At 39.0% G+C, this 141,715-nt stretch overlaps 2 protein-coding genes, 1 long non-coding RNA gene, 1 other non-coding gene and 1 pseudogene across 8 annotated transcripts; 1 reads left to right on the forward strand and 4 right to left on the reverse strand.

Moving 5' to 3' along the window:
* Positions 1-2,136: 2,136 nt before the first annotated feature.
* SLC30A9 (solute carrier family 30 member 9) lies at positions 2,137-77,827 on the reverse strand. 3 transcript variants are annotated; one of them, XM_070397426.1, is made up of 18 exons: positions 77,582-77,827; positions 64,562-64,729; positions 57,094-57,138; positions 54,530-54,629; positions 52,229-52,321; positions 51,762-51,844; positions 47,117-47,175; positions 43,869-43,936; positions 41,237-41,339; positions 36,244-36,299; positions 33,242-33,377; positions 29,657-29,696; positions 27,890-27,961; positions 27,372-27,479; positions 24,275-24,440; positions 17,551-17,680; positions 13,834-13,947; positions 2,137-3,302 (listed from the first exon to the last, which is right to left on the reverse strand). In XM_070397426.1, exons 1-18 carry the CDS (start codon positions 77,691-77,693, stop codon positions 3,258-3,260), a joined length of 1,698 nt encoding a protein of 565 aa, XP_070253527.1. In that variant the 5' UTR covers positions 77,694-77,827; the 3' UTR covers positions 2,137-3,257. The 3 variants fall into 3 exon arrangements, with proteins under 3 accessions (XP_070253527.1, XP_070253517.1, XP_070253536.1); XM_070397416.1 differs by having other exon boundaries at positions 57,094-57,141; XM_070397435.1 differs by lacking the exon at positions 13,834-13,947 and having other exon boundaries at positions 57,094-57,141.
* Positions 77,828-93,076: 15,249 nt separating this feature from the next.
* Positions 93,077-110,858, reverse strand: TMEM33 (transmembrane protein 33). 3 transcript variants are annotated; one of them, XM_070397479.1, is made up of 9 exons: positions 110,750-110,858; positions 110,495-110,574; positions 106,524-106,618; positions 105,352-105,539; positions 104,596-104,663; positions 103,311-103,444; positions 101,060-101,143; positions 98,784-98,904; positions 93,077-97,931 (listed from the first exon to the last, which is right to left on the reverse strand). In XM_070397479.1, exons 2-9 carry the CDS (start codon positions 110,537-110,539, stop codon positions 97,926-97,928), a joined length of 741 nt encoding a protein of 246 aa, XP_070253580.1. In that variant the 5' UTR covers positions 110,540-110,574; positions 110,750-110,858; the 3' UTR covers positions 93,077-97,925. The 3 variants fall into 3 exon arrangements, with proteins under 3 accessions (XP_070253580.1, XP_070253571.1, XP_070253561.1); XM_070397470.1 differs by having other exon boundaries at positions 98,743-98,904; XM_070397460.1 differs by having other exon boundaries at positions 93,077-98,904.
* LOC139001422 (small nucleolar RNA SNORA33) lies at positions 108,898-109,026 on the reverse strand. Its single transcript, XR_011470010.1, has one exon. It is a non-coding gene; the product is annotated as a small nucleolar RNA SNORA33 (small nucleolar RNA).
* Positions 110,859-111,098: 240 nt separating the features above from the next.
* Positions 111,099-128,449, forward strand: LOC138996339 (uncharacterized). The gene is made up of 3 exons (XR_011468748.1): positions 111,099-111,405; positions 115,329-115,378; positions 127,952-128,449. It is a non-coding gene; the product is annotated as an uncharacterized lncRNA (long non-coding RNA).
* A 1,257-nt stretch (positions 128,450-129,706) lies between these two features.
* Positions 129,707-130,791, reverse strand: LOC139007309 (arginase-2, mitochondrial pseudogene; annotated as a pseudogene).
* Positions 130,792-141,715: the final 10,924 nt, after the last annotated feature.

Consider the following 141,715-nt stretch of genomic DNA (forward strand, 5'->3'; position numbering starts at 1 on the left):
TTCCTTTAAAATATTGAGATTTGTATGTTTAAATATTCAAATGCTACGGAAGAGGACAAGACTTAAAAGAAGAAGTATTAATTTGGAAACACACACACACACACACACACACACACGAAACCTGAATGAGATATCTTACTTTGAGACCCAAATTCCTTGGTTTTCAAATTCAAATTTGACTCTAGTTTAAAAGGAAAAAGGTCCAGAGAGGTCTTACATTTCCTAATCCTATAGAAATATTCAAATTGCTTGATATGTACTATGCTTCTTCATATCCAATTTTGCTCAAACAAATTGTAAAATACCAGTGCACAACAGCACTGAAAATAAGACAGAAACATAAGCCTTCAATTATTATTTAAGAATAGGTATGACCTCAATCAAATCAGATTAGAAAACCAAGTATTGGGAATTGGCCTCTTTTAGGGAGTCCTAAGAAATTTGGAATAACTTCTACACATCAATTTTTGTAGAAATTTGTGCACTCGGGAGGGGGGGGGGTCCCCTCAGCCTATGCCCTCTTGCAGTCTGGGACCCCTCGGAGGGAGCCCAAGCTGGCAGTCAGACATCCCTCTGGCAGTCCGGCAGCCCTTGGGGGATGTCCACTTACCAGCAGGGAGCAGACCAAAGCTGCAGTCGGACATCCTTAGTGCTGCTGAGGAGGCGGGAGAGGCTCCTGCCACCACTGCTATGCGGCAGCCATCAGCCTGGTTTGTGGCTAAGCAGAGCTCCCTCTGTGGGAGCACACTGACCACCAGAGGACAGCTCCTGCATTGAGCGTCTGCCCCCTGGTGGTCAGTGTGTGTCATAGTGACCAGCCGTTCTGCTGTTAAGGTTAATTTGCATATTACCCTTTTATTATATAGGATAGAGGCCTGGTGCACGGGCGGGGGCCGGCTGGTTTGCCCTGAAGGGTGTCCCGGATCAGGGTGGGGGTCCCGCTTGGGTGCCTGGCCAGCCTGGGTGAGGGGCTGATGGCTGTTTGCAGGCTGGCCACACCCCCTTCAGGATGGGGGGTCCCCACTGGGGTGCCTGGCCAGTCTGGGTGAGGGGCTGAGGGCCATTTTCAGGCTGGCCAAGCCCCCCGGCGATGGATGCTCCCAGCCTCTCCTTTTTTTCTTTTTATTCTGGGATTTATTTACCTTCTATAATTGAAACTTTGTAGCCTTGAATGGAGCTCAGAGCCGGCTAGGGTGGGCAGGAAGCTTGGCTTCCTCCATCACTGGGACAAGCAAGCCTCCTGCTTGCTCCAGTTCCGTGGCTGTCGGCCACCATCTTGGTTGGGTTAATTTGCATATAGTCGCTCTGATTGGCTTGGTGGGCGTGGCTTAAGGCATAGCAAAGTTACAGTCAATTTACATGTTTGTCTTTTATTAGTGTAGATAGGTATGACCTCAATCAAATCAGATTAGAAAACCAAGTATCAGGAATTGGCCTCTTTTAGGGAGTCCTAAAAAATTTGGAATAACTTCTACACATCAATTTTGAGATATTTTTTAATGAGTTAAGTTATTCTTGTCTAACTATGTGAAATTTTTCAGAGTAATTTTACAAGGAGAGGAATGGATAGAATTTGGTACTTTCCCATATTGGCAGTGACATGGAAAACCAAATGGCAGGTGGAAAAGAGGAGAGAGGAAGAACACAAAGTATAGAGTGAATTACAATGGGGAAAAAAACAGTTTCAGAAAAAAATGAGTGAAGAATTTGAAACCATAAGAGCAGAGAATCAAACTGTATATGTACAATAATTTTATATCTTAAAAAATAAAACTGGAATGTAATTTCATTTAAAATGTACAGCATGCAAAATGCTCTGTAATGGTAAAAATAAATGTACCACAATGTACACTTCCACAATTTTCTAGTAGATGACATTTATGGATCAAAAATTATCATTATAAACCCTTTAATCAAATGTTATTTTTTTGTTTCAGCATTACAATTTGCTTTAATTCATTAACTTCAATCTAAGTAAGTTTTAGACACTGACCTCATATAGGTAATTAGGTCCTTATTGCAAGCACTCATTTACGCACAAAGAGATCACGCAGCCATCACTCGTGTGGACAATGCTCAGTGCTGCCTGAACCATATAAAGTGCATACGAATTATTCTGATGAAAGGAGACAGAGCTGTAGTTTTGCACTAGATTTTTAATTACTTAACTGTATTTCTTTTCACCTTGGTACCGTATGATCATTAGAAAGCTACTCACCGAATGTTATAGCCATATTTATGCTAACTGCCCATTTGTAACTGTGAGGAACTCAGGTTACAGACATGATACAGACTATGGTGTTATAAAAAATCAAGGACACAAGTTCTGCATAAGAGATTTACTTCTCTCCCTTTCTCTTTAAAGCAAGAAGGATCCCACAGTTAAGATTTACATAAGTAGTGCCTTTTTAAATAAATTAAAAGTAAAATGTTACCTTATCTATAAAATTATAAATATTTCTAGCCCATTTTATAGAATGTCAAAATACTTATAAATGCATTATGTCCTAGTAAATACACATGATGGCACTGAGGCCAGTTAAAAAACAAAAGCAAAAAAAGTCATTACACGGCCCATGGAAACATAAGGGTTATTTTATATCTTTTGCCATCAGAAAAATTAAACCAAATAAGAAAAAAGCAAAGGAGAAATAAGAAATTTTACAAAATGGCAACTACTATGACCTCAAAGGCTGTATTAAAATGCCTTCCTTCAATTCAGTAACCAAGGCCATTCTGGAATGAACATTTATGGATAACCAGGTTAGGAGAGTGCTCCTCTTCGTGCTCAGGGCAAAATCATAAGGTATGTAAAAATAATTTCCACATTCTGTAAAGGCAGACGGAAACGGAGTGACTTTAAAAACCACAAACCAAGATTTAGCCAGCATGTTCAGTATTGGCAGGTTTCGATGGAGTGAAGTCTTCAGTGGAAATAAAATTAATAATCCTATGGATGATTGAAGGTACAATATACTCTGACAGGCCAAAAAGAGAAATTGTGATCAATTTAAGTTAACTAAAATGTTTCCTACTAAAACATAAAAACATGATTTCCAAACCGGTTCAAATTGTAATGTGTCTCTTAGAAATAAGTAGTTTTAGTTCCGTAGTTTGTTGAATTGCCCTTTACATAAAATATTTCCTTCATCTTAAAAAAAAGTGGCTTCTGAATGGCGTTGACTCCTTCAGTGTGGGAGAGAAGGCTCAACAAACTTGTTCCCAAGGTCCCTTTGAAGTGATTCATTCCATCAGATCTATAATATCTCCAAATCAACATGTCGAACTTCAGGATTTCGTTTCTGGAAGGAAAAATCACCACCATGTTATTCAGAGCAACACAGAATCTTCTCTTTCTTGTATTCCTTTTAATCACTAAAGCCACTGAAAACATTTGGTCAAACTATTTCATTGTAGCATACTAGCAAGAGAAATTATTTGATAAGGAAAAAAATAAAACCAATAGATGAATAAATCAAACATACTATAAACGATACAGTAAGTAGTCTCACCAATATGAGTTTGTTCACATGTGCTAAGCATTACAAAGCACTGAAAATATGCTCATTTGTGGTAAAAAGAAAATCACTGCAAAACAATAATCAGAAAAAAATACATTGATATTCATTTACTTTAGTAACAATCCATATAGTGTTGGGCCAGGCATTTTGCCAGGAAATGGAGCTATGATTATTATCTTTTAAAATATATTTTTAGTGATTTCAGAGAGGAAGGGAGGATAGATAGAAATATCAATGCTGATATCACTGATCCGCTGCCTCCTGCACACCCCTCACTGGGGATTGAGACCGCAACCTGGGCATGTGCCCTTGACGAATCGAACCCGGGACCCTTCAGTCCACAGGTCGACTCTCTATCCCCTGAGCCAAACTGGCTAGGGCTGGAACTATGATTATTAAATAAGACTTAATACTCAGATGCCGAGGAGCTCAGGTTAGACAGGGAGATAAGTATAGCAATAACCATCCATGAGCTTAAGCACTATAGTTAATAATAATAGTTAACATTTAATTAACACTTACTCTTGTGTCAAGTACTGTGCTAGTAAAGGGTTTTATGTACATGTAATCTTAAATCTATCATGATAACCCAACTGTTTTACATATGGGAAAATTTAAGTTTGAAGAAATAACCTAACCTGTCCAAAGTCACATGGCTAATTAGTGATGCAGTCAGTGTGGATTCCAGGCCTGATTCCAGACCTCAAGCTCCTAACTGTTACAATATACTAAGTAATAACTCTGGGAACAAAAATGTGAGCTATATCACATATGCTCATGAGATCCGGAAAGGCTTCACTGAGGATATAATATGAGGTTTGAACATGGTACTTTCCAGAGAAAGGATGAAGAGGGTCTAGAGCAGCCGTGGGCAAACTACGGCCCGCGGGCCAGATCCGGCCCGTTTATGTGGGCGGCAAAAAAACCAAAAGCTTCAATTCTCATAGAAACGTAGGTTTATTTCGATAGAGATATGATGAATACAAAGGACTGAAATAAATGAGTAATCATTAAAATAATAGAACATTTTAATAAAAATATCTTTTCTTGAACACTAACTTACGAGACACTGAATAACTGCACAAGTTAAGCATTAACGCAAATAAACCTATTTTTCTTGTTCTCCAAAAGCAAAATATTTCTGGTTGTTCACACCAAACAAGTCAGTCCAAGGCTAATGACATGGCAATCAGCTGCTAAAATATTCGCTGCTAGTATTAGTGGAGAGAAATGGTGTGCCTGCACGTAAGATGCGTAAGGGAAATCAATGCAACACAATTATAGTAATCAGTCATTAGCGAACGTTGTAGTTCGTTACTGATAATTATGTATAACAGGATATTGTTTTAAAAATTAAGTTAAAATTTTTTTATTAAAACGTTTCTTATATACCATTATATTGGCTAGGCCACAGAAATATTTGTTGGTCCTCAGAGCCGGCTAGGGTGGGTGGGAAGCTTGGCTTCCTCCATCACTGGGACAACCATGCTTGGTGTAAAACAATGAACAGGAAACAAATACTACTTGTCCTTGATGAACTTATGTCTAATAAGGAGAAGCAGGCAATAACAATAGTTTGCCACTACAGAGCAAAAGAAAGGTGTTGGCTTATTTTTTCCCCATGGGTACATAATGGAAGTACACCTAACTCGATTTGGGAGGGAATTAAAAGTGCAAAAAAAGCCCTGGCTAGGTAATTCAGTAGGTTAGAATGTCATTCCAATACACCAAGGATGCGGGTTTAATCCCATTCAGGGCACAAAGAAGAATCAACCAATGAATGCATAATTAAGTGGAAAAACAAACTGATGTTTCTCTCTTCCTTTCTCTCTCTAAAATCAATCAATAAATAAAAAAGTTTAAAGTACAATAAAGGGTAATATAATGATACTATGAGAATTCTCGGAGGGGAAAAGAGAATATATAAAATAACTAAATCTATACCTATTAAAGACAAAATAATGTTTAAATTAGCAGTATAAGACTTTAAGTAAAAATATAACAGTAAATATAAAAAATGTGAGAAGTATTAAAAATGGTTATCTCTGAAAAATAGAATTAAGGAATGAGGAGGGTGAGGCTGGTGACACTTATTTCTGTTATAAGCTTTTCGGTTCTGTTTGATTTTATAAACTTTGTACACTACTTGGTTAAAATTGTAAAAATATATCAGCAAAGGAAAAAGAGATCCTCTAAGTCAGTGGTCGCCAACTGGTGGTCCACAGACCACTGGTGGTCCGTGAGGTCCAAAAGGTTGGTGACCGCTGGTTTAAGGAAACCTATGGAGCAGCAGTTGCCAACTGGTGGTCTGCGGACCACTGGTGGTTTGTGAGGTCCGAAAGGTTGGCAACCACTGCTCTAAGTGATCTGATAATCAGTCAGGATCAATAATTCTTAACTTAAAAGGTATGCTAGGAACATTTACATATTACTCATGTTAAAGGAATCTATGTATATAAAAGCCTAAGCGACCGAAAGACTGGTCGACCAGTCGCTATGACACGCACTGACCACCAGGGGCAGTGCACGTCATAGCTACCGGTCAGACAGTCAAACGATCAGCCAGTCACTTAGGCCTTTATATATATATACTAGAGGCACAGTACATAAAATTCATGCACTTGGGGGGAGGGGTCCCTCAGCCCGGCCTGCACCCTCTCGCAGTCCAGGAACCCTTGAGGGATGTCTGACTGATGGCTTAGGCCTGCTCCCATGGAGGCGGGAGAGTTCCCGCCACTACCGCTGCACTCGCCAGCCCTGAGCCCAGCTTCTGGTTGAGCAGCACACCCCCTGTGGGAGCGCACTGTCCACCAGGGGGCAGCTCCTGCGCTGAGCGTCTTCCCCTTGGTGGTCAGTGCACATCATAGCGACTGGTCGTTCCACCGTTTGACTTGCATATTAGCCTTTTATTATATAGGATAGATGTACCAATAAAAATCTGGTCTCGAGAAACCAAAAAGTTAATTTACTCTGCTGTTTTAAAAATCATTTTCAGAGAAAAAACTAATCAAATTCCTAAAATATAATGTGACCAACACAAAGCAGATACACAAGGGTTTGCCAAATGAATGAATAAATAAAAGAGTAGGATTAATATCCTTAAATTTTAACTTAATATTAATATTAAAATTAATATTTAGTACCTAACAAGCTGCCATGTACATAATAGAAACTGAATAAATATTTGTTAAATAGAATTGAAAATCAATAATTGGTGTTCAACTTTTAATTTTCCTTCACTTATTGATCTATTGTGTCCCAAGCACTGTTCAATGCAAATTGGAACATTTTACACACCACAGATTTTATTCCAACACTCATATTATGTAGAGATAAAGACCCAATTATGTAATCTATTTTGAAATGCTGCAGTCTCAAGTTAAGAAAATGCTATAAGAGAATGCAATTAGAGAAGCAAAAGACAAAAGTACAGAGTATTTAACTGGAACATTACTTATTAGGAATTTGCAAATGCTATGGCATCTTCCCATTTCCAACAGAATTATTTCCTTCCAAACACAAAAAACTTCATGGAGGTATAGAGAAGGGTCGACCAACAGATTGGAATATAGAGGTAGGACAACAACAAAAATCTTTTAAGTTAACAGTTCAAAGAACTTCAAAATAAGAAGAAGATGTATCTCACATTTATAATATGGGAATTTGTAAATTAGCTTCTATTATTTTTTACATCTTTACATAGAACTATGCAAATTATACAGTTTAAGTTAAAAGTACCACCTATTCTAGTAGTTGGATCAATGGCATTACTCAACAGAGATCACTATTCTGCTGCAGAATTTTCTCACTGAGTGTGACCTTCCAAAGTACTTCAATAATTAGGAAAATTTAAACTTAGAAGGCAAGCATTCTTAGATACTAAAAAGGAGGGAATATGCCAATGTACAATGGTTCTGTTTTCAAAGAAAATCAGTTTATTTTCGTAAGAAGAAAGGAGAATTATATTCATGCATTTTCTGTTTGTGTCTTAACTATAAAGAACTTCCTTTGACTTAAGATTACTTATGCTTCCACCTGGAAATGTGGGTTAAACTTGGCTTCCTAGTTTGAAAGGCTTATATAATTGAAAAACACTTATGAGATAGTTCAAACTATTAATGATTAAATAGTCTTATTAAAACATAAAGTTATATAGAGAACAACATAGACTGATGAACAGGGACAGATCCAAAGACAGAGAAACAGCGATCAGACTATCAATCCCCAGAGGGAAAGTAGGGGAGGGAGTGGGTAAGGGGAGAGATCAACCAAAGGACATGTATGCATGCATATAAGCCAAATGGACATGGATAACAGGGGGATGAGAACATGAGTGGGGGGTGAGGGGGTGGGGGTTAATGGGAAATGAGGACACATTTGTAATACCTTAACCAATAAAGAAATTAAAAAACAAAGTTAGCAAAAAATAGTAAGCTTATTTGATTATAATAAGAGTAGAGTTGAGAATGATCAATTTTGTATTTATTCTTAAATCTGGCTTCTGACTTCTTGTTTCTATTAAAGAGTAAAGCTAAAATATTGAATTTCAAAGTCCTTTATTTTCTCTGGAATAGACAGAATGCAAAAACAAAGTTTATTCATGCTTATGTCATCCTGCATAAAAATAATCATCTCACATTTTATTTAAACAGTGGTTCTCAAAATGTGCTCCAAAGGATCACTGGGGTTTTGAGACCTTTTGAGGAGAACTCCAAGGTAAAACTATTTTCATAATAACACTAAGATGTAATTTGCCTTTTTTACTGTGCTGACCTTTCCTCTGATGGCATAAAAGCAATGGTGGATAAAACTGCTGGCACCTTTGTACAATTCAAGGCAAATGGTACCAAACTACAATGGCAGTCATTTTGTTCTTTTACTGACACTCACAATTAAAAAAGAAAAAAAAAAAGGTAATTTCACTTTAAACTGTCCTGCACGAAGTAGTGAAAAGTACTGGTTTAGCCCTAGCCGGTTTGGCTCCGTGAATAGAGTATCAGCTTGTGGACTGAAGGGTCCCAGGTTCGATTCTGGTCAAGGGCACGCGCCCAGGTTGTAGGCTCAATCCCCAGTAGGTGGTGTGCAGGAGGCAGCCGATCAATGATTCTCTCTCATCATTGATGTTTCTCTCTCTCGCTCTCTCCCTCTCCCTTCCTCTCTTAAAATCAATAAACATTTTTTTTAAAAGTACTGGTTTATTAAACCTGAACTCCTGAATACACTTTAAAAAATATTCTATGACCAAACAGGAAGTATGTCATCAGACTGCAGTTTGATGTCACAAAGAAAAGCACTTCTGTGATTGATTCAGTTATGAGCTGAGTCAGATGCTTTTTAAAAAATCTAAACACCATTTTTCCTTAAAAGAATAACTAAAAAACTACAGTTATTCAGATTTGGGTATTTGGCAGGCATCTGCTAAAAAATAAACAAAATGAGTATTCAAAGAAAACAGCTAAAAGTATTTGTTGCTAATAATGCAAGCTTTCAAGTGAAAATCAGAATGTTGGAAAACTCATAACCGTCACTGTGAACCTGACAGCTTCTACTTTAAAATGTAACATTTGAAAGATGTGCATAGATTCAGTCAATCACTTGTTTGCCAAATGACCAATGCATAATACTAGAGAATCATGCATGGGTAAAAGATCCATTCAGAGTACCAAGACAGGCCAACAGATTTTAATAGAAAAGTACCTAGTAGAGAATTAATCATATCCAAAGAGAGGTCTGGTTCGTCCTTGGCTACTGGGAGGTGATCTCCAATCCCTTAGAATGTCCTGACTGCTAATTATGTCTTTACCTCCAGCCACAGTGTCTGCTCTACCTCCAGAAGGAGCTGAAGATGTAAGGTCAGCTGCTTAGACAGTCAACTATGAAGCCTAAAAAAATCTCTCGATACGAAGGCTTAGTTAAGCTTCCCTGATTGGCAATATTCTTTGCAAACTGTCAAACAGTTGCTAGGAAAGAAATATTGTCCATGACTCTATGGGGAGAGGACAACTGAAGCTCTGTGTTGGAACTCAGACCTATGCACCTCTCTTCCCTTGGCTAGTTTTAATCTGCATCTCTTCACTGTAATAAACCATAACTGTGAGTTTAATAGCATTTAGTGAGTTCTGAAATTCCTAGTGGATTATCTAACCTGATGGTGCTTTTAAGGAACCCCTCAAACTTTGCAACAGTGCTAGAAACGAGGGTGGTCCCATGGACTGTGTCCCGTAAAATCATAAAGATATAAGAAGTTCATTGATATGGTTTCAGATTCCACATTGCAACTAGCTTTAAGAGGCTACCAGTTGTGCCCGGCTGGTGTTGCTCAGTGGCTGAGCATCAACTCATGAACCAGGAGGTCAGGGTTTGATTCCCAGTCAGGGCACATGCCTGGGTTGCGGGTTCGATCCCCAGTAGTGGTGTGCAGGAGGCAGCTGATCAATGATTCTCTCTCATCATCGATGTTTCTATTTCTCTCTCCCTCTTCTTTCCTCTCTGAAATCAAGAAACTATATACTAGAGGCCCAGTGCATGAAATTTGTGCATGGGTAGGGTCTGTAGGCCTGGCCAGCGATCAGAGCTGATCTGTGGGGCGACCAGTGGGGCAATTGGGGGGCTCCATGCTGGCACCTGCCTTGGCTGGCCTGGCACAGCCCACTCGCCAGCCCGGTCCCCCACCCCCTGCCACTGGTCACCTCCCTCTGCAGGGTGACCAGTGGGATAATCGGGTGGCCCCCGGGGACACCCACTGGGCTGGGCTGGGGGCAGCTCCTGCATTGAGCATCTGCCCCTAGTGGTCAGTGCGCATCATAGCAACCCGTCGTTCCGCCGTTCAGTCAATTTGCATATTAGGCTTCTATTACATAGGATTTTTTTTTTTTAAAGAGGTTATCAGTTGTCAGTCTTTGGTATCAAAAGGGAATAACACAATCATTTGAAAAGGTATAAGAATACGCTTAAGAGCTGCTTCCTTTCTTCATATTCTTTAACTAAAACAATATATGGCAACAGACTGAATGTAGAAACAGATATAAGAATCTAGCTGTCTTTGATTTTTACAAAAGTATGAAACAACTAGAGGCCCGATGCACAAAAATCTGTGCACTCGGGGGTAGGGGGTCCCTCAGCCCGGCCTGTGCCCTCTCGCAGTCTGGGACCCCAAGGGGGTGACCACTTGCTGGCTTAGGGCTGCTCCCCGGGGGATTGGGCCTAAGATGACAATCAGACATCCTCTGGCAGCCTGGCAGCCCTCAGGGGAAGTCCACTTGCCAGTGGGGAGCAGACCTAAGCTGCAGTCGGACATCCTTAGCACTTCTGAGGAGGCAGGAGAGGCTCCCACCACTACCGCTGTACTGGCAGCCATCAGCCTGGTTTGTGGCTGAGCAGAGCTCCCCCATGTGAGAGTGCACTGACCACCAGAGGGCAGCTCCTGCATTGAGCGTCTGCCCCCTGGTGGTCAGTGTGTGTCATAGTGACCAGTCATTCCCAGTCTTTCCGCTGTTAGGGTCAGTTTGCGTATTACCCTTTTACTATATACGATAGAGGCCTGGTGCACGGGTGGGGGCCGGCTGGTTTGCCTTGAAGGGTGTCCCGGATCAGGGTAGGGGTACCGCTTGGGTGCCTGGCCAGCCTGGGTGAAGGGCTGATGGCTGTTTGCAGCTGGTCACACCCCCTTCAGGGTGGGGGTCCCCACTGGGGTGCCTGGCCAGCCTGGATGAGGGGCTGAGGGCTGTTTTCAGGCTGGCCACACACCCTTCAGGGTGGGGGGTCCCCACTGGGGTGCCTGGCCAGTCTGGGTGAGGGGCTGAGGGCCGTTTTCAGGCTGGTGGATGACTGAAGCTCCCAGCCTCTCCTTTTTTTCTTTTTTTTATTCTGGGATTTATTTACCTTCTATAATTGAAACATTGTTGCTGTCACTGGCACTCCCAGCTCTGAGGCCGTGGCCGGCTGAAAGCAGGTATCTGGGGTTTGTTTAGCTTCTATAATTGAAACATTGTTGCTTCCGGAGCTCAGAGCCGGGCCGTGGATGTGCCCACAACCAAGGTACATGCCCTTGACCGGAATCAAACCTGGGACCCTTGAGTCCGCAGGCCGACACTCTATCCACTGAGCCAAACCGGTTACGGCTCCATTCAATTTTTAACAAAACTAAAGAATGGTCAACATCAACTGAAAAAAAATGCATGGCCTTCAACAAGCTATGTTAAAGATCATTCACAAGTTTTATTTACTGCAAACAAATAGAACTCAAATGTCAATAAATGACAATCTGAGAACACGGAGAGTTTTTAAAAAGTCTAATCAAGTAATATTTCAGTAAAATAACCAATAGCTTGTTAGGATCTCCAAAGAACAAAACAAAAAGAAAACATAACATCAGATGGACTAAAAAAGCAAAATGCATGTGTATGTTTAAGGTCACACGCCATTTTTTTCCCTAACTTAACAAATAAAAACATCTGACTATTTTAAATACTAAGCAAGCAGTATAGAATAGTGATAGAAGTAAAGAAGTTAGAATTGAGCTACATAGGTTCAAATCCCAATTAACCTACTTTCTTCAACAAATTATCTAATTTTTCCAACCCAATCATTTTCTCACCCAAAGCAACCAATACATCATGGGCTATTGAGAGAATATACTTAAGATGCAATTAGCATAGTGTCTGACATACAGTAAGTACTCAAAAAATAAATTATATTACTAGTAGCCCGGTGCACAAAAATTTGTGCACTGGGGGGGTGGGGGGGGCAGTCCCCTCAGTTATTAAACATTTATCGGCACAATACTGACCACATTGGTGGTGGTGGTGGTCTTGTCAGAATGTGTTATATTATGCAGATGAAAATCTATTTAAACAGATTTGATGTAGATATTTTCAAAGATGGAAGAATTGTCCCTGTCAACTATTTTAGTTGATTCATATCTTCAGTAATTGTCATCATTGCAAAGTTTTCAGTCCCCATATGGATTGCTGGATATAATAGGTCATGCACTGTCCCTGTCCTTTGTAGCCTTTGTTACCTTAAGGACTCTAGTTTTCCATTTATATGTTTAAGTACCAACCTTACCGGCTTAAAAATGTAAGCTTTTAACACTGCTCTCTCTGTTCTGTATCCTTCCGATGAAAAGTGGAGTTGGGTTGCAGCACAAGAGAGAAATTCAGAAGGGGAATATTGAAGTAATGACTGGAGTAGGAGAAGAGGGAACCTATTTCCCTGGCCACAGGCGCTGGCACCCTGGACCACAGGGCTGGCAGCTTCTCCGGGTGGCTGCAGCCTGGGACCTCGGGCGGGTGGCTTGTGTGTCTCGTGGGCTGCAGCCAGCCGCAGGTGCTGGCGCCTGGACCAAAGGTGGGTGGCTTCTTCTTCTGGCGGCTTCTTCTTCTTCTGTGCTTCCAGGGAGGGCAGTCAGTTATGTGTATATGTGTGTGCATGCAAACATAGGCGTGTACATGTGTGTATGTGGAAATCTGCTGGGCAAGTCAAAACCATAGAAGAGTTGCCCCCTATCTCTTGAATCTTCCAGAGATATCCCCCACTTCTTTATTCTATCACTACTGGAGAGTCAGTATTAGCAGCCAGCCAGCCAGTGACTCTGTCAGTGTCTATTTCTGACTTCTTTCCCTGTCTGTCTTCCAACCCCTAATCATATTTCCACCTGGATGCATCATTTTTACTCCCAATATGCTGTATAGAGAAGGAGTCAGGATGCTGTCTTCCCATGAATAGTACTCAGTAACAAACCAATTGCATTTTAGTTGGGCAATGCCCCTACCCACCCTTCAAATCCCTTCCACCATGCATTTCTGTTTCCCTTTTTGTTTGTTGGATTGTTCTGGTGCTCCTTCTCCTCATCCCACCACCCTTGGATCGTAATGTAAAATTCTTTTACCATGTCAAGAAATGATTAAAAATACAGGTACTTTGAAAAAAAAAAAATACAGGTACTTCTCCAAACACCTGCCCCGCCCGGCTTCTCTGATCACCGGCCGGGGGGCAGGCAAAGGCGGACCCGGTTCTCCGATCATGGGCCGGGGGGCAGGGCTCTTGCCTGCAGCCTGGGTTTCTGATCACCGTCAGTGGCAGGCGGCTTCCTCTGTCCTTCCCCTTTCGCCTCCCAGCATTGCGCCTACGTATACAAATTAACTGCCATCTTTGTTGGTGGTTAACCACCATCTTTGTTGGCAGTTAATTTGCATATCGCCCTGATTAGCCCATGGGAAGCATAGCAAAGGTATGGTCAATTACCATGTTTGTCTAATATTATATATTATATTATATTATATTATATTATATTATAATGAATATATCTTACTTTTAGTTCCTTCTCAAGTCTATCTACTTCAGCTCCTAAAGTATCAATAATGTTTTCTCCATGTTTAAGCATAAAGGTCTCTAGGTCTTCAGGAGTTTTTACTTCTTGAATTTCCTATAAAGAAAACGATAGCAGAAAAACAAAAACCAAAATTTTTATAAAATCATAGTAATATGTTGATGATTTCTTTTAAAAAGTTATACCACCATTAAGTTTAATGAAAAATAAAAACTTTTTCAAGCCAGCCCTGCTCAGTTGGTTGGAGTGACGTCACATATACTAAAAGGTTGTGGTTTCGATCCCGGGTCAGGGAGCTTACGAGAAGGCAACCATTGATGTTTCTCTCTCATGTCAATGTTTCTGTCTCTGTCTCTGTCTCTCTGTCTTTCTCCCCTCTTGCCTCTCTCTCTAAAAATCAATAATCATGTCCTCAGGTGAGGATTAAAAAAATAAAAGACAACTTTAAAGCCACAGGCAATAAACAATCTATTTCTGAGAAACTTATGTTCAAGAAAAATTGAGTAAAATGCCACATTAAGGTAGCATAGAAATTAGTGGTAAAAAAAACAAAACAAAACAAAAACAAAAACACTATTCAATAAATAGTGCCAGGGCAATTATTTTTCTATAAAGAAAATATTAAATCTCTACCTCAGACCGTTAAACAAAACAAAAACAATTCTAAGTAGATTAAAAACCTAAGAGTAAAAATCAAACCGTAAAACTTTTAGAGCAGCGGTTCTCAACCTGTGGGTCGCGACCCCTTTGGGGGTCAAATGACCCTTTCACAGGGGTCACCTAAGACCATCAGAAAACACATGTATAATTACATATTGTTTTTGTGATTAATCACTATGCTTTAATTATGTTCAATTTGTAACAATGAAAATACATCCTACATATCAGATATTTACATTACGATTCATAACAGTAGCAAAATTAGTTATGAAGCAGCAACGAAAATAATTTTATGGTTGGGGGTCACCACAACATGAGGAACTGTATTAAAGGGTCGCGGCATTAGGAAGGTTGAGAACCACTGTTTTAGAGAATAAAAAAAGTATGTTTATGATAATGGGATAAGAAGGATTACTTGGGCAAGATTATAAAACAGGCAGAGAAGAAGATTATAAGTTTGACATTGAAATTAAAAACCACATTAAGTCTTTTGTACAAGGAAGTGGTAAATCACAAACTAGAAAAAGATATTTGCATATACTCAACTGAGAAAGAATTAGAATCAAGCATATTAAAAATAAAATGTTTACAAATCTGTCAGAATAAGAGAAATTAACTAAAAAAAGAAACAAGTAGAGGGAATCCCAATGATCAATGAATTTCAATGTTTATTAACTTCACAACTACCAGGGAAATAGAAATTAAAAACAAGATACCATTTCACACCTACCATAATGACAAAAATTTCAAAACACTGACAATACAATCTAGTAAGAATGTGAAGCAACAAATTTGAAAAACTAATGGTGGAAATTAAATTGACCCACTTTGGAGAAAAGTTTGCCAATATCTAGAGAAGTTGAAGATATGTTCACCCAAAGGCCACCTACTTTAAATTTAGCTATATATTACCCTAAAGAAATTCTTATACATGTGAACAAGGAAACATGTATGAGAATATCACTAAAGCACTGTTTCTAATAGCTTGACATGAGAAACAATATAAATGTCCACTAGAGACTGGGTAAATAAATTTCAGATATTCATATAATGGAATATTACACAGCAGGCCAATGCTCTATCCCCTAAGCCAAACCAGTTAGAGCATCTTTTAAACTACTCTTAATAAAAGAAACAATGGATTCTGGAGGCATAGAGAACTAAATTCATGTGACTCCTTATATGGCTCTCCAATTTTAGGCAAGTTACTTAATCTTGCTATGTCTTTATTTGCCTATATATAAAAATGAAAATATAATTTCTTTTGTTTAAACTTTATTTTTTGTTAATCCTCACCTCAGGATATTTTTTCTGTTAATTTTTAGAGAGTGGAAGAATGGCGGGGGGGGGGGGGGGGGGGGGGAGAGACATCAATGTGAGAGAGACACTTTGATCGGTTGCCTCCTGCACACACCTGACCACTGGGGCCAGGGGATTAAACCTGCAACCCAGGTACATGCCCTTGATGGGAAATTGAACCACTGAGCAACACCAGCCAGGGCAAAAATATTATTTCTTTACCTCACAGGGTTGTTAAAAGTACATTAGGTAATGTACATAAAACTAGAGGCCCGGTGCATGAAAATTCGTGCATGAGGGGGGTCCCTCAGCCCAGCCTGCCCCCCTCACAGTCCGGGAGCCCTCAGGGGATGTCCCACTGACGGCTTCTCTGCGGGAGGCGACCGGGCCAATCGGGAAGGCACTGCCCCCATCACCCCGCTGCTGCTGCCACTGCCGGCCGCCACAGCTGCCAAGGTGTTTTCATCAACATGGACTCCAGTCCCTTCACCACAAAAAAAATGACAACTTCTTTAGGCATTTTCAAGATATCTTTTTCATAAGATATCACATTTCTTTCTTTCTTTTTTTATCCTCACCTGAGGATATTTTTCCATTGATTTTTAGAGAGCGTGGAAGAGAGAGGGAAAGACAGAGAGAAACATCAGTGTGAGAGGGACAGAGAGAAACATCTATGTGAGAGGGACACCTCGATTGGTTGCCTCCTGCATGAGCCCTGACCTGGGCCCCAGCCAAGGAGGAGCCTGCAACCTAGGTACATGCCCTTGACCAGAATCAAACCTGGACCCTGCAGTCCACAGGCCGAGGCTCTATCCACTGAGCCAAACCAGCTAGGGCAGGATATGACATTTCTTAGCTCCTCCAGCAGCGGACCTTCTTTTTTTCTTCCAGGAGTGAGGTGGAAAAACCGTACATCACCTTCTTAGATTCTTATTACCCAAGTTACCAAGAACACTGTGAGTGGTGTACCGGGAGCTTAGCCAATGAGCAGTCAGAAAAGGTGTTTCCTCTGCAGCTCATGCGCAGAGGCGGGACTGCTGGCATGCCGTGGATGGCTGGCCCTCTCCTCTCTGGGCCTGCCCTCAGCCGTGGGACCGCCCCCGCCCTCTCCTCTCCAGGCCTGCCCTTGGCCGTGGCGGCTGCGGGCAGGCCCAGCCTCTTCTCTCCGGGCAGCGGCCTGTGCCATCAGTGGCTTGCCTCACTGTGCAGCAGTCCCTTCCCACCCACCTGCGTGCGCAGCCTCCTCCTGAGCGGTCGTGACTGTTATGGCGTCCCAGCTAATTTGCATATTACCTCTTTATACATGTAGATGCCTGGCAAGCACTTTATACGTTTGCACTTCTCTCTCCTCTAGTCCACTTTATAGTAAATAAAAGGATCTCTGTCAAATTTTGAAACCCTAAGAAGTTGAAAGCTAAAGTGACTTTATGAGCTATAAAAATAAGTTTTATTTTAGCCCTGGCCAATGTAGCTCAGTTTATCAGGCGTCGTCTGTGCACTGAAATGCTGCTGGTTTGATTCGCGTTCAGGGCACATGCCCAGGTTGCAGGCTCAATCCCCATAGGAGGTGTGCAGGAGGCAGCCCATCAGTGTTTCGCTCTCACACCAATGTTTCTCTCTCTGTCCCTCTCTTGTTTTCTCTCTCAAAAAACCTTTTTTAAAAGATTTATTTCATTTACTTAAAAAAGTAACTTTTTAAACCACTGGCTTTATAAGAAAACAATAAATACATACACTTACCTGTAGCATCTGGTCAAAATCTTGTTTTTCCAAATATGATCTTGTAACAACTCGTCCATCAAAATCTACTTCTGCCTTAAATCTTACTTTACCTAGTCCCAAATCTGTGGCTTTAACATCATGAATTGCCCTGCAATCAATAACAACGGTTACAAATGGTTACATGTATATACATTTTAATGGCACATAGTCTAGAATTATTTTTTCCACCAGTGATGAAAATGGACTAAGATGGCTTTCAGAGTGTTTACCATTAAGTGCCATCTATCATTTTCCAAACAAACGTCCATTTAGCTATTTTTACATAATGCCAAAGGGGTAAACTTAATAAACATTATTTAATGATAATCTGTATATAAATTATAAAGTTGATAGATTTTTAATAACCAACTCTAAATTACTTTTCTATAATCTGGTCATTCTATCTCATAGTACCTTTTTTCTTTTTTAAATAGCTTTTTAAAATATATATATTTTTTTATTGATTTCAGAGACAAAGGGAGAGGGAGAGAGAGATAGAAACAAAGGGAGAGGGAGAGAGAGAATCATTGATTGGCTGCCTCCAGCATGGCCCCTACTGGGGATCGAGCCCGAAACCCGGGCATGTGCCTTGACAGGAATCGAACCTGGGACCGTCAATCCTCAGGCCAACGATCTGAGCCAAACCAGCTAGGGCTAAATAACTTCAAGTTTTCAAACAATGCTCTAAAGTACTCTATTAGAATAGCTTAGTAATAACTACCTAATGAAACAGGTGTAACAAACTGAGTCAACACATATGTAAAATGCCTAAAGTTACCAATTCCATGGCAAACATTTATTGAATGGCTTTTACAAAGTAGGTACGATGGTATCTTTATTTTACAGATGATAAAACAGCCCCACAGAGGCACATGTGACTTGTTCAAGGTAATTCAACTAGTCAAGAGCAGAGCCAGGACTCACCCATATCTTCAGATAGCCAAACCCAGTAGTCTTTCCAGTATACCATTTTGCCTCCTAGAAAGAGAAGCTCAAACATAACTGTGTTTCATCCTTTCTGCCCTTACCCTCTGGGATCAATCTTCCCCCCCCAAAAAACTATTGAGAAATTATTTTCTTTCTATGATAATCACTATCACATCTATATAGGATATATAAGAGAATAAGAAAACACTGTGAATCCTAGGGACAGAGAGAGCTATTGGGAAAACAAGTCTAAATGAGACTACAAGTACTCTTAAAACATTTGACTCTAATTTGAGTAATCTTGAGCAAGTTACTAAATACTGAGTCTGAAATTCTTATCTATATAAAGAAACATATTTATTAACTATCTAGGATAAAAATAAGAATAATTAATATTACCCTGGCTGGTGTGGCTCAGTTTGTTGGGTGTCATCCCATGCAGCGAAAGGTTGCCTATTCAATTCCCGGTCAAGGGCACATGCCTGGGTTTTAGGCTCAATCCCTGGTAGGGGGTGTGCAGGAGACAGCCAATCGATGTTTCTTTCACTCTCATATTGATATTTCTCTTTCCCACTCCCTTCCTCTCTCTCTAAAAACCAATAAATTATTCTTTTAAAAAAGGAATTAATATTGATAAAGTTATATGTTTCCAAGTTGAAATAAAACTTATCCAGATTGTCAAGAGACTTTACAATTTATTCTTTTTAAAAAAGCATATCTACCTCAGTCCTTACAAAATATTAATAAATTTGATTATTTGGCTAATACATGAGTAGCAGCTAATGAAAATATTCTAACACACACTTTCCTTGTGTTCTTATATAAAACTAAGCTGTCATAGGTAGTATCTGTCATGGCTCCATATTATCCCTGCCTCCTGTTTTTAAAGCCCTTGTACAAGCCTCTCTTCTTGAATGTGAGCTAGACCTAGTGATTTGCTCCTATCCAACAGAGCATGGCAAAGTGATGAGATGTCATTTCATCACTTTTATCTTGTTTACCCTCAGTCTCTATTGCCTTCTCAGCTTGTATACTTTGATTAAGCAAGCTGCCATGTTGGAGAAGACCACATGGCAAAACAATTAATCTTATCAATAACTGAGTAAGCTTAGAAGCAGATCCATCCCCAGAAGATGACTATTGACCCAGCTAACACCTTAATGACAGTCTGTGAGAAATCCTGAAGTAGAGGACCTAGGTAAACCATGGTCAGATTCCTGACCCACAGAAACTGTGAGGTAATAAATGTTGTTTTAAGTCACTGAATTTTGTCACATAGCAATAGATAACTAATACATTATCTAAAAACTGTATAGACTTTCTGGATTACCAACATTTATTTTTTCCAACAATTTAATATACAGATCTTCACTCTTGCAGAAAAGTTCAAATTTGCCAGTCAGTCTTTCCACTTATAGCTCTTTTTTTACACTTTAATTATAAATATATGCGAAATTATAAACATATATGTACCTAACAGCAAGGTACTAAAATACATAAAGCAATAACTGACAGAAATAAAAGGAGAAATAGGCAATTCAACAATAATAGCCGGAGTCTTCTAATATCCTACTTGCAGTAATGGAAAGAATACTAGGTGTACCAGTTAATAATGTAGATTTTTTTTCAATAGATGGAGTTACACATATGTTGATATATATGCGATTTGATATGTATGCTATTTTGTTGTATTGACAGCAAGCTTTAAAACTTCATATGTCAAATTTGCTGAAGGTGTTAACATCATAGATATTTTTACACTTAAAAATGTCAAATTTCATGCCAAAAAAAGAGCATTTGCGGGAAGTTTTAATTCATTACTTTATTTTGAAGAAATAGTTATCGTATACTTCAGGAAGCTTATGGTGAACATGCTCCATTTCAAGATACTTGTGAACGCTGGTTTAAATACTTTAAAAGTGATGATTTCTATGTGAAAGACAAAGAACATTCAGGTCAACCGAAAAAGTTTGAAGACCAACAATTACAAGCATTATTGGATGAAGATGTGTGTCAAACTCAAAAACGACTTGCAGAAAGAGTAAATGTTACTCAGCAAACAATTTCCGATCATTTACAAGCAGTGGGAAAGATTTTAAAGGAAGGGAAATGGGTGCCACATCAACTGAACGAAAGACAAATGGAAAGCCGAAAAGTCATCAGTAAAATGTTGCTTCAACAGCATGAAAGAAAGTCTTTTTTACATTGAATTGTGACTGGCGATGAAAAGTGGGTTTATTTTGAGAGTCCCAAATGCACAAAATCCTGGGTTGATCCAGGTCAACCATCAACATCGACTACAAATCGCTTCGGAAAGAAGACAATACTCTGTGTTTGGTGGGATCAGGTGTATTATGAGCTTTTAAAACCAGGTGAAACTGTTAATACTGATCGCTACCGACAACAAATAATCAATTTGAACCACGCTTTGATCGTGAAACGTGCCAGAAGACACGGCAAAGTAATTTTGCTTCATGGTGACGCACCATCACACACTTCTAAACCAGTTAAAGACACATTAAAAGATCCTGCCTGGAAAGTATTAACCCACCCACCGTATTCGCTAGACCTTGCTCCTTCAGATTACCACTTGTTCTGATCGATGGCACACGCACTTTCTGAGCAGCACTTCAAAACATACGAAGAAGTGGAAAATTGGGTATCTGAATGGTTTGCCTCAAAACAAGAAAAGTTCTATTGGGACGGTATCCACAAATTACCTGGAAGATGGGGGGAATGTGTAGCTAGAGATGGACATTACTTTGAATAAAGCACTTTTGATGTTTCTCTTGAAATTATCGTGTTTTCTTTGATTACAAAATCCGCCATTATTAACCGGTACACCTAGTAACTAGACAATAAGATTAACTGGAAAATAGAAGACTTAAACACTATAAATGAATTAAATCTAACAGACATCTATACAACATTATCCAAGATAGAGCATATGCTACGTCATAAAAAAAACCAGTAAATTTAAAGAACATGTTCTCAGACCAAAATGAAATAAAGTAAGAAATCAATAATACACAGACATTTGGGAAACTCACAAATACATGGAAATTAAGACACTTAAAAATCACCAATGCTAAAGAAGAAATCAAAAGTGAGATTAGAAAATTATTTGAAATGAATGAAAATGAAGCCACAAAATACCAAAATGTATAGGATGCAGCAAAAGTAGAGCGTGGAGGGAAATTTATAACTGTAAAAGCTTATGTTAAGAAGAAAGATAGCAAATCAAAACTTAACCTATCATGATAAGAAATTTGGAAAAAGAGCAAACTAAACCTAAAGCAAGCAGAAAAAAGAAAATAATATAGATTAGAGCAAAAATTCATGAAATAGAAAATAGAAAAATAACAGAAAATGAATTCAACCAAAAGATGGTTTTCTAAAAAGATCAACAAATTGACAAACCTTTAGTTAGACCAACCAAGAAAAATGAGAGAATACTCAAATTACTAGAATCAGCATTGAAAGGAGAGACATTGCTACTAAACCTAAAGAAATAAAAGAACTACAAATAAATACTATGAACTGTTTTTAGATAACTCAGAAGTAGTGGACAAATTCTTAGACACAAAGTACCAGAACTGACTCAAGAAGAAAAAGACAATCTGAAGAGATGTATAAAAAGTAGAGATAGGATTAGTAATAAAAAAAAACTAGTCACACAGAAAAGCCCATGCCCAGATGGCATCACTGCTGAATTCTACCGAACATTTAAAGAAGAAATACTATCAATTCTCCACAAACTCTTCCAAAGAATATAAGAAAAGGAAACATTCCCTAGCTTATTCTATAAGGTATTACCTTGATACCAAAATCAAAGATATCACAAGGAAAAGACATTACTATGGATTTTCTTACATTAAGTTACTAAGCCTAATACTTATTTTAAGAATGCTCAACTTCTTTTTTTAAATATATTTTTATTGATTTCAGAGAGGAAGGGAGAGGGAGAGAGAGATTGAAACATCAATGATGAGAGTGACTTTGGGTGGTGGGCACATGGCCTACATACAGATTTTGTAAATGAGTAATCCACACACGCAACCTATGTTCATAGAAACTAATGTCAACCCAATAAAATTTAAAATAATGAAGAAAAAAACACACATCAATGATGAGAGAGAATCATTGATTGCTTGCCTCCTGCACGCCCCCTACTGGGGATCGAGCCCACAACCCAAGCATGTGCCCTTGACCGGAATTGAACCTGGGACCCTATAGTCCACAGAATGCTCAACTTCTGCTCTAGCTGGTTTGGCTCAGTGGATAGTGTTGGCACGAGGACTGAAGGGTCCCAGGTTCAATCCAGGTCAAGGGCATGTTCCTTGGTTCAGGCTTGATCTCCAGCCCTAGTCAGGGTGCTTGCAGGAGGTAATCAAGGGAGTGTCACTCTCACATTGATGTTTCTTTCTCTCTTTCTCTCCCCCTCCCTTCCAACTCTCTAAAAATCAATTAAAAAATAGCTTCAGGTGAGGATTAACAACAACAAAAAGAATGCCCAATTTCTAATCTTGATCCATCTAGGTAACTATTTTTCAAGATTAAACATACAGGGCTTAATCACTCATTTGTTTTACCAATTCAGACATATAGGCCATTCTTAAAAGATTTAACTCAAAGAGTTTAATTATAACCCAGAAGAAAAATACACTCTTATTTTAAAGTTTAAAATTGGGATTTTAAAGGATTGTTCCTTCCACTTCACTCTGAAACCACACTGCTGCTGAATTTCACTGAAAAATACTATTAGAACTCTGTATCTCACTCTAGCTAGTTTGGCTCAGGGGATAGAGTGTTGTCCTGAAGACTGAAGGGTCCCAAGACTGATTCCGGTCAAGGGCACATGCCCAGGTTGTGGACTCAATCCCCAGTAGGGGGCATGCAGGAGGCAGCTGATCAATTATTCTCTCTCATCATTGATGTTTCTATCTCTCTCTCCCTCTCCCTTCCTCTCTGAAATCAATTAAAAATATATATTTTTTAAAAAATAGAACTCTGATTCTCTCCGGTCTTCTGTTCTTTATTCTTATACTAGTGGCCCGATGCACAAAAATTCGTGCAAGAGTAGGCCTTCCTTCCCCTGGCTGCTGGCACCAGCTTTCCTCTGGCACCCAGGACCCAGGCTTCCCTCCTCCGGCCGCCAGCAGGCATCCAGGACCACGGGCCAGCTTCCCCTGGGCCGGCCACAAGCACCTGGGACCCCAGGCGGCTTTGCCCAGGCCCTGGCTTTGTTAGGAAGGACATCCAGAATGATGTCCGGAAGACGTCCGGTCTGTCTGGTCTAATTAGCATATTATCCTTTTATTAGTATAGATAATTTAAAAGATAAAGATTATAGGGAAAAACTTAAAATAAACTAAAACAATAAGTTTATTTTCAAAGGGAATATAAATTATTTTAAATTTGGTAATCACTTCCCCATGATTAAAATTCTTCTTAAATTTAGTATATTCAATATATAAGGCAAATATAAATATGAAAGATGAACCTAAGTGGTTCCACATTAAGGAGGCAACTACTTTGCAAACTTCTGTTCCTTATTCTAAAAATTAAAGGTACACAAAATTTAAAAGGAAACTTAAGGAGTTTCCTAAATGCTTTCACTTGCTAATTGTTGTAAGGTTGCAACTCTAAAAAGTAACAGATTAAAAAGTTCTGAAGGTTAGGAATCCAAAACCTCTTCTGGAAGTATTTACAAACCAAACATACCTATTTCTTAATGATTCTATAAACCTTAGCAGCAGCATAGGAGTAAACTGACCTTACTGATGGGTCATTCTCCAGGAGTTCAGTAAGCCGCTGTACTTGTTCCGGCTGGATGGATCGCCCTAGCAGTGCTTCTGTGTTAGTGTAAATGAGGAATGCTGAGACAACACCTAATAAGGTGCCCACACCCAAAGAACCTAGGCTGTCATATAGTGGATTGCCTAAATAAAGCACATAAGAAGTCAGTAAATTAACATTTTCTATTATTTCAATGAACTTTAGTGAGCAAAGAACATAATCAATAAATCAAGGGACTTCAAATTCATTCTGATTCCTTTAATGACTTTCTCCTGATAGATTTATTTACCTTACTACAAAATGGGAATGATACAACTTGCTTCATATTACATGGGAGTATAATGGGGTTTAATTATTTAAGATCTGTTTTTTGCATCTGGCCATTATATGGGTGAGGCTTCAGAGCATTTTCAGATTAGAGAATTTATATACATACTAGAGGCCTGATGCATGAAATTCATGCAAGGGCCTTGGCCCCGGCCCCTGCCCTCCGCCACCGTGATGGGGGGGGGCCCCACCTGCTGCGGCTTTGTCTGGAAGGAAGGACGTCTGGAAGGATGTCTGGTCTAATTAGCATATTATGCTTTTATTATTATAGATTAATAACATAATAAAGAGTCCATTTCTGTTAGCAGTATTAGTAGCACTTTTCCTATCCCAGGTTGACAAAATAATTGTAAGATCAAAAACTGAAATAACAATTTTTGTGTCTTATTCCTACCAAGGTTCTATGAGAAAATTATAAAAGCCATACAAAAACTTATATGGGTCACTCCTTTATCATTCAACCAAGGGTGATACATAGCTAATACTATTCTGGTTATTAAAAAGAAAGTTTATTCATTGCTGCTCTGGGTACGTTTGAGCAGTGGTTCTCAAAGTATAGTCCTTTGACCATCAACATCAGCATCACTTGAGAACTTAGTAGAAATAAAAATTCTCAGGCCTTACCCTAGATCTTCCAAATCAAAAACTCTGGAGGTGGAGTCTAGGATTCTGTGTCTTCCCAACCTCCAGGCAATTCTGATTCTAAAATTTGTTAGGGCTTAATTAATTCTCTTCCAAAACCAATGAGATGATTTATCATCTATAAATGTGTAGATTAACCTATATATTCTATATATACAAAAGCCTAAGAGACCATTACGACTGGTTGACTGAACGACCAGTTGCTATGACATGCATTGACCACCAGAGGGCAGATGCTCAATGCAGGAGCTTCCCCCTGGTGGTCAGTGCACTCCCACAGCCAACCTTCTGTGGCCGGCCAACCTCCCATGGTCCCTCCCTGTGGCCGGGCGGCCCAGATCAGGGCTGGGTGAGACAGCCCCAATTGGCCCCAATCACTGGCTGGACCGAGGGACCCCCCACCCGTGCACGAATTCATGCACCGGGCCTCTAATATTTATATAACAGACATCAATTAAATATTACAACACATGGCTTTTATAATTAGAGAAATCTTTTTATTCTAAAGATAAAATGTCAATATTAAATTTAAGTCCCTTAATGCTTGATAAAACATATTTTACTAAAAAACTGAATTTACATACTAGCTTTACTAATATTTAGTCAAAAATATAACACTGAAAAATAAACTGACTTATCTGTACTAAAGTCTTAAAAATGATCCACTTGTGAATACAGGCAGTATAATGTACTAGGAGGCATATAATTATAGAGTTTGGAATAAAATATATTGCATTGCACTTTAGAAATCCAAATGTCATCATTTTTATTTAAAAATATATGTATATAAATAATCCTACAGAAGTCACAGAAATATTAGCTAAAAAATATTTTATTTATTTATTGGCATGTTATTTAAATTTAAATGCATTAATTTAACTAAAATTTAATTCATGTGAATACTCTTAAAACAAAAATTTTATGTTTGGTTTGACTGGTTAACATTATAATATAAAAGAAAATAATCTATTAAAAGTTGACTTACTTGTCAAATCACACTTTTCTTAAGCCTGAAATTTTGCTAAGTAATGATTTATGTCTAAAATGATAAAGTTAACCAGAAAAACAATAAAACTTATAGAAATATTCTGGATCACAGTGAACATTAAAGAATGGTGGTTCAGACTTAAAATGTATATTCAAAATGAGAAAGACCTGTTCATATTTTAGAGTATTTTAAAAACACTGCAGAACTATGAGAGCTTATCACCTCAAATTATTTAAATATGCAAAAACAAATGGGTAAGAATGGAAGGAGTTCCATTCCAAGGCTCGGAAATTTGAGTCTTTGCATACTAAATGATTCTGATTTACATTCTGTCTTCTGATTCATCTGTATTGTACCGGCCTTTAAAACACTTAACTAGCTACCGAAATGAGGGTAGAACCAACTTGAGAGTCAAGGAAATAGGAAAGCAATAGTACTTATCATTGGGACTAACAGTGCAAAAGACAAATTAACAACAGCCACAATATATATTTACTTAGCGCTCTAGAGTTTATTGAAGTTCTCTCTTGCATTTATATTAATAAACTTGTGAGGTCACTAGGACAAATATCAGTACTTTTATACGCAAAGAATAATTGTGTAACTTATGGTAAAGAATAATTGCGTAATTCATTAAGTCACAATTAGAAAGGTTTAGAGCAGGGGTCCTCAAACTTTTTAAACAGGGGGCCAGTTCACTGTCCCTCAGACCATTGGAGGGCCGGACTATAGTTTAAAAAAAAACTATGAACAAATTCCTATGCACACTGCACATATCTTATTTTGAAGTAAAAAAAACAAAACGGGAACAAATACAATATTTGTATTTTCATGTGGCCCGCGGGCCGTAGTTTGAGGACCCCTGGTTTAGAGTATTACAGAAATGCTCTATTAACAGCCTTCTTTATTTCTAAGAGAAATTCTTAACTCAGAGAAATTTTACACTTTTACTGACCAAATGTTTTATACAAATAAGTTAATAAATTAGGGTAGTATAAAATTAGCATCTAACAATCTATCGGTTTAAAATTATTCAATGATGTAAAAGAAAATTTCCACGTAGGATTATTTAAGTAGTACAAATAAATCACCTGTAATATAAGGAATATTTATTTACCTGTTATAGAAGTAAGGCCCATACAAGTGGCTGCTATTGTCACTCCCAAGACTGCTGCAGTATCCTCCAACAATATAACATTTGTACTAGGATCACGACTTTCCATTACTTAATCATTGGGGAGAGATAAAAAAGAAACTTTCTGAAATCTCGATACTCTCAGATAACATTTTAATAAGTATTCATTAAAAATGTGTGAGATCCTGATTTTAAAAACACTGCTCAGAGCAAACAATTTCTTGGCTTACATGTTCAAATTGCTTTTTTTTTTTTTAAGTTATATAAGCATATACATAAATACTGTAATTTACTTAAGTTAAATGCAAATATAAAGTATTTATGTTCAATTTACATTACATTTCTCTTTTTAAATGAACTGATACATATATAAGAGCCACACATAGGGAAGACACTGAGATATATTTTGTACATATCTATAAGGAACAAAGCAATAGTACTAGGCAATTTTAAGCAAATAATGGAGGTAAAATAATACACCTGGTTTCTAAAGCACATACCATACTTGTAAAATGACATTCCTTTGGCCGCAGCACTCCTACGAAGTTCATTTACAGCAACAAGAAGTGTTGCTGAAAGAAAAGCATTCATATCAGCAAGGAAGAAACTTCATGCCTCTCAACTTTAAAGATGGTATCTCAAAAGATAAATAAATATATATAACACTTTAATGCCATGATTGGAATTAAGAAAAAGTTCTGTATTAACTAGTCATTATCAAGGACCCAATTAATCATCACAACATAATGAATCCCATATTTCAAAACCATAGTAATTTAAATATCATTACCACAATAACAGCCGTAATTTATTGGACAGTTACTATTTGGCAGGCACCACACTAAGTAAGCATAGTCATTCTTGATCCTCCCAACCTTTTGAGGCAGGTAGTATTATCACCATTTTATAGACAAAGATGAACGAAATAATATGCATAGAAAGTGACAGTGTTTCAGAAGTGAACATACTATGAGTAAAGCAGTGAATTAGGCAGTTTCATACATGATAGTCGCACTTCTCTGTCATAATACTGCTATAGCTGAAACTTTCAGAAATTTTGACCTATTTGTATTAAAAAAATGGCAGCCTTCTTTGATTACATACTAAAACCTCCTTTTTTTGGAACTCCGTATATAGTTATATTTTTATATTTCATTTCAAATGTTTTGAGTTTTATATGACTAGAGGTCCTGTGCACAGATTCGTGCACTGGTGGGGGGCGTGGCCTGCGGGGATGGGCCTGCTGTGGGAGCGCCACTCATCCCAGTCAGCAAAGTGGCTGTGGACCCGCCCTCTGAGCAGCTGCTGAATGAAATTAGTCTGAGCTGGTATTTCAGGGTAATGTCCTGGGTAAAGGTGTGTTCTGTGTCCTGGAGGAACCTGGCAGAGAGCTTTGCACTCCAAAGCCACTCGGTGAATGTCCTTGATGTATGATGCCAGGTCAGAGTCACCATTGGGATGTTCAGGGTAGCTGTGCTCCAGGATCCTCAGCCATCAGGACAGCCTCCCGGAGGGTCCACAGTCATGTCCCCTCTTGCACTCCGCCTATGCCAGTTCCCCGTGCTCTTTCTAGAACACACCTTAGAGGGCCTGCAACAGCTGGTGGGGTCAGGCCAGAGTCTGGATTCTCTCAGGTATTTGATAGGTGTGGAGATTCGGACTCACCCTGGGCCTGCTAGAGGCTGCATCCTGGTCAGTCGAGCGCACTAACCACCAGGGGGCAGCTCCTGCGTTGAGTGTCTGCGCCCCCTGGTGGTCACTTCGCATCATAACAACTGGTCGACAGTCGTTCTGGTCATTCCACCGTTTGTTTGCTGGGCTTTTGTCTATATAGACTAGAGCCCCGGTGCACGAAATTCATACACTCAGGGTCCAGGAACCCTTGGGGGACGTCTGACTGATAGCTTAGGCCCACTCCCCTAACCCAGCAGTTGGACAGCTGGCAGTGTCTGCTCCTGGTGGTCACTGCTTAGGCCCACTCCCCTAAGCCAGCAGTGTCTGCCCCTGGTGGTCACTGCGCATCACAGTGACCCGTTGTTCCACCTTTCGGTCGATTTGCATATTAGCCTTTTATTATATAGGAGGATACCCTAGAAGAAATAGCTTTTCTGTTGCCCCCACCCTTTACAGAAACAGCTACAGCACATCATATAGAGTTTACTCCTTAAAAGTAGACAAAGCTTAGATTCCTATTCCCAGTTTTTTTAATGAACTACTAAATATATTTTACCAAATTAAGAATAAAGAAATACTATGACAGTACATACCTCCTTCAGATAACAAGGATCCTGCTAAAATACAATATGCCTGAAAAATAAATATTAAAATAAAGCATAAATGAATATTTCACTAAAAATCACAATTGTTCATACATAAAGTTTGTAATATTTCAAACGAAAACATGAATTTGAATTCAAGCCAGATAAGGATCTTGATGGGAAATAGTTCAAATGAGGAAAATGAGATAGGTGGTATCTTCATATGAGAAAACAGATAAAAGCTTAAAAATGTTATGGTCATTTCATTTTGTAATAATTAGAAGAGTGATATATATATATTACTAGAGACCTGATGCATGAAATTCGTGCATGGGTAGGGTCCCTAGGCCTGACTGGCGATCAGGGCTGATCTGCGGGGCGATCGGCAGGGTAATCGGGGGGGCCCCCCGCTTGCACCCGCCTTGGCCAGCCTGGCGCTGCCCGCTCACCGGCTCCACCCCCCACCACTGCCGCTGGTAGCCTCCCTCTGTGGTGCCAGGTTACCTCCCTCTGTGGGTCACCTCCCTCTGCGATTGGGGGGGCAGCACCAGCCCGCACCCTCTGCGGGAGGCAACTGGCAGGGTGATCAGGGGGCAGCGCCGGCCCGCTCGCTAGCCACCCCCGCCCCCCATCACCTCCCCCTGCGGGGCAACCGGTGGGGTGATTGGGGGGCCCCTGCTGACACCTGCCTTGGCTGGCCTGGGGCCTGCAGGCTAGGGGCAGCTCCTGCATTGAGTGTCTGCCCCTGGTGGTCAATGCACATCATAGCAACCGGTCATTCCACTGGTCATTCCGCTGTTTGATTTGCATATTAGGCTTTTATTATATAGGACTAGAGACCCATTGCATGAATTCGTGCACAGGTGGGGTCCCTTGGCCTGGCCGACACTATTGGGGGGCTGGCTGGTGGGAGGGGAGGGACCCCGGGAAGTTGGCCGGCTGGCCCCCCGATCGGGGCTATCTGGGGGCTGGCCTGGTGGGGGGGGGTTGGGGAGGGGGGGAGGGGCTGCAGGAGGTTGGCCAGCCAGCTGGGGGAGGTGGGGGGGAAGAATCACGGGGGGGGGGGGGGGGCGCAGGATGTTGGCTGTTGGGGCACACTGACCACCAGCAGGTAGCTCCTGTGTTGAGCGTCTGGCCCCTGGTGGTCAGTGCACATCATAGTGACTGATCGATCGGTCATTCTGGTTGTTCGGTTGTAATGTTCCCTTAGGCTTTTATATATATAGAAATGTATACATGGGTGGGCAAAAGAAGGTTACATTTGTGAGTACACTACACAGAGTTTATTCCTGTATTATCTATTAATTATTATATAATTTTCCATACATGCCCACCCCTATATATAATATAGTCCTAGGTTATAAGTACCCCACATTCCAGAATGAGGCGCTATACCATTACAGAATGTATACCATGACCTAAGCTCAATTAATGATATAAAAGGTTAAAGTATTATTTAATTAGAATAAAATTTTTGAAGTTCAAAATTAACACAAAATATTTGAAATCTGGGGTTGTGAATACCAGAGGCAGTAAGGTCCACTCCCATGCTCAAATAACTTCTGGATTTGTTTGGATGCCAATATAAAGAGAATCCTTTCTGAATTCTGATTCCAAAAGATAACTATAAACAGTAATTTTTTTTGGTAACACTACTTTCCTTATAGTCCCAGGACATTCTTGGAATTAAATAAAGATCTCAGTAACTGTAATCCAAGGTATTTGGAAAGAATTCAACTAGCAACACAAACTTTTAAAATTTTTAAATGAAATTCAAATCAATCATCTATAGAATTTTTAACATTACCTTGTTTGGGCCCCTAAGCTTCCCTAAAATAGAGGTTGAAAATTTTGAACCCTGTTCAACACTTTCATAATTCTGTTAAGGAAACTGAGATTTCCAAAGGCTATGTGATTTGCTTGAGAACACAAAAATGATACCACAGTAAGAATTAGAACACACACACCAAAAAAAAAAAAAATATATCAGAACACAGACTTCTCAGTTTCAATTCTAGGCTCTTTCCACTCAATCATGCTGCCAATCTGAAACATAGTAACTAAACTTCCTTGTAATTGTTTTAAATCCTTCTATCTCTTTCCAGAAAGGATTTAATAAAGGGAGACACCATATGTCCACCAAGATTCCAAAATAATACCTAATAAATATAAGCTGGTTATGGTGTGCTGGATCTATTTTTTCTAAGTCACAGTCTAATGCAGTGGTTCTCAACCTTCCTAATGCCTCGACCCTTTAATACAGTTCCTCATGTTGTGGTGACCCCCAATTTCATTGTTACAAATTGAACATAATTAAAGCATAGTGATTAATCACAAAAACAATATGTAATTATTTATGTGTTTTCCGATGGTCTTAGGCGACCCCTGTGAAAGGGTCATTCGACCCCCAAAGGGGTCACGACCCACAGGTTGAGAACCGCTGGTCTAATGGAAGGAACCCCATTTAGTTACTAAAAGAAGAGCTTCTAGAAGCTTTAAAACTTATACACACAATTGAAAATTTAATAATCAATCCCTAACTCCATAGCAATTCACTTCTTTGCTCTATAAAATAATATTGTACAAATTAGATGAATGCTAAGACAATAAGATAACTATAACATGGTCAAACCTCTGCAGAATGGAGGAAATACCCTTCTTCATTTTAATTATCTGAAATGTATTATAGTAAGAGACTAATCAGTAAGAACTATAGAAAAAGCCTAGTTTAATAGGGCGGTTACTATGTAGGTATATAGGTGTAACAAGATATTAAAATGAGATGCACTCCAGTTGAGAACAAAGTAGGTTACAAGCACCCCACATTCCAAAATGAGGCGCCATACCATTTATTCAAGCCTTGCATAGGTGGCCCATGCCTGATTTTACAACTCTTAGCTCCAAACCCACTAGCCCACATAAACACAACTGTGCTCATCAAGGGCACTGCCAAAGCAGGATAATTTCCTTGAAGTGCCCATGACAGAAGAAAACAAAAACCAAAAAACAGCTTTAAATCTCTACAAAGGAAACTGATGCAAAATGACATTGATGCCAAAAGGTAGTACTTTCTTGTCCCCTATCCCTATTTTCAATGCTGCCAGAAGGCAACCTGGGGGTGGGAGAACATATACAGTGACTATGCTCCCCTCCCCCCATTCCTCCAGTATACCGGTAGCTTACCAGGATGAGGGAAATGAGAAGCTTTAACTTTATAACAATTTCAACATATGACTATTACATGGGACTGGATATTTTAAGTACTGATAGCTAATTGTTCTTGGGACTAAAAGTGAACAGAAGTCTTTCTTCTTATTTTTCAACAGAAACTAGAAAAATTAATGGGACTGCTCAATATTATAACTGTACCTACAAAGATGATCTTATTCAACATCACTGAACCATGTATTTAGAAGTCATGCTCAACCATATTCTAAAAAATACAACTACAGATACATAACACTATATAACACAGTCAAGAAGGTATATTAGTCCCGTTCTTTAACATCAAGATCACAAAGGTATTCCACGATAATTAAATATTATTTCATTTAGCTTCAAAACTGAGGGGGGTGGGGAGGGGGGAATAATTACCCAGAGCAGGGATTCCATTGGTTGAGGATGAAGCAATCCCATAATTCCATGGTACCAAGATAATCCTGCACCCATCATGAAAATACCAACACCACTAATTAGTGAAGCAATATAGCGCATATTTGAAAATCCATACCTGGAAAATAAAAATGGTAATATAGTTTACAAGAAATGCAAATGGTTTAATTTTAAAATATATGTCTATAATGAAAATAAAAAACTTCTTACAATATTAAGGTGTTATGGTTTTATATTTAGGTGCCAAACTCAAATCTAATCAGAAAATCAACATGTAAAGTGGAAAAAACTTAAAACATATATTTAAAAATACATAAATATAATGAATACAATTTAGTATAAATATCTGCTAATTCCTTTTCCATATAGTCTGTTTTGATTTAGAACTTTACTATCATGTACCACAACAAATGCTGGTAAAATTAATCTTTTTAAAAAATGCAATCAGATGTTTAATGAGCAGGATATTATTTAAATTTCCTTGTAATGCAGCTTCCGATTGGGTTATTTTTGTCTTCTTGTACAGCCAATGGATGATTTATATTACCCATATTTGATGCTGGGAACTTGCTTCTGGTTCTATATAGTTTAACACAGAGCAATTGACTACTATTATTAGTACTAAGAGCTTTAGTTTTCTGGGTGTTTTTAATGACAATTTTTAAAATCTAAATTATTTTTTCAAGCATATTTGGTCTTTATGTGCATTCTTTTGTATTTCTATATACCAATAAAATATTAAGTTAAAAAATATGACATACTATAAAAGGAAAATAACCACTCAATAATAAAAATATTTTCTAGGAAATTTACTCCCAAACCCAAATGCTATGGCACCCTTTTGGCAGATGAAAATTTAAACAAGAATTCTTATTAAAAACCGATTTTTAAATTCCTTTTGTAAGTATATAATCTTGACATACAGAATTCTTAGTTTATAGATGGGATAATGTTCTACAAGCTTGATTTAAAAAATTTATTTGCTTCTAAAAGTTTCCCCCACCAAAGTAATATTGGAGATAAATATGTTTCAGCAAATGAAGATCTAAATTAAATAGCATTACTTTCATTATGTATTTTCAAGAAATCTGTAGGTTCTTATTAAAATTTTTAATTCAGTAGATCTGCACTGTCCAAAATAAATAATTAGCCACATAAGGCTATTTAATTAAAACTAAGTAAAATTTTAAATGTAGTTCTTCAATTGCACTAGCCACATTTCAGGTGCTCCATAGCCACATGTCGCTAGTGACTATCATAATGAACAGATTTTGTAGAAAATTCTACTGGGCAGCAATAATGTAGGTTATTGAAAATACCTTAAGAAGAAATCTTCATAACCTACAATTTTAAAATTTTACCGTTTTAAAATTTTGGTGAACAAAGCTGTTCAGGAAGTATAATATTTTTTAAATGTTATTATTTGTAAAAAACAAACAAATAAACAGTAGTGTCTCGCCCTAGCTAGTTTGGCTCAGTGGGTAGAGCGTCAGCCTGCGGACTAAAGAGGCCCAGGTTAAATTCCGGTCAAGGGCACATAGATTAGTTGCAGGCTCCTCCCTGGCCCTGGCCATGGTCAGGGCTTGTGCAGAAGGAAACCAATCAATGTGTTTCTCTCACATCGATATTTCTCTATCTTTCCCTCTCTCTTTCACTCTCTCTAAAAATCAATGGAAAAATATCCTCAGGTGAGGATTTAAAAAAAAAGAAAACAGTAGTGTCTTGCTTTCAAGTAAAGAAAGGCATTTATATAAAGGATAGAAGTAGACTCCTTTACAGCAATGAAAGTGCTTTTTTTTGTCTTAAGATTCATTGAATTCTACTACTGAAGAGTGTTTTTTAAAAATGATGCATGTGGAATTCAAAAGTTTTATCTGGTTATGTTAGAAGCAACAAAAAACATCTCTGTATCAAATAACTGGTAGAATTCAAAATAATATATTCTAAAAAGCATACTCATTTTACAAATAAATAATCTTAAATATTAACAATGCTATTTCCAAATCACAACAGGAGGATTAAAGTAGATTAAGTATGGATTTAGTAGGAGTTATTGCTGAGATTTTTTTTTTTTTTTAAATATATTTTATTGATTTCTTACAGAGAGGAAGGGAGAGGGATAGAGAGTGAGAAACATCGATGAAAGAGAAACATCGATCAGCTGCCTCCTGCACATCTCCCACTGGGGATGTGTCCGCAACCCAGGCACATGCCCTTGACCGGAATCGAACCTGGGACCCTTCAGTCCGCAGGCCGACGCTCTATCCACTGAGCCAAACCGGTTTCGGCTGCTGAGATTTTATTTATATTTTTTAAAGCTCAGTCCTCAGGGGCCTTGCATTCTCATTTACATATGTAGACAACAAAATCATTTTTATTTATTTTGTTGTTAATCCTCACCTGAGGATATTTTTTCCATTGATTTTTAGGGAGAGTAGAAGAGAGAGGGAAAGAGAAACATCGATGTGAGAGAAACACATCAATTGGTTGCCTCCTGCATGAGCTCCAACCATGGCCCCGGCTTGGAGGAGCCTGCAACCAAGGTATGTGCCCTTGACCAGAATTTAACCTGGGACCCTTTGGTCCACAGGCTAACGCTCTAGCCACTGAGCCAAACTGGCTAGGGCTATTGCTAAGATTTTAGATAGAGTGGTCTGTTCGTCTCAGTATGAAATATACGTTTCCTTTGACCAAATAAAACCGAACTCTAAGATCAAAATATGAGCTTTGTTTTTAATTATCAAATATAAAAAGTACAAGATCTCTATGCCATGTTACAAAGCATATAAATAGTTTAAACTCAATTTTCAAATTATATCTTAAATTTACTTTGACACAGCAGTGAGTATACTTCAGTGGAAGAAGTAACCAAATCTTTAACATGAACTGCAGGTACAGAAACAGCAGGCTTCTAAAATTAAGTTGCTTTTATTTCAATGACTTGCCACCAAAACAAACAAAAAAGAGAAAGGCAATATCCTTACGGATGACTAGGATCTGGTGTTTGAATAGACTTACTGATGCCCAATGCCAGTAAACCCTATGGAGAAGAAGCAGAAAGATAAATAATCACTAGCAAATGAGGAGTATAACATGGTAAAGCCAATCTGGAGATGCAATCTGAAAATGACAAACACAAATACTAGTGTCCAATAGCCCAGCTATCTGGTTTCTAATACTTACCCGAGAGAAATAAAAATGAACACAAAGGGGTTCAGAACACCACTGCTTATAAAGATGAAAAATCTGAAAGCAACCTCAAATCCATCACTGAAGAATGGCAAAATAAAACCATAAATTACTTCTACAACAGTTAAAAGAATGGATTTGGGATAGAGCTTTATGTACTGAATGCTAAAAGCTCCTACACATACCATTAGGTGTAAGGGGGGAGGGGGAGAAGCGAATTTAGAAACAGTATTTACAGTACAGAACTTATGTTTTGTAGTTTTTTAAACTACATATAATGTATAGCACAAGGAAAAGTCTAGAACAGGGGTGGGGAAAGTCCAGCCTACAAAATCAGTTGGTCTGGCCCTGCCAAGGCATTAGGGGTGAGTTAATTAAATGTTTGACGAAATATAGCAGGCTAATTTTAAATTGATAATTTTGTATGGCCTGCGAATGATGTTATAAATATCCAAATGGCCCTTGGCAGAAAAAGGTTCCCTACCCCAGTCTAGAAAAATGCACGTTTAACTATATTTTTACCTCTGAGGAGAAAAGCAGGATTAGTGGTGTGTGTAATATCTTTTCTTTATATATAAAGAATAACATATAACTGTACAAATAAAAGGTTGTCAAATTTTAAAACAGTATATATTGTCTATGGACACATACATTACTAGTAAAACTGCAAAACCATGCACAGGAATTTTACATATCAATTATACAGAGCAGTGATTATCAGGGATGTGGAAGGTGGAAATAAAGATGGAGGACTAGTTATAAATAAGATTTTACTTCTTTACAAAAAAAAAAAACACCTAACATAAATATGGCAAAAATGAGACCATGAATTTTTAAGTTTTGATACTGGAAATCCCACCCTAAATATACAGACTATTACAATTTTGGTTTTTTCTACTGGACTCCAAAGGAAAAAAGGGTTAAAACTACCTAAAAACAAATGGCTTTTCAATGAATTAAACTAAGAAAATAAAAATAAAGAACATATAATTTTTAAACCTGTACATTAAAACTGAAGTATTCATTAATTCACACTATCCATATATGTATGTGTGTTTATGTTTACGAAAGTCAATGAGGATTTAATTATTTTTAAAATCTTTAATATTAAGGTTGACTCTGCAATAAAGTGTAGAAATATCAAGTATTCTATAAACTAAATCTGAACCATATTTATTAGTTCTTCTTATAAAAATATCACAGATCCTCTAATCCTGTCCTTCCCCAGAGGCAAGGTTGCATTAGTTATGTTTGATATGTCCTTCCAGACCTTTCTCTGCTCATTTACAACATATGTATATATGTGCATACATATGCTACATATATAACCTACATTTATTTGGTTTATTGCATTAATGAATATTATTAGCACCTAGTAGTTAAGAAGCATTATTAACATTTCCCCTTCTGTGATCATTTTTATCTTTTAAGGTTTTCCCCATACTGTCATGCAACTGTTTAAATGTTGTCTTAGAATATCTTTCTACTAGTAGCTGTTTTGTGTGTATGACCTGCTTACAGAAGACAGAGCAAGGACTGTCTTCTTTTTCTAAACACTTAATACATGGCAAACTAAAGTGTGCAAAAAATTCATATAAATTAATATCGAGGAGAATCCTCATAGTTTTTGCTGTTATGTTTGGGCCTATGACCTACCTCAAATTTGTATATGATCTGTGGCGGGGATCAAGGTACTTTGATTTTTTCCCATAAAGCTATCCAAACCTTCCTAGCGCCACTTGTTAGAGAGTTTCCTTTCTTCATTCAATTGCTTTGGGACCTTTATCAAAAATCAATTGACCACATGTAACTGTGATTCTGTTGCTGGATCCTCTATTAAGTTACAATGGTCTATCAATCCTTAGGCCAATATCTCACTGTCTTAATTACTATACAGTGGGGCCTTGACTTACGAGTGTCCCGACTAACGAGTTTTTTGAGATACCAGCTGTCTCCTGGCCAATTTTTTGCATTGAGTTGATAGAGAAATTTGAGTTAATGAGCTCCTTAACGAGCTCCTTAACGAGCTCGGTCTCGGAACGAAGTCAAGGCCCCACTGTAGTTTTATAAATGTTGAAGTCCTTCAAATTCTCTTCTTTAAAACTGCTTTGAATATTCTGAGTTCTTTGTATTTCCATTGTAAGTTCTAGACTTTATTTAGTTTTCAATTTCTATCAAAAAAAAGTCTTCTGGGATGATTGCAGTTATATTAAATCTATAGATCAATTTAAGGAGATTTGACATATTACGTCATGTCATCCAATTCATGAACATGGTATATCTCTCCATTTCTTTAGGTCTTCTTTAATTTCTCCCAGACACATTTTAAATTTTCACTGTAAAAGTTTTGCACATCTTTCATTAAATTTACTCCTAAGTATTTAGTTTTATATGATTTTAAATAAAATTTATTAAAAATTTAATTTGCCTTTTGTTTGCTGATAGTAGAAATGCAAATGATTTTTGCATGTTAACCTTCTATTCCTATTGATTTTGAATGTTAAATTAACTTTATATTCCTAGGATAATATTCACTTGATTATATTATTATTTTTATATATTGCTAGATTCAATTTGATTATATTTTAAGGATTTTTGCATCTATTTCCTTGAGGGATATTAGTCTGCATTTTCTTTCTTGTAACGTCTTTGTAAGGTTTTGATATCAGGGTTATGCTGGCCTTATTAGAGGAGTTGAAAAGCATTTCCTTCTTCTCTATATTTGAAAGTCTGTACTATTGGCATTACTTATTCCTTAAATGTTTGATAGTATTCTCTTGATATTGTCTCACAGGTCACTGAAGCTCCCTTCATTTTTTCAATCTTTTTCCCTCAGTATGAATGTTTTCTACTGCCATATATTTAAGTTGATTGATTGTTTTTTCTATAGTGTCTGCTTTTAACTCTACACAGTGAATTTTTCATATCAGACATATTTTTCAGCTCTAAAAGCTCCATTTCACTTTTTTATATCTTCCATTTCTCTTATCAATATATACATGTTTTCCTTTCAATACATGAATAATAGCCATTTAACATCCTTATCATATGTCATTTGAGTCTGTTTCTATTGACTGATTTTTCTCCTGGTTATAAGTCAAATGTTCTGCTTCTTGGATGTCAAATTCTTTTTTTTTTTTTTAATTAAATGCTGAATACCATGAATGTTATATTGAGTTTCTGGATTTTGTTGTCTTCCTTCTAGAGTGTGGGGCTCTGTTCTGGCAGGTAATTAAGTTACAACTTGATCCTTTAGAGCATTGACCCTCTGTGGAACTCCGCCTTGTAATTGCCAGCCTCCTCAGACTGGATAAACTCTCATTTCTGCCTTCGCAGCTTAATGAGACTGTTATCTCCCACATGTGCCTCCAACAAAAGCCAGAGAGATCACAGAGTTCAACTCATTGATTTTCTTTCTCTCCAGGATCATGGTCTTATTCAGGATCATGGACTATTGTCCAAAGTTTAAAAATATCGTTTCATATATTTTATGTAGTTTTTTAGTTGTTTACAGAAAAAGACTAAGTTTGGTTCCCCTTAGTTCATCATGGCGGGAAGCAAAGGTTCTTTACATAATGGTTTACAATTTGATTTTTTTCCTTAATTTATCATGTTATCATTTCAGAACAGTACATCACTATAATTACCACATTCTTTTAAACCCTTGAATAGTCCTTCAGAGTATGGACACTGAAAAATATCTTTAATGTTTTAATAATAACAGCTAATAATGAAACTAATCATCTGTACATATCTCCTTGCCCATATGTACAAATATTTTTGCATTTCAATTTTCGTAAGTCCAAATAAGCTTTTAAGAAAATAGACATTATGTGGTATGTATCTCTCCCCAACCACTCTCCTCTCTCTCCACTCCACAACCAACTGGGAAAATATTATATTGATACAAGTTATTAAATATTTACTGCAAAAAAATTTAATTCAAGGGAAAGATTTGTGAGTACTGATAGCAAATGTTTGACTTCTTTCCTTACTTTTGCAAAGGGTTGTAATCTATTTGACAGTGAGTTAGGCAAATTCTTGGGTTTAATTTTTAGTTACGATGGCTCTCCCTACTCCCTACCATTTTATTATTTTTAACTTTGTCTTAAATATTCTTATTGAACCTGCTGTCTTTTATTGTAAGTTCTCCCAAATTCATTCTTACATAATAGTGGTATTAATAAATAAATACTGAAAAGGTATTCTCTTAAAACAACACATTCTTTAAAAAGTGAAATAATAACACAAGTAGAAAGTTTTATTGTGTTCTTTAAAAAGGCTTAAGTTTACAGTATTCAAAATTTGGGTTAAAGAAGGTATTTTATCTTTATAAAAATCTTTCTTCATTTGAAAATTCAGGAAAGGAATTCAAAATACAAGTCTAATGTGAAATTTTAAATCGATCAGATGGGACTAATTTACATAGTTATTCAAAAAACTTAAATTCATTGGCTCTTAAATTCATTGACCATAAGAACTTATGTTCAGATATAAATTTCCACCTAAAGTAAGAATCTCTTCTACAAAAACTTCTGCCCAAACACTTAGTGAATGATAATCTTACACTTCATATTCCACTGTTGGAAGTCCTTAAAGCCTAAAAACCTGCTTTAAAATACCATGATCATATTTCAATGTGCTCCATTGTTCAAAAGTAAAACAATTTTCTTTTTCTTCCACATGCCAACTATAGGAATTATTCAGTTTTTAAAACAGGCCAACTTTTAGATTAAAGCAGTAAAAAATTACTTTAAAATTAATAAGAGTAAAGCTTTTATCCCTCACCTGATTACAAGTATCAGATAAAGAATGTATAGCTTCGGAGAACATACTTGCTGAACCCGTATAAATCCAAGCAAGAAATTTAAAGAAGCAATTTAATCCATTGCTAGGAGAGAAAGAGAAAGCAATTTAGCATTGGTTTAGACAAAATATTCATCTAAAACTTATTTAACTGACCATCTATACCTCTATACTAGATTGTGTCAAAGGAAATCAAAAAGAAACTCTAGCCTTCAAAAACTTACTATGTTTCTGGTAACAAGAGTACAAATTTCAAAAATACAAATTTGGTATTAAATACTCAAATGAAGAGGCATGACGCGTGTAAGCAAATTAAGTGCATTTTAAGGACTGATAAGAAAAGAGGATGTTCTACATTTGGAAAAAATAAAATTAGAAAGGATATTATGTGTCTTCAGTAGGTAAAAGATCTGCATCAATATTGTCCAGTAGAGCAGTGTAAAAGGCAAGACTTTGGTGAAGGTCTGTTTACTTAAATAGATGAAGACAAATCTAGACCAAGCAGTCTCTGAGTCACACTAGACCACAGATGTTAAAATAAATATGGTTAGCTCTGAGCAAGCCTGCTGCTCAGATTCCAACAGTAATGGCTAGCATGATTTATCTCAGGCACTATACTAGTCATTTACCATGTTTTATTATAATTCTTTTATACAAATATTATCATCCTCATTTCATAAATGAGAAAAGTGTACATCCCCTTCCTCCACTTCAAATAATGTCGTGAAAGAAGCATATCTGCTCCTGTTTCTCCATTCTCCCCACTTTGTACAGTCTTCAATGCACTAAATAATGGCTTCGACCTCTAATACCTCCAACCATTTCTTGCTATAAAGTTCTTAGAAACATTTTAGTATTTTTCTTAATCTCACAGAAGCATCTACTACTATTTTCTTCTTCTTTTATTTAATCTTCACCCGAGGATATATTTTTCATTGATTTTAGAGAGAGGAAGAGAGAGGGAGAGAAAGAGAGAGAGACAAGCGCTTCCTGCATGTAATCCCCGCCCCCACCAAGGGAGATCAAACCCGAAACCTGGGCATGTGCCCTCATCAGGAATCAAACCCACCACCCTTCAGTGTATGGGACTGCGCTCCAACCAACTGGCCAGGGTTGCCACTATTTCCTTAAACCACTGCCTTCCTTGGCTTCCATGAAGCTCCCGGTTTTCTTCCTACCTTGCTCCTTAATTCTTCTTCAGTATGCTCTTTTCCTTCTACCCAAGCATTCATCAAGTTTTTTTCCTGAGGGCTTTTTCTTCCTGACACTATACACATTCTTCTATGGCTTTAATTATTACCTATATACTAATACCTCTCAACCCTAAATCTCTAATCCAAATCTCCCTCCTAAGCTTCAGACCAATAAATATTAACGGCAATTATGAAGTACTTATTATGTACCAGGTACTATGCTAAGCAGTTTACATATATTACATACATTCCTCTGATGAAAAAACTTTAATTACTAACCGAGTTTTACTGACAAAAAAGAAAAATTTAATCCTTTGACCAACTCCACTTGGGAGTCCTATAAAAACTCCAATTCGAAACTCAACATTTCCTTTGCTCCCACCCCGCTCCTCCTTTCAGTGTTCCTTCTCTCAGTGATAGTGCAATACCTACTGAATTGTTCAGAAATACGGGCAACATCTTTTTCCATACCTAAGTACTTTCTGAACCTAACCAAGCCTCTCCATCCCTCCATGCATACTACCACTATCTTAGTTTAGTGTAACATCATCTCTTTTCTGTATAATTTTAAATGACTTCCTCTAGTTTAGTGCCCCTCTAATCCTTGAAGATAAGAAATTTGTATTTTCAGACCCTATCATAATTCTTGACACACATATTATATATATTTTGGAAATAAAAGAACAAACTAATGATTTATGAAATAATTGCTTTTAAATATTTTAAAGTAGGTTATTCAACAAAATGGAAAAAAGATAAACAAAACAATAGGAATCAAGAAGACAGAGGACAAAAGATGGCAAAAATACCAATTATGTTCTACACCAAGGTAAGTGGGAGAAAAATAATAGTACAGATACTCTTTGATAGCTATAACCCAAGTTGATTTAATTACTCTAAAATAACCTTGGCTATCTCAACTTTAAAAAAAAAGACTTTTATCAACTTCAATAAAAGTAAGAATTTTCAGATAGCAACTGTTCTTGGATCTTAACCACATCAAAAATATACACAGTACAAGCATGGGTATATATATATATGGACTCTTCCCCCATCAACTTACAAAAACAAAGATATCCAACTTCCTCCTAAAACAATGTAAGCCTCTAACTCTTTATTAAGATACTGACTAATAAAGAATATAAACTGCCCTAGCCGATTTGGCTCAGTGGATAGAGCATCGGGCTATGGACTGAAGGGTCCCGGGTTTGATTCCAGTCAAGGGCACATCCTGGGTTGCTGGCTCGATCCCCAGTAGGAGGGATGCAGGAGGTAGAGCATCAATGATTCTCTCTCATCACTGATGTTTCTATCTCTCTCTCCCTCTCCCTTCCTCTCTGAAACCAGTAGGAAAAACAACAAAAAGAATATATACATAAAATAATGTATGTCTTTTAAAAGCAATATTTTTCAGTACTTACATGCAAATGGCAACCATCACCACTTTCCCTGGCCCCTTAAGGAAAACTGATGTCATTCTGGAACGTGGCTATAAAAGAAAAACAATGTTTTATAAATCTCGAAAATTTATAGAAGCATTTTTATGCTTGTAAGTGATTCTGACACACCAGAAAATATCTCCTCTATCAATAGCTCTAAACAACTAGGTTTACTTATTTAATTCAGTTCCTCCATAATTTCCTCTATAAAAAGTGGGAAGATGGAAATCTAAAGGACATCTAGGTCCTATTCCAGAACCTTATTTATTTATTTTGTTTCCTTGTAACTGATTTCCTGCCTACTTCCAGAAAGGACCCTGGCCAGTATGGCTCAGTTGGTTGAGCATCCTCTCATACACCAAAAGGTCACTAGTTCGAATCCCAGTCAGGGCACATATCCAGGTTTCAGGTTCACTCTCCGATAGGGGTCCAAGAGGTAGGCAACCAAAGTTTCCTATATTAATGTTTCTCTCTCTCCCTCTCCCTTCCTCTCTCTCTAAAGTCAATAAAACCATATATTTTTTTAAAAACAGAAATAGCTCTTGCCAGGTGGCTCAGCTGGCTGAGAGTCATCCCACATACCAAAGGTTGCAGATTCAATTCCCAGTCAGGGCACATACCTAGGTTGCGGGTTTGATCCAGAAGGCAAGTGACCTCTCTCTCTATCTCTCCCCTCCTATCTCTCTCTCTAAAAATCAATAAATCCTTGGGTGAGGACTTAAAAAACACTAGGGATAAAGTGATAAAAGTATACTGAATGGAAATCAACTCTAAAATTTTTCTATTTCTTGAGCAATTTTTTAACTTTTAAGCACGGAATGACCCAAACCAACAAGTGTGCTGCTCTAATTTACCTCCTGACTAAAAACCAAAGACCTCAAGTGGTAATAAAGTGTTTAATTCCAAAACAGACCAAAATAAAAGGAAATAAGTAGAGAAACATATTCAGAGAAAATATTTTTGAGTTAAATGTTCTTTAGCTGTTCTGTGAATATATACTTTCTGTGTTTTTTCTCCCGCTCTTTCCTCTCCCTAGAATGCCATCATCTTCCACTGCAATCTATCCAGTTTTACTCATCCTCTTCCATGCCTGGCAAGTGTCACCACCTTCAGTAGGAGGGCAAGTGTTCCTAACAGGAATATGGGAACAGTAGAGGGAAATTAAATACTAAAGTCTTATCCTATTACTACAAAAAAGGGTGTAGTAGATAGAAATTTGATTCAAAACCTAAAACATTTCAGGCTGACAAGTACTAATCTTCAAAAGGCCTCTAGTGACACAGATTTCAGAAGTCAACAGCTACTAGTCAAATATTGTTGAAGATGATCCTCCATGTGAAACAGATAGGAGGAAAGGAGTAAATCTTTCCTAGTGGCAAGTCTCACCAGCCTAAGTTATTCCATAGCAATATGCCGAGGCAGTGGCTGTCACAGCACAGAAGTGAAAACGCTGGCCCACAGAAGTTCTGCCACTGAAGAGAGGCCACACCTTCAGTGCAGCCCTGGAGTGCCAGAAACACAGGGTTCAAAGAGGAACAAAAATCAGTTGTGAATGTAACAAATGGGGGGAGGGAGGGAGCATTTCATCACTGGCAATTTCAAAATTTTTCAAGAAGGGAGCAATGTCTCAAATATAACTCAGAAAAAAGAAAACAATTGGCACAGTTAGCCCTTCTCCAGATATGACTTCCACGTGTCTTTTTTTTTAAATAAGTATTTTCAATTTTTAAAAAATATGTTTTTATTTATTTTAGAGAGAGAGAAAGCAAGAGGGAGAAAGAGAGGGAAAAAATCCTACATGCCCCCTACCAGGGATCAAGCCCAAAACCTGGGCATATGCCCTGACCAGAACTGAACCAGAGACCTCTCGGTTCATGGGATGATGCTCAACCAACTGAGCCATACCAGCCAGGGTGAATTTCACTTCTTGATAGGAGATATCTCCAAGCTAAGTTTAAATGCAAAGTTGACTTTGCACATGACTACTTGGCATTTTGGTGGTGCTGGTGACTTTGGTAAGAGCCATTTCAGTGTGGTAGTGGAGATGAAAGCCCAACTGAAAAGGATTCAGGAGAGAATAAGAGGTGGAATAGTAAAGGCAAACTTTCTATACTGGTGCCAATATTAATTTCCTCCTAGTAGAAAGGAAAACACAGTATTCTGGCACACATATAGATAAGTTAATAACTTTGGTGATAAAAAGTGAGATACTTTTATCAGATTACATCTATCTTTGTCAATGAAATATGAAGCAAGGTCATCAGCTGAAGAATAAAGAGTGAGGCTGTAGGACATTTGGAAAGAGGAAAAGAAATTCAATAGCTATCTCAGAGTGGAAAAGGGAATATACTATGAAAATTTAGTAAGACTGTCAAATAATATTGAGTGTCCACTAATATAATAAAGAAAGAACAATCCAAATAGCTGTTTAATTTTCCCCTCCAGGGGTTAAACTTCAGTATAAACAGAGAACTGGCAGTTTAAATGTGTAACTAGGGGGGCAGGAAGCTGGGCGTGGGGACAGGTAGAGGAGGGTATAGTAGAGATAAATAGCAATGAACGAAAACTTGACTTGGGGTGGTGAACACAGAATACATTATACATATGATATGCTGTAGAATTATGCATCTGAAACCTGTAACTTTCTTAACCAGTGTCACCCCAATAAATGCAATAAAAATTAATTAAAAACAATAAATAAATGTTATGATTAGGACAGGGGATAAAGAAAATTAAACGTGGCCCAGCTAGTGTGGCTCAGTGGTTGAGCATCTACCTATGAACCAGGAGGTCACAGTTTGATTTCAGTTCAGGGCACATGCCCCGGTTGTGGGCACGATCTCCATAGGGGATGTGCAGGAGGCAGCTGATCAATGATTCCCATCATTGATGTTTCTTTCTCTCTCTGAAATCAATAAAAAGATATTTTAAAAAGAGAAAAGAAAATTAAAAGTGGATATGAGAGAGTTAAATCTTGCTAAAAACCTGAGAAAATAGTTTTCTCCCTTACCTATATCTTAGGCTTACAACACAGTCCTTAATTTAAAAAGAACTTACGTCCCAATGTTTAAAATTTCAATAAACAGACAGGAGCAAAAATAGATTGTAAATTACAATGTGCTCAAGAAAATCTTGAATTAGGGCCACAGGTGTGCTAGTATTTCGCAATGAACTAACACTAGAATTTCACTTGCAACACCTACATATCATTATCAGAAAGATATCCTTACCTTGGTGTTTCCCAGGAAGTCTCTATATTCTCTTAATATGCTTTGGTTTCTAAATAACCCTATAAGCAAAGAATTACAAAACACATTTAGCTCATACATATTCTTATCAGTCACATTTTAGATTAACACAAGTATTCTCTTTACAACTATGTTACATATGCTCCATTAGCTACCAGCAAAAACATCAGGTTATTATAAAAAATCTGGATTTGCAACCCAATTAAAAAATGTGCAAAGGATTTGAAGTCTTTTTTCCAAAGATAATATGCAAATGGCCAACAAGCACATAAGAAGATGCTCATATCACTAGTCATCAGAGAAATGCAAATCAAAACCACAATGAAGTATCACCTCACACCCTTCAGAATGGCTACTATCCTCAAAAAATAAAAACAGAAAATAACAAATGTTGGCGAAGATGTGGAGAAACTGAAAACCTTATGTACACTGATGGGATTGTAAAATGGTACAACTGCAATGGAAAACAATATGGAAGTTCCTAAAAAAATTAAAAATGACCATGTAGAGGTTAAACGTACATCAGGTCCCTTCCAGGCTCCTGAGACCACCAAGATGGCGGCATAGGTAAACACCAGAGACTGCTGCCGCAAACAACCACTTCAAAAATACAGCTAAAAGATGGAACGGACATCACCTAGAACCACAGGAAGGCTGGCTGAGGAGAGACTCTTTAACTAGAAGGAAAGACAACAGCATACCGAGGCTCAGAGGAGGCGCAGTGTGGAAAATTTAAAGGTGCGGAGGTGTGCTCGCAAAGCGGGCTGGTGGCTGAGGGCGCGGTTGTCGTTTTCAATCAGGAGGGAGTCTCAGGCTCTGAGCTCCAGATCCGGGCGAGTCTCTAGGGACTCAGACTCAAACGGAAGAAGCGGGATTGTCCAGCATCAGTTGGAACGTGAGGGCAGCTTTCTCTCTGAGGTTTGCAGCGGTTGCCGGGGTTCTGAGAAGCAGAACCTCTGGAAACAGGACTGAGAGCAGCCATAACTGCTCCCTCCGCCCGCCCTGTTGATCCCCTGCGACCCGCCCTGCCTAAGCCCTGCGCAGAGCCATTTGCCGGATCACCTCAGGCAAAGGCTAGATTAGCACCTCCCCAGAGGACAGAAGTTTTCCCGGGCAGACTCAGCTGATTCTCACAGCCAGTTGGCCTGGTGGTCAAATCCCTCTAGCATTAACTACAACAATCAAGGCTTAACTAGAACAAGACTGCGCACAAAGACCACAAGGGGTGCACCAAGAAAGCATAAAAAATGCGGAGACAAAAAACATGACAGAAATGGAGGATATGGAGCTAAAAAACGCAATTTTGAGGGCTTGCAATAAACTTGATGAGAGCCTCACGAAAACTAATGAGACCCTCAATGCTATGATAAAGAACCAACTAGAAATTAAGCATACACGGACTGAAATAAAGAATATTATACAGACACCCAATAGCAGACCAGAGGAGCGCAAGAATCAAGTCAAAGATTTGAAATGCAAAGAAGCAAAAAACACCCAACCGGAAAAGCAAAATGAAAAAAGAATCCGAAAATACGAAGATAGTGTAAGGAGCCTCTGGGACAGCTTCAAGCGCACTAATATCAGAATTATAGGGGTGCCAGAAGATGAGAGACAGCAAGATATTGAAAACCTATTTGAAGAAATAATGGCAGAAAACTTCCCCCACCTGGTGAAAGAAATGGACTTACAGGTCCAAGAAGCGCAAAGAACCCCAAACAAAAGGAATCCAAAGAGGACCACACCAAGACACATCATCATTAAAATGCCAAGAGCAAAAGACAAAGAGAGAATCTTAAAAGCAGCAAGAGAAAGAGACTCAATTACCTACAAGGGAATACCCACACGACTGTCAGCTGATTTCTCAACAGAAACTTTGCAGGCCAGAAGGGAATGGCAAGAAATATTCAAAGTGATGAACAGCAAGAACCTACAACCAAGAGTACTTTATCCAGCAAAGCTATCATTCAGAATTGAAGGTCAGATAAAGAGCTTCACAGATAAGGAAAAGCTAAAGGAGTTCATCACCACTAAACCAGTATTATACGAAATGCTGAAAGGTATCCTTTAAGAAGAGGAAGAAGAAAAAGGTAAAGATACAAATTGTGAACAACAAACATGCATCTATCAACAAGTGAATCTAAGAATCAAGTGAATAAATAATCTGATGTACAGAATGAACTGGTGATTACAATGAATCAGGGACATAGAAAGGGAATGGACTGACTATTCTTGGGGGGGAAAGGGGAATGGGAGATGCGGGAAGAGACTGGACAAAAATCGTGCACCTATGGATGAGGACAGTGGGTGGGGAGTGAGGGCAGAGGGTGGGGCGGGAACTGGGAGGAGGGGAGTTATGGGGGGAAAAAAAAAGAGGAACAAATGTAATCTGAACAATAAAGATTTAATAAAAAAAAAAAATGACCATGTAATCTAGCAACCCCACTTGTAGATATATATCCAAAACAAATTAAAGCAGGGGCTCAAAGAGATATTTACACACCTATGTTCATAGCAGCACTATTCACAATAGCCAGGAAGTAAAAGAAACCAAAATGTCCATGGATGAATGGGCAAACAAAATGTGGTATGTACATATAATGGAATGTTACTCAGATTTAAAAAGGAAATCCAGACTTAAAAAGGAACCTTGAGGACACGATATGAAGTAATTCAGTCAAAAATACAAATGCTGTTCAGCCAGTGTTTCTCAGTGGTTGAGCATCGATCCATGAACCAGGAGGTCAGGGTTCAATTCCCGATCAGGGAACATGCCCAGATTGTAGGCTCGATCCCCAGTAAGGGGTGTGTAGGAGGCAGCTGATCAATGATTCTCTCTCATCATTAATGTTTCTCTCTCTCCCTCTCCCTTCCCCTCTGAAATTAATAAAAACATATTTTTTAAAAACACAAATGCTGTATGATTCCATTTATGTGAGGTATCTTCAGTAGTCAAATTCATAGAAACAGAAAGTAGAATAGTGGCTATCAGGGGATGGGGGAGAGGAAAAGGGGAGTTCTTGTTTAACAAGAATAGTTTGTTTTATAAGATGAAAAAGTTCTGGAAAAGAAAACTTTCTGGAGATCTGTTTTATAACAATGTGAATATACTTAACACGTCTGAAATTACACTTAAAAATTGTTAAAATGATGAATTTTATGTTGCATTTTTTAATCACAATAAAAAAAAAGGCAGGGAGAAATCTGGATTTGCAATGAGATAAAGGCAGTTTGATAAGATGCTCTTAAAATTACCTAAAATTAATGAGTTATTTAAACTTGATATAAGAACCAATTCTTCGCTTTTAACTCCACACTTAAAAATATAGGATGAAATATTTTTCTATTAGTGTGTTTCCTCAAATTTTGTTACTTTAAATATTTTCTTTAATATATGCACAAAGCTATTCATGGTATCACTATTTGAAATAGCAAAAGACCAGAAACAACTTATAGGAGAATGATTGAACAAACTATGGTATACCCACCAAAATGGAGTATTATAAAAGAAACAAAGAAAAGTCTCTATTTATTACTATAGAATGCTCCCTGGGACATACTCTCAAATGAAAAAAAGCAAGGGCAGAAAGTATGTTTAGTTGTCTTATGTATGAAAGGGAGGTGGTTATTTTATTATACTTTGTATGTAATATATGCATGTACCTATACTATTTTATATGTTTAAAAATAAAAAAATAACCCTAAGACTAACTTTTTAAGTGGCTACCTATGTGAGAGAAAGGGATCAGGGTGGAAAGGTCTGGGATGAAACCTAAATTTCTCTGAAATATTTTGTAAGATGTGACTTTGGAATCATGTAAATGCTTTATATTTATTTGATGGTTTATTTACACAAAGAAATGTCATCAACAGTTATGTCTAGGAAGAAAAATGACAGTTACTAGAAGAAATAAAAGGAGACTTCTTCACGTTTTTGTACCCTTTTTAAAATCACAGGTATGCATCACGTCATTAATAAGTACATATATATGTAAATCAAATAATTATCTGAAATCTATTTTATAAAATTCTATCAAGGTGGTTTTGTCACTAAACCATTGGGTTGTTAAATTCCCTAAGAGTCTTATATACATCTAAATCTCAAGCACCATGCAGTTTCCAGTTCATAGGTATTTGATAAATATCTGATTTAATTAAGGTAGAAATGTCGTAGCTGAATTAACAGACTTTTCTCTAAGAAAGCACCATCTATTCTATCACTTTTAAAACAAGCACAATCTTCAAATTAGACCATTGGTTTTAATATTCATGTCTTATGGAAACCATAAATTAACTTCACTTCCTCTCATCATCTTTAAAAAGCTACAGAGGAGAAAAAAAATAGGTATTTGTTTTATAAAATAATTGAATCCCAAGTGGATATTGCTATTTGCTACAACCAAAAGAGCCAAAGCCAAAAGTATGCAACCATCAGGGAGTACATAATTATAGGCACTATTCTTACCTACCAGTTACAGGCACATCTCGTTTTATTGAACTTTGCTTTACTGTGCTTCCTAAATGGTTTATTTCAGAAACTGAAGGCAACCCCCCGCCTCACCACCACCAGCAAAAATATTGTGGTGGTCTGGAAGTGAACCTGCAATAGCTTTAAATTGAATATACTTACTTTCTCTGTATTCTATTTCTGCTTTTTTACGCAGTTTTTTCTCTCTGGCAAGAGCTTCAGGGCTTCCCCAAACTTCCAAAGATCTATGCATGAACACATAACCAACAATGAACAATTTTAATGACTTTATTGTAATCATATTTAAATCTAGATGAACCATATAAATAACATATGAGGATCTTACAGCAATACATAAGGTCCTTTAGAAAAAAATATAAAGCACTTAAGAAACTTTTCTAAACTAAATCTAAACAAAACAGTAAATTCAACAGCAAATTTTCTTATAAATTACAACATATTTTTAGTTAACTAGTATATACTAGTAATTCCCAGAAAAATTTACAAATATAAAAAGTCTACCTTTAAAAAAATAAAATATATCCTTTAAAAAATTCTGAATCTAAAATGTGTTTTTATTAATCCCAATTTCAGCTTGTACTTTCATTCTAAAAGAACTATGTTCTTACTTTGCCTCCACATCTGATCTCAAGTATACAGTAAAGGATTCAGTATCTTCATGGGGACTTCGTTGTCTGATTTTTCGAAGTTGTTCCAGATCACTAAAGAAAGAAACATGTTAAATTTATTCAGGGAATATTCATACAGTTTATGTACTTAAAGGAATTATTAAGAGCAGATAAAAGCCACTACATTGATCCTCATCTTAAAAGACTATAGATGGGCATAGCATTTAAAGATCAGTTTATAAAGATTGCACTTTGTACACAAAAACTGGTTTAGAGACAGTGAAGAAACAATTATTTTTGCCCTGGCTGGGTAACTCAGTTGGTTGGAGAGTTATCCTATGCACCAAAAAGTTTCAGGCTCAATTCCCGGCCAGGGCACATACCTAGGTTGTGGGTTTGATCCCCAGTCAGGGCACAAATAGGAGGCAACCAATTGATGTGTCTGTCTCTCCCTCCCTCTCTCCCTCTAAACATATCCTTGGGTGTGGAAGGAAGGAAGGGGGCGGGGTGCAGGGAGGGGAAAGAGAGGAGAGAGAGGAAGAAAGGGAAATATTCCTGATGTTCAATGTAGAAATTAAGTTCCTTCCTAAGTGCTTACATTTTATCTGCTATGGACGCAACGCTGCAATGTCTCATGCATTAAAAAAAATGTCAAAACTAGAAAGAATATGGATTAGAGTATCATCCCTTTATTCAAGAATTTAAATTTTACAGCCCTATTTGTTTACATCCAGATTAATACTAAGTGTTAGTACCATTCAAAGGTAGCAAGTCACAAAGTTTTGTTTTTTTAAAATACATTTTATTGATTTTTTACAGAGAGGAAGGGAGAGGGATAGAGAGTTAGAAACATCAATGAGAGAGAAACATCAATCAGTTGCCTCCTGCACACTCCCCACTGGGTATGTGCCCACAACCCAGGTACATGCCCTTGACCGGAATCGAACCTGGGACCCTTCAGTACGCAAGCTGACGCTCTACCCATTGAGCCAAACCGGTCAGGGCACAAAGGTTTATATGTCAATTCCATGCTATTTAATAATTGTCCCTTCTCTTATATTCCAAAAAGGTTATATATTCATCAAGTCACAACTAAATAGTCATTCAATATTTGATCATTGGTGTTCCTAAGAAAATTCTGTAATGGCAATGAAAAGACCTATAAATTAAAATATGGTGACGATGGACTATTACTAAGTTCTAGAAACTTAACCTGGAGTTTAAAAATATCAACAACCAACTATCACACATAGGTAAGACAGTGTGGACCAGCTACCAAAAGATTATTCTAGTTTCCTCTCTGTCACTGACTCAGTAAATAAGCTGGGTCATCACTAACACCTTTATTATGTTTTCTGGCCTATAATGTGGAGACAGCAATACCTAACCTACTTAATTCCCAAAATTTTTTGAGAACTAAATGAAATACTCTACATGAAACAGAATATATTTTTATAACAATGTTATAATTGATTATTATTTTATTAGTTGTATAAGTTATAAAGCAGATTGTTGGATTCCCTATTTCTCGATACTATACCATAGAGAATGACCATGGGGGGGGGGGGGGGGGGGGGGAGTAGATCACATCTGATATCTCTAAAAAGCCAAGAAATCTTCCATATGAATATGACTTTTCTAGGTAAACACATAAAGGGAGGGAAAATTTAAAAATATGTGACAAATATAATTTCCATAAATCTCAATCACTGCAAGAAAATTAGTAAATAATCTTATATTGTTAATAATTCTGACACATGTGAACATAACAATAAAACTCCTATGATCTTGTGTGACACAGAGGTTTTGAAAAACTTGCCCTTTTGAATTTAAGAAGCCCAGAAAGACTGAAATTGCTTATGCTGAAGCAGAATTCAATGTTGTTAACAAATAATTTTAACATTTCATTTTTTTAACTGAATAAACATATTTCTTTTCTTTTTTCTAAATATATACTTTTTTATTGATTTCAGAGAGGAAGGGAGAGAGATAGAGAGATAGAAACATCAATAATGAGAGAGAATCATTGTTTGGCTACCTCTTGCACGCCCCCTACTGGGGGGTATTGAGCCCACAGCCCAGGCATGTGCCCTTGGCTGGAATTGAACCTAGGACCCTGAAGTCCACAGGCTGACACTCTATCCACTGAGCCAAACCAGCTAGGGCTAAACATATTTAATTTAGGAAGAAGCTATGGGAAAGTTTCCACATGGATGGAAGGTGACAGGAAACACATTCTAAGAAATAAATGGTTATTTACATTAGATAGGTAAAACTACTCTTTAAAAATAATAACTGTACCTGGATTTAAGGCAGAACTCATTTATTGCTCTGACTCCAGTGATGAAATTATTCTGAGTATACTTTGGTCCATACTCCCTCTTCTTAAGGACTGCTTTGACTAAAACCAAAAAACATAGGAAAACAAAAGTATGCACAACAAAAGTCATACTTAAAGATTAACATATACTGAGGCTTCACTAATGAATTCCATAAAATATCAATCTTTTTCCTGATGCACTGAATGACATCAGAAAAAAATATTCTCCAAGTGCAGAATAGAATGGAATATTTGTAGCCATCTAGCTTTTATTTCCATAGTTCATCTATAACTGATGCCATAATGGACACCTTGTATATATCGCTTGTTGGTTTATATTGTATTAACACAATTTAAATTGCTTAGGTTCTAAATGAAAATGAATTTAAGCTTCAGTTAAAAATTACTGGCTAGTTCAGTGTTTTTAAAACTGTGGAGTAAAACCAGCATTTTATAAAACATGAAAATAAGAAGTAATCAAAGAGTGCTGCATAAAATTAAGAACAAGTACTTTTTGTGAACACTTTTGCTACAGTTAAATAATCTCTATATGTTTGAAAGCCACTGGACTGTTTCACATAATGCAACAAAGCTGAGTAAACAAAAGGAACATTTTTATCAGTTAAAAATTATAAAGTTTATTATAGATTATAAGTAAAATACTATCTTCTATTAAATTATTTACCTATCAAGGGTCAAATGTTCATAAAAAAGCCAGACACATCAATAACATTGATCTATGTTTATAAGTCATATTATAAAGTGGACTTTTGGTCACAATATAAATAATATAAGCAAATATCTAAAGAGCAAGAGAAAAACAACAGAAGAAACTTGTATGTTCTGTTACAAATCGTCACCTAGTCACTTCACATTCTAGTCTTATATCTATTAATTCATAAATTTTCTGTTCTACTTTCAAGTTCAAAGAGCAAATTAAGACTAAAACTATGTATCACTGCAGTAGGTAAAAAGACTCTTAAAATAACACATGAACTATTAAAATCAAATGTACAAAAAATACTTAAGAACATTTCAAAAATAAAGTTCAATATAAAAATCAAAACCTTATTTGAAAAAACCAATATATAAAGAAGTTCAAGTTTCTTTTTAAATGAGTTCAAGTCTCTGAACTGCCTTTCTCCAATAACCCTCAAACTCAAAATCCAGATGAGGTCCTCTGGAGCAGAGAGGGGAATTACATCTCTCTTTTAAAAGATTAGTGTTTTTTTTTTTAATTACTCTTGTAAAATTTCTTCAAAGTAGCTAGAAATCCTTGTTGGCCTGTCCTGGCCCAGATTATTAATGATAATTACTGCTCTCATAATATTAATTATTCTTATACTACTAGTATGTATCACCTTCAAAATTATCCTACAAAAGAAATTCCATTTTTAGCACCATATTACAAAGGAGAAAACTATGACTTAGAGAAGTCAGGTACATTGCCCAAAGCCACACATTGTACATGCTGGGGCCATAAATTGAATCCAGTTTTGTCTGACTGCAAAGCCACAGTGCTCCTAATCACAGAGTTACTGCCTCAGTGAAACATACTGGTTTGGAAATGGGAGTCATAGCTCATTATAAAGAACAGAGCTGCAATTATTCCCAGAAAAGAAAGTCAGACAAAAATGTCCAATCTCTACCTGGATTTGAAAAAGTTGAAGCTGAAAGGTGTTGACCTCTTGTTTTGTTCTTTCATCACCTTACTTTTCTAAAATGATAAAGTAATTGATAATTTTTATTTGCCATTACTCTCTTCCTTGGGCTTTTGAAAAAAACAATTACCACAAAATTTGTGACCAAAATGCAAAGTAAACTTCAGTAGAAAATTAGCTTATAAATCAGATACTAAATTCTTATGGTCAATAACACTAACCCTAGCCCTCATTTATATAATAGAGGCCTGGTTGCACGAAATTCATGCATGGGTGGGTTCCTTAGGCCTGGCCACGATCAGGGCCGATCTGGGCCTTCCAGCTGCCGGCCAGGGCCTCCCTTCCTTCCGTGCCACCCCCTGGTGGTCAGTGCACGTCATAGCGAGTGAGCAAACTCCCGATCTCCTGGTTGACCTCCCAAGGGGACACTTTGCATATTAGCCTTTTATATATATATAGAAGAAGATATAAAAGCCTAAGCGACTTTCAACCAGTAGCTATTATGTGCACTGACCACCAGGGGGCAGACACTCAATGCACAGGCATGAAAACATGGAACAGACTGATTAATCTCAGAGGGAAGCAGGAAGTGGGGAGGACGGAAAGAGATTAACCAAAGATCTTATATGCATACTAGAGGCCTGGTGCACAGATTCGTGCACCAATGGGGTCCCTCAGCCTGGCCTGCAGGGATTGGGCCGAAACTGGCAGTCCAACATTCCCCAAGGGGTCCTGGATTGCAAGAGGGCGCAAGCCAGGCCGAGGGACCCCACCAGTGCACCAGGCCTCTAGTGATAAAATAACTATAAAGACCTCTATATAAACTAATTTTAAATATTTCATTCAAAACATCATAACAAAAAATAGGATTAAAATATACTTACCTCTTACTTGGAGAGGTTCTTGCTTAGTAAGTGGACCTTTGACTTCTGCTGTAAAGTTTCAAAAAATTTACATTAAGCAGTGGCTTGCATACAAACCTATAAATTTATGAGCTAATAATCTGGCAATGTGTTAAAAAGATAATATATCATAGACAAGTTAGATTTATCCTAGGAATGTTAAGAGTAGTTAAATGTTAACAGATTCAAGGGGAAAAACTATAGAATCATTTCAGGAGGTAAAGAAAAAGCATTTAATAAAATTCAACACCCAAGCAAGTTTTCAAACCCTTTCTGAAAATTAGGACAAAAAGAAATTTCCTTAAAGGGTAAACAAACCTAAACATTGTATTCAATGGTGAAACTTTAGATGCATTCCTTTAAAATAAGGAACAAAACAAGGACAGACACACTGTTGATTCTTCTACTTAAAACTGTCCTGGAAATATTATTCAATGAAGAATGAAGCCCTGACTGGTTTGGCTCAGTGGATAGAGCGTCAGCCTGCGGACTCAAGGGTCCCAGGTTCAATTCCGGTCAAGGGCATGTACCTTGGTTGCGGGCACATCCCCAGTGGGGAGTGTGCAGGAAGCAGCTGAATCGATGTTTCTCTCTTATCGATGTTTCTAACTCTCTATCCCTTTCCTTCTCCCTTCCTCTCTGTAAAAAAATCAATAAAGCCAAAACTGGTTTGGCTCAGTGGATAGAGCGTCGGCCTGCGGACTGAAAGGTCCCAGGTTTGATTCCAGTCAAGGGCATGTACCTGGGTTGCGGGCACATCCCCAGTAGGAGATGTGCAGGAGGCAACTGATCGATGTTTCTCTCTCATCGATGTTTCTAACTCTCTATCTCTCTCCCTTCCTCTCTGTAAAAAAATCAATAAAATATATATTTTTTTTAAAAATCAATAAAATATTTTTTAAAAAAAAGAATGAAGTAGTTACTAAAACTACTGTATAATCACCTCCCCCCCCCAAGAAAAATAAAAATTAAAAAAAGTAAATTGGAATCCACCTCACATCATCAACAACCAATTCCAGGTAGATTAATGACTTTAATGTTACAATGTTTACATGCTTAACAAAACAATAAAGCCTATTTTTATGGTAGAGTCAGATTTCTTAACAAGATATAAACCATACAAGGAAAAATTGATAAATTCTGCTTAGAATTCAGAACATCTGTTCATCAAAAGATCCTATTTAAAAAAGAAAGAAAAGCCTCAGACTGAGAAGATATTTCCAACAATTCGAATCAACAAACGATAAGTATCAAGACTATTTAAGAATTCCTCCAGATCAATAAAAGACAATTCACTAGAAAAAAAAGGCAGAAGACAAAAACAAAATTGCACAGAAAAACATTTATATATTGCAATATGATCCTTCTTATATTTTTTAATTTGGGAATTTGCAATGTTATTCTGAATAGGCTATATCCTTTCCCTCTTCCTCCTGCTTCAGGGCTCAGAACTCAGTCTGTTCTAAACCAGATATCAGACTGGCAGTTAGAATTCCTACCACTCAATGAAGTCTCCAAGCCAGCAAATGGCAGTTTTCAGTTCCTGTTCCCTCTTACCGCCCTGCCCTACTACTGCCTCCAGTAAGACACAGCCTTGGGTAACAAATAGAAGAGCCTATTTTCAGCCTCCTACATAAGGATAGGTGCATAAGTTCAAACAGTGAGTCTGCCTCCAGAACCTCACTATGAACGTAGCACCTGCAAATCCATTGCCCCAAACAAGCCAAACTCCTTCCTGGCTGCAAGTGCCTACTTACCGACACAGAGTTTGGCATTTTCTGTCCCATGTCTTGGACATAAGCATGTCTTTTTTTTAATCCAGCTGTTCCTTCAATTTTCTCTTTTACATTTTATCTATGACTCCAATGAGTGAGAAGTGAAACAGGTACTAAAGCATCTGTTTACATGCCATCTTGATCAGAATTTCTGATTTATCTTCTTTCATGGCTTTTATGGATAAATTAAATATCAATAGACTAGACACTAACAAAGGTAAAACTCCCTTTGAAATAAAAGTAAAAAAAAATTTTATGTGACTTTCAGTATATGTCTTGATTATTTTTCAGTGAAAGCCACTGATCAAATGACTTAAAATAGTGTATTTGTTATGTTTTGATAACCAAAACATTTACAGAAAATTCCAAAAGGCTTTTTAAAAAATATATTTTTTTATTGATTTCAGAGAGGAAGGAAGAGGGAAAGAGATAGAAGCATCAATGATGAGAGAGAATCATTGATTGGCTGCCTCCTGCACACCGCATACTGGGGATTGAGCCTACAACCCGAGCATGTGTCCTTGACCGGAATCGAGCCTGGGACCCTTCAGTCCTCAAGCCAATGCTCTATCCACTGAGCCAAACCAGCTAGGGCATCCAAAAGGCTTTAACTATTCACCAAATCCTAAGTAGGTTACAATAGCATATTAATAAATTAAAATAGGCTTCAAAACACTTCTACTTAATAACTATAGCTTCTAACATTTGACATTTAACAGTTAAATGATTATTATAATTTTATTATTGTCTACCTTCGCAGCAAGCAAATTCTAAAGCATCTTTTTAGAATTTATATATCAATTTCTTAAATTTTTCCTTTGGTGAACAAAGAGTAGGGCAGAGAAAAGTGAATTGGGTGGTGGAATAATGAGCTTCCAACACTCACCTAATATCTGAACAACTGAAATCTACTGTCAAACATTTCACTAGCCCTCCTTTCCACAATGATCAAAGTCATTCAACCAAACACGGAAAATAAGGTCTTCTAAGAATTTCTGGATATAATTCTCACTACAGACTGTCTAGATGTCACTATGTAGTGTTAAGAATTACAAACAAGAAATGCTAGCAAATGGCTCAAAAATAGGTATTGATACCTATTTTGCACACTGCCATCTTAATAAACTTACATGTATCACTGTAGTAGAATCTTTATGATTTCATAAATAACCAGACATTTTATGCATGAATATCTCTAGACATTTTGTTTTAAGCGCAAGTCCTGGCTGTTTGCCACACATCTGCTGTCATTAGCAAAATTAAAACTAATTTTACTAAAATTTAAAACATCTGAATGCTCCTTAAAAACTTAAGGATTCCTTAGCAAATCTCTGCCTTTTAATGAGCTGTGCCTGACTGTATCATGGGATTTGAATTATTCAAAAGTCAATCTCAAACTCTTAAATATACAAATTATCTTTCAATCAAGCAATTACTTGCTGTCTACCTGATGGCTAACAAAATCTAATCTGGCCTAAGCTAATTCTGAAATCTTGAGCCCAAAATAAAACCATCACAAACAATATATTTCTAATATAAGAAAATAAACTAACATTTTTATTTCAGTCAGCGTAGAAGAAAGAAACTACTCATAGATTTCAATTTCAAGCATTTTGTATAGAGGTACCAACATTAAGTATTTTTTGCCTGAGTCTAAGTTCACCTCAGAAGAGCATTATAACATAATCTTCCCTTAATTATACTATTTCATCCCTTGTTTCTTCTCCCATTTTGATGATCTAATAAGTAGGCTTTCTGGAACTTAAGGACTCGGTACACTCTGTATTCCTTCATCCTTTAATATCAAAATTCTCAATCAATATTTACCCCAGCAGTTCTCCATCACCACAAGAAAAAGAAAAGAAATTGTTAAAATTGCACAGTAAGCCCAAAGGGAGTATAAGACTTAGGGAAAAGGAAGAAAAAAAAGACATCATTACATGAATACATGCTTCTCAATTAATCTGTAAAACCTTCCCCTGTGAAAGACATTCAAAAGGGAAAGATGGCCTTGAAAGGTTTCTTCTTCAAACGTTCTCTTCTCCTGACACTGTACTCTCCTTGGATTTTCTCCTACCTCTCTGGGCTGCTCCTCCTCATAATTCTTTGCAAGCTCCTCTTCTTCCATTTGTCTCTACTCATTGGGGGTTTTGTACTAAAAGATTTTTAGCTCATTTCAAACACTCTCCCTGCACTATATCAAACATACCAATGACTTCAGTCACCACCTAGGAATAGCTAACACCTCCTAAATTTGTATCTCCACGCTAGAATTCTACACATTCATTTATTTACAAATACTTATTTAACCCTTATTATATGCAAACCACTGCTCTAGGCTCTGAAGTTCCTGCTGTCATTAGGCTTACAAACAAGTGGGAAGTAAATAAATATTGAAAATACTAGTCAGTAATGAGTACAATTTAAAAGAGAATTAAAAGTAAGATAATATTAAAGACTGACTAGGTGGCTACTTTAGATTGAGTGATTAAAGAATGATGTGCAGAGATGCCGTTTCAACTCCAATGTAATGACCAGCAGAGGTCAGCCAGGTGAAATACACCTTGGAAAGAGAAAGCAACTAGAGCAAAGGCCCTATAAATGAGAAAAGGCTTGGTTTCCTAAAAACCAAAAGGAGATGGTTTGACTGGAACATAATAAGAAAGTCCGAGTGGAAGCAGGGAGCCCAGGGAAACGGTTATTGCAGTAATCCAGTCAAGAGATGATGATGTCTCACAGTGGACTAGACCAGGTACAGCTTGTTTTATTGTGCCTTGCTTTATTGCACTTCACAGATAATGAGTTTTCATCAACATGAACAAAAAGATTATAATTCACTGCAGGCTCAGATGATGCTTAACATTTTTTAGCAATAAAGTATTTTTTAATTAAGGTGCAAACCTTTTTTAGGCGTAATACCATTGTACACTTAATAGACTACATATAGTGTACACATATCTTTTCTATGCACTGGGAAACCAAAAAGTTTATAACTCACTTTACTGTAATATTTGCTTTATTGTGGTGGTCTGGACTGACCCCACAGTATCTCTGAGGATTGTCTGTAGTATACCCAACTGCCTACGAGTTATCTGTTAAGATGTCTCAGAGACACCTACAATTTAGATGACCAAAATTAAATCATCTTCTCAAAATACACTCCATCTAGCTTTAGTATTGCTAATTTTAGAAACCAATGAAATCACTACACAATTGCCCAATGCAGTAACCAGGCACTGACCTTTATTTGACCCCTTCCTTCATTCCCCCAAATTCAATCACCAAGCCCTAATTATACACCTCCTAAATCTCCTGAGTTTATCTACTCCTTTAAAAGAATCATTGCCATTAGCCTGGTTTAGACCCTTATTTGTATTACTGCCTCCTTTGCAATCTGTTTTCCAGTCTGCAACTAGTTATCATTCTAAAACCTTAAATCTGGTCAATTATTTCCTCTACTAAAAATACACCAATAGAGTCCCATTGCCTACAAAGTCCAAACTCCTGAACAAAACCCTGATCTGACTACTGTTTACCTCTTGAGTTACATCCCTTGGATTTTTCAAAACTACCAATCCCAAAACCAGGATCCTCTACTCCAGTGATGGCGAACCTATGACACGTGTGTCAGAGGTGACACGCGAACTCATTTTTTTGGTTGATTTTTCTTTGTTAAATGGTATTTAAATATATAAAATAAATATCAAAAATATAAGTCTTGCCCTGACCGGTTTGGCTCAGTGGATAGAGCATCGGCCTGCAGACTGAAGGGTCCCGGGTTCGATTCTGGTCAAGGGCATGTATCTTGGTTGCGAGTGCATCCCCAGTAGGGGGTGTGCAGGGGGCAGCTGATCGATGTTTCTCTCTCATCGATGTTTCTAGCTCTCTATCCCTCTCCCTTCCTCTCTGTAAAAAATAAATAAAATATATTTAAAAAATATATATATATGTCTTTGTTTTACTATGGTTGAAATATCAAAAAATTTCTATATGTGACACGGCACCAGAGTTAAGTTAGGGTTTTTCAAAATGCTGGCACGCCGAGCTCAAAAGGTTCGCCATCACTGCTTCTCACTACTTCAATCGCACTATATTACTTGTAAATTTTACCTTCTTTTTCCACTGCTCATCACACCAATACCTAATTAGGTATCATTCAGTTCCCTAATTAGATATTTCCTTATGAAAACCTTTCCTAACCACTTTCTAGTAAGCTCAGGGGCCCTTCCCAGTATGTTCCTGCAGCACACAGTATATCCCCTATCACAGGACTTACTATACAGTATTATATTTCTTTGCTTAATTTTCTGTTTTAGCAATAGACTATAAACTCAAAGAGTCATTCTCACTTGCTGCCATATGAAAAGTACTCAATAAATACTTCTTGAATAAAATAATAAAAACGTGAATAAAGGACTTTTTAATGCTGCACAGCAAACTAGACAGCCCGAACAAAATCTTTTCAAATGCATTGCTAAAGTAGCAAAAAGTTTTCTTAAGAGGGCAAAACAAAGGAAAAGCTGGGCCTCTATAGAATAAGTGAGCACACCAAAGCCAGTTTTTGCCTTAGTGATTTCTGTTGAACTTATACTTTTTGAGCTTCTACAGAACTTCATGGCTATAAGGGGCATGGGAGACCAGAGAAGAAGACTATTTCTGCTCAAGATGGAGACACTCAGAAAAAAACTGTCTGCTAACAGAAAATATTCAGGAAAAAAGCCACACACCTGGTATAACCGTGAATTAAAAATAATATACACAGAAGGGAACAACAGGGAAGCATGCCTGCCTCTACTTTCCTATTACATAGCGGGGGGGGGGAACTTCCCTGAAAACCCTAAGAATAAACCAGGCCTCATGCAAATTTGCACTCTGAATTCATGCTACCAAATGTGGTCTAAAATGTAAAGCAGAGAATTTAATATGGTCCCAAGTTGTGTTCTAGCAGCTAAAAGGCAAAAAGCAAACTCTCAATATAGGACATCTTTAATCCAGAGACATCAAATAATTCCAAGATATAGAACTGCATAGAAAATGAACAACTCTTGGTTAAAAAACACAAATATGGTATCATGAATGAAAGCAAGAAACAAAGAAAAAAGATAATATAATTGGAACCAAAAGATTTCAGATAGTATAATTTTGTCGGAATATAAAAATTTTGTTTAATGTGGCTAACTAATAAAAGTTTGAAAATATCAGGAAGAAACATGAGACTAACCAAGCAAGGTAAAAAAACAATTACTTTCTAAAAATGAAAACTATAATAATTAAAAGCCCAACATATGTATCAATCAGCAGATTAGAGGTAACTGAAGAGGTAATTAGTGAATTAGGCAGACCTAAAAAAATGATCCAGAATTCAGGCCAGAATAGAAATATAAAAATGACAGAAATAGAAATATAAAATTCAGTAAATAGAAAATATGACAGGCTTAAAGTCATGGAAAATAAAGCAAGAGGTAACATATTTCTAATGAGAGTTCCAAAAGGAGATAACAGAGAAATGGAAAGAGACAATATTTGAAGGGACAATGACAGAGAATTCCAGAATTCCAGAACTGTATAAAAATATCAATAAGATTTTTTATAGGTAAGTTCTATCAAATATTCAAGAAACAAATATTCTTAAACCATTCCAGAATACAGAATTATTTTAAAAGATTTATACATACCTGCTTCATCAAATGATGGTATTTTTTCCACTTGGAGAGTTTTTGATCCCTGCCCTTCTTTCTGAACATTCGTAGAATACAACTTTACTTGACTCAGTGTACAAAAGTATGAGTGACTACAGGGAACCATGTTTGAAAAGCTTCCAAATGTCACCAAATTCTGCCATTCTAAAAGAAAAAATTTCTTTTAATTTCAAACAAACTCACAAGGATTTTTATACCCAATAAAACGTGCCTACTATGATTAGAATGAGAACAGTTTTACAGTATAATAATAAAACTTTCATACTGCAAGATACCCAAATGTACAGTGCCAAACCACTCTCTCCACTGGAGGTGTTTCCCTGACACCTAGGTATACAATTTTGTAAAGAAAAAAATAAAGGATAATACTCCTATTTTCTCTCATTTGTAAACTTAATCACATGGAAACCTTTAAAATATATTTTAAAAATTCATACTATTCAGCTATTCTGAACTACTCATTTTATATGCTGGTTACATGTAAAAAAAAAAAAGGCATGTACTTTTCAGATATAGAAATCTTGAGGTGGGAGATCAGGAGGGCTTCCTACTCAATACTCCCATATACTATACTACTCAAAATTAAAGTGTTCTCTTTCTACTAGCTGCAGATTTATTCATTTCATAATCAATAAGTGAGTTATGGGAATTTTAATTGAGGGAATAGAATATTAATTATGAAGCATTTCAGCTGCTGCATCTGGGTTGGCTATGGGCTTTAGAGGGCTGAAATACAGAAGGAAAAAAAAATTCCACACTTGCCCTGAAGTGGTAGAAAAGCAAATCTGTCTATCTCTAGGCTCATGTGACCCTTCTCTTTTATTTTTATACTAGAGACCCAGTGCATGATATTCGTGCACTGGAAGGGTAGGGGGTCCCTCAGCCCGGCCTGCACCCTCTCCCAGTCTGGGACCCCTCACTCTTTACTACCTGCCTGCTTGCGGCTCCTTACTGCTGGGCTCGCTGCTCCTTAGTGCTGCCACGGTGGCAGGAGGAGACCACTACCACCGCTATACTTGCCAGCCGTGAGCCCAGCTTCTGGCTGAGAGGCGCTCCCTCTGTGGGAGTGAACTGACCACCAGGGGCAACTCCTGCGTTGAGCATCTGCCCCCTGGTGGTCAGTGCGCATCATAGCAACCGGTCGTTCTGCCGTAACAGTCACTTAGGCTTTTATTATATAGATGACTACTTATAATTCTTTCTAAAAGACTTCAAAACCCTGTCTAGTTATAACATATATAAGGTGTCCCCAGAAAATGTATACTCACACTTTGACTAATTGTTTTGTTAATCCTCACCTGAGGATATATATTTGTTCCCTGATTTTTAGGGAGAGTAGGAGAGAGAGGGAAAGACAGAGAAACACTGTTGTAAGAGAAACCTACCGACTGGTTGCCTCCAGTACGAGCCCTGATCTGGGAGGCAACCCAGGCCTGGGAGAAGCCTGCAACCGAGGTATGTGCCCTTGACTGGACTTGAACCTGAGACCTTTTGGTCCACAGGCCGATGCTTTATCCACTGAGTCAAACTGGCTAGAGCCACTCTGAATAATTATAAAGACAGTGTTTATTACATTTCATTTTCAAAATTGAGCTATCAGTTGATAAAGTGTGTATACATTTTTCTGGGACCCTCTGTATTTTCTAAAGGTTTAGGTGTATTAATGAAATTATATCATGAGATAATTGTTTTTCCAAGAGTGGCTGGTTAAGTATTTAAGAGTTAAGACTTTTCTAAATGCTTAATAATGATCTTACAAAATATAAGTTCATATATGTACATGTGCAGATATATGCCTTCTGAAATGAAAATAATATTTTCTTAATGGCTCAGCAAATTCATCAGGAACATAAATTGTTGGAAGCTACCCATTGTCTTCACTATCAGAAAAGTGTAAACAAGGAACACAGAAGGCTCGTGAACCTAGAGCTCTGGCAAGGGCCAGAGCTATGCACTGATTGTTTAGTCGAGACAATGGTGGCTCAAGCAATTTCCTGACCAAATAGTCTAAAAGTAAATGTTTACTAATATTTACTGACCTTTAAGATAGTCAGTCTGTTACCGGAATTGCCTGCCTAAGGGCAATATGTGTATCCAAAACTGAATAAAAGGTTGGCAGGGCCTGGGCACCAGTGAAGTCCTTCCCCTTGCATTGGACTCTCCACCTGCCCCCCCATTATTTCCAAATTATTAGTTCTTGTCTTGTCATTTGCCCGCGGCCTTTCTCCAGATCCCAAACCCTAAGCCATGCGGGACGTGGCACCTCACAATAAATTACTGTAAATGTTGAAGATAATTTGAAAAGCATGAGGAACAGAGGCAGCATAAGTATTCACTCAAGTTTCAGGCTTGGAACTTATATGCTTTAAAAACTTCTTAATGTCAACTTACTTTTTCATTTGGCAAATAACTGTTGAAGGCTCAATATAGTTTTGGTCATTTGCCTCTATTTCTTAAAGGCTGAGAAAAGCAAATATAACAGTGTATCTTCTTGCACATTAAAATATGTAGGCTACCAGCAAAATCAGTGAAGCAAAGGCTAAAGCAAATCCTCCCAAGAAACCCATCCTCCAGGAAAGCATCTTCACAGCGGGCCAATAGTGTCATCTTGTCAGCCCTATTCGAAATATCTTTTGTGATTATTACCAACAAAGACAATAAGCCACAACACCTTTTTTTCCCCACCCACTGATGAAATGCTTTTATAGAGACTGCACTAAGGTGTTGAAAGAGGGATTACTCCACAATCTAAAATCCTTCTTTAGGAGATAACGTTTCCATGATTTGATCCTCGAGGGTTTTTTCCTCCTTAGATTTTAACCCTTTGCACTCCGCTGTCCCCTCTCAGGGGACATCGGAATTCTAGCATATCACTCGGATGTCCCCTCTCAGGGGACATTGCAGTTTATTAGTGATTACAGGGAATTGAGTTATTTCAACGCAACTTTTTGAGACATGCATGTTTCCCTGAAGTTTTATCTTGAAATGGCACAAGAAATTAAATCAAAATATCGTAAAATTACTAAGATATATACAAGAAATGTCAGCAGGTTTTCTGTCGGATTAAACAATAAACTACATATTCCCGATGTGGGACAAAGAAAACGGGACTGCATTGTGTGTTCTAACAGGAAAACACCTGGTGGCAGGCGTCAAACCACTTATTACTGTCAAACATGCACTAATCAGCCTGCAATGCATATTGGGGAGCGTTACAAAACTTATCATACTGTACAAAATTATAAACAATAAAATATTGGTTTTTTTGCAAATATACATTCCTTGATGTCACCCAATTCATATAAGTCCAATATCATTATAATACGTTACTTGGTTCCAAAATTATACTAAATAATACGAGGGTCTGTAAATGCATGTTTCCGCCGCAAAGTAGCGTCGAGTAGCTGGTAGCCAATGTCCAGAATGGTTCGGAGTGCAAAGGGTTAAAACATTTTATTATAGAAACTAGAGGCCCGGTGCACAAAAATTTGTGCGGGGGGGGGGGGGGTCCCTCAGCCCGGCCTGTGCCCTCTCACAGTCTGGGACCCTTCGGGGGGTGACCACCTGCTGGCTTAGGCCCGCTCCCAGACATCCCTCTGGCAGCCCAGGAGCCCTCGGGGGATGTCCACTTGCCAGCAGGGAGCAGGCCTAAGCTGCAGTCAGACATCCTTAGCGCTGCTGAGGAGGCGGGAGAGGCTCCCACCACCACCACTGTACTGGCAGCCATCAGCCTGGCTTGTGGCTGAGCAGAACTCCCACTGTGGAAGCGCACTGACCACCAGGGGGCATCTCCTGCATTGAGTGTCTGGCCCCTGGTGGTCAGTGTGCTCCCACAGTGGGAGTGTGTCATAGTGACCAGTCATCCCCAGTCATTCTGCTGTTAGGGTCAATTTGCACATTTCCCTTTTATTATATAGGATAGAGGCTTGGTGCACGGGTGAGGCCAGCTGGTTTGCCCTGAAGGGTGTCCTGGATCAGGGTGGGGCCCCGCTGGGGTTCCTGGCCAGCCTAGGTGAGGGGCTGATGGGTGTTTGCAGGCTGGTCACACCCCCTTCAGGGTGGGGGTCCCCATTGGGGTGCCTGGCCAGCCTGGGTGAGGGGCTGATGGCTATTTGCAGCTGGTCACACCCCCTTCAAGGTGGGGGTCCCCACTGAGGTGCCTGGCCAGCCTGGGTGAGAAGCTGATGGCTGTTTGCAGGCTGGTCAAGCCCCCTGACCCGAGTGGGGACCCTTACCCCATGGAGGTTTGGCCAGCCTGGGTGAGGAGCTGGTGGCTGTTTTCAGGCTGGCCACACCCCCTTTAGGGTGGGGGGTCCCCACTGAGTTGCCTGGCCAGTCTGGGTTGCCTGGCCAGTCTGGGTAAGGGGTTGGGGGCCATTTTCAGACTGGCCAAGCTCCCCGGGCGACAGAAGCTCCCAGCCTCTTTCTTTTTTTTTTTTATTCTGGGATTTATTTACCTTCTATAATTAAAACTTTGTAGCCTGGAGTGGAGCTCAGAGCTGGCCAGGGCCGGCACGAGGGAAGCTTGGCTTCCTCCATCGCCAGGGGCAACGCAAGGCTCCAGCTCCGTGGTCACGGCCCGCTGAAAGCAGGTATCTGGGGTTTATTTATCTTCTATAATTGAACTATTGCTTTGAGTGGAGCTCAGAGCCGGCAGTGGCAGGCAGGAAGCTTGGCTTCCTCCATCATTGGGGCAACCAAGCCTCCTGCTCGCTCCAGCTCTGTGGCTGCCAGGTGCCATCTTGGTTGGGTTAATTTGCATATAGTCACTCTGATTGGCTGGTGGGCATGGCTTAAGGCATAGCGAAGGTATGGTCAATTTGCATGTTTGTCTTTTATTAGTTTAGATTTTCAAACATATGCAAAGGTAGAAAAAGCTGTACAATAAATGTCTACATACTTAATGCCCACCTTCAATAAGTATCAACTCATAGTCAACCTTGTCTCATCTCTATCTATACCAGTATCTCCTCACCTCCATTTTAATTGATGCAAAACTCAGACATAAAATAATCTGTAATAATAAAAATGTAATATGCTAATTAGACCAGACTTCCTTCTGGATGTCCTTCTGAATGAAGCCATGGAGGCAGGGGCCGAGACAGTGGAGGCAGAGGCGGTGACAGCCACCGTGGCAGGAGTCAAGCCTCTTGCATGAATTTTGTGCATCGGGTCTCTAGTTTCATTCATAAACATTTCAGTATGAATTCTTAGAAACAAGAACTTTTAAAAGTAAAAACTAATAACAATTTCTTAATATCATCAAATACCATCAATTTCCAATTTCGTTGTTATAGGTATTATAATTTTTGTGTGTGTGAACAGATCCTAACAGGGTCCACAAACTGTTACTGACAGACACCTTTTAAGTCTCTTTTAAGCTACAGTATGTCTTTTTTTTTTTTTTTAAGAGTTTTTATATTGAAGAGACCAAGTTGTTTGTCCTAAAATTTTGTTTTGGTAGTATTCCAGTCTAAATTTTGCTGATTTAATTCCCTGTATAGTTTATCATGTTCTATAAATTGTCTAAAGACTTTATCTAGGCCTGGTATCTTAGTTAAAGCATCATCCTGATACACCAAGGTTGCTGGTTCAATCCCCATCAGGGCACACACAGGAAACCAATGAATGCATAAATTAATGGAAAACAAATTGATGTTTCTCTCCCTCTCTCTCTAAACATCAATAAAAAACAAAGGCTTTATCCAAATTCTGGTTCTTTTTATTACGGCAACACTACTTGTTCGGTAGTGATGAGTTCTTTCATCAGGAGCCACATAATATTTGATTGTCTATCTGTGACAGTATATGCTGTTGTTCAAAGCCTAGAACCATTTACTCATTAGGTGGTTACAAAATGGTGATAATTTAATTTTTCACTTCTTCATTATTATTCGAATACTTCTACAAAGAGAACGTTCCCTTCATTTATTTGGTTATTCAGCAGTATAGTTCATATAGGAAAATCAAGCTAAATAATTAACTCTTCCCCTTATTTTTTAGTTCTCAAAATAATGAGTTCATTACCATCCTGCAGTAGTGACAATTAATTTCTGTGTGTGCATGTACTGTTATGATTTCACAGATTTAAACATTATTTGATGTATTTTAATCCATTTTAGTCATTATCTTGATTAATGCTCAAACTGTCCAATTTTTGGCTGGTATTCTATTCAAATTGACACCTGTGTCCTTTTGGCACTATCCTAGTAATCTTCGATAGCTTCCTTGCCAGCTGTTTTGAAAAGTCCTTAATTTTTAACTTCAGGAAAATTTCAGGTATCAGCAACTTTAAAAGTACACATTTGGGCCTTGGCTTCTGTGGCTCAGTTGGTTGAGCATTATCCCGTGCACTGAAAGGTCACTGGTTAGGTTCCGGGTCAGGGCACACACCCAGGTTGTGGGTTCAATTCCTGGTTGGGATGCATACGGAAGGCAACCAAGCGATGTTTCTCTCTCACAATGATGTTTCTCTCTCTCTCTCTCTCTCAAATCAATAAAAACATTAAAAATTTGTGGCATTAAAATTTTACACAATTAAAAAATTACACAAAACTTACAGAATGCATTACTACCTTTAACAGTTTATATTCTAAAAAATACACAGGACCACACTTGAGTCAATAAGCAAATATAATATCTCACACACAGTAGTAAAAACACAAACATCTGTCAAATAAATGATTGAGTACATTAATTAATTCTAGGCGGCAGAAAAATATTATCCACCATAACACCCTTTCTTCAAGATGACTTTTTTTTTTTAATATATTTTATTGATTTTTCACAGAGAGGAAGGGAGGGAGATAGAGAGTTAGAAACATCGATCAGCTGCCTCCTGCACATCTCCTACTGGGGATGTGCCCGCAACCCAGGTACATGCCCTTGACCGGAATCGAACCTGGGACCCCTCAGTCCGCAGGCCGACGCTCTATCCACTGAGCCAAACCGGTTTTGGCCAAGATGACTTCTAAAATAAGCTACATACAGAAGATCAGTCTTAAGTTTGGTGCTCACTCTTCTGCAGGTCTAGACAAGGACCTTCTTTTTGCTGTACAAATAAGGGCAGTTTCTTCATCAAGACTGCAAAGCTACTGGTATTTTTATCAGTATGGTCATAACAATTACTCTTCTCTGCTTTTATTTTACTGTAGCTCTGTAGCTCCTAATGACCACTGCTACTGATCACCATTTGTCATCTCTCTCCAACCTGGTTTGTCATCTACCACTTACTCTGGCTTTCAGAGGAAATTTAGCCTTCTTTTTCAGACTACAACAACAAACAACACAAGAAACACTTTTTCTCCCATGTAAACTGACATACTGTACATGTTGCTTAGGGAGTAACAATAACTAAAAACAAACAGAATCAGAGTCAAATGTGCACCCTGTCTTTCAGAGGTCAGTCTCATTATTTAAGAAACGATTTCAGTAGTTTTTCCCCAAAATTTCTAAAGCACTGACATACTGAAAACTAAGTCATGGTTACTAAATCACTTAATTTCAAAGAGGTTAGTGATTGTGAATTTAAAATAAGACAATAAGTAGAACAGCACAGCAAAAGCTTGCTAGGCCTGTATAATATACTATTATTATATAGAATGCAAAAACTGTGCAAAAACTGTTCTTCATGGTATTATTTATTATAGCAAAAACTAGAAACAACTTAAATGTTCCCCAAGAGAATGATTACATTATCAGACATCCCTGTATTTTCATTGTGTATTCATCAAAACCTTTTAATAACATGTAAAAATACTCATGCTATAATGTATTTATAGGAGACAAAAGAATAAAGTCTGAATTCAACTATTACAAATGTTACTGGTAAAATATTTGGATTCTGCATAACTTTTTCTCCATACTTTTCTGTATTTTCAAAAAAATCCCTAAATTTTTAAAAACTAAAAATATTATCATTGCTCGATTACTTTTAGTATTATTAGTGCTAATATTAACACACTACCTCTAGTTTACTTTTATGCTTTCAGCCAAGGCAAAAATGCAGAGAAATCTCTTTTATGCCTAATCAGCTAACAAGCAAGCAAAAGTGTGACTTTGACCGGGTAGCTCAACCTAAAAGACTAGTGCTGATTTGATTTTTCTCCAAAATAGAGTAAGCAATAGGAAATCCTTTTGTTTTTTCAAGTAAAGAATATGAGATGCTGGCAACTTCCTGCATTGCTTCTTGGCATACATCTCTATTGCCTTGCTTTATTCTTGTTAATATTTGCTTTAAAAAAGTAAAAACAGTAACAGGAAAGCTAGAGTCCCAGACCAGCACATGTAATGAAACAGTCCCTGCTGGCTACTTTCTTGCACAACACTTATGTTTTCTCATTCCTAGTGTCTGCCCAATAAAGGTGAAAACTGTATCTCTTGTTCAGCATTACACCATAGTAACTATAATGTCGAGCACCTCTATATTAATTTTTACTCACAAAAACTCTATGAAGAACATACTCATTTTACAGTTATAAATCCTATCATTAACTTGAACTACACAGAATCATGCTGTCAGTCTGCCAAAATGGTCTTTATAATTGTCAATGTTCCTATTAGTTATTTAAGGGAGGGAGTTCTGGGGACAAAAGTTAAATTGTTAAAATCCCTACTCTACTTTTCTTATGGTAGTAAATATGAGCACATTACAGATAGGAATAAAATACAAAGCTTTAATTTCTATATTTTTATTTAAAAACTTTCATTAATCTCAGTTTTAAGCAAAAGCATGTGTCTGTTCATTTGATATGCAGTACTTAAAGGAGCATCCTCTGACCTCAAATTTTGGTCAAATTTTGTATAAATATATGAAAAAATAAGCTCTAGCTGGTTTGTCTCAGTGGATAGAGCATCAGCCTGTGGACTGAAGGATCTCAGGTTCGATTCCGGTCAAGGGCACATGCCTGGGTTGTGGGCTTGATCCCTAATAGGAGACGTGCAAGAGGCAGCCAATCAATGATTCTCTCTCATCATTGACGCTTCTATCTCTTTCCCTCTCCCTTCCTCTGTGAAATTAATAAAGATATATTTTTTTAAAACTTAAGTGCTCTATGCAAAGCCAAAGAAGCTTAAAACAAAAAGGATATATTCACTATAGAAACTAAGTAACATCTTATTATTTAAAAGTATATGTTTATTGTAGATCATTTGAAAAACACAAAGCTAAAAAATTTTTCTAGAGAAACTCAGTTAACATCGCAATATATTTTCTTACTAAATTTTTTTCTAATTTTAACTAATAGTACAAGAGCATTTTTCTATGTCACTAAATATTCTAAATTATTACTTTAAAAAATGGTTGCATATATCACCAGCCCATAATAAATTTACTATAATAATATTTCAGTTTCTAATTATAACTATGTTACCAATTTATTACTATGAATAATGACCTTATGCACACACTTTAATACATACCTGATTATTCCATTAAAGTAAATCCCTTTAAGTAGAATTGCTGGATCAGAAGGCATAAACCTTTAAAGTTTTTTTTTTTAATTATTTTTATTGATTTCAGAGAGGAAGGGAGAGGGAGAGATAGAAACATCAATGATGAGAGAGAACCATCGATTGGCTGCCTCCTGCAGATCCCACACTGGGGATCGAGCCTGCGTCCCAGGCATGTGCCCGCAACCAGAATCGAACCTGGGACCCTCAGTCTACAGGCCGACGCTCTATCCACTGAGCCAAACCAGCTAGGGCTAAAGTTGTTTTGATACAAAGAATAACTGACCTATAAAACACTGTTCAACTATATGTCTCAATCAGTAGTAAGAGAGTTCCTGCTTTCCTGCAGTCTCAATATGAGGCATCATTATGAAAAACTTAGCCAACACAGCCAGGCAATGAGTACTAAATCCTTTAAACTTATGGTTCTATGTTTATTAGTGAGTATACAAGATTTTTGCATTTTTTTTTTTTTTTGGCCACTTGAACTCTTTGCCCACTTTTCTACTGAAATGTACATTGGTTTGTAAAAATTCTTTTTAAATTAGGGATACTAACTCTAACTGCACTATCCAATAGAGTAGTCACTGTTCATTGAGCACTTGAAATGTGGCTACTCTGAACTAAGAGGTGCTGTAAGTGTAAGATACACACTGGACTTCAACAATTTAGTACAAAAAGATAATGTAGCCCTAGCCGGTTTGGTTCAGTAGATAGAGCGTCGGCCTGTGGACTGAAGGGTCTACATGCCTGGGTTGTGGGCTCGGTCCCCAGTAAGGGGTGTGCAGAAGGCGGCCAATCAATGATTCCCGCTCATCATTGATGTTTCTATCTCTCTCTTCCTCTCCCTTCCTCTCTGAAATCAATAAAAATATTTTTTAAAAAGATAATGTAAAATACCTCAATAATTTTTATATTGATTACATGTTGAAATATTTTGAATATACTGGATAAAATAAAGTTAATTTCTTCTCTTTATTTTTTAAAATATGGCTATCAGGTAACTGAAAATTACATACATGACTCACATATTTCTTTTGGACAGTACTGCTCTAGAATACTGTTTTCCTTTCACCTTTAAATATTTTCCAGGTTAGTTTGACAGTTATTTCTCACTTTAAGTATGCAAATGAAGCAACTGTTTCCCTCAAGGTTTTCTCCTCTCCTTACTCTTCATACGTTTTTCCCAACCCCATATTCTCCCACACAAGAATTTTATAAGCATACACTAAACTTTATTTCTTGACAAAAAGTATGTTTTTAGAATTTTTCCCAAAAGTTCTTCAAATACTGTTTTCTTCTTACACTTAAACAGTACTCTTTTCCTAAAATTATTTTTAAATTTTACCATACTTATGGTAGCCCTTTTAAAACAGTTTCAGTACTACTGAAACTAAATTTTCACAAACAAGGTTATTTTTAAAACCCACTAAGTGTTTTTAAGTGTGAAAACACATTTTAATAATAAACATTCCAAAGAACTCTGCCAAGTCATTCTGACTGGTGAGATAGGAAATTATTATTTATGGTTCCCAGATGATAAGAGAACATAATTTTTGACATGACAGTTACAGAGAATAGAATTACATATTACACTATTTCAACTCCTTTTAACCAACATTTAAAGGGCGGTTTTGCCTAAATTCAATAGCCACTACAGCTAATTTAAATGCAAAGTACAGAAATTATGTGGTCAATAGAAGCAATGCTACAAAGTTTACTTGGGTATTTTTTGTTGTTCTTCATCCTCACCGGGGATATTTTTCCATTAACTTTTAGACAGTGGAAGGGAGAGGGAGAGGCAGAAAGAGAAACATCAATGTCAGAAAGACACATCGATTGGTTGCCTCCTGCAGGGGCCTGGTGGGGACTGAGCCTGCAACTGAGTTATGTGCCCTTGACTGGAATCCAACCCGGGGCACTTCAGTCTGCAGGCCGGTGCTCTAACCACTGAGCAAAACCTGCTCGGGCTTATTTGGGTATTTTAAAGTGAGTATAACCAAATGATTCATCCTGCTCATAAGAGAATCAGGTATATTGCCAATATAAAAAACTCAACAATTATACTTTCCATCACCACCAAAAAGCCTCAAGAACATTTCCGAAAATTTAAGAGACCACTTTTACATTTATTGCCAATAAAAAAACACAAATGTATTATTTGCACAGCATAGGCGTTACCAGAGCTTGTATTATACACTAGTGGCCCAGTGCACGAAATTCGTGCATGGGGTGAGGGGCCCCTCAGCCCAGCCTGCACTCTCTCCAATCTGGGACCCCTCAGGGGATGTCCGACTGCCGGTTTAGGCCCGATCCCACAAGGACTGCTGGCTCTTAACCACTCACCTGCCTGCCTGATCATCCCTAACCACTCTGCCTGCCAGCCTGCTCGCCCCCCAACTGCCCCCCCTCTGGCCTTATTGCCCTCAACTTCCCCCGCCCCCCACGGGCCTGATCGCCCCCCAACTGCCCTCCCCTCCTGGCTTGATTGCCCCTAACCGCCTCTGCCTCTGCCCGGCCACCATGGCTTTGTCCAAAAGGACATCCAGAAGGTCTCCCAGTCTAATTAGCCTATTATCCTTTTATCAGTATAGATTTGAATAACTTGACTACAAATTCTATTGCCAGGTCACAAACATCCTACAAGTGTTTCAAACATGAATTTTTGAAAAATGTTTCTGCAAATACTGTTTGCATCCTCGGGAATCTGGAGGATTAGATTAAGGGTGGGTTTGGTTCAGTCTCCGCCCTCATTGTTTCTATCTCAGTTTTCAAGTGTCACGCTATGGCTGGCCAATCTATGGCCAAAAGCGAGGTAAACCCGATTAAAACTTACAAGCTCAAAGCTATTTTGGAAACGATCGGCCAATCTGAATTAGAAATGAATGTTGAAGTAGAGGGATAAAAATTACAGCCCCGGTAGATACTTTTTCACCAAAAGGATTGTTGAACGGAACTGAAGCGTTCTTTTGTTTTTCCGCCAAAAATTGGGCTCAATTCAATGACGGTGAGATGGCCATAGCCTCATACTTCTGAATGACTCGCAAATGTCAAATTGCAACCCCGCGCGCCTTCATCCTTGTAGGAAATGTAAGAAAACAGGCTGGGAATACGAGACAGGAGCCGGGCAGGAAAACCTATTCCGCTACAACGCAGGTGAGTCGGGGAGCTCGAAAGCCCTGGAAGTCTGAGGAGCCGGTCACTTCCCACGAGGCTGCCTGGGGGTGCCAGGAGAGCGGTCACTGCCGGCACCGCGATGTGCACTCAATGCTTGATTAGCTGCAAAGCGGGCGGCTTCAAGGTGGCGACCCTGTCCGCAAGCTCTGCGAGCCCTGACCAGTGCTAGGACCGGAGGCGACACCAGGGTCACCAAGGCCGGTCAGGAGCCCCCCTGGCGGGCGGGCCCCTCTGCAGAGGCGGAGACCCGAAAGGCTGGGGGCTGGGGGAGGGCTCGCGGGCGCGCGGCCGGAGGAGAGGCGCCCAGCTCCGCCTGCTCCTCCAGCCCGGCTTCCGCGGAACCGGCGGCCGCCGGGGCGCGACACTCACCCTGGAGCCCGCCGGAGCCGCGGGCCGCCGCCCCGCCGCGCAGACGGAGCCGGCACAGGGAGGCCCAGCCCCGTCCGTGGGCCGCAGCGGCGGCGGCCAAGCCCGGCAACATCCTGGCGGGGCAGAGGCCCCTACTCGGACTGCGTCTCCTGCCGCCGCGCCACCAGCGGCACCAGCGGACTCCATAGACCGGGTACCGGCGAGCGACGACGCCTGCGCCGCCACCGGCGGCTTCAGGGACCCGGAAGTGGCGACGTCATTTATTAACGCCGGCGCGGACGCAGAGGAAGTGACGTCACGCGGAGCGCGAACCGCGAGGTTCTGAGTCGAGGCACCTGGACTGGGCTGCTGTGGGGAGGGCGTGGCTGCAGGTGAATTTGGGTGTGTATTTTTTTTTTTTTTAATGTATCTTATTGTTGAAAGTATCACAGATGTCCCCTTTTCTGCCCATTGACCCCTCCACCCCAGCCCCGCCCCCCGGGTGTGTTCTTGTCTCCTCCGCGCCTGCACGTTCACTCCTTGCCTTGAAATCGTCGCCTAAGTTGTGGACGTTCTTAACAGTCAAGAAAGCCTGAGAGAAGTGGCAGCCTGTGGGGCTTTTGCTTGCTTTTTTACTTTTTTCCGAACTCGAGACCCGGGCCAGGTGTTGTAGGTGGGAAGGAAGGTGGGGAGGAAGGACGGACGGACGCTGGTCTTCTGATTCTCCCTCCCGTGCCTTCCCGGGTAAGTCCCAGAGGAGGCCGGCTTGTCTTCGGTGCTGCCCGAACCTCCACCGGACCCCGTCGTTCTTCGCCTGTAATGCCTGTTCGTAACCAGTACCACGAAGGCAGGGACCAGCTTTGGAATCAGTTGCCTGCCCACTAACCTTTGAACCGCAGATTCTCGTCTGAAATACTGTAGAGTAAGAATTCTATAAATTCGAGATGTGTCTGCAATATCGAGATGTGCAGACATTGACAGCAGGAATCAGTCTGGGCCCAGAGAGAGAGAGAGAGTCTGCCCTGTGCTAGGGGCAGGGACCATGGGAGAGAAAAATTGCTAATTATCTCACTAGAAAAGCAATGTGTTATGATTGAACCCAGCCAGGTGTGACCCTGCTTGTGAATTTTATGTAAACTTTTCACCCTGCCAGTACCGAGAACGGCTAATGAACCGCTTTGCAGTTTGTTTTTTCTTAAAAAAAAAAAAAAAAATACCTTGAAGTCTTTGCAGATAAAAGGTCTTGCTGTACTCTCTGTCAGCACTGCAAGTTGTGAGGCTCCTACGGGAGGGACACAACTGTAGTCAGCTGGCCAGCTTAATAAAGGCTCTTAAATTTAAATTTTGAGTCGGTGGTTTATCTCGCTGATTGAACCCATAATATACCCCAATATTCACCGCAGCGTTAACTGTGTTTCTCTCCGACATGTTTATCTCTGTGTTTATCTTCTCCAGGTCAGGCCTCGTTGTTCTCTGCCTTGTTGCCCTGTATACATTTCAAGACACTTATCACTATGTGAAAGTACCTATTTTATTTTCTGTCTCAAAATAGAAAATAAAGTGTCATGATGCTGGAATCTTGTGTTTTGTACATTGCTGTTTCCCAGGGGTTAAAACAATGAATGTGTGGCACAAATAAAGTGGTTGAATGGAATGCACAGTAGTTTGTTTTCAAATTAATCTCAGTCACTTAACTATATTACTACACGATAGCTATTTCAAGGGGAAATTAATGAGCCTATTCCTAATTTTAAAAGAATCAACAGTCTTAGACTGAGATAAGTAAAGCCAAATTAGTGAAGTCATGGTGATTAAATTACCACAAGATTGGTAAGCAAATTTAACTTCCTAAGGCAAACATAATTTAAACATTAAGTGGTCAAACATTGAAAAGTGCTGTTCACCACCATCTGTTCTTTCCTTTCAGCATCTCCCATACTCACTTCCTCATGCTATCCGTTCAGCTGATCTCACCCACACCTGCCAGGCGGGGGTCAGGCAAACCCACTATGGACTGTAAAACTAAATGCACTATACTTAGCACCAGGGCAAGGTCCAAGTGGATGAGTTGCCTGGGCAGCCACAGTGTGGCCCACTGCTCCCCCAGACATGCTTGGGTCCCACTTTTATTTCTGGCTCCCTAGGAGGGCCTTTTCTATCTGACCCTCAGAGATCCTGGCCCTGAGATTGGCTTCTGTTGTGGGCTGAAATGTGCCATCCCCCCAACTTCATATGTTGAAGCCCAAACTGCCATCACGTCAGAATGTGACTGTATTTTGGAAACAGGGCCTTTAAAGTGGTGATTAAGTTAAAATGAGGTCATTAGAGTGGGTCCTAATCACATCTGACTGGTATCCTTAGCAGAAGAGGAGATTTGGACATCCAAAGAAACGCCAGGGATGTGCACACACAGCGGGAAGACTATGCAAAGGCACAGTGAGAAGGCATCCATCTACAAGCCAAGGAGAGGCCTCATCAAAACCAAACTTGCCACACCTTGATCTTGGACTTTCAGCCTCCAGAACTGTGAGAAAATACATTTTCTGTTGTTGAAAACACCTAGTCTGTTGATATTTTGTTCTGGTAAAACAAGCAAATTAATAGACATTATGACTGGCCTTTGCTGTTTTCTGTTACTACTACTAATAATTAAAATAAAAGTTAACCTTTATTACATATCAAAAAAATGCTGTCCCATAAATATTCATAATCTGAAATTGGCTCAAATATCTGAATATTACTATTAAGATAGACTTTAACAGAAATTCAACTTTATGATATAAAATACCTAAGGGCTTAACTCTTAATTTTATGGTAACTATGTAAATATCACTAACCTTTGCTATAATGCTATTTAAATGCTTTAAATTCTTAAAAATAGACCCTGGTTTCAACAATCATTTTAATCAAACTGATCAAAGCTTCTTAGAGTCTATTATGTACTATAGAATTTTAATTTTTGTTTATATCATTTTCTAATTCTTTTAGAGGAATATTCATTCCTTCTGTGATAAATATATTTTTTGTGGGGTTGTTAAAATAATACAGCTGCATGATATGTAGAACATAATAATGTTGGTGCACAGTACATTTTCACCAGCATTATTTCCTACTCTCCTTTCCCCTGATATAGTTGGGGTATAACTTGACTTAAACACTGTATTAATTTTGATAAACCTCCAGAGACCTTGACTTGCCAAATAAGTTTGAAGAATAAAGTAGATTATGCTTTTTTATCTTGTTTAACCCTCACAATGCTATATCACATAATAAGGTCTCCATGGGCTTGGATTAAAATACTTCTGCAGGATGAGGACACATTTGTAATACCTTAACTAATATAAATAAATAAATAAATAAATAAATAAATAAAAATAAAATACTTCTGCAGTTGTCTTGGTGCTTACACCTATATTGTCATCATATACTTTGTTCTGCTGGGCAGTCTTCAAAATTTCCCCAAGTGCTGGAAAATAAGGCAATTTCAGTTTTAGAGTTCTTTAGAGGAATTTCCTTTGACCCTACATTATTTGAGAAGTCCCATCCTTACCAAGAGACTGCTTTAATGCTCCACTTGAGACACATTTGGCAGCTGCCTCTATGTATAAACGGCATCATGGGGCTTATTTTCTATTGGAAGAGACAAAATTTTACAATAAACACATAGATCATTTTTATTTAGTGATTTTCATAGTAGTAGTAGTATTGATCATTTACTAATTACCACATCCTCTATTATTTCATTCATGACACTTTAGCAAATTATAGATGAAGAAAGTAAGGCAAAAAGATCTTGCTCTTAACCACCACGCTTCTAAGTCAGTGGGTTTTGTCCTTTGGAAGAAAATAAGAGGCCTTTCAAAAGATGTGAATGACAATGTGGTCTTTCATTGTTTTCTAAAATGTAGGTCAAGAAAGAGCATTTCCCCAGATTTTTTTATACCATTTATGTGTGATCAACATATTAAATTGTTTGTGTTTGGTGAGGATTTGTGATATAAATAGATGCCTAAATATAGGTTACTATTAAGTCAGATAGATAAAAATAGAAGTAGGAGAGAGGTGAAGTGTCAGTTGATTAATACCATACACCAGAATGCCTGAAGAATGTCTGAAATCCAAAATATATAAAAAAATAAAGGCAATGTCCACCAGCTTCTACCAAATATGTGTGTATTTTATCTATATATATAAAAGCCTAATAGGGAGTTCGATCGCTCACTATGACGTGTGCTGACCACCAGGGGGCGGCCTGGAATGAAGGGAGGCCCCGGCTGGCAGCTGCTAGTCTATATAAAAGCCTAATATGCAAAGTGTCCCCTCAGGAGTTTGATCACTCGCTATGATATGTGCTGACCAGGAGGGGGCACCATACAATAAAGGGAGGCCCTGGTTGGCAACCGCTTGGTACCCTACCTGTGCACGAATTTCATGCACTGAGCCATATTTACAAATGTATATATATTATTGTTTTCAGAGAGGAAGGAAGAGGGAGAGATAGAAACATCAATGATGAGAGAGAATCATTGATTGGCTGCCTCCTGCATACCCCCTACTGGAGATCAAGCCTGGAACCCGGGTATGTGCCTTGAACAGGAATCCAACTGTGACCTCCTGGTTCATAGGTTGATGCTCAACCACTGAGCCATGCTGGCCGGGCAGTGTATGTATTTATATATTTACACATACATCTTAATACTGTCAGTTTTTCCTATCCACCAGCTCTGTGCATGTCTAAAGCCAGTTCCCCAGTTCAGCATCACTGCTGGGAATCAGGGAGAGAGAAATAGGGGGTAATATTCATCATCCTAAAAGAAAAAAAAAAGTTTTTATTGATTTCAGAGAGAGAGGAAGAGAGAAGGAGAGAGAGAGAAACATCGATTGACTGCCTCCCGCACCCCTGAGAATTGAACTGGTGACCTTTTGCAGCGACACTCAACTGAGACACACTGGCCAGGGCTTCCTCCTCTTTTTGCCTCAAATATCTATACAAGTGGGATAGGACAGGCCTAGATTCTTGCTCTACTTTATTTTCAACCTTCTGTGACCCGATCTTCCAAATATTTCAACAGCATGGACATCTTCATTAGAGTTTCATTGTTCCCACTAACTGTAGTACACTTTCTCCTGACACCTCCAACATTCCTTGTCATTGGGTAGCTTGCTGGAAACTTTCATCTGATATGTATCAGATTTCTGTGAAAGTTTACACCAAATATCCAGGCCTTTATTTTATAGCTTGTTTTTTTAAATTAAAAAGTAGGTTGAATTGAGTTGATTCTGATATTAATTTTGGTTACATTTACTTCTGGACACAAACAGCTATAGAGAAATTTGAGACAAGGGGGTGTGGTTGGGGGAGAGGGAAGAAGCCTGTCCCTACCTTGTTTCCTGGTTAAGAAGGAGCCAGCTTTGGAGAAGGGAAGCCAAAGCATGGTTTGTAACAAGCTGAATAGATGCCCTTGAAAGCTGAGGCCTGCACAATACCCATGAAATAGTAAACAAGCTTGACTGTGGTTTTGGCTTATTTACAATAATGAGTAAATCAATTAAGAATTTCAAATTTCTCTTTTTACTTAAAAAGAAGTAGGCTATTGAGAGCCATAAGACTTTCCAAAGAATTTGGGGTAAATGGGAGAATTTAACAAATAAAAAAGAACTAAATAAACAAAAGAAAATCTTAAAATAAGCAGCAAAAGAATAATTACTTAACCCACATGGCTGTGACAAATGAAAGGCCAGAGTACAAAAAAATAATTACTCATTAACTTGCACTGTAGCATCTGCTACATGTTATTTCAGCAACTGAATTATGCAGTAATGACTTAGAATTCTAAACTTAAGTATCTAATAATTTAACAGTCATTCCTGTTCCATACTTGCAAAAAGAAAAAGAATACATTTTATTGAAAAAGTGGTTAAATAGTATCACGGCTAGTCATAGAATCTAATACTGTATACTAGTACACTCAAACTGGCCAGCAGCTGCTCCCTGACCTCCTTGTTGAATACAGTGGTTTTTATGGTAACAAGTGAGAAGCTCTGAGACGGTTCAATATTTTACACCCTCGCTATTTTTTTTCTGATAATGGGCTTGTACTCTTATTCCTTTTCCATAAGTAAAGAAAGCATCAAATTATTTAGTCACTGCACCCACCGCCAAGAAGTACAAGTCTCTGACGGAAACTGTACTCTAGACAGTGGGTTTTGGTTATTTATGAGGATGTCAAAAGAGAAAATACGCAGCTGATAAGCCTAGACCAAGGTTAGCATAATGCTCTCCAGTTCCATCGATGCTGTTTCAAATGGTAAGAATTCCTTCTTTTTTACAGCAGTATAGTATTCCATTGTGTAGACATACCACAGTTTTCTAATCCACTCATCTGCTGATGGGCACTTAGGCTGTTTCCAAATCTTAGCTATGGTAAATTGTGCTGCTATGAACACAGGGGTGCATATATCCTTTTTGATTGGTGTTTCTGGTATTTTGAGATATATTCCTAGAAGTGGGATTATTGAGTCAAATGGGAGTTCCATTTTTAATTTTTTGAGGAAACTCCGTACTGTTTCCACAGTGGCTGCACCAGTCTGCATTCCCACTAGCGGTGCACGAGGGTTCCTTTTTCTCCACATCCTCGCCAGCACTTGCCGTTTGTTGATTTGTTGATAATAGCCATTTTGACAGGTGTGAGATGGTACCACACTTCTATTTTTTAAAAAGCAACAACAACAAAAAAACACACCCTTCTATTAATGTAGCCTCTAGAATTCAGTGTTCTAGAAAATGGAAAGGAATGGCAGGGAAGAACATCCCATCCCATCAGACATAAATAATTTTCATTTTATATTGCTCTATTTTTCAGAAGAATGAACAGACATGAAGAGTGGTTAAATGTATTACCCATGGTCATAGATTTGTGTGAAGTACTTAACTACTGAAACCTGGTTCTGACCCTTATTCTATGCTCTTACCATTATATTACAACTAGAGACCCAGTGCATGAAATTCGTGCATGGGGAGGAGGGTCCCTCAGCCCAGCCTGCACCCTCTCTAATCCGGGGCCCCTCGGGGGATGTCCGACTGCCTCTCGCAATCCAGGACCGCTGGCTCCTAACCACTTGCCTGCCTGCCTGCCTGATCGCCCGTAACCCCTCTGCCTGCCTGCCTGCTCACCCCTAACCACCTCTGCCTGACTGATGGCCCCTAATCACCTCTGCCTGCCTGGCCTAATCGCCCCTAACTGCTCCTCTACCAGCCTGATCTCCCCTAACTGCTCCCCTGCTGGCCCGATCACCCCTAACCGCCTCTGCCTCACCTTGTACCCGGGACCCAGGATTCCCTCTTCCGGCTGCTCGAGGCACCCGGGACCTGGGCTTCCTTCCCTCTGGCCGGCCACAGATACCCAGGACCCAGGCCGGCTTCATCTGGGCTGGCCGCCCACCACAGGGGACCATGGCAGGCGGCTTCGCCCGGGCCGCAGCTGCAGATGCCCGGGACCATGGGGCGGGCGGCTTGTCCCTTTCCCAGGGCGCAGACACGGGCGCAGGCGCTGATGTCCGGGTCCACGGGGCATGCAGCTTGTCCCTCTCCCAGGCCGTAGCCCTAGCCTCTGGCCTCTGGGACCACGGGGCGGGCAGCTTGTCCCTTTCCCGGCCACAGGCGCAGGCACAGCTGCTGGCACCTGAAACTGTGGGGCAGGCGGCTTGTCCCTGTACCAGACTGCAGCCTGGCTGGTCCCCATTTCTCTCTCCCCAGTGTTGAGTGTCTGAGCCATTACGGCATGATGGCATGAGGGCGTGACGACCATTTGCATATTACCTCTTTATTCAATAGGATATCCTGTAATCTTCAAAATTTAAACTTTCCTTGACAATTAAAAAATTTACAGCACCTGGGTAGGGGAGAAAATGGGATATGATCAACACTACAAATATCAATTAGTACTCAACAATACCTGGAAAATAATTTGTTATTTTCTAACTGTTTAGGATATAAATACTTGGGAAATTATGATAACAACTACTCAATTTATTCAGTAAAGCACTCCATACAATTGTTCTAAATTACAGATCATAACAGCCAAAATGTTTTGAGCCCTTTTATCTGAAGCACTATTTTAAAACTCTATATGGTTGGCTCATTTTGTCATCTCACAATGTATGTGGTATTATCACCATTTTATAGGAGAAACAAAGATCACACAGCTAAGAAGTGACTGAACCCTACAGTTTGGCCAAGCTCTTGTGCCTTCCTGATGATATTCTTATTTCCTCTACTTCCTAGGTGTCTCACTTAGGATAAGAATCAAGTCACTCCCCATTTTTTTTTTATTTTATTAATTAATTAATTAATTAATTTTTTTTGCTAAAAGTATTACAAAGGGTATTACATAAGTGTCCTTTTTTCCCCCCCGCCCTTAACAATCCCCTGCCCTCCCTTACCCCCCAGTGTCTTATGTCCATTAGTTATGCTTATATGCATGCATACAAGTCCTTCGGTTGATCTCTTACTCCCCTCCCTCCTGCCCCCCAACCCTCCCTGGCCTTCCCACTGCAGTTTGACAATCAGTTTGAGGCAGCTCTGCCTCTGTATCTATTATTGTTCAAAAGTTTGTAATGGTCTTTATTATCCATGAATGAGTGAGATCATGTGGTATTTTTCCTTCATTGACTGGCTTGTTTCACTTAGCATAATGCTCTCCAGTTCCATCCATGCTGTTGCAAATGGTAAGAGTTCCTTCTTTTTTACAGCAGCATAATATTCCATCGTGTAGATGTACCACAGTTTTCCAATCCATTCATCTACTGATGGGCACTTAGGCTGTTTCCAGATCTTAGCTATGGTGAATTGTGCTGCTATGAACATATGGGTGCACATATCCTTTCTGATTGGTGTTTCTGGTTTCTTGGAATATATTCCTAGAAGTGGGATCACAGGGTCAAATGGGAGTTCCATTTCCAGTTTTTTGTCACTCCCCATTTTTGACAAATTCCCTAAAGAAGACAGAATTGTAATTCTGGGCTTCATTCTGTGCACATTATAGATAAATTTAGTTTTGAGCATTTTATAGACTATTTTTGCATCTTTATGCATTCATTTGGGGAAGTTTACAAAAGCATGTACTGAAGGGGACTTTTAATCAGTTACTGATTTTGAAGATGTACTTCTGGAAGAGCTCTTGTTACAGAAACTGATCTGATTTTGCTATTAATAAGTAATAACACTTTTGCTTTCTGTCCCTGGAATTTACCTGAGAGTAAAAAAAAGCAACTGTCAACACAAGGTTGTGTACTTTACTGAGGGAAAGGGGGAAAAAATTCTCTTAACAGGTCCAAAGTTTCTTTTTTGCACAGAAAAGTGTTGACATAAAGCATAGCAACATAAGTTTAAACCACTACTGATTCATCAAGTAGGGAAGTTCTTTAAATTTCAAGTCTCAGAATCTCCTAAGGTAAAATGAGAAGCATATTATAAAATGTAGCTATTCACCTTCAACAATTCTCAACATAATTCTATGCTGGCCACATTCTACGAATGAAGAAATTGAAGGCCAATGAAACAAAAAGAATGTGTACAGGTTGGAGGCACCACTGTGGGCTTCCTGACATTATCCTGATGTCATATTATATTTGTAACATTTGATCTGAGACATCCTGAATTTAAAAAGAGCCCAGAGAATGTGGTGAAACATTTATTTACTTTTCCCATGGAGTCTCTTATCAGATCACAGAGTCTACCTCAAATAGATAGTAGTTTCCTTTCTTGGCTCCTTGCCTTTCTACCATCTTCTTCCCTCTACCCATCCAATCTTCCAAATCTTTTCCTGCCCTCTGTCTCCCATTAGGTTCCCATCTCCGTGTTGATGGGCAATAAAGGATCATTCAGGTGCCATCTATCTTTGGAGAAACTTTTGGGTACTTCAGATTCTTCAGAATAAAACCCTACCGAACAAACCTTTCTCTGAATGCTTACTGATTCTCAAATCTCAAAGCCCAACTTTGGACTGATTTGTTTCTGCTAACAGGGTGAACTAGACACACTAGAAATAATCTTTCAGCTAAAATCAACCAAAAATATGTTAAACTAGAGGCTTGGTGCACGAATTCGTGCACGGGTGGGGTCCCTCAGCCTGTCTTGCCCAGTCCTGATCGGGGCTATCAGGGCCGGCTGGCTGGGGGGAGGGACCACAAGATGTCCAGCTGCGGGAGGTTGGCTGTGGGAACGCACTGACCACCAGAGGGCAGCTCCTGCGTTGAGCGTCTGCCCCCTGGTGGCCAGTGCACGTCATAGCTACCAGCCAGTCATCTGGTTGTAATGATCGCTTAGGCTGATAGATAGATAGATAGATAGATAGATAGATAGATAGATAGATAGATAGATAGAAAATGCACACCTTAAAAGCAATTCCCAAGAAGGCAAAATGTAAAGAATTTTCAGAATATATGAATGCACACAGGTAATCTATTCTAGGTCCTACTGAACGTGGGGTAAAGGGTGGGACACTGAATGCAGGAGATAAAGAAGGCCCAGCCCAGCTGGTGTGGCTTAGTGGTTGAGCATCAATCCATGAAACCAGGAGTTCGTTTGATCAGGGCACTTGCAAGCTCGGTTTCCAGTGAGAGGTATGCAGGAGGCAGCCAATCAATTATTCTCTCTCATCATTAATGTTTCAATCTCTCTCCCTCTCCAGTCCTCTCTGAAATAAATTAAAATATATATATATATAATATTATATGTTTATATTATATTATATATATATATATATATATATATATACACATATTAAAAAAAAGAAGGCCCATCCAAGGAGGAAAATCTAATAGACATTTGCATAACCATTGTATTTGAAGTCAAATGAGACACCTAGGAAAGTTGCCTTTTTCTACCTGTGTGCCAGGTGCAGTGAAGAAAAGTCTCCCCTGAGAAGTCATAACCACAAGCCAGTATTCATAATATTGTGCCCCAAATTTATAATTCCTATACAGAAAAATAATATCCAGAGCTAAAAATTTAGTTTAAAGTGTTCCCAGTTTGGTAGTGCCCCAGGCATCTGGCAGAAGCAACTGTAAATCTTTTTAACCTCAAACTTTATTAAGTATGCATGTTCAAATTTCTAAAGTTTAATGAAAACAATATAGTAGCAAGTGTGTATAAATTTCAAAATGGTAGGCGGTATGGGGGGAAATGGGATGGAAAAAGCCAAAACAAAACCCAACCAAATATTATACAGAAATGACATTAATATAACCAGCGTTAAGTTCTTCTGATGTCTGGGAATGATAATGTGCTAACTCAATGAAAGAATTGGAATATTTGGTGTAAATGGTTATGGAGTACTTTTTTTCTTGGCATGGTAGTTACATCCATTTATGAGAGAACCAATATTGATAACCAGAAAATGTTCATTTACAGAAGAGTATCTCCACTGATCCTAATTTGCTCAAAACTTGGAAGACATGTAAATGTCTAAGATGACCTTCTGAGATTGGGCAAACAGCAAATATGATGGAGGCATCTCCTAAGTATTGAATCATTTATTCTACAAATTTTAACAAAGAATGAGCTAATTGTATGAGTACCCATTGGGATGGTACACCAAAGAACATCCACGGGGGCTGCTGTTTCCTAAGACTGTCACTCAGACTCTAAAATGCATACTCAGTGAACATGGCCTGAATGAGGGTTGTACTCTGTAATGATTTACGTCAGGAATTATCAGTCAGGAATTCCCACTGACTCATCTGTGGAATTTGGGTTTCTCACTCTTAAAATAGAGACAAAAAGTCTGCATACTTGTCATAAATGTAATGGGAAGAATTATTAGCTTACTTAGGCATGTTGAAAACAAATAGTAAGTATTAACCAATGATAATGGTCTAAAAACTTTTATAACCTTAAAGGTTGAAATCATAATAAGCCCCTTATAACCTTGGTTAGGTGTTTAATGTAAAAACCAACTGGAAATAAAATCAAAAGCCAAGCAATGTTCCTTTCCTCCCCACCCCTATGGTTATTATTACATGCAAAATGAGAGGCACTAGAATTATTTTGCAGAAAAGTTGCCACCAGGGGGCAGTTTGTTTATAATTAAACTAGAGGCCCGGTGCATGGATTTGTGCACTGGTGGGGTCCCTCAGTATGGCCTGCGGGGATCGGGCTGAAACTGGCATCTAACATCCCCCAAGGGATGTAGTAGTGTGTGAAGTGGCAGGTGGCCAGGGAGGAGCTGCTCCTGCTCATCCTAGTCAGCTGAGCAACTGCCCGTCTTCCCCTGCCGCCCCTTGCATCTCCTGGTCTGTCACACACAGCTATGGAGAAGTGGGTCCCTAGGGTGGAGCTCCCACAGTCTTGCTAAGGGTGCAGAATGAGGCTCGGAGAAGTGGGGTGAGTGCCCAAGGGGCACCCAGGGTGGACCGGGGAGTCGCCTTAGCTGCGTGGCGAGGCTGCCCACTTTATGTGCTGTCCTGCAAGTCCTGGGGTCTGATAGGAGGAGGTGGATACTAGGGACGGAGTTTGTGGTCTCTTTTATCCCTCTCTCCGTCCCTTGGTCCCAGCTGCCCGGGGAGGATGTGGCTAGAGGGGTTGACGGGGGTCGGGGGTGCTGTGCCTCTGGAACAGTGCCTGGGGAGTGGCAGAATTTGGGCCAATGGCCTGGCCTCACAATGCGAACTGCAGCTTGGTCCCACCTGCTTGTGATCGTTCATAGACTCAATCACCTGTTTCTCTTTTCATCTGTTCAAGTTGACTGCCCCCTGGTGGTCAGTGCACGTCATAGCGACTGGTTGACTGGTCACCCGGTTGCTTAGGCTTTTATATATATAGATAAGATTCTAATGTCTTAAAATCTGAGAATCTGATAATAGTGTATAGAGAATAGACAAAGACTTTATATACCTGCTTCAAGGTTATTTGTACATTTTAATGTCAAAGGGTTAAAAGATTATGATGCTGTTGAAAGCACATTAGTACTATATAAATACGTATAGTTAACTATAACTTCCACAAAGCCTTTTGAGCATAACAAACGTAAAAAAAGTTGTAATAAGCCTTGACTTTACCACAATATTAAAAAGGCAAACAAAACAAAACAAAAAAACCCTCTGGTAGGTTTAATTATTAGGATGTTTTATTACTAGTACTCACTTTGAAATATATTTTATTCCCAGAAATATATTCATATAACTGAAAATACAAAAGGGCCCAAATTTAAAATATTTTTCTAAACATTGTTCCAATATTTTTGTAAGAAATGTTGTTTTTATTTTGAAATTGAGGATTGTCCTCAGGAAAGGGAACTATAAAGTTCATATAAAAAACACTAATTCAAGCCTTGCCTGGATGGCTCAGTTGGTTGGAGTGTCATCCCATACACTAAAAGGTTGCAGGTTCGATTCCTGATCAGGGCACATACATAGGTTGCCAGGAGGCAACCAATTGATGTTTTTCTGTCTCCTTCCCCTTTTCTTTAAAAACCAATGAAAACATATCCTCCAGTGAGGATAAATAAAAAAAGTTGACCTAAAAAAACCACACTAATTCAAAATAAGCCCAATAGTACAGTAAGTCCAAAAAGGAAGTTTAACCTTTTAGGTAAAGGGACAAAAATGTAATTTCTAAGCATTTGAAAAGATTATGCTTTTACTAAATTGAACTATGAAACATGAACCTGGTAATTCAGTGTCAAAGATTGTTACTTCAGATTGGAGAAGCCTGTTTATATAACTGTATCTTTTATGAGTTGAAAAAAAAGATATATCCACTTTATTCTGGATCACTGCAAATTTCATTCTTTTGTCTCCAGGGATTTTGATTTGTTACTTAAATGAATTGTCCTATTACTTTTGGAACTGTAAGTAATAACGTTTGTAGAGCTCCAAATTTGAAGAACATAATGAAAAAACAAAAAACACAAACTATAAACTATTGGGTATTTTTTTAAAGGATATAAATTTAAAAATAAAATTGGGAATGAACTGACCTAAATCTCACAACTTAATTATTTGGAACTACTTTCAAGGAAATTTAACAAGAACAATGGTTCTAATATTAAATCCCTTTTTAAAAAATTATTTTTCCATCACCATTTATCCCCGTTATGCCTTCTCCCACCTTAAATCCCTTTGTTAATCTAGTGTCACAGCCCCAAATTACTTATCCCCTTCTTTGGTTAACAGTACTCGCTTTCTTTGAAGAACTTACCTGCCCCACTGTTTCCGGTAAGACCACTAAATCCCACACTTCCATGTTTTCAACTATCTCCTTTAGGGGAGGATAGTATAGTGTGGGAAGGCAAAAATCTATCATTTTGCCAAGAGGATGGTGGCCTTTCTCTGAGGGCACAAATATAGGGAGAAAAGTCTTTTTCTGAAAAATAGCAATTTCCCTCTCCATCTCCTGCTTGTTATAAAATTGTGGAAGCCTTTTTCACATCAGGGCATTATTCTTAGTCACTTCTAGTCATCCAGTCTAAAAAAAACCTGTTAATTATTTTTCATATTGATATTAAAAAGGGATTTTTATTTGAGGCATATAATGAAAATTTTACTAAGTAGTGTAAAATAATGTGAAATTACTTAAATCAGAAGGGAAAGTGATCACAGGTGAGGAAAAGGCAGGGTTGCAGGACTGGTTAAGGCTGGGTAATAGAAGGGAGGTTCATTATACATTCTACTTTTATGTAAGTTCATAACTCACCATAATAAATTTTTAAAAACACTTTGTTGACAAATCACCTGCTTAGACTGACAACTCTCAAGGATCTCGGTGGGCCACTTCTTTGAGGAGTCTCTCCATTCAGCCAGCCTTGAGGAATGATGACTTTTCCCTTCTCAAAGCACAGAATTATGTTATAAAACAGCTCCATGTATTCCCACACAATAAAGGGAAGAGCATATGAATCAACAATGTATAAGACTCTTAGGGAAGACTCTTCACCATTAAATCTTTAGGAAATCAATTTTCCTAATACTCTTTTCCCCTTATGTGGATAATTCATGTACTAATTTAGTATTTACTCAACTATCAGAATGGTCTTTACACAACTAATTTCCATAATGCCTCTTACATTATGACCTCTAAATGGACAAAGATTTGTTTAACTTGGTTATACTGTGTTTTGCTTAGTACATGTTAAAAATTGACACAGAAAATAAATATCTGCCAACTATAAACACCTAGATGGAAAATATATTCTTGTGTTGTCCTGTATTGACTTATGACTTTGTATGTATTGTATATTGTGAATCACTTTATGGTTATAAAAAACTTTTACAGTAGGCTGTAAATTTCACTAACAAAAAAAGTACAGAAGGAAGCAGGCAAGCTGCGGAGAGATCCACTGTAATTCTTTTTCCAGTTTCATATTAGACCACAAAATTCTACCATTTCGATTATTTGTGATGAACTGAGGACAACAGAAATGTTCAAATTCTCCTTACCCTAACAATAAGGCAATGAAGCACAATGGAAAGCTGAATTCTAACTGTAAATGTTTTCTGCAACGTAACATTTTCAAATCTGCTTAAATCCAGAGAGGTTTTTATTACACAATTTGATTTTTACATCAATAAAATCTTAGATATAACAATACAGATGAAGGAACAACAATTTAATTTGTACTGAAATAAATATTAGATATACAAAGAACATACAGTGAAAAAGGGGCACAATAAATTACAAGTGGAGACATTATTTTGCTCAATCACCAGAGAAAGCCCTTGACACTTCCAATTCCACACCAGCAAATTTATCATTCTTGCTGATTTAAGCAGAACACAAAACAAATGTGGATCCCAGGGCTTACTTTCACAGGTACCAGCATAGATAATTTACTACAGTGATCCAATTTGGAAATCAGTAGGGACCAGTAAATCGCTGCATAAAAGAAAGAGCAAATGAGGTCCTTTTTCCTTAGTGTCAGCAGGCTATGATTATTATGTTTATTAGATTTTCCTGAAAGGACTTCACATTTTCTCAAATATTCAGGAGAAATATATTTCCCCTCTGAGCCCTACATTAGCATTTATGTGCTCTGGTCTTGAATACCAGGGAATGATGAATTTTTCAATTTATTTTATAAATTTATACAGTCTGGATAGTATTGGCCTGAAAAGTATAACTCCCCAACCTGTACAATATTAGATATTAAAAATGGATTCAAGAAGTTACTAAGAAATGCTGACATATCATTTATACAAATTTTTAGTTCAATATATCCCATTATATAGAGCACCAGAAGTAATGCATTTATAAATCAAGCAGTTTTTTTTTTTATGAATCTAATCTTTGCGACCCTTTAACATTTCTTCCAATATAACACATCACAAATGTTACCTGCCCAAGACTTTGCCCATTTGGTCTAACTTATGTATGTATGCAAAAATTCATGTCAAAAGCAATTGTTTTATTTTAAAGTTATAAAAATATAGTCCAAGTTTGGAGCTAAACTGTCGTGAACCAAGAAAAAAATGTTTAAAAAATGCTGAACACACCAAAAAAGTAGCTTCAGAAGGCTAGGAAGGAAAAAGTGAAATGATTTGGGGGCCCTTTTGTCCTGGAATATGAGCTATTTTTTAGATTCCAGCAAAGATATCCATCAATAATTTTTTACTATCACTTTCTAAGAAAAATAATCTACTTTAGATGTAAAAAAATACTGTACTTTATTCTCTTCTCACATTATCTAAGTCAATGCAGGTCAGTTTTCGTATTTGCACTACACAAAAAGAGAAAGACTACTTAGAGTTAATCCCTCACACAGGAATGTGTTTAAGAACCCATTTGAATGTAACCTTAGGAGGTAAACATGTCCTACCTAGAATGACTACTACTATCAGGAAACCTCCCCTGCCCAAATTTTTTAAATTGAATTTATTCGAGTGACACTGGTTAATAAAATTATATAGGTATCAGGTGTACAATTCTGTAATATATCATCTGTATATTGTATTGTGTTCAAAATTTTAGCAGCTCCTTTCTTATCCTTAATTTCAGATCCCATAACAACTCTCCACCTGGAATATTGTAAGAGGAATGCTCATTAAAACAATCTCTGAAAATAGCCCCTGGATATATAAACATGTTTTTGTATACTATCTGTTGAGCTACCCTATCATTAAGCCTCTGTAGAATTCTCCTAATCCTAGAGAAATTCCAATGAGGTGTTAAGAGAAACCAGTTGTCTCTGCAACTCAAAGTGAATTTACAAGTCTAGGTACCATTCCTTTAAAAAAAAAAAAAAATTTTTTTTTAAATATATTTTTATTGATTTTGGAGAAGGAGAGATAGAAACATCAATGATGAGAGAATCATTGATTGGCTGCATTCTGCATGGCCCCCATTGGGGATTGAGCCCACAACCCAGGCATGTACCCTTTACTGGAATCGAACCCAGGACCCTTCAGTTCGCAGGCCCACGCTCTATCCACTAAGCTAAATCAGCTAGGGCTAGGTACCATTCCTAATACAATATCCAAATATTTCAATATGCTTTTGTATTTCTATGAAAGTTTAAATTTTAAGACACTGAACTGCCTATAACCTTGTGTACCTACAAAATGATCATGAAAAAATTTTATTTACCATTATTCTACACACCTGAAAATGAAGGAGAAAGAACAATTTTATAATTGATGTGTTTAGGCGATGTAGAAACTTACAATGAAATTTTAAAAAAAGAGAGACCATGATCTGCATAATACCACTCATAATTGTGGCCTATTTTACTATTTACCTAGAAAGCCGGTATTAGCAGGATACTTCTTTCAGCTTTTGAACATTTCAATATTTAAAAAATGTATTCAGAATAAATGCTTGCTAAATATTGGTTGAATATTGAGTAATTACATGTTTTAAAAGGTCATGGAATTAAGATCCTTCGTTTTATGGCTGACTCGGCCCTTTTAGTGGCTTTTAACCTTCCAACAGGGCCTGTGAAACGGAGGCTACTTGAGGAAAGAGTGCCACCTACTGATCTGTAATTACCCGTCTGTAATTATTTTCATACCTATCTCTAATTATTTTCTCCCTTGAGGTTTTGGACAAAATAGGTAGCAAAGTTAATCTAAATCTGGGTAATAGCGTTGATGCTAGCAGATCTTCAGGGAATTTGGGTAGGAAGAAGCTTTAGAATAACTATATTAATAAAAATAAGTCCCACAATCTCTCAAAATTAATTTCATTTATTCTGATAGCAAACTTTAAAAAAACTAAACCAGTTCACTTATCTTATTATATATACTCATTTTCTTTTTCCAGATGAATAATATTTATGTCCTAAACTTACAAACCTAATCTGAATTTGAGATACTGACTTTTAGGAAGAAAGGAAGTATTCTGACAGCTTTATAATTCTTAGTTATATAAGACCTCATGAATCTTTAATAACTTCTGGTCTAATATTAACATGCCTTGATTTTTCCTATAAGGGAGGTTCTTAAATATCTAAATAAAAAAATAAAAGCTAGCTTTCATTCTTGCTTACTTCCAGGAGCATCTACCTTGGTCACTTTATTCCAAGTAACTTTAACTATAAATTGTTATTTAAGAAATTTCTCTTTGGAATGATGTTAGAGTTTAAATTTACGAGGGATCAAGTAAAGAAAAGGAATGTAGACTTGTTGCTAGATAAAGCAGGTTTTGTATGATGCTTCCACCTGTCTGAAAGGGTGTGATATCTAAAAATGCTAGAAAAACAGCAGCACTGTACCAACTCTTAAAGAATTCGCTATTTTGGATGTTAAATCAACTTTTTAAAAACCTGTTAGTAGAAATAAGTTCAGGTATACTGCTATTTTTCCTACTGCATTCATTTTATATACTGCTATTGTGTTTCCTTAATTTTGATCTAATAGGTATACGTTACACTCTAATTTCAGATGCTGTTATCAGCCGGTTGTACGTTTTCATACCATAGAATTTCATGCAAACTGAACCTCTGGTAATGTTCAAATTGTAAAATTTACTTTGGCATGAGTATAGAAATGTTTTATTTATAAATCAAGCCTTCCTTTAAGTCAAACATGAGCATGTCAGAAATACAATCCTGTTTTTGATAGAAAGCCTTGAAGGGTCTAAATGTTCACTTTCTTTTTGTTAAAATCAACATTAATTCTTTTCCTTAGAAAATCTTGTTGACCAACAGTAATTTTCAAAAGAAAAACTCAGGGGAAAAAGAGGAGAAACTAGGGAACATCTGTAATACTCTCAACAATAAAAATAAATAAATAAAAAAAGAAAAACTCAAAACAAGAGGCACACTTAAAAGGCATTAAAAGTAAACCATAATAACCATGGTAAAAACAGAGCAAAAAGAATATTAACAAATGTAAAAACTGGTGAAACCTGAATAGGTTCTATACTTTAGTTAACAATGATATCCAGGGTTAATTTCATAATTTTGATAAATGTTGTATAGTTATATAAGATGTTAACGTAAGGGGAAGTAAAGGATATATAGGAACTCTCTGTATTATTTTTGCAATTCTTCTATAAATCTAAAAGTATCTCAAGATTTAAAAAATTGCAAAAAACAAAAAAAACTAAACTTAAAAATAAATATGCCTTCACTGCCAAAATTTCTTGATTTAATTCAAGACATAATTTTTAAAAACTCATTAGAAATCAATAATATACTGTTCACTTAACATTATAGTCACTTTATTGCTCTAGAAAATTTAGTTCTTGAAATCATCAGATTACATATATAGTGATAATGAGGCTAGCCACAAACACGTACACACACAAAATCAACTGTATATTATGAGGCTGCTTCTCTACCTTAGTAGAAAAATATTACAAAAAGAGCTGGTTATGGTTGAGCTATCAAATAGATATCACATTTCTATAGATCTGAAAGTTGAACAACAAAAAACCTGATGTTACTAATAAGTTACCAATGAATGTATTTGAAGAATCCATATTACATGCAGACAGAAGAAAATTGGTTACAAAAACCATTACATTATTCTGTACTAAAATTTTTGCAACATTTTACACATTTCCAATCATGTAACAGTAAAGATCAAAATAAATTTTATAGTTGATAGAAGCTCAACAAGTAGGATTTAACATATTACACAACTCAAATCACAGTTGCATAATACATCCAATTCCCCCAATCTTATTTATCCAGCATGAAACTGAAATGTACACTATTCTCCCAAAATGCCTCCTCAGGCACCATTCCCAATGAATCACCTTACCCATAAACCTTTCCATTTAAGCTTTCAATAAGATTTGCTGGGTATATAATCTACGGGATAGTCTTCATTATTATTTCAGAACAGACACTAAGTATCAGTCATATGATCTTCAGTTATATTCTTTTCAAAAGGTACCTGCACTGCCGCAACTGTCCATGAAAATTCAAGCCTAAGAAACAGAGAAAGTTGGTAGTCAAGAATCTAATCTAGGCAATTCTAAAACTATACTAATAACCTACGTGTCCACACTGTAAAAGGATTTCCTGTCTGAGAAATGTTACTCAATGGGTCTGAAAGGAAAGTTGTAGGACTACTGCTCTCTGATGTAAAATGGTTAGGTAATTCCAAATATTTACTTAATTGGCTAGTAAGCTTATAGTTGAGCCTTTTAAAAAATATTCAAATCCACAGAATTATGGAAATAAAATTTTAGAAGGTCATAGTGTAAGACACATACAGAACTCCTCTTATAATGGCACATCCAAAATAAATCTGTCCTAACAAAGCAGCACAAAATCAATTTAATGACAATTTGAAACCAAATACAGTGGGAAATGCTTCTGTTAAAATCATTAACCAAAATTCATAAATGGCAAAAGAATACTGTCTCAAAATATACTGAATATGTAAATTTACCATAATGAACTAATGCCAGATATAAATAAATTCAGATTACCAATTAGGTTGAAACAAATTTTAGAACTATTTTCACAAGAGAAATAAATGTACATGATAAAGGCACAGTAGCATCTAAAAAAAATGTGATACATTTATTACAAAACACAAACTTCCTTAACCATTAACAACACAACACAGAATTTTCTTGGAAACTTTTTATAAAGGCTTGATTTAACATGCCAGGAAAATATTATTTTTCCGTTAAGATGCATTTATGTAAATTATGTAAGTTGGATTGAGGTCACTTTCACACCTGGAATTCACAACCCCTGGCAGAAGTACCAGCTGCTAATAATGCTTACTTATATCATATATAACTTAGCTGGATATTAAACTACGCAACTGTTGGTGCCAATCTGCTTATAAAGGCAATGCTCTGGAGACAAAGTCTTCTCACAAACAGAGGGCAAGCAGGTTTCATTATTATATGTTCAACAATAATCCTCAATTCATTAAACAAGGTCCTGCAAGATAAAATAGTTTTCTTTCAGAAACACAAGGGAAGAAGCAACGCAATGCAAGGCAAATGCTAATGAAGGAATTTCCCACAGCCATTAAAGAATTTGAAGAAGTAAAAGAAATAACTAGAATGCAATGCCAACAATTTCCCCTAGAAAACACAAAATAAAATTCTCAAATCAACACCTGTCCTTTTGGGGAGAAAAGTTGATTGAACAAAAGCATTTAATAAACGGCTACCTCTGAGGGCTGAGATTAGGGCTGACTTATATCAGGGGTCCTCAAACTACGGCCCGCAGGCCACATGCAAATACAAATTTGTTCCCGTTTTGTTTTTTTACTTCAAAATAAGGTATGTGCAGTGTGCACAGGAATTTGTTCATAGTTTTTTTTTAAACTATAGTCCGGCCCTCCAACGGTCTGAGGGACAGTGAACTGGCCCCCTGTTTAAAAAGTTTGAGGACCCCTGACTTATATCTTTACAGTAGAATCATAGCATTTTCACACTTAGGCAAATTCAACTAGCTCTAAAAAAGAGAGTAAGAAAGTGAAAATTATATAACATGGGCAATCCCACCTACTATTTTCTTAAATAAACATTGTGTTTCCTAGAGCTTTCATCTGAAAAATAGGAATAGGCACTTTATGGAGTTGTAGTCAAGTTTAAATGAGATAACACAGAAGATGTTCAATGGATATTAGTTCCCAGTTGGATCATTACACTGATCAAACTGGCACTTGTCTTCCTTCAGACTAAAGCCCAACTCCTTAACATCTAATGCCCTCCAGAATCTGGTCTCAATCAAATTTTCTTCTTCATCTCCTGCCACTCTCTGCCACGACTCCCATGTTCCAGTTATGTTGCATGTTTGTGCCCAAACAGGTTGAAGACTTGACTTTGCCTTAATTGTGCTCGTTGCCTACAAACTACTCTTTATTACACATGCTACACATCACACATATATTGTACAGACTAGCAGACACAATATCATGTATCTTGTACTGTAATCGATCATCAACGGTAATAATTTTCACCTTATGTGCTGACTCATCCTGTATAAAGACAACTCCTGCTCTACTTTTCTGTATCTTCCATGTTATTTTTATGGTTAGGAAAAAGCAATAAGCTACTGCTCAAACAAACAAATAAAAAAGAAGCCCTGGCCAGGTGGCTCAGCTACTTAAGAGCACTGTCCACACACCTAAAGGTTGTGGGTTCAATCCCTGGTCACGGTACGTATGGGAGACTACTGATCGATGTTTCTCCTCTCTCTCTCAAAAAAAAGAACAAATCAATGAAAACATATCCTCAGGTGAGGATTTAAAAAAAAGGGGGATGTGATATGCCCTCACACAAAGACAAGAAGGAAATTTGGAAATATCCATGTGTGAGAGAAATACCAATTGGCTGCCTCCAGCATGCCCCCTAACAAAAATGGAGCCCACAACACAGGCTGTGCCCTGACTGGGAATGGAACCAGAAACCTTTTGGTGCATGGGACAATGCCCAACAACTGAGCTACACCAGCTAGGGCCAATCTCAGTTTTTAAAAAGAAATACAACCATGACCCGGCTGGCGTGGCTCAGTGGTTGAACATCAACCTATGAACCAGGAGGTCACAGATTACCGGTCAGGGCACATGCTGGGTTGTGGGCTCGGGCCCCAGTGTGGGGTGTGCAGGAGGCAGCCAATCAATGATGCTCTCTCGTTGATGTTTCTGTCTTTCACTCTCCCTTTCTCTCTGGAATCAATAAAAGTATATTTTTTTTAAAAAGAAAATACAATCACCTTCTCACCAACCCTAGACAGTTCTAAGGCCTACAGTTTAAATGTATAAAAACACTGTTTGCTTCTAAATTCTAACATAAAACTGAACTAACTTAACTCAGTGGTTGAGTTTTGACCTATGATGAACCAGGATATCATGGTGCAATTCCTGGTCAGGGCACATGCCAGGTTGTGGGCTTAGTCCCCAGTAGGGGACATGCAAGAGGCAGCCAGTCAATGATTCTCTCATCCATGTTTCTATCTCTCCCTCTCTGAAATAAAAAAAAAAAACATATATATTTAAAAAAGCAAAATAACGTAAATGTTACAAATACTGTATTTCACAATACTCTTAACAAATAAAACAGATTTGAACTAATCCCCAGCTTACCGACAATATGGATTTCTTCGAGAAGAGTATCGGAGAGTAAGAAATCTATAGTATATAAAAGGCTGGAGCAAACTTCCTTGACCGCTAAAAGAAACAAATACAGAGGTAATAAGTATACATCATTAATTCATATACATACTCTCAAAACGTAAAGGCAATTTAATTGGAGGATTGTCTTTATTAATCAAACTAGAGGCCCTCTGAGCACCGGTGAGGTCCCTCAGCCTGGCCTGTGCCCTCTCGCAATCTGGGGTGCGGGTGAAGCAGATTTGGAGCCGACAGTGCCCCAGCAGCACCTAACCCATGGCCGATTCCACAAGGAATCGGGCTCCCTCCTCTACTGGTTGGAGCGTCTGCCCCCTGGTGGTCATTGAGTGTCATAGCTACCGGGCGAATGGTTGGATGGTTGCTTAGGCTTTCATATATATAGATGGTCATAGTAATACCTATCATATCTAAATCCACTATATCATTCCAGAATTATATTTAGGTTATACTATCTATTTTGGACCCAGCAACTTAAGCAATATGTGGTGATTCTGTTTTTTTCAGGGGAAAACATAACTTAAAGGAATGGAACAGATGCCTTTATGAGAAAATTTATAAAACTCTTACTACCTTGAAAGAGAGTGTTAAAGAAAGGAATAACTGTCAGGTACATAAAAACCTCAGGCAACGACCATTAAAATACTTCATAAACCATGGTCTATTAAATATAAAATGCACCCAGCTTAAACTCAGCAAAATCAATTTGGGTATCTATGTTAGAGATAACACTGAGAGAAAAGTATACTAGTAAGCAGACAAATAAAAACATGTTTACTGCATCAATATTTGGAAAAGTAAATAGTTGGAAACAAATGTTCATGAATAAGGAAATGCAGAATAAAATGTTCCATGCTAACATGATGGAACACTACACAGCCACAAATAAGAACTCTATATGTCGCCCTAACCGGTTTGGCTCAGTGGATAGAGCGTCGGCCTTCGGACTGAAGGGTCCCAGGTTCGATTCCAGTCAAGGGCATGTACCTTGGTTGTGGGCACATCCCCAGTGGGGGGTGTGCAGGAGGCAGCTGATCGATGTTTCTCTCTCATTGGTGTTTCTAACTCTCTATCCCTCTCCCCTCCTCTCTGTAAATCAATAAAATATATTAAAATAAAGAACTATATGTCAACATAAAAAGGTCACAAAAATACACTGTATGAGTGAAAAAGGCAAGATGCAGACAATTGATGCATTATAATACTTTTTTTAAAAAATATATTTTATTGATTTTTACAGAGAGGAAGGGAGAGAGAGAGTTAGAAACATTGATGAGAGAGAAACATCGATCAGCTGCCTTCTGCACACCCCCCACTGGGGATGTGCCCGCAACCCAGGTACATGCCCTTGACCGGAATCGAATCTGGGACCTTTCAGTCCGCAGGCCGACACTCTATCCACTGAGCCAAACCGGTTTCGGCTATAATACTTTTGACGTAATAAAAAAACTAAACAGAATCCCTCACCCACAATATAATAATATACACTTTATACCCATCTGCATAAGTGTTTTTAAAGACAACATACATGTACACATTATCAAACTCCATATATCTGGGAAGGAGAGAACAGAATTGCTACTAGGATTCATAGTCAAACATAGTGTCCCAATACTTGTGAAACTAAAAATTGAAAAAGCAATAATCCTGGCAGAAACGTAGTTTGAAAACTTAAATGCAAGAATATTGGAGTGGTCAATACTCTACTTTTCTTAAATTTTAAAAGGCTTTCTTTATTCATGTATTATTTGTCTCTCTTACTCTCTCTCTCTCTCTTGCCTTACTTCTGCAATTAAGATATAAACTACTGAGGTGGTAATAGGCAACAATTAATTCTAGACCATAATTAATTAGAAGAACAATAGGCAACAATTAATTCCAGATTTTTCTCTAGTACAAAGAAAAATCATCTTAAAAATAGAATGGACTACACTTCCCAAGATTCTTTCAAAGGTAGTTATTCTGAAATTAACTTTCCAAATGTTAAATGATACATGACAAAGAATGATAAAAAGACATGTTTCCAGGTTTACTATAATGTCTCAGGTTCTCCACTATAAAGTGAAAAGAGAATTGCTAAGATCCATCTAGCTCTACATATCAGGATCTACTTCAACAGATTGAAGCAGGATAAAATTTGAGTTAATATATTTATTATAGTCACTTAGTCATCAACCTCCTAAAACAAATGTATTTTCATTCTTACCTAAAAAGCATAAAAACTGTAGCAGGCATCAAGAGTATTTCATTACAAGCAATGAATTTCAGAATATTCTGTTGATTAGCGCTTAATTTATCCAAGAGGGATCTTAGCAGAGGTAAACTATTTGAACCCTTTGCCTAAAACATAAGAAAACAAACATTAAAAATAACAAAGCATTTCTGATCACTCAATTATTTTCTTTCTTTAGATAAATAGCATATTCAACAGGCCATACAAGCAAGACAAATATTTGGAAATGATGACATAAAATATAGAAACTATGTAAGGACAAAAGTTAGTGTATTTTCCTGCTTTGTTATATTTTATGTACTTGAAGATTTAAAAATAAAAACAACTTTAATACAAGTCCTTTACATTTCTTAAGATTAGAAAAATGGTGGTTATTTCTCTCCAACTATAACAAAACCTGACTATCCAGTAATATAGTTAAAGTATCTGTGACTCCTTAGCTAACTAAAGGTAGAAATCACTGAGTCCAATTACTGCTGTGACCAAAGAACAATAGGGATAAAGAAAAAGGCCAACACAGGCAAATTTGGTATTTTAATTCAAATTCCGGTGCATATGCAGTCAATTTGCTTAGCACAGGGGTCCTCAAACTTTTTTAACAGGGGGCCAGTTCACTGTCCCTCAGACTGTTGGGAGGGACGGACTATAGTTTAAAAAAAAAACTATGAACAAATTCCTATGCACACTGCAGATATCTTATTTTGAAGTAAAAAAACAAAACGGGAACAAATACAATATTTGTATTTGCATGTGGCCCTCGGGCCGTAGTTTGAGGACCCCTGGCCTAGCACACTTACGTTGGGCTTAATGTTCCAACCCAAACATAAGAAATTTTAGTAAAGTAGCAGTTCAGAACATTAGAGTAAAATTCAGTACACTCTACTTGCCTGATATGTTAGAATTAAACACTGACAGAACAAGAGCTCTCTAACAACTTATCAAACCTAAAAGATTCAATTCCTTTAAATAATGAAGAGATTTCAACTTCAGAAATTCCTCTGGCAACTGGGGGATAATTTTAAATGCAATATTTTATCTACAAAATATACTGTATTATGAAATATAAATAAAATACTCCAAATTTAAAACTTTCAAATCATTAAATAATTTAGGACAAGTTTGTAAGAATTAGAGGAGCTTTTTGTAACAAAAGTCAAAATATCTTAGTGTTCAAATTCCTATCAACTAGCTCAAATTCATTCAGGAGTAAAAAAGAAAACAAAAACCCCCCCAAAAATCCCTGCATATTTTTACTTACATCAAGAACCTTTTTTGTGTATGTGGCAGCATGAAGCAAAGAGAATAACAACACTGGGAAAATACTCACTGAAGAAAACAATTAAGGAAAACATTTTAAATTCATCAAGTACTTTGCAAAACAGGCTATTGTATTATGTCCAAATATTCACATCTGAAATGGCATCTGCTAAAATGAGTGCAGTGACAATTTTTTTCAGTGTTGCAAGGATTAAATATGTAAAATTCATATATATTGGTGAAATAGGTGCTCAAAAAATTTCACTTTCCTCCTATTCCCTTTAAGACTTATTATCTAAAAAGGTAGTATTTAGTTTTAAAGATATATTTTATTGTGCTTCCATTACATATAGTTGTATAAATTACTCAAAAACTCTTAAGAGCAGCACTTCTCAAAGCACAAACCACTTTCCTGAGAGATGATCCACAGGAGGAAAATAACAAAACAATTAAGTTTAGGAAACACTAGTAACTTTTAGTCTCACAAAGTACATTAGCATTTCAAAGGTCCTACAGTAAAGAAACCTATGGGTTAACCTAGTGCTTCCCAGACTAAACAGCACACCCACTTCTTTATCCCTTCCTCTCATTTTTTAGAATACCTATTATCATCCCACAACACTTTTGAAATGTGTAAACATACAAATTCCAAATGAGTTTTTTAATTCTCATTATCTCCTGAGATTATCCAGTGACTTTATTTTCTACTCTGTCCATAGCAATGGGCAATTTCATTGTCAAAAGGTACAAAGGATACTTGTAACAGGGTAGGAATTGACAAAGATGAGTGAATACAGCAGGTAGTGGCAGCTGTCCTCTAGCAAAGCTTGGGCCAGGAATGCTCTGCTTAACTGGAAGTGCGGTAATCTTTGGTGCAGCCTCAGAGCACTGGTAAGAGCATTTGCCAGCAAAGCGCGTTGATAAAAGCTTGCTGCTTCATGCAACCTGCAAATTACCAGAGGAGAGGTTATCATGCGACATAAACAACTACCATGCCTCTTCCTCCTTTGTGAATTGCATCATAACTGCACAACACCTAAATCTATTACTTAATTATAAACAGAAAAAAATTACACCGGTGTGGCTTGGTGGCTGAGTATTGACCTATGAACCAAGAGGTTACGGTTCAAGTCCCCATCAGGGCACATGCCCGGGTCGCAGACTCGATCCCCAAGGTGTGTGTGTGGAGGAGGGGGGGGGGGGATGAGGGATGTGTGTGTGTGTGTGTGTGTGTGTGTGTGTGTGTGTGCAGGAGGCAGCAGATTGATGATTCTCTCTCATCATTGACGTTTCTCTCTCCCTCTCTGAAATCAATAAAAATACATTTTTAGAATTTACTAGAATCTATTAGAAGCATCATTTCATATATATGCCCAACTGAATTTTACAAAGCAGCCATTTTTCCTATTAAGTAAAAAATGCAAAAAAAATTCTCATTTCCACACATCTATTTTCTCTCAGATTTCAATGTGATGTCAGTTTCCACATAGTACATAATATAAAATATTCTTCCTGTTAGTAACATTAGGTTATTAGTGCCTTAAAGATAAGACTTGTCTTGGCAAAACCGGTTTGGCTCAGTGGATAGAGCGTCAGCCTGTGGACTGAAGGGTCCCAGGTTCAATTCCGGTCAAGGGCATGTACCTGGGTTGCGGGCACATCCCCAGTGGGAGATGTGCAGGAGGCAGCTGATCGATGTTTCTCTCTCATTGATGTTTCTAACTCTCTATCTCTCTCCCTTCCTCTCTGTAAAAAATCAATAAAATATATTTAAAAAAAAAAAAAAAAGATAAGACTTGTCTTTTATTTGTCCCTGAATTTGTCCCTGAAAAATCCCTTGCAGTTTAGCAAGTCTTGCACTTAAAAGATATTCCATAAAAACTGACTGAACAACTGAATAACAAAGACAGAAATAGATATAATACATACCCAAGAAGAGGCAGAACAAACAAAGCAGAACAGTACACTGTGAACAGGCGAGAAAGCCACATTGCTGTGTCCAGTTTATTGGTCATCATGAATTGCTGAATTTAAAAAGAAAAATATTGTAGTAAATTAAGGCTGCAAAATGTTTTTAAAGATGAAAATTATGTAGTTTTATTCCTATTCAAAATGTTTGAACAATTCTATAATAATACATTTTTTTAAAAATCATTAGGTGAAGCCTCTTAAAGCAATCACTTCACCTAACAAGTCTGAACACCCTACTGTTTTGATGTGGTAAGCACAGAAAGTACTTAAATAGGAAAATACCAGTAGACATATAAAAAAATAAAGAACTAATCAGGAGCCCCGCCGGTGTGGCTCAGTGGCTGAGCGTGGTTCCATGCACCAAGAGGTGGCTGGGTCGATTCCCTGTGGTCAGGGCACATGCCCTGGTTGTGGGCTCAATCCTCAGTAGGGGGTGCATAGTAGGCAGCCAATTGATGGCTCCCTCTCCCATCGATGTTTCTCTCTCCCTCTCCCTTTCTCTCTAAAATTGATTTAAAAAAAGACTGATTAGGAAAGAAAAATTTGTTCAGAGATTTAACTACAGTTGTCTGTATTCCTTCTAAACTTATAAAACTGACTTTATCTATTTTAAGACTGTTAAATAAGAACTGCTCTCAAGAGAACCAGAATGCCTATTCTTACAAAAATCTCAAATTGAAATAGGTAGGTCTCAGATCTGAATAAAAACGTATACAAAGCTAGTCTGGATTAAGTAAACCTTACAATGTAGAAATGTAAAACCATGCTAACAGTAAGTCACTACTGAACTCAGCCTGAGGGTGATTTGCTGATGTACACACAAGGGCATGACATACTCTAGGTCAGCGGTTCTCAACCTGTGGGTCTCGACCCCTTTGGGGGTCGAATGACCTTTTCACAGGGGTCACCTAAGACCATCGGAAAACACATATATAATTACATATTGTTTACAGTAGCAAAATTACAGTTATGAAGTAGCAATGAAAATAATTTTATGGTTGGGGGTTACCACAACATGAGGAACTGTATTAAAGGGTTGTGGCATTAGGAAGGTTGAGAACCACTGCTCTAGGTGCTCAAAATATGTCTGTCTGGTGTTAAACAGCACCTGCCTCTTCGATTTTATAACTTGCTCATCCCCAGGAAGCTCCCCTACCAGTCTTACCCTGGTTTCAGTGGCTCTAGATTAAACTTCTATATACCATTTTCTTCTCTGTTTTTTCCTCATTCTCTGTTCTTGCTGCTTTTTGCCAATAGATGTGCCCTTCACCAATAACTTGAAATCTCTTTTTACATTGAAAAATCAACTTGTATTCAAATTCTAAAATGGCTTTCAAATTTTTGATAGGATCTACATAAGTAATTTTTAGATTAAGATCCAACACAAATGTGTGAATATATAAACAAAAGTTTCACAAAACAATACTTACCCATACTATGTGTGATGGATTTTGGTATTTTGCTTTCTAGTTAATGTTTTAAAAATACTTAAGTGTTGCCCAGTTGGTGTGGCTCACTGGTTGAGTGTCAACCCATGAACGGGGAGGTCATGGTTCAATTCCCAGTCAGGGTACATGTCCAGGGTTGCGAGCTAGATCCCCAGTAGGGGGCGTGCAGAAGGTAGCCGATCAATGATTCTCTCTCATCACTGATGTTTCCATTTCTCTCTCCCTCTCCCTTACTCTCTCTGAAATCAACAAAAACATTAAAAAAGAAAAGACAAAGTGTTTCCATGACACTGATTTCAAAACTCACTAATGCACCTTAACCTGGAGTCTGAAACACTAGTCTAAGCAATCCTATATAACAAAAGCCTAATATGCTAAATGTCCAGTCGTCCGTTCAACCAATTAAAACACAATATGCTAATGATATGCTAAGGCCACTCAACCGCTAGCTATGATGTGCACTGACCACCAGGGGGCAGACGCTCCAACTGGTAGGTTAGCTTGCTGCTGGGGTCTGGCCGAAAAGGACTGAGTGAGACTGAGTGAGATTGGCCGGACATGCCCTGAAGCCCTCCTGCGGTCTCTCCCTGGCCAACCTCCTGTGTCTCTCCCCAGCCCGATCGTGCACCGGTGGGGTCCCTTGGCCTGGCCTGCACCCTCTCGCAATCTGGGACCCCTTAGAGGATGTCGGAGAGCAGGTTTTGGCTTGATCCTGCAAGCCAGGCTGAGGGACCTCACTGGTGCACGAATTCATGCACTGGTCCTCTAGTCTAATATAATTATCTTTTGCAAGAAGATATAGTAAAAAACTTTTGGAAAAAATGCAAGTACATGTTAAAATTCAAGGACGTCTTATTGCATGTCTTTTTTTTTTTTTTTTTACTTCTTATAGCCATTTTCAGGGACCTTAATGACTTCAATGTCTTTAAGGCTCGTAACATGGCTTTACTATTGCCAGCTTTCTCTAAATTTTTACAGAACACATTCAGGTAAGCAGACTTATTGGCTGGCTTTGCATGTCTTTTTAACAGTGTGCTGGTAACTTTGGAAATATGCCTCTAGTTTATTCTATCAAACTATACTGTTGACTCCATTAAGTTTAAATGATCATCAGTAGCCAAGTGAAAGGATGAATCTAGCTCACTATGCTGTTTCTATACTAATATTCAGATTCTACAAATGTTCTAATTTTAGAACATTTTCTTAAAACCCATTTGCGTTTAAGGTGTTCACTTTGTGAAATTTATTGAGCTATGCATTCCATTTTTTTCATTTTTTATGTGTGTGTAACTTTATTCCACAACAAAGATTTAAAAAGGTGTATTGGTTTAAATTTTAAGAGTGAACTGCCCAATCATGTTATAAATAGTTCAGGCAAAAAATATCAATGGATCTTTGAGTGAAAAACTATTAAGATGAAAAACTATTCACAGAGTGTCAAACTATTATGTCATAGACTACTTTTTAAAAATATTTTTTTCATTGATTTTCAGAGGGAGAGGACAGGAGAGGGAAAGAGAGAAGCACTGATGTGAGAGTGTAACATCAACTGACCACCTAGCATGCCCCCTACCAGGGATGGAGCCCATAACTGAGGTAGGTGCCCTGACTGGGAATTGAGGTGGGCCCAAGGATGATGCCCAATCAACCAAGCCACACAGGCCAGGGCTCACAGACTACTTTTTAATTATAAAGGCAAAAAAAGATATCTTTACAATGGAGAATCTGGTGGATACCACCCTAACCAGATAATCAAACTTAGTATCTCAGATGATGGAAAAATCAACCTAAAATGCATCCTGATATATATATAATATACTGAGGATAGAATATCACTTATCAGACAACTCCAATTTGAGGAGTATTCTGCAGAACAACGGGTCTGGGTATGGACTGAATATTACGTTATGTATCAATGTTAAATTTCCCAAATTTAACTGCAAAAATTGCAGTGATGATTGCACTGTAGTCATGTAGAATACGGAATTATTGATGGGTTAGCCATCATGATGTATGCAACTAACTCTCAAAAGGTTCTGCAAAATAAAGAAAAAAGAAAGAAGTATATATATAAATAGAGATAATGGCATAAACTGAGCAGAAACATTCTCTGCCAGCACGCATGTGCAGGATGAGGCGTGTCCTGGCACGATCTCACTTGGCATCTTCAACCTTGGGACCTGGGATACAGACCAAGGGGCGGGAGAGGCAAGAAGGCCCAACTTCCAGGGCATACAGGTGTGGGCCACCTGCTCCAGGCGGGCCCGACAACTAGCCTGAGGTCGCTTCTGAAAAAGAAACGTGTAGGTGCCTCTACATCTGTGCTCACCATCTCCCTCGGCCCCACCGTCAACCCTACCCCAATCACTAAGCCCAGTCCTGAAAGCAAAGAGTTCTGGAGCCCTCGGACCGACTGGCAATACTTCCTGCTCCTTCCTAACTCCTACAAATCAAGTCAGATCACCTGGCCGGCTCACTTACCACTGCGCCCGCCCCTTGGGGGCCGTTCGGGGTCGTATCCGCCATGGAGGACACACACGCACGCGTCCGGGACGCTGCAACTAGGAAAAGAAACCAATGTCAGCGCGGGGCCCCGGCCCCCGTAACCGGCTTCTCTGCCGGTGCCACAAGCCGGGAGCGCCCCGCGAGAACTCCAACCCCCTCCAGAGAGACAAGTTCCCCCCAGCACCAGTGCGGCGGACTGCCCCGGGGACACCCGTAGTGGCCGGGAAGTACCTGTCCGGCACCGCCAGGAGCAAAGCGGGGTTTCTAGAAAGACCTGAGCGAAGGCGGAGCCTCTGAGCAAGGCCCAACGGGGCTGACCTAACGCCGCCGGCGCGGGGTTTTGCCGGGACCGGAAGTGCTCATTTCACTTCCGCGAGGAAGAGGCGGTGCTGAAGAGGGGAAACCCGGAGCGGTGCCCCGGGGCATAATGGGAAGTGTAGTTTTTCTCGTTTTGGCTCCACCTGCCCTGCACGCCTATTGGCCCAGTAAGCTAAAAATCGAGGCCGGTGAAACAACTTTTTTCTCTTCTCCAGCTCACAGATGCCCCCCGCCCCCTGCCATTTCCAGACCACGAAATCTCTTTACTCCCTAATATAGAAGGCTCAGCAACCTCTTCTTTGCTGTTTTTCTCCGGGGTCTCATTCAGCCCCATGGTTCTACTTCTGAAATGAATTCTTTCAACAGGCATTTAAGGCGGCTGCTATGTGACAGGCCCGAAGCTTGGCACAGAAGATAAAAAGATGAGTGTTGTAGACTGCAGGAGAGACAGACAAGTAAACCGAAATCACGCACAGTGCTGTGTAATACCAGCAGAAGCCTAATTAATCACAGGGAGCACTTAGGAGGGGACCTAGGTCCGAAGGAACTGGAAAGGTTTCCTGGAAAAGGTAATACTGGCCCTAAGTTTTGCAGGGCAGGGGAAGTTGGCTAAGTGGGGAGGGGATTCCAGACAGCAACAAAGTGCAGGAAGCAACAAACAGGAGTCAGGTGATTAGTTCAGTGTGGCCAGAATGAAGGTGCCAGTGAGGCAGATGATGAAAGATGTGAGCTACAGAGTCATGCAGCTGTGCTAAGGAGACAATCTGAATTTAACCTTGAAATCCAGGTACAATTTTAAGCAGAAGTGTGACATGGTGAGATTTAAGTCATTCTGGCAACCGGATAGAAGATGATCAGTAGGGCAAACTAAAAGCCCAGAGATCAATTGGGAGGCCATTCCATACAGGAGAGAAGTGATGAATTCTAAACCGAGGCAATGTTGTGGGGGAAGAGATGACTTGAAAAGGCCATCCAAGATTTGCCTTTTATTACTCTCCATTATTACTGGTTTGTTAGAGTTTAAAAAATGTTTACTTAAATGTTAAAATTATGTTTTGATGCTAGACTTTTGTTATGAGTTGAAAATTTTCCTTTCCCTTTCAAAGCTGGGTGAAAAAAAACAACCTAAGTTTATACATGAGGGAAAGGTGGAGGAACACTCTGTTCCACAACCTTAGACCTCACACTGAACTGCCAGGCCATGCTCCGTGAAGCTGCTAAATTAAGATAAATGAAAAGGGGACAGAAACCAGGTGGCTTTCCAAATGGTTCATGGTTTGCTTTCTTGATTTATGAAAGATGATACTCCCCATTAAATCTCTTTTTAATAGTTCAACTTCATTTTTGCTGAGTGAATCACCTTAATCATATTATTCTAATAATTGAGTTATTTTGATTTCATTCTCTTTGCTTCTTCTGCATTCTCAGATGTGCTGAAGATAGACTAAAAAGCACCACAGATATAGGCCTACAATGGAGGTTCTAGAAAGGTTTCAAAGGAGAAATAATTTGTTTTTAATGGATGAAAATAAGGGATAACAATTTATCAAATTGTGCTATAGTTATTCTTACAAATAGCACTCATTTTTAGTAACAGCTAGATTTTCTTCCGTTATCTCTCCCTAGAGCATAAGTATATGACAGGCAGACTATATTTTCTCCATTTCTGTATCATTCCCCCAGGCTTTAGATGCTGATATGGATTCCAAGACAGTGTTTCAGGCGATTTAGGAACAGTGTAAAATACATCGTGATTAAGGTAGAAGTTGAAGCCACTTTGCCAAGACATTGGTTTCTGTAAGAGCTTTTAGTGGTTAGTGTTAACTATCGAATGCAATGATTATCAAGAAGTATCATGAATAGATATTTGGTCCTTTTTTATTTTTAACAATTGAAATTTGTCTCCACCCCCCACCCCCAAGTGTATGTATTTACTTTCTTCCTTAACCAGTCTGTTTGGTAGTGTTAAATTAATTAAATATGGAAGCTATTAGAACAGTGGTTCTCAATCTTCCTAATGCCACGACCCTTTAATATAGTTCCTCATGTTGTGGTGACCCCCAATTTCATTGTTACAAATTGAACATAATTAAAGCATAGTGATTAATCACAAAAACAATATGTAATTATATATATGTTTTCCAATGGTCTTAGGCGACCTCTGTGAAAGGTTCGTTCGACCCCCAAAGGGGTGGAGACCCACAGGTTGAAAATTGCTGCATTAGACCAAGGTAGTTCTAATACTTTAGCCATCCAAAACACAAGCCTAAACATGCCTCAAGGTTAAGAAGGCAAAACTTAAGGGCAACCAACCACAAACAACCAACTAGTCTTATTTTTTCAAATAAGGCAAATATTTAAAGTATATCCTATCAAATAATTCCATTGCTTTGCTTCTGCCGTTTCCCTATAAAAGTCTTCACTAGCTCCTGTCAGTGTAGTGCTTCTAACCACTTATGGTTTGGCACTACTTGATTTGAATTAATTTTTGCTCAAATAAACTTAAAATTTTTAATATGCCTTGGGTTATCTTTTAACAGTAGTGAGATAACTTATCAAATATACATGGTTGTCTTAGTCAGGACTCTCCTGATGGCAAATAACAGAAATTAAGCCCAAGCAGACTTATGAGGGAAAGGGGACAAAATAATTGATTACTTTGGAAAAACCAGAGGTAGGTGATCTTATAGTAGACATGACTGGAATTAAGAGTAGAAATGAGCCTGGCTAGTGTTGCTCAGTGGTTGAACATTGACCCGTGAACCCTGTGGTCCCTGGTTCAGTTCCCAGTCAGGGCACATGCCTGGGTTTTGGGCTCAATCCCCAGTAGGGGGCATGCAGAAGGCAGCCTATTTATGTTTCTATCTCTCTATCATTCTCCCTTTCTCTCTCTCTCAAATCAATAAAAACATTAAAAAAAACCACAACCGAGTACAAATGATATCAAATGACTCTGTGTTCTCCTTTCTGCTTCCCTCTGAGTTGACTTCACTGTCAAGCTGATTCTCCCTCAACTCAAGTCCATATTCTACCACATTAGCAAGACTAGACCATAGAAAGTGCCTCTTACCTGATACTTGTTAAATAATGATCCAGGCTTGATTCTTAGTGGGTCAAATTTGGTCCCATAAATTCTTTTTGTTTTTAAATATATTTTTATTCATTTCAGAGAGGAAGGGCGAGGGAGAGAGAGAGAGAGAGAGAAACATCAATGATGAGAATTATTGATCAGCTGCCTCCTGCACACCCCCTACTGGGGGCCAAGCCTGAAACCTGGGCATATACCCTGACCGGGAATGGAACCATGACCTCCTGGTTTATAGGTCGATGCTCAACCACTGAGACACACTGGCCAGGCTCATAAATTCTTAAACCTATCATTGACACAGATGGGCCAGGCTTGGGTCATTCACCCACTCTTGTCTGAATGGAGTGGTAAGAGGAATATGTATGAGATCAGCTTCCTCTGACACTCTTAAGTGTTGTTATGAAAAGAATGAGATATAGATGCCAGGAAAGCAAAAGTCATATGATTCTGCTTTAATCTTCATTTTTTTTATCTGATGCTTTTTATATTTTTGTGGGTTTTTTCCAGTGTCCATCATTCAATTTCTACTTGATAAGAATTTCCATAGGATAAGAGTCCAGTCATAAGTGTTACACAGCTTATTTTAATTGAAGGAAAGAAAATTTTGCTGTAACATAAACCCTGAAGCTGCAGCAGTTGAATACCAAAAGGCTGTTACTCCTTTTGGCTAGAAATTGGCTGATGGAGCAAGAATTGCTTCCAGAGTTATTGATGATTTGGCTCTCCCCAGTTTTCAAGGGAGATCTACTGAACCATCAAATCATCAATTTGCTCATTTCTGCTTCCATCAGTGATTAATGATCCTGTGGTTGGATAGGGCATCTTTGTAATTGCTAAGTGCTGAGTCATTCATCTCATTAGGAGTACATTCCAACTTTTATTTGCTGCCTGAAAAGTAAGCTCCATAAGCTCTGCTGATGTAGCTTAAGTATGAGGTCTTAATTGTGTGTGTGTATGTGTGTGTGTGCGCGCGCGCGCGCGTGTGTGCGCATACACTTTTGTTTTTGACTAGGCCAGTGGTTCTCAACCTTCCTAATGCCGCGACCCTTTAATACAGTTCCTCATGTTGTGGTGACCCCCAACCATAAAATTATTTTCATTGCTACTTCATATCTGTAATTTTGCTACTGTTATGAATCGTAATGTAAATATCTGATATACAGGATGTATTTAGGTGACCCCTGTGAAGGATCGTTTGACCCCCAAAGGGGTTGCGACCCACAGGTTGAGAACCTCTGGACTAGGCTATTTTTAAACTCTGACTACTCTATTTTTAACTCTGACTAGGCTATTTTTAAACTCTGTAAATCGTAGATAACTGATAGCAATGTAACTAATTCTTGTCTATTATGTTAATTTTCTACTGCTCCTTTAAAAATTTAACGCAACTTTACTGTCTTATAGGTTTGAAGGCCAGAAGTCCCACACAGGTCTCTCACTGGAATAAGATCAAGGTATCTGCAGAGCTCCACTTTTTTTTTTTTTTCTGAAGGTTGTAGGGAAAAATTCGTTTTCTTGCCTTTTCCAGCTTTTAGAGTCCACAACATCCTGGATTCTTGGACCTCTTTTCCCACCTTTAAAGCCAGCAATCTTGCATCCTTCTGACCTGTCTTCAGTGGTCACAGCTCCCTTTAACTCTCTTCTGCTTACTCTCTTCCACTTTCAAGGGCCCTTGTGATTACATTGGGCCCACATGGATAATCCAGGGTAATCTCTGTGATCAGGTCAGCTGATTGGCAATCTTAATCCCCTCTGCAACCTCCATTCCCTTTGCCATGTAACCTAACATATCCACAGGGTCTGAGGATTACGATGTGGGCATCTTGGAGGTGCAGGAAGGGAGGCATCATTCTGTCTTTCATATCTATAGACACACAGGTAAATTCTACCTGGTGGAGGTTGAATTGACTTCTCTGATCACCCACTCACTCCTGTAGAAAAATTCAATTTTTCTTTTACTTATAAATTTATTTCAACATTCCTTTACTCCATATGAATTTGTAGTTCTTTGACTCCTCCTTTGAATTGATTTTAACAAATTCCCCAGTTCTCTCATTATTTCATGAATTTCATAAAAATCTTTGACGTGTTTATTTTATACATACTATAAAATAATCTCTTAGTTTTTATTTTTTTAACATATGTTTTTTATTTATTCCATAGAGAAAGGAAGAGGGAGAGATAGAGACATCAATGATGAGAGAGAATCATTGATCAGCTGCCTCCTGCAGGCCCCCTACTGGGGAGCATGCCCACAACCTGGGCATGTGCCCTGACTGGGAATCAAACTATGACCTCCTAGTTCATAGGTTGACACTCAACCACTGAGCCATGCCAGCTGGGTATAATCTCTTATTTTATAAATATAACATATTTCTTATACATGTCATAATTTTTACCTTGTTTTGAAAATTTATCAGAGACTTAGCTACGCAAGATAGAAAAATATATAGATACACTAGAAATATGTTCTAGAGCAGTGGTTTTCAAACTTATTTGGCCCTTTCCAGAAAAAATATCACTCAGCACCCCCTGGAAATTAATTTTTTTTTAATTTTAATAGCAATTAAACAGAAAGATATATGTATTAATGTTTCTACCTTTTTCGTAAAATATAGTAAAGAAAGGTGTAAATTAGAAACATTGAAGTTTGAAATTATGAAACTATTTATTGAACTCAGAATAGAAAGGTAATACAAAAAAAGTTAAAACAAATGCACCTGTGGCTATCACCGCCCCCGCCTGGATCGCTGCAGCGCCCACCAGGGGGCGGTAGCGCCCACTTTGGGAATCACTGTTCTAGAGCTTCGGAAAATGAGCATATTCCCCACTCTCTTCCATCTTATAAATTTCAGCATGTGCAGGAGGTGGACCTGGCTGGGAATGTAATGCCTACTGGTTGAAGGTCAGAGGTCAGGTTACCCCTCCCCCCATCCCCTACATTTGAAACTCAGCTTGTGTCACTATTAATTCAAAGGAATTGTTTAAAATCACCTGTTTATTACTCCTAGCTGGAAGTCTTACAATCTACTTCTTAAAAAGAAAGCTCTACTTCCCTACCTCCAGAAACTCATGCAAATAAGAAAGGAATGTGTGCTGTAAAAATGTTCTAATCAAGTGCTTCTGGGAGGGTCAGAGGAATGGCAGACAAGGAAGGCATTTGAGCGAACACTTGAGGGATATTTAGATGGGGACCTACAGAGATGGAGTAGGAGGGCATTTCATGCTGAGGACATATTGTGACCTTGCATGGAACTAGTGGTTATTCCTTGGCTAGAGTGTTTATTACATGTAAAGGAAGAGCAGGAATTAAAGCCAAAAAGACAGGCCTGATGCATGCATAGAAGAGAGAACAAACCAGATAATGCTTAAGCCCAAGACACCCCTAGTACAACAGTTCCTAGTTACCTTTCTGGAGTGTTAACATTTCTATTTACAGCCAGAAATAGAAATGTATCCTTTTGGACAGCTTGTAAACTAATAAAAACATCCCCTCCTGCAAAATGAAATTTCATTAAAGGAATAGGAAATGTACAGCTATGAGGTGTTATACCATGGATATGTTCCTGTGGTCCATAGTCTCACCGTGACCCCGTAGGCTTAGGAAGGGTCAATCATAGGGGCATACCCTGGCCCCAAGCTAGTTTAGCAGCACCTCTTGAGTCCAAGGCCCCATGTTCTGGCTCAGCTGCCCCAGGAGGATGAAACTGACAGTATAGCTTTAACAAAGCCTAGATGGGTTTCCACAGACAGCGAAGTGCAGATTGTAGGTCTTTGGTCTGGATCTCCTATATACCACAGTAAGGGTCACCCTTGCTATTTCTGGGTACATCTCCCAGTTTTCCACAGGGCTTCACAACTTTCCCTAGGTTCTCCCTAAATATTTTGGGGAAACTCATGTATTTCTTCTTACATGTATAACAGCAAATTTTAAAAAATAACATAAAATATACAAAAGGGGCACATGTTGTTTGTAAAGCATTTCAGCATATATAGATAAACAATACTAATTATTAAAGCTACCATAATCTATCCAGATATAAACCCTAATTACAGACTGGAATTGATTTTTCCAGAATTTTATTCTATGCTTATGTTTCACATGTGCCCTAAAATTCCTGCTTTCAGTAGGTCCACTCATTCTTCCAAGGGGGACTTCACTTGTGCTTGAAAAGTCATTATATGACTGGGTTTCCTTGTCTGCCAAGAGGGAGGAAAAACACTCAGATAATATCTGTGCTCATTAGCATTATTATCAAACCAGTCTATCAGCTTCAGGCATCTCATGGCTGACTTCCTGCCTGGCAGCAGCGGCCCCTCATCCCCATCTCTGCCTGAAAGCCCCTTTGGTAAAGGCTCACCCTGGACACTGTTCCTCATGTAAACATTGATGTCCATGCCACAGGAAGTTATCCATCCAAACCTCCAGTCCTTCCCAAACCTTCCCAGTGCTCAGATGCCAGTGCTATTATGACCAGGGGTGGGGAAAATGGCCTGCTTTGGATCCTTGGTCACTGAGCTTTGCAGAGCAGCTCTCCCTTCATCAGAGGTGCATTTACTGTGAAGTTAAAGAAGCTTAAGCTTGTTCCTTGCACAGCCTCTTCCCAAGACCCTGGGAAAGGTTGAGGGTTGTGTTCACAATGAAAGCTGCTGCTGCTATCTCTTCCTACTCCAGCTTCCTCTGCACATGCTGCCCCTCATATCAAGGCTGTAGGAATTTTGGCAGTTCAGCCAAAGGGAAGTCAGTTTGCAAATACACTTTGTTCTGGGTTTAGTAGGATGTGGTTGAGTAGTTCCTACTCACTTTGATGTATAGTTAAGTTAGTTATATTAAGACTTTTAGGTGTAGAGGAAGCTTCCAAGAATATTCCTACCACCTACTGTGTGGACTTAACAGTTTCATGACATGAAGGTGCAATCAGAGATGATTTTGAACATAACCTACAGCATCTGGTAGAGAAAAAACATCTAAAATGTATGAACTAAAAGGTGGTCTGTGGAAAATTGTTCTCATCATCTCACATGTAAAACTGTAAGTGAGGAATTGGGTTTTCATTAAGGCTTAGTCAAAATGTAATTTCTCTTCTGTCTGCAGTATACTCAATAATGCAGTGTATGCAATTAAAAATGTGCCACTATAGACTGCTTGATAAACTAATTAATGAGGAGGAATCCTATCTAATAGTAGACAAACAGGGTAATTGACCGTACCTTCGCTACGCCACCCATTGGCTAATCAGCATAGTATGCAAATTAACAGCCAACAAAGATGGTGGTTAATTTGCATATGGCGCGAAGCGGCGGAGCGAAGACTGAAGGTGGCTCCGGCCAGAGCTGCGAAGGCTTTGAAGGCGGCTCCGGCCGGAGCGAAGGCCTGGGTCCCAGGTGTAGAGGAAAACCGATGCTGGCAGCCAGGGGAAGGGAAGGCCTATTGCATGAATCTTTTCGTGCAACAGGCCTCTAGTGTTTATATATAAAAGGCTAAAATGCTGTCTGTCGGACCGTCTGACCGGTCACTATGACGCGCACTTACCACCAGGGGGAAGATGCTTAACGCAGGAGCTGCCATGATGCGGACTGGCCATTTACAAAGAAACATCACCATGGACCTGGCACCCACAAAGCAACACTTGGCTTCCCCCAAATGGGACACAGGCCCTGCCACACTCCAGAGTGATAGCCCACCAAATCACAGCCAATGTTGCCAAGACCCCATGGTGCAAAATATGGTCCACAGCCCAGCCCAGCCCAGCCCAGCCCGGAAATGGTTGCTCTGGGCGCTGGGTAATGATGTCACATAGCAACACCCAGCTTCCTCTCCCTAGCAGCTAGCCTCCTTGGAGTTTCTTCAGCCCAGTAATACGACTTGCTTTATAGCCAGGCGGAAACATTTTACACTTTAACCAAATGTCTGTGAAGCATTTTCATGTGCCTAATTTCATTTGATCCTCACAGAAGTCCTGGAGTAGTTAGATAGGAGACTTGGTAGAATCCTACTTTCTTTTCATTAGCCAGAAAATGGAGATTTAGAAGGTTTAGAAACTTGACCTGACTGAAAAGAAGTAAGAAATGGTGGACCTTGAAGATGACTTCAGGTTTTCTCACTGCATAGAATATAGACAAACACTGCTATAGTTAAATATGTTACCCTTTGTTCTCCCTGCGTGATCTACAATAATAATCTGCTTCTTGTTGATACTTACTGCTCTGTTGCTGACAATTACCTGAAAAAGAAGTTGGGGTGCTTCACTGGGCTGGAAAAAGTTTAGCTAAATCAAAAAGCAGGTCTAATTAAGCAAGTTTATTATATATATATATATATATATATATATATATATATATATAGAAGGCTAAGGTGACTCATGCATGCACAATACATATAAAGCTCTCACTGGCACCAATCGCACATGTGTGTTTTGATCTGTCATTGTCGATCGTGAATTTGGTTGACACTTCTATTATAGAGAAAGGGCGAATAGAGATATTAAAATATTTCTCCTAATTAATTTCTTTTCAATGTGCATGAATCTGTGCACCGGGCCTCTAGTAAATCATATAAATGCTTTGGGAAAATATTTAAATTTAAATTTTTTTCTGCTTGACATATAATACAATCATCAATGAAAATAACATAAAACTCATAATGTCCCACTACCATGAGTCTCATCAGTTCAAAGATTATGTATTTACCACATAAGAACACTTAATTGAAAGGCCCTTATATAGTCTTCCAGTCATACATGAAAAAACTTGGTTGAGGTTTGCTCAAATTTGCCAATAATTTAAAAAGTTTAATTACCAATAATGTTGTGAGAGGCTTAAAGGAAATGTTCTAAATTACTGGTAATAATTTTTGTCAATCAATCATGCTAAAGGAAAGATTAAATGATCTTTCTATAGAAAATAAGTTTGCAAACGGTTGTCCTCTAAAGAGAAGATTAAAGAGTTTGCAGCCAAAACATCTATGGAAAAATTTATTATAGAGGTGAGTCAAGCAATTAATTAGTAAATATACCATGTTATTTTCCTAGGTTTGCATGATATTTGTAGTATTTTTGTCCTCAGATCTTTTAATATGTTAAGATTTTTTTTCTCAGTCTAAATAAATTTTCACTTTTGTAACCTAACTTTGTATTAGGAATGTGGGACTTTTTTTTTCTTACAGAATGTCCCCAAATATATGTGAGCTTCAAGCGCATTAAAACCTAGTCATCATTCATTTATTTAACAAATATTGGTAGATCACCTGCTATGTATCAGGCACTGTGTGGTGCTGAGAACACAAACAATGAGCAATCAGATACCGACTGCTTCATTGAATTTCTACCTAGAGTTTCTTAGAACCTCTCCTGAAGAGTTGCATCAATTTCTGGCCCACACCTGCCAAACTGGAAATGCTTAAACTTAGTTTTGGTGCAGAAGAGAAAACAGATGTTTTGGCCATCTTCCGGGAAAAAATTTTGACCATCTTCTGGGAGAAGTTTTTCTTCTCACTCAGGTAACATATTCCTCAAGGGTCAGCTGTGGCCCTGCTCTGTGTTATCTCCATTCACGTTGCAGAAGCTGTCCCTTGTGGCCCAGGAGAAAGAGAGTTGGCAGATCATGTGATGGTAAAACATCTGCTCAGGATGGTATATGTCATTGCCACTCACATTTCATTGGCCATGGTAAGTCGCATGACCAAGCCTGAAGCCAGGACTATAGTTATCCAATAGGAAGGACTCCAAAAATATGGCTGTACACATTTAGAACAATAATACAGTCTACCGCATAAGCCTTCTGGGGTTGATTAGAGAGAAAGATTAGAGATAAAGATATTTGAAATGTTTGTCAGATACCTTTCCAGAATGTTGGCTTTCAAATATCCATTTGTAGAATGTAATTAAAACTAACATATTACATATTACACACATATGTGATAACATTGTCCTTACTGCTTTAAAGTAGGTTATAGATCAGAGTTGTCAATAAAAATATAATGTAAGTCAGGTATGTAATTTAAAATATCCTGCTAAAGTAAAGAGTAACACATGAGGCATAGCTGGTTTGGCTCAGTGTCTAGAGCAGGGGTGGGCAAACTTTTTGACTCGAGGGACACAATGGGTTCTTAAACTGGACCGGAGGGCTGGAACAAAAACATGGATGGAGTGTTTGTGTGAACTAATATAAATTCAAAGTAAACATCATTACATAAAAGAGTACGGTCTTTTTTTTTTTAGTTTTATTCATTTCAAACGTGGGCCGTAGTTTGCCCATGGCTGGTCTAGAGCATCAGCCTGTGGACGGAAGAGTCCTGGGTTCAATTTCAGTCAAGGGCTCTGGATTGTGGGCTCGATCCCCAGTGGGGGGCATGCAGGAGGCAGCTGATTAGTGATTCTCTCTCATCATTGATGTTTCCATCTCTCCCTCTCCCTTCCTCTCTAAAATCAATAAAAATATATTTAATTAAAATAAAGTAACACATGAAATTAATTTTAATATATTTATTTAACCAATATGTTCAAAACATTATCTTTCTGTAACAAAATATTAATCAGATATTTTAAATTATTTTTTTCATATAAGTCTTCAAAATCCAGTGTGTTAAAGCACACTTAGAGTAACTCTTAGTTTGGACTACTCACACTTTTAGTGCTCACTAACTACATGCAACTAGTGACTACTGGATGAGACTGTGCATGTCTAGACAATCCAACCTCTAAATATTCTCATAGAAACAGACCGATTATTTGCTAGATAGATTCTTAAAACTAGAGGTCAACATTCTTCTTTGTAAAATGCAGGGTCAATACTTTTCAGGAGAAGTAAGTAGACTTCAGTTTAATTATTTTACTATTGAGTACTTAGCTATATCCTCTTTCACTCATAAAGAAATGTAGCAAAGCAAATTGAAACTTTTCCCCAACTTTTATTCACCTTTCACCAGCTTTTGATTTGGTGAGCTGGAGCCAGCTGGGCCAAGAGTGTATGAACTTTACTTGGATTCCTGGTATTAATATTACTGTCGACTTGACCTTCTAATACCTTCTACAGAAATAGGGTGGGCAGGAATGGCTTCTTGACAGAGCACCTTATTGTAAGTGTGATTATAAACAATGTGTCTTGAGTACCACTTCCTTTAAATGTATGTTAATAGTTTGGTATGCTTTTGGATGAAAGGATAGAAACATTTACCTTCTCTCTTGAAATAGTAAATAGGAGTGTCCTTGAAGACGCTGATGGAGTTATTCTGTTGTCATGAATCAGCCATAGCACTACAAGACAAAGTTTCTAGTATCAGCAAGATGAAGGGATCATCATTACTTGTGAAAAAAAGAAAACAAAAAATAATATTAACAAAATAAAAATCTATAATAATAAAAGTGTAATATGCTAATTAGACCAGATAGCCGAACGATCTTCCAGATGTCATTCTGGATGTTTTTCCGGATGAAGCCGCAGTGGCGGGGGGCCAAGGCAGAGGCAGTTAGGGGTGATGAGGCAGGCAGGTGAGCAATTAAGGGTGATCAGGCAGGCAGGCGAGCAGTTAGGGACGATCAGGCAGGCAGGCAGGCAAGTAGTTAGAGGTGATCAGGCAGGCAGGCAAGCAGTTAGGAGCCAGCGGTCCCAGATTTCAAGAGAGATGTCTGACTGCCGGTTTAGGCCTGCGGGATTAGGCCTAAACTGGCAGTCTGACATCCTCTGAGGGGTCCTGGGTTTCGAGAGGGTATAGGCTGGGCTGAGAGGAACCCCCCTCCCCATGCATGAATATTGTCACCGAGCCTCTAGTTTAAAATAAAATATTTAAATTAAATATCTGATTTAATTTTTAAGTGTTCAATGTTAAATGAAGGTACACAGGAGTTCAGTTTGTTCACTTAACCTAGAGGAGTGCTTTGTGGCTAATTTATGTTGGTAGGTTCCTATTTTAGATATGCTTATATCCCTAACATCTACCACAGTTCTGGGCACCCAATGTGCAGTCCATAAATACTTGCTGAATTGAATTAAAGTTAGCCATCTGGGCCCTAGCTGGTTTGCGCAGGAGGCAGCTGATCAATGATTCTGTCTAATCATTGATGTTTCTATCTCTCTCTCCCTTCCTCTCTGAAATTAATAAAAATAAATACATTTTTTAAAAGTTAGCCATCTGGAAGCATGTGGTGTATGTGTCAGGGGAGCATTCAGGGGAGTTGAGATTGGGCAGAGAACTCTTAACAGAATGGCAAGAATCCTGGAGACATTCACACTGAATGCTGAGATGACTTTGAAGGTCTCTCAGGAATCCTAAGCTTCAAAATAAGATACCATATGATAATAAGAAAATCACTCACACCCAATATAGTGAGTTTAAACATCTTAAACACTAAAACACTGTGTGTTCTAGTTTTCAGATTCAGAGGATGTTTCTCTAAGTCTGGTCTTTACCCAGCAGTGGCTTTAGTGCTATTCCTTCCAGACGCCTGATGTCTTCAGAAGCAGCCCGACAACGTGAAATAGTTGATGTAAGTCCCCAAAAGGGACACAAATTACTCCGCCAGCTGCATTCCCTCATGTCAGGAAGAAGAGAGTCCAATATATTTCTTATCTAATACAAAATCTCAGAAGATTGAAACACACTAACACAGAAAAGAAAATGCAGTTAGGATTCAACTACTTGCTGTCATGAAAAGTATCAATAGTTAATAATGCTGAAAATTCATAGCATGTTAGAGATAAAAGAGTCCTCAAATATCACCTTTTACGGATGGGACAGCTTCAACCCAGAGAAGTAAGGAGTCAAGACTTCAGTCTCACAAAGTGATCTGACAGTCATAGCTCACTGTCAAGCAAGTCCTTCCAACCAACAGTGCTCCCTGACTCCATGAGGGGGACACATTCTTAAAAAAAGAATATATATTTTTATTGATTTCAGAGAGAGGAAGAGAGAAGGTGAGAAGGATAGAAACATCAATGATGAGAGAGAATCATTGATGGGCTGCCTGCATCCTACACACCCCTTCTGGGGATGGAACCCACAGTGACAGGAATGGAACCATGATCTCCACCGGGCTCTGGTTTTTTTTTTTTTGTTTTGTTTTTGTTTTTGGTGTTGTTTTACCTACCAATCTGTATTTCTTTTCTTTTTTTTTTTTAAACATACTTTATTGATTTTTTACAGAGAGGAAGAGAGAGGGATAGAGAGTTAGAAACATCAATCAGCCGCCTCCTGCACACCTCCCACTGGGAATGTGCCCACAACTAAGGTACATGCCCTTGACCAGAATCGAACCTGGGATCTTTCAGTCCACAGGCCAACGCTCTATCCACTGAACCAAACCAGTTAGGGCCAATCTGTATTTCTTAAACCCTTCACCTTTTTCACCCAGTTCCCCAACCTCCTCCTGTCTGGTAACCATCAGTCTGTTCTCTGTATCTATGAGTCTGTTTCTGTTTTGTTTGTTAGTTTATATTGTCCTTTAGATTCCATATGTAAGTGAAATCATATGGTTTTTGTCTTTCTCTGACTGACTTATTTCAGTTGGCATAATACCCTCTAAGTCCACCCATGCTGTCGAGAGGGACACATTCTTAAAACATAGCTGGAATAACAAGTAATTACCAAATGCCCCTTTTCTACTTTTATTCTTCACTCACCAGTTATTTAGCACTCTATTAATTATTTTAATTTATTGATTGATTTTTAAAGAGAGAAGAAGAGAAAGAGAAACACCGATTTGTTATTCCTCTTATTTATGCATTCACTAGAGGCCCGGTGCACAAAATTCGTGCATGGGTGCGGTCCCTAGGCCTGGTCAGCGATCGAAGCGTCTGGCGTGGAAGGGCAGATCCCAGCTGTTGTCTGGGCCCTGGGAAGCACCTGGGCCCCCGGGCCCCTGCACGCCCCCCTCGGCCTGAGTCATAGCACCCGATTCCCCACACAGAGATGCGGTGAGCATGGCCGGACGCCACGTGCCGGGGTGCAGTGTGGGCCTCTGGGCCGCCCAGCGGTGCCACATGGAAGCTGGATGGGCAGCGCGCTCTCTCCTGGCTGGCCTTGCAGACCGGCTTCTGCGCAAACCCATAGGGAGCCCAACTGGCCCCTGCAGTCCCAGTGGCTGCAGCCCAGCTCACCTGGAAGATGCCGCACAGGTGCGGGCAGGCTCCTCTCGGGTGCCCAACACCTGACCACAGGGGGGGGCTTCCCCAGCATGCAAGCCCTGGTGTCCCGGGGGAGGGTAGCAGGGGGAGTGAGAGTGAGCTCTGCATTCTCACCACACCTCCGTCCCCAGGTAGTCGGGGAGAGGTCGCAGCATGTCGCTGATGCCTGCCATATTCTGTGCCACCTCCTATGCATGTCATAGAGAGGGGTTGAACTCCCGGTCAAGGGGACAATTTGCATATTAGGCTTTTATTATATAGGATTGATTGATCCTTGTATGTGCCCTGACTGGGGATTGAACCCACAACCTTGGTGTACCGGGAGGATGCTCTAACCAAGAGAGCTACCCGGCCAGAGTATATTGATTTGATCATAGTCCAAAGAGTTCAGAAACTTGTGTGCACAACTCAGGCTCTTCTAAGGGGTACACAAATGGTTATAAAAATGTGTGTATACAAATCTGTGCATATACACACACACATTTATGGTTATAAATATACACCTCTTTATACATATATAAAATATGTTAATGTATTATCTAATACATAAAGAAAGATCATCAATAGTTAAACAGCATTAATAACATACCTATGTACAATATAACCACTGCTAAATGTATTGGAAAAGAAATAAAGGCAAATTGGCTACTTATCAATATTTCAAGGTATTTGTAAAAAATGTATCACCCAATGCTTCTGTTAAGTTCAGTTGTCAATTCTTAGACTTTATACCATCTAGTACTAAACCTTAGGGCAATTATACCAATGAAAAATGATCCAACCTAAGATGTGTGTTTAATGTGAATAATCCAAGATTGTGAAAGAATGTCAACTGTTGCAGCAGCCATCTTTTGTCCAGTGTTGGTGACAGACTCTAACTTAATTATTCTTCTAACCCTGACCCTCTTTTTCTAAAAAGGAAAGTGAGTGTATTCGTTACCCTGCAGTACATCCAAGTCCAGACAATAATGTAAGGAAACTCTCAGGAAATTAATTTGAAATAAATTGGATGTGCTTCAAAATAGTTGTTTGAATTACAATGATTTCTGGTGATGTGTGGGGTTGTGTGTTTTTGTTTGTTTGTTTGTTTTTCCTTTTTCTCAGGAACATGCTTCTTTTGGGTAATAATACAAATTACACAAAATCTTTTAGCTAATACATACCAGAATATTTGTATTATTACCCAAAAGGACCATGTTACTGAGAAAAAGTATCTTATTATTGCATAGAGATTAGTGGTTTGATTTTTGAATATGGAACTTTACCATGTGGCAGCATAGCAGAGGGAGTCAGAAGTCTCAGGACCTCATCAAAACCTAATCACCTCCCCAAGGCCCCACCTCCAAATACTGTCTCTTGGGGGGTCAGGGCTTCTACATGAATTTAGGGGCAACACCATTCAGTCCACAGCAACCAATAAACCCACATGTACCAGATTTTACTTTCTTCCAAATACTTGTAGCTGATGACGTGGTCATGAACGGAGAGGAGAGGAATGTATTCACCTGCCCCCTAAACCTCAGCTCTTCTTCAAATGTATTGACTGGCATGATACTGTCTCTTCTCGGGGTTTTGCTGAGCCACATTCAAGCTTTCCTCTCAAATTGCTAAACCAAATTTTTCTTCTGACTCAGAAATACTTTTAATAATATAATTGGTGGTAACAGAACTATACACATATTTGTTAATTTATAATAGCAAAACAATTATTGTTACAGGTTGAGTTGTGGTCTCTCCACCCCCCCACCCCCACCCAAAGAAAATAAAAAAGATATGTTGAATTCCTAACCTCCAGTATTTCAGAATGGGATCTTACTTGGAAGTAGGATTGGCGCAGATGTACTTACTTAAGTAATGTCAACCTGGGTGGGGTATAGGCTAATTTAATATGTCTGGTGTCCTTATAGGAAGACGACTGAGTGAAGATAGAAACTCAGGGAGAATGCCAAGAAGAGAATGTGAACACAGAAGACTGGAGTGATGCATCTATAAGCCAAGAAATGCCAAAGAGTCTGACAAGCCACCAGAAGCCAGGGGGAAGCAAAGAAGGTTCTGCTACAGGTTTCTGAGGGCAGAGGCCGGGTGTTGGGTTCACTAGATTCCAGAACTATGAGACAATACATTTTGGTTGTTTTAAGCCACCTTATGTGTAGTACTTTGTTATGGGAGCCCTGCAAAATGAATACGTCGTCTGTCTTCTGCAATTGAATTATAATAGAATAGTAAGAGGCATTTTATATTCTTATTTTGAGTATGTACATATCCTTTTTCAAATATGGTAAGAAAACAAAAGTTGATAAATTTACTTTTTATTTTTAATGTTCAGAGCTGGCAAAATGAGTCCCAGCAAGTAAAAACCAAATGAAGATAAAGGTAACTACATGTGTTATTTAATCCAAGAAAATAAAGAGCATTCGCTGCAAAGTGTGGTTTCTTGCCAGAGCAGTTGTTGGGAAAACAGTTGTAAGTATATTAAAAATGACATTTACAGAATCAACTATCAAGTTATTTGTGGAATACATTTAAAATGAAATTTTCATTCCCAACTCTAATATTAAAGAACATTCTTAGTATTATTTACAGTATTTATTATGCAAAGTAGAAGGAGGATATCAGATTCACAAATAAACTGCCAATTTGGGAGTTACTCACTGAAGTCTAAGAGGTGTCTCTGAAGGACTGCTTGCTTCAAATACAAGGAGAATATTGGAGATTCATAGAGGTTTCTACAGCCTCACACTTCACCAGAATCATTTTTGAAGTTAAAATAATTCTTTCATCCCATCATAAAGCAGAACATATTGACATATATGGAAAAATCCAAGAATGCCAAGTCACGTTCCTTTTTGTATAAGTAACCTCTGTGTTCCATACCGAAAGCACAGAATCCTAAAGAGAGCAGTGATGTGCAGAATAAGCAAGACCTAATTGAGGTATGACTTGCTGGTTAGCACCCCTTTACCTGAAAATGGAGGGAAATGGAGGCTGTAAAGTAACATGCTTTACTCTGTAAAAATATTCATTGATAAGAGTTTGCTGCAAAGATATGGTCAGGATAGTAAGCGAATATAATACACACACACACAATCTCTTCTTCACAAATTCTAAAGGATTATGTCTGACTTCTTGCTAAACCAGTTTGATCTAGCACCTACTATGTGCTGGAACGCATATGCATTGAAACAACCAACCAAAGGCCTATTTTCATGGAGCTTGCCTGGTACTAGAGGTGATAAACAATGTATATTGTTCTCTTATATGTCCTATCAAATTGCTTAAGGACTTAACCTTTGCAACTAAAATTATGAATTGCATCATATGAGAAAGTGAATTTGATGGTTCCATCACATGTGTAAATTTAGAGCCATGTTTTTTTTTCTCAAGGTAATAAATGCTGTTTATGACTTCTTTAAATTTACATGGTACTCCAACATATTAATACCCTGTGAATTGCAAAAAAAAAACCCCACAAATACATTTACAGTAGTATCATTGGTCACCAAAATGGAGAGGGAAAGGAGATTTTACAATTGTGAGAATACGCAAATGTTCTCATTAAGGCAGTATTGACCCAGACAACCATGTAGTATCTGCCCCCTCAAAAACTTCACAGCTCTGGAAGGCCCATTGTGACGAACGTGTCAGCATACATACAGTATTTCCTAAATTCTCACACGCTCTTCATTCTCTGATTCATGTGGCGAACTGGGAGTAGGAAGTTGGTCATAGACACTGTGCCCTCCTTCCCTTGTCTGACCAAAACTTGAAGCAATCACATCCACTGCCAGGCCAGCTGTAGCCTTCGCTTCTTCGTCTGAAGCAGCCAACTGAGGATTAACTTCAACAAGATCCAGTGCTGACAGCAACCCTGTGTTGTGTATTTCCTCAGTAATATATATGCCTTCTGGATAGATCAGTCCCCCTACAACAGGAGTTCCTGTGGCTGGAGCCAGTGTAGGGTCAAATGCATCAATATCCAAGCTCAGATGGATTGGCCTTTGTCTTTTGCCAATCAGCAGATCGAATGTCCGTTTCATGACCTTCTGGATACCAAGTCTATCTATGTCTCTCATGGGAAAATACTGGATATCATAATTCTTTAAAATGTTCAGGAGGGTCCACATCTCTTAGACCAATATACACAATACTTGGGGAAGAGATACAAGGTTTGATCCAGGAAAATCCTGGGAGCTGTGGCACCTTGTCCTGTAGTTCGCAGAGGAGAAATGAAACCGGCTGTCCATGGAGACATCCAGATGAAGTGGTGAGGGGTGTATTGATGTCAGCGTGGGCATCAACCCAGATCACACAGAGGTCTGGGCAGTGCCAGGCGTGGCCACCGATGGTATCAATTGCCAAGCTGTGGTCTCCTCCCACTGTGACACAGCTGTAGCCACCTGATACTGCTCTACTAACTACCTCAGCCAGTTCCTGGTTGGCGAGGCCCACCGAGTGAGGATTTGCTATCAGGTTGTTGTACAGATCATCTTTGGGGACTGGAGTGAAACTCAAATCTCCAAAGTCCTTTAGGTGGCAGCCCAAATTGGAGAGCCTTTTCATCAAGCCAGCTTCTCCGATAGCAGCAGGACCATGTTCCACTCCTTTTCTTTTCTGTTCCCGTGAGAACGGGGCTCCAATCACAGCCACCGAGTGGACAGACTTTTTCAGAACGAAATGCACTTGCATCCGGAGACGCGAGAGGCTGCAGCTTAAGGACATGATGGGCAGCGCGGAACGTTGCCAAGCGACCAGCTGCTCCATGAGCTTCGCCGCCTGAAGTCTAGAGCCATATTTTAAAGTCTCTGTCTTCGGGGGCGATTATGGTGGTCATGGGTGGCATTTACTGCTAGTGCGGTTCAGTCGGCAGCTTAACCTAAAAGGACCCGCCATGGATGTCCTTGAGAATTCTTTTCGACACACTGACGTGCTCACCACCCACAGCAAGTGTAAACACCGGCTTTCCGTGCAGGGCTTCTCTTGTTTACACCACTCCAGACCGTTCTGCTGGTGGAGAGTAGATAAATCTTGGAGTCCAGAAAGGTGCTAAAGGAACACAAGTCGCACAATACATTTTCCCACCACAGAAGCGAAGAGTCTGAGCCCTTCGTCTTCCTCTTTCAGTTCCATGAAAGGCCCACGGGAGAGAACATCTTGGATTTGAGCCATTTCATACAAGGATCTCCTCGTTTTCTTTACATTTCTCCTGACAGTTGTCTGACAGGCTCCCAAACTTCAGCCCCAGCTCTCCACAAACATTGTCATCAAGTGATTTGGGAAATCAACACAGTGACTGACTTTTCAAATATCTGTGCAAGATCACAGATCTTGAAGGGCTCAATTCTGAAATGCTTATCGCATACCCTCCATTTTCCAACATCCCGAAAGTGTCAGGGTTGTTAGTTGCAATCAAGAGAAATCAAATCTGGCTGTTTTAAGGAGAAAAGAAATGTATTAAAGGATACTGAGCAGCTCACCTGAAGAGCACAGCTAGAGCAGCGCCCAGATCATGCTCTGGGACTGGCTACCACTGCCACCATCCTGGGCTCAGATACCGCCACTTGAACCACCTCCACCACCCACAGAACAAGAAACACTCGTGCTAAAACCACAGCCACTGACAGCTCTTCACGCCATGTGTACCTGCCATCTCTGCTGCCACTCTCTTCAGCACAGATTCCCCCCCCCCCCCCAACCCCCATTCCACTTCTTTCTGCATTTTCTTCTGACAGTGATGTCATCGCATGCCTGGCCGAGCTGTGAGGGAGGCTGGGAAGCGGACTTGTGTTTCCAAACGGAGCAGTGCGAATCCCAGAATGGACATTGTCAGATTCCAAGGCGAGCTTCCTCCCAAAAGGTAGAAAGTGCTTCTGACCAAGGAAGGGGGTTCCCATGCAGTGATGATGGGTTCCCATCTCCCTCGCTGGCTTAACCTGAAGACCGAGTCACCTGGCTTTAATGAACAAGCACGTGGGCCCGAGACTTCTGTTCTCTTTATTACCTCACTAGGCGAAACGAGCTGGCTCTGAGGAGAGGGCGGCTGTGCTTCCTGCTGCTCCCTCCCCTGTCCTTCCGAGCCCCTAAAAACAGCTCGTTACAGCAGATGGAACTTACAGATGTCCAGTCCCACGCCCGGCCCATGCTGTGCCCGACCGCCTGGAAGGCCTGCCTCTTAGCAGCCTGCACGACCCACAGGCTTGACTCAAATGCCGCTTCCTCCAGGAAGCCTGGAAATTAATGTGCAAGGGAGATCCCTTAAGGCCTGATTCCCTCACGGGAACTACGACTCCCTGGGCTTGCACACTGCTCTGCTTTTCTCTCCAGGGCACTTGCCCACCCTGCAGTGATGTAGTTTGTAAACACACCCAATGTTCAGTGCAAATTCCAGAACCTCCTCTAGGAAGAGTTAGGGCAGGAGTCCGGGCAGGGCTGGGAGTTTGGGGGACTTCGCATGAGACTGGACATAATGAATCTCATCATGAAGGAGGTTTTGTGGGAGTGCAATGTGCCCCTTCCCCCCAGCAGCGACCTTCAGCTCTGCAGCCCTCTTAGGTGGGGCTGAGAGCCGGGGCCACGCAGCCAGCCCTCTGTCCCTGCCCAGATGCGTGACCTTCCTGGTTGCGTGGTGTCTGGCCAGTGACTACTCTCATGCTCCGCAGGTTGTTGTGGAGACTGACTGTGTTAACACTTGCAAGGAGCTAACAATGAGGCCCAGCAGGCCTTAGCCCCAGGTTAGTTATTAGCACAGTCTCCCAGGGGGCAGAGGCCTTCTTGGTTCTCTTTGCACTCCCCTCTGCCCAGGCCCTCTCCCAGGGCCTTGCTTATAGGAGAGGTCGGTCAGGTGTGCTGAAGTGAGATTTGGCATCTGGAGGGATTTGGGCCGAGGCTGGGGGAGGCAGATAGCACATGGTGGTGAAATCCTGTCCAGCGATAGGAAACTGGAGGTAATCTATGTCAGGGCTTTCTCTGGGCAAAAAATTGGGGGTGGAGGTCAGACTGACCATTTGCAATTTGTCAAATAAGTGATCTTGGAAGGAAAAAAGTGTCCACCTCAGTCCATAGAACTTATTTGGCCATTCAAATATATATATGTTTTTATTGATTTAGAGAGGAAGAGAGAGAAAGAGAGAGAGAAACATCAATGAGAGAAACTACTGGGGATGGAGCCCGCAACCTGGGCATGTGCACTGACTGGGAATCGAACCGTGACCTCCTGGTTCATAGGTCCACGCTGAACCACTGAGCCACGCCGGCCGGGCAGGTCATTTTGATGAGATAATACTTAGGGCATGCTTGACTTTCCTGCTAGAAATCTATTCTCACCATTTATTTCTTTCTGAAAATGGCTGCTGTCCATCATATGCATCTTTCACGAGCACAGGGCTCACCTAGGAACTTGGTCCAATGCAGAGTCTGACTCAGTGGGTCTGGATCGGGTGTGGGATTCTGTATTTCTATAAACTTCCAGCTGCTGCTGATGGTGGTCCACTGACCGCACTTTGAGTAGCAACATTATATGACATGGGAAAATGCACATAACTTTTCCCCAGATCACTGCAAAATAACAGAGGTGCAGGCCTAGGAAAGCCCATTCTAACTGAATTGTTCCAAGCTACGTGTGGCTGTGGTAGAACTTCTCCACCAAGTATCTGTCCCTTAGCTTCCCCTTCTGGGTGACAGTGGAATGGCCATTTCTGACTATATGACTATGTAGAGAGGAGATAAAAATTACTTATCCACACTTTGAGACAGCTTAATCTCAACAAGATAAGTTAAAGCATGCTGACACATGGGGATAATCTGAAGGTTCAGATTAGGTGACTATGAAAAGTGGTTATAAAGGGGGTTACGGAAACTTATTTCTTTAAGAGTCCACCATTGACCACTGCATCAGAATCACCTAGTATGTTGGTTCAGATCTGGAGCCTGAGTTCTACCCCAGATATAATGAGCCAGAATCTTTGTGGGGAGGTGAAGTGGGGGCTGAGAATATGCATCCTATATAATAAAGAGGTAATATGCAAATTAACCCTCACACCCTCACAAGATGGCTGCCTACAACCAGACTGGCAGGGGGGTTAGTGAGGGACAACCAAACGACTGAACAGCAGGCTGTGTGGGGCGACCAGGCTGGCAGGGGGGGCAGTTGGGGGCAATTAGGCTGGGGGGGGGCAGTAAGGGGCGACTAGGCCAGTGGGGGGGCAGTTGGGGGCTACCAGGCTGGCAGGTGGGGGCAGTATGGGGGTCCTGGATTGGAGAGGGTGCAGGCTGGGCTGCCCCCTGCATGAATTTCATGCAACGGGCCTCTAGTTTCTAATAAGGAAATGCCTATCCAAGCCATCATTACACATTAAAATTCAAGGGGCACATCCCTGGGTGGTGTAGCTCAGTGGTTGGAGCGTAGGCCCTTGCATGTGGGTTCACTTCCCTGTCAAGGGCATGTATGTGGGTTGCAGGTTCAATCCTGGCTCCGGTCAAGGCATATGCATAAGGCAACCAATCAATGTGTCTCTCTCACATCAATGTTTTTCTTTCTCTCTATCCTTGGGTGAGGGTTAACAACCACAATATAATTCAAGGGGCATGAATTTAGAGCCTTTGAGGTCTCTGATAAGACTTTGTATCGTTTGATGATAACAGTACATTGAATTGATAATGGTGTGAGTGGTGGTAGGCCCAATCCTTATCTTGTCCTAAAATATTCCAGGATTTAGACTGTGGTTTCTCACCTAAACCTTGAAGGAATCTCTGGGTTCATGGAAATGTCCTTTGAAGTCACTGATGATCTGGTCCTGGTCTTGGTGCTTTTTGTTGACATTCAATGAATACGACTAGTACATATATAATACAGCCAGGTCAGTGTCATTCCCACAATTTCACATCACGGAGTATTGAGTACTCTCCTCCTCGGTATAGCAAATGTAGAGTCCGCTGGATGAAATGAATTTCTACCAAAACCTACAGTGATTTAGTTGGAAATATTTCCTCCTCAAGTCCATGGAAAAGTAAGTACATCTAACAGAGAAAATCAAATTCACGATATCGCTAGAATGAATGCCATCCTTGACTAAGTGCCTGTTCAGGGAGAACAATAGCCACTTGGGTTTTCTTTTTCCTTCAGGCCGGAGAAGGTTGTAGTTTCCCCAGCACCCGCACTACCGAGCTACAATTGTATATATAATGATGTGATATCTTAAAGGCGTTTTTCTGTGTAGTTTTATCGGAGAACAGCAGAAGTTGACCAGAACCAGAAATACTTTTCTTCACATTGTTTAGAGGACTTTCATGCTTTTCATCCATTCTTTAGAAAATGAAAGCTAATGCCATGTAATCACAATTTCCTGGGATTCTGAAAAACCATTAAAGAAGCACATTGATGCTCTCTGAATGGAAACACTGTAGCAGGTTTGGGCCTGGCTCTGTTGTGGGGGTTCTTGACACTCATATGCTCAAATCAGAGTTTTCAAAGGTTTCTTTTGTGTCCACAACACCCAGACTGTCGGATTTCAACCATGAATGTGCTTCTGGGTGAATGCAGATGCTAAGTATTTTTTTTTTCTTTAAGGGGGAAAAAAGGAAACTTAATTAAAGCCCATATTAATTATGTCAATACTTCAGGCTTGAGAAGTATTAGAATTTCATTTTCGTATGTGTGAAAATGTAATATTTTAAAGTTGTATCATTAACGGAAGTGTGTTTTTCTTTCTAGGCTTACTAAAACCCAGCAAAATATCATATAAAATAAGCTTTATTAGAAGCAGGGACAAACGGGGATTTCTGGGTCCCTTCATATTTAATTTAAAGCAGTGGTTCTCAACCTTGGCTGCACATTAGAATCACCTGGGAATCTTTTTAAAATCCTGAGTTCTGGGCCTCATCCTCCAGAAATTCTGTTTCTTTGTTATGGGGTGAGGCCAACATTAGTAACAAAAAAAACAGAATTTCCGGAGGATGAGGCCCAGAAATCAGGATTTTAAAAAGATTCCCAGGTGATTCTAATGTGCAGCCAAGGTTGAGAACCACTGATTTAAAGACAATGTGACACACCTGTATTACTAGAAATATTACCAGATTTGAGTTATATAGGACCCACCATGGTTTTGTGAAGTATTCTGAAGCCAAGTTCTTCTTAGGTCACTGACAGAGAGTCCTTCGCTTAGTATCTTCAAAAATATCTTTGAAGTATGTGATTGTATATACAGAGTCCTGAAGCAGTTTCCAATCAGCCTCACTGATTCTTAGAAAAATGGTTATAAAAAACAATTGGTTTGTGGAGTGCTCCCAGATACGTATGAAGGCCAACATCATTTATGAATGCTATTGCACACTGAGCGGTGTGCAGGGGTATCCACGCCGTGTTTGACACGAAGGGATTAAGCACTGTGGCTTGGGAAATGCCGAGAGGCCATATTTCTGTGTAATGGAAGATGTCCTTGGTTTTCTGAAAAGGCCATGGCCCTTGTTACCAAAAGAGAGCTCAAACCCCTTCGAAGATCAAGGCCACAGAGCAGTCAGGAGGGAGAGACAGAGAGCAAGTCCACAGGAGCCTGAAACCAGAAGCAAATATTCCAACAAAAATGACTTGGGCTACCCAAGAAAGGACACCCAGAATGGCATTCATGGCTGGGCGTGCTCCCCAGCCCCCGCTTGGGAGGATGGGCCAAGTAATATTAGAGTTTGCTGTATAGATCTCATTCTGGAGTTCAGCGATTTTCAATAAAACCCTTGATGACCTTGATGAGGTCTGGTGTCACAGATCCCCTTTAAGTTGTTGTGTGCGGACCTGGTTTATCTGACTTGAACAAGAAAAATTGCCTCGAAAGGATGAAACCTCCTTTGGCGAATTGGGTAAGACCTGCTTTGGCCTGGATGTGCCACATGGGATTCCAACGTGTGGGAAGAACAGAATCCATTATCTTTAATTAAACAGTCAAATTACCAGATTTGGGTTATAGAGGACCCACCATAGTTTTGTGAAGTAGAAATGAAGGACACACTGAAAGCTGAGATTTTTGAAAAAAAACCCACAAAACTTTGAATAATCTAAGCTCACTGATAAGAGATATTTATTGCACCTCTGATAGGCGTCACAGTGGTGAGGGTAGTGGGAGGTGCAGGAAGGTCGGCCATAGGTTCATTCTAACCTCCTACAACGCCTACAGCGTTAGCCCAGCATGACAAGCAGCAACTCGGAGAAGAGGCCTGTGGCATCCTGCAGTGTGCGGTGGGGGTGAGAGGGTTGAGAAGATGCTCTCTGACCCCCATCGCACACTCTTTCCCCGGCAATTGCCCAGAGCAATGCCGGGAGGATGTACCCAGAGCTTCAGCTCTCCTTGCCTCTTAATACTCAGAGTTACGTTATTAGCACACTCGCTTTCTCCAGTTCTGATCTCTGTAGGCACCACTGGAATTCTCTCTTGGCTGCAGAGGAACTATGCCCCAGGCATCAGAGTGTGTGATGAAGGGCTGGCTCTGGAATCAGGCTCAACCTAGGCCCTGTTCCACCTGAGGTGGCTGTGTGACCGTGCAAGGAACTTCGCCTCTCTGCGCTTCCGCTTCCTCATCTGTAACATGGGGCTCCTGTCCCCACCTCCACAGGCGGCCATGAGGAGCCAATAGCACGATGTCTAGCACGTGATAAGTCACCAAAAAATACCAGCTATATTTTGGAGATGCTCTCTGGAGCCCAGTTACCAAGGTTTTAAATCCCAGCTCTGTCACTTCCTAGCTGTGGGGCGGGTCTCAGTTTCCTCCTCTGCATAAGGTAGCAGCCACACATATCTCATAGGAAAGGGGAAATGAAAGGAATGAAATACTCAAGCAGTGTGAGTTATGTAAGTATTCGCTATTATCAAGTACTACTGAAATTGATATTTAGCAGTGCGTGTGTTCTGTTGCAAACTGTGTACTAATTTTTTTTTTTTTGGCAGATGATTATTTTACATAAGCTACGTCAGTGACTCTGGGATAACCTACTAATTGGAACTCACAACTCCCCAACTGCTCCAGAAAACTGGAAATTTACTTGCAAAGATTAAGAAAGACCCTGTCCTTGTGCGGGAGGATGTTCCAAGACTATCTGAAGGAATCTTAGAGTTCTGTGTTTCATTGAATTGGAGATATTATTGATTCAATTCTTACTGCTCAGGTGACTAGAATCCATATTAACTGAAGGGAAATAATTCAGATTATTAGCTCAAGTAGCAAAAATAGTAGTTTTCATGTGAACTTACAGTTCTTGTCCACCAGGGGGCAGTCCACTCATTAAAACCAAGGACAGAAATGACAATAAATAAAATCCATAATTTTTTTAAAATAACATTTTAAATTAGTGTCTATTTCCATAAACCTTTACTGGAGCTACAACCACATAGCAGAACTGGTCTCTGTTCATATTCCCTGGCAGATAGACGATCAAGAGTCAGGAGAAAACAAGAGGTGGTACTGATATGCAACCCAGTCTCAAAGCCGGGCGGATGAATGAGGGGCCAAGGTGTACTCTAGGACGTGAAATGGACCAAGGCTAAATTCACTGTAATGAACAGGATTTCAATGCAAAAGAACTAGTGACAGTTAGTGGGACAATCAAGGCTTATAGTACATACATGTTCATCATGGGGGTTTTATGTCTCCTACCTTCCCCAAGATGTGGTGAGAAAAACAATATCTGTAAAAGCAGAACAATGATGGGCATCTCAGTTAAGAAATCCATCCTTAACTGGTACACATTTTGGCAAATCTGAAGGACTTCGCATCCAAAGAAATGATCATTTTCTGTTTGCCCAGAATTGACATTTAGGCCTGGAATAGATGTGCCTCACTACCATAAAATAAAAGCCACACTTAATGTCAGAATGAAACTAAAATTTTTATTTAATCTTTTTTAAAAACATATTTTTATTGATTTCAGAGAGGAAGGGAGAGGGAGAGAGATGGAAACATCAATGATGAGAGAGAATTATTGATTGGCTGCCTCCTGTACACTCCCTACTGGGGATCAAGGCTGTAACCCAGGCATGTGCCCTTGACCGGAGGTGAACCTGGGACCCTTCAGTCCGATGCTCTATCCACTGAGCCAAATTGGCTAGGGCGAAACTAAACATTTTAAACTTTAAACCTTCTCTGGATTCTGGTGAAGCCAATGCTGCCACTCGAAGGATCACCCTTTGCATAGCAAGGAACTAAGGGACAGTTGGGTCCAAAGATGCTACAGTTTGCAATGAACCAGGAACCAGTCAAATATCCTGGAAATAGCAATGATCTCACTGTTGAAAGAGCCAAATGTAAATCCTAGTGTCTTTATTTTTCAGTTAGACTTGGGCATAGGTAGGTAAGCGAGTTTTGAAAAACTATGAAGGGCTAATAATTGAAGGCATAAAAAAGAAATAAAGTCAAGTCAGATCTGTATGTTTTTCTACCATGTGACACATGATCATATCATATATTCATAAAGTTTTCCCAATTACAAAGCACTTTTCAATGCACTGCCTCCCCATAGACCTTCCTCAGATGGGATCTTGCAAGAGTGCAAAGAGATAATTCACATGAAGCCCGCGGAGGGTGCCTGGGCATCAGAGCAAGCATGCAATGAGAGGCAGCTGTTGTTACAATTGGATCTTCTGACAATCCTGTGCACTAGAGGTTGCCGTCTCCACGTGGCCAGATTTTGAAAAATTGGGGTCCAAGAGAAATAAGTGGGTGTCCATGGTCACAGAGCCTGAACTTGAGCTCATGCATGCTTTCTCCTCTTTCAGTTCATGTTCCTAGACACCCATTCACAATAAACACGAACATATCGTAGAGGTTTTTTCCCCATTAAAGAATATAACAAAGCAAGAGCCCAAGTCAGATGTCCCACCATTGGCTTTCTCAGCCTTCTGGCCGTGTAATTCATGGACCCCAAGTGCTGTGCCCATGCATTTGAGCTAAAGGGAAAGTCAAATCCATGAACGTGACTAGTAAAATGTTTTGGTTAATGGATTCTACTAGACATTCTAATTTAGATGTATTCCCGGTTCCATATTACACTCTTATTAAGTACAAAAAAGTTTACCAAACTGTTCTCAGCCTCAGAGGCCTACATCTCTGTCCAAGAGTATAGAGGGTTTTTTTCTGTTTCTCCAGCTCTATTGAGATATCATTAACATATAATGTAGTGTAAGTGTAAGGTGTGAGCAGAAGTTCTTAACCTTCCATTTGCATAAGAATGCCCTGGTGAGTTGTAAAAAGTCCTGAGGCTCAGGTTCCATAACAGTCTAATTAAACGAGAATGCCCTGTAAGAGTTATTCCTCTTCTACTCCATCCTCCGTGAGAAAGTGTGAAGCTGGAACTCAAAGCCAGGTCCTCTGACTCCAAATACAGTGCTCTTTCTGCTGCCACATGTCAACCCTCTCAGTCTACAGAAGGGAGGCCACAGTTTCACCCGGGCACAAGTTATAACAAATGATAAAAGATGGAAGAGGTCAAAGAAGTGGACTGGCAGGAAAATGTAAAGTTTAAGAGACAGGTTGAGGAGGAGTCAAGCTAGAGAGAAAGCATCAAGTGCATGGAATGGTTCGCTTTTCCAGACGTGGGGAAAAGTATGGCAGCATAAGGCACCCCCTAGACCAGACACCGAAGAAGAGCTGGTCCCTACAGAGTCACACTGTTTGATTGACTACCCCGTACCTCTGTGGAAGCTGATGAGTGGAATTAATCAGCCTGGCAGGCGGCTCTCGGGTAAAACTTCCTTGATGATAATTACTGCTGGACAGAGATGTGTGCCTCTGAGGCTGAGAACAGTTTGGTAAATTTTTGTACTTAGCAAGAGTGTAATATGGAACAGAGAATAAATCTAAATTAGAATGTCTAGTAGAATCCATTAACCAAACATTTTACTAGCCACGCTAATGGATATCCCCTGAGCTCCAAATTCACCTCTGAGAAAGTGACATGTCCCTAATGTGAAGTAATCTGAGAAGTGGAGATCAGATTCTCTAGCTAATCATAAACTGGTGGAGGCCCCTTTTCATTATCTTCCAGGGACAACTCACCCAGCCCTCTCCTTATCCCTCCTGCCCAAACACAGCAGGCCCCGTGGCTCATGGACAGTGGGGTCGGAACCACTGCCTAGAGATCCGTTACCAAAAAGCCCAGGTCAACTGCCAAGGCAATTGTGGCGATTCCGAGGCAAATCTTCCAGCTGTCCTGGCCACTGATGCTGGCACAATTATCACCTCCCCTCAGGGCTTACATTGGAGGCAAATCTCCGTCCCCAGTGTAATTCTTCCAGATTTGGTAGCAAGTTCTCAAATTTGTCTCAAGTAGGTCGAGTACAAGTTCTGTTCCTGTTTAAGTATAATTCTTTCTTGATCTTTGCAAAACCCCAAGAAGAAACCCCGCTCTGTAAACTCACGGATGTTTTCTTGACCCTTGCCTGACCTTGGATGGGGGGACCCTTTTTCTGGTTGGTGTCCAGCTCCAGCTTGGGCTTCTGGCATCTGTACGTTTCTCTGTCCTGGGTTAACCATTGCCTTTCATGTAGAATGCTGCCCTGTATAGAATCGGCCCAGAAATCTTAAAAAAAGAAAGATGGGCAGAGCATTCCCCACTTTGGGGGGGGCGGGGGTGCGGTAAAGAGAAGAAGCACAAAAGTGTTAGGCAGACAACAATGGATCCTGTCAATTAGACTAGG

Source organism: Myotis yumanensis, unplaced genomic scaffold (assembly GCF_028538775.1).
Source record: "Myotis yumanensis isolate MYYU_CA2020_CCGP unplaced genomic scaffold, mMyoYum1.0.hap1 SCAF_1, whole genome shotgun sequence".
NCBI classification, from domain to species: Eukaryota; Metazoa; Chordata; class Mammalia; order Chiroptera; family Vespertilionidae; genus Myotis; species Myotis yumanensis.

Coding starts and splice junctions, on each gene's coding strand:
- TMEM33 (XM_070397470.1), bottom strand. CDS start 110,539: ATGGCGGATACGACCCCGAACGGCCCCCAAGGGGCGGGCGCAGTG. Junction 106,619..110,494: donor CCCAAGGGGCGGGCGCAGTG/GTAAGTGAGCCG, acceptor TTTTAAATTCAG/CAATTCATGATGACCAATAA. Junction 101,144..103,310: donor ACAGTTTTTATGCTTTTTAG/GTAAGAATGAAA, acceptor TGTTTCTTTTAG/CGGTCAAGGAAGTTTGCTCC.
- SLC30A9 (XM_070397416.1), bottom strand. CDS start 77,693: ATGTTGCCGGGCTTGGCCGCCGCCGCTGCGGCCCACGGACGGGGCTGG. Junction 27,480..27,889: donor AATGTCATTTTACAAGTATG/GTATGTGCTTTA, acceptor CCAATGATTAAG/TAATGGAAAGTCGTGATCCT. Junction 3,303..13,833: donor GACTTGAGAAGGAACTAAAA/GTAAGATATATT, acceptor TTTTCCTTCCAG/AAACGAAATCCTGAAGTTCG.